Raw genomic sequence first — 141,098 nt, forward strand, 5'->3', positions numbered from 1 at the left:
AAGGCAGAGCTATCAGGTTCAAGAATTATAATAAAACCATGCCCCAGCCCGAAGTGTTCTGTGGCAGAATAATCCAGGGACATCAACGCGCTACCCACGCAGACATGTCCCTCCTCAGCAGCCAGCTGTTTGATGCCAGCGGCAGGGTTGTCCCCAGCCCCACAGGGCACACCAAACCCGTTAGCCCCAGAGTGGCAGCTGAGCCCGTACCCTCCAGACCAGTGTGGATTGCTCCTGAGCTTTAAATGATTTTCCTGAGTGGCCAAACCTGCTCCCCCCCCTTCAGTCTCGGCTCGCAAGCTTGCACACAAGTCTTTTTCCCCCCTCGTCTCAAATCCCTCTTTTAAGTCTGGAAACTTTCGCTGCTCCCTGACATTTATAAAGATGTATTCTGAGCAAATGTTAGGAGATAGCTCCTTTCAACATCAGAAGGCTGGGACTACCCCCCACCACCCACCCCCACGTCAAATGGGAAGATTTCCTCCCATCTTAAACAACAACAAGAAAGGGGGGGGGGGGGGGGGCAAGAAGGGGGAAATAAAAAAATAAAAGCAAAAGTGGCTGCCCTCCCAAAGCTGGCTTTATAGAGATATCTTCCCCTTGTCAATGTCATCTCTCTCCCTCCACTTCTGCCTGTGTCTGTGTGTTTCCTATAGACGGGTTTTGGATAAGGCAGCAGGATTCTCTCCCCGGCTCTGATGAGGGTACCATGTGGAGGAGAGGTCATTAGCCATGCTGCTGTTTGGTCTCCATCTCTCCATACTCCAAAAATATTACAGCTATGTTTTTACACAACTGCACATTCCCAGCACTTTGTTCCCTTCGCTTTTCAGCTGGAAACTTGATTTCTAAAAAAAAAAAACCCGAATTATTATTTCTTTTTTTTTTTTTTTCCTTGCCCCAAGCTTCCAGGAAAATTTTAAAGTAGGGGAAAAAAATAAGTTTAAAAAAAAAAACAAAAAAGAAAAAGAAGCTTAGAGGGCATTTTAAACAAAGCTTCTGCACCTGTGAGCTCGGGGGGGGGGGGGGGGGGGGGAGGGGGGGGGTTAGGGGGAAGGGGGTTTTTGTCCCGGTTTGGAGGTGCTGCACTCGCAGCGAGGAGTGCCTGCTGGTATGCGGGTGTTGCACAAACTCTGCCCGGGCTGTTTCATCTATTCATGACACTCTCTGTCTCCAGCGATACCAAACCAGCGGTGCTGAAAAGTCTGGCGATTTTAAGCTCGATCAAAACCCGCGATTTTCACTAAGGTTGTAGAGGGAGTGAGATGCTTCCCCCTTCTTAATTCCTCTTTACTTTTAGGATGAAGTGGTATAGGAAAGAAATCCCCAAGACAAGAGGAACAGGGGTATCCACAGTGCCATTTAGAGTCGGGGAGGGACGACACCTAATGCTACTTAAAAATAACCCGCCACAACTCCTTGAAAGCGGGGTGCCCTCTGCCTGAGTCTCCTGCACTTTATTTCGCAGCCCAGAGGGGCTCTTCTCTTGGCCTCAGCTTTTTACGACCAGGCGACTGTTGTCTCCCAGGTTTTAAACTGTTCCTCCTCCCTTCTTCCCTCCAGAGCCCGGGGCACTCGGCAGCGCCTGCGGGGCACCCCCCATCCCCGAGGGGCGAACAAAGCTGGGCGGCCAGGCGGGCACTTACCTGAGCTTGCAGGCAGAGTACCAACAAGTGCATTAACCTGGGAGGGGGGGAGAGAGAAAGCAGGAGTGAGGTGTGAACCGGGGGGTCCGCGGGCCCGAGGCGGGAGGGCCGGGGCTGCTGATACTCACACGTAGCTGAAGAGCGAGGAGCAGGGGTCCATCGCGGAGCCGGTGCGAGGCCGGGAGCCCGGGGCCCAGCGGCGGCGGCAGCAGCTCGGGGAAAGAGCCTGGGGGGGCGGCGCGGCGCTGCCTCGGTTCCTCAGCTTCTCTCGACCAGCCGGCACGTCCTCGCCCCGAGGAAAGGAGGGCACAAGAGGCTACAGAGGGGAAAGCGGTTCGTCCACCCGCCCAGCCTCTGGGGCGCACGGCCGGCAGCCCCCAGCCGCGGGGAGCCCCCCGCCCCGTTCCTCGGCCCCGCTGCCGCCCCGGGAGGCGGCCAGGCCGGCCCGCAGCCCCGACGGCGGGGACAGGCGTGGCCGAGGGGCGGCCGCTGCCGCAGAGGGAAGCCCGGCCGGACCGCTGTCCCCGCTCCCGTCCCCAGCCCAGCGGTACCTGCCGAGGCGGGTCAGGTATCACCGAGCCCGGGGACTGACGCTTAAGGACTGGGATCCGCAGGCAGCTGCCGACGGGATGCCCTCCGCACCCCCGTGCCTCAGTTCCCCCATGTGTAAAAGGGGGTTTAAGGGCTGCGAAGAAGGGAGGGGGTGTCGGGACCACACTTCCTCGCTAGGGTCGCCCCTCCGCGGGCGTGGTGTGGATTGGGACCCGGCGGGCAAGCCCTCCCGGGACGTGCCAGACATTAAAGGGATTACCGGGGTGGGATGGAGGGAACCTGAGTTTCGAGAGTGAGCGCGGCTCAGTAAATACCGCAGCCGGGGTGGGGAGCGGGCAGCGGGACACCCCCCACCCTCTCGAGCATCCCTGCCCCTGGAGCTTACCTGGTGGGGCGGTCGGGCGCACTCAGGACCGGCCCTGCGGGGCCATAGGACCGGACGGTGGCGGCGGGACGGGGCTCAGCCCCGCAGCCCGGGCAAGGCCGCCGAGGGCTGCATTGTTCCGTCGAGCCCCGGCACTCCCGGCCCCGCCACCTGTTGCGCACCGGGGCGGGGGCTTGCGGTGGGGCGGCTGCGGCAGGCGGCCCCCGGGGCCGGTACCTGGCCGAGGCCGGCGCCGCCTGCTCGGCGCTGAGTGACAGCTGCTAATTTGCCGGCCGTGCCCCGCTGCCGGTCCCCGCGCTCCCCGCGCCCTCCTTTATCTTATCAGAGCCCATAATTACAATTGCTATTTTGTTTCCTCGAATCAGCAATCAGCGCTATCTGCCGCCGCTGGAGAGGCAGCTCCTGTCAGCCGGCCTCTGAGTGACAGAGCGGCGGGGCTGCACCGCCGCACACGCACACACACACACACACACACACACACACACAGAGCCAGAGCCCTGCACACACACACACACACAGCCTTGCACCCGCACCCAGCTCTGCACACACACAACCCTGCACAAGCACATGCACACCCATGCAGACCCTTGCATGTACTCACTGCTTGCATATGCATACAGCCGTGCCCATGCAGCCCCCTCCTTCCTGCTCCCACCCCTCACACACACAGCCCCCCCTACACACACTCTCTGCACCCCACAGCACAGACACACACACATGCTCCTCTTTGCTCACCCCAGTTCCTGAAGCACAGCCCCCAACTGCCCCCAACCCTGCACACACAGGCACATGCTAGCTGCAGTCACAGGGCATTTCTCCCTCATACACACACATGCTGACATCCAGCTCACACATTTTCCCCCTTGCTCAAGCACCCAGTGAGCCCAAACGTGCATATCCCCCTGCCTCTCCTCACGATGCACTCAGCCTTTTATCCCAAAATGCTGCCTACAGTCAGCTCAGGTGATGGCTCTCCCAGGGCTGCCATGGTATCACCTGGTCCTGCCCAGTATCATCAGTGCCAAAGGGTGCTGAGGCAGACAGGGGAACCTGAGCACTGCTGGCTCAAGGAGACACACAGCTCCTGCATCAGTATTGTCAAGACACAGCACATGGTGAGAAACTGCCTTGTTCTGGACAAAATTTCTTGAAAAACCAGCCCCCTGTGCATTTTCCTTCCCTTTTTCTTGGTGCAGAACACTGGTATAATATTTCTGAAGAGTTTTCCTACATATTGAAAGAAATCTTGGGCCAAGCATGTGTTTAGCTGGAAGGCTTCAGGAGCACCACAGGAACAGGCAGGATGCGTACTGAAGGTGCCCAGCTGAAGCAGGAGTGGGTTACCATGGGCAGTACATGCTTATGCACTCAGCTCATCCACCCAGCTAATGAGCTCAGGAGAGAAACCCTGCACATCGAGCCATGCAAACAGCTGATGTGCCACAGCACAGGTGAGGTGGCTCCTCAAATCCACCTCTTTGGCTTGCCTAAGGAAAATAAGGCAAAGTCAGAGCAGGCAGCACTGGATATTCCCCACACTCTGAATTCAGACAACAATCACTTTTATATACAGATAAAGCTAAAGGGCTTTAGGCACTGCTTCTTTCCTAGATGCTGCTCTCGTTCACCATCAGCCCCCTCTGCTTCACCTACAGCGGGTGCAGAGGTTGGGCCATACATTCCCCTGCACACCCCACACCACATCCCACAGCACCATGTCCGGAATAGCCCAGGCTGCCTCAAACCAGGAGATTTATGATGTCCTGTGCAGGGTCAGAGGCAGCAGCAGGCTGACAGCCCGCGTGCCCCTTGCCCTCAGCAAACAGGCTCAAGTGCCAGCCATGGCTGTAAAACCAAGCCGGTGCGGGATCACCCAGGCGCAGCCACACTCCCATCTGACAGCAAGTGACAGACGATGCTCCTGCCGGCCACCCTCGGGCTCACAGCCAAAGTCCCTACAGCCCCTGTCCTGTGGGCAGGGGAGTGACATGAGTGGGCTGGTGACGGCAGACAAGGACAGCACCACGGCTGCCACGCTTGTGCCACCTCTGCTGCTGCCTTGGCTCTTGGCCACGAGCTGCTCTTTGGAGGGAAGTTGAGTGGCTGTGCAGAGGCATTTGCCTTCTTCCCTTCATGCTTCCTAGCCCACCGTAGGGTGAGCCCTGTCTGCATCCAGAATGACACACACACACACCCCCAACCCCATCCCCCCATTGGCTTTTTAAGTAAAAAAACACCCTTTCCTGAAAGTATTTGTCCTGTTCAAGGCAGCACAAGGGAAATCAGCCTGCCTATCAGCTCCTTCACAGGCCATCTGAGCTAAGCCCCCTGGTCCACAGGGTGGGGGTCCCTTCCATCCCCAGGCACTGAGGTTAAATGGCTTGTCTGGCTCTCCTGTGGAGCAGGGAAACTCCAGACCAGCACTCTCACGACCAGCTGGGCCTCAGGCCAAGCTGCTATGGAGCTGGTGGAAGAAATTCTCTCCTGACAGAAATACCTGAGGACCTGCTGTGTCCCCAGCACTCCAGGCAGCCATCAGCCTGTGATCCCTGGAGTACGCTACCAGCACGGTTCTATCAGGTCCTGTCTCAGTGATCCACTGCTCCATTGTCCTAACGTGCAGAACTGGGACCATGTTTAGGCTGAGCAGGCACAGGAGTATGTTACCCTCAGAGGACAGGGATGCTAAATGCTGCAGATAAAGCGTTGAACACTGGCAATATGAACTGCAGCCCTCTCATAGCTTTTCCCATAAAGCTGAGGGTGCCCAGGCACAGCTGCGGGGCTGCAACATCAAGAAGCAGGAGCTGAGAGAGGAAACAGGACATGGAGATATCTGTCCCAACCTGGCTGGAGTACAGTCTTGCTCCTAGACCTTCCCCATTTCTCCTCCTCCTGTGTATCCCACATAGGCTCCCCTGGCAGCCAGGAACTTTGGAGATAGCTCCTGGAGCAGCCTAGACTGCATTCTAACAGTGGGCAGACCAGGAGAGGATTTGAGGCGATGGAGAGGCAGCAGGTGAGGGACTGTAAAACTCGGTGAGGGGGCTGCCTGTGCTGCTGTACAGCAGAGACTGAAGAGAGTGCAGTGGGTGCTATGGGGGTCTCTCCCTATTCCCTCTGTGACCCTCAGCACTGTATCTCCCTCACCAGGGTCACCTCAGCAACATCCTTACTATCTCCCAGGATGCTCCTTCACACATCTGCAGTACACAGCTCAGATCCCAGCTCTAGCCCCTCGCCTGTTTCTTGTAGCACATTATTCCTGTCTTGCCTGGTCCAGGTCAGAAGTGGTCCACAGACACCCCTCTCCTTTTGCAGGGTGAGGGACAGCAGAGCAAGCCCCTGCTCCTTGCAAGATGTTAAAGCCATCAAGTTGTTGCTGTTATCAGCTCCCCCTGAACATCAGCGTAAAATCTCCCCATGAGTATCATTTATTTCAGAAAGGCAAAGCCAAGAAAAGTGACACCAACCACAGCTTTAGGAGCAACCAGTCCAAACTTGGACAAGTGGAGACAAGGGCTCCTAGCAAACTGGGAGTTCACACCGCAAGAGGAGGCTGGGAGAATTTGGAGTGATGGGTATGTAAAACATCTGCAGGATATTTGGCTTGAATATCTCTTTACCAAGGGAAACTACAAGGCAGAGGTTGCTATCACTTGCAGAGTAGGGCCAACAGGCACAGTTCCCTGCTTCTGCCAGGCCAGGGACATAGGTAGGACCACAGCACTAGTCCCGACTGATAGAGGAGAGCAGCACACTGCAACACCGAACCAGATGGAGGGTGAGGAGACCTTCTCTGCTGGCACAGGGAGCTCCAAGAGTTTGCAGAGCAGTTGCCTTTGAAGGGGAACAGATAGTGTGAGCAGTAGATGGCTGGTGTGTGGCTGAGGGTTAGCCAAAGTCTGGGGCACAGAAAGAGGAGGACACTGGAGCACAGGCAGCACTGCTCTGCACCCAAGCATCTCCTTCCAGCACCGCATGACAGAGAGCCAAAACAAATGACAAACAGGATCCTGTACTTCTCGCACAGCTGTACCTAGAGGATGCTTGGTCACAAACCAGCTTTTGCCACCCCAAAATAAACACTTGGGGCTTTCCCAGCAGAGTAAGAGGGATGCTAGCCTCCTCCATCCTCACCTTTCCAGCCCCAGCACCTCCAGCCCTGCCTGCTGATCCTTCACAAAGGGACCACAGCATTAATGGGGCGTTTCGGAGCCAAGGGCAGCTCCTCTATGGCTGAGCAGCATGGAGCAGCCTGAGGCGATCCCACCACTTGCCATTAACCTGCTCCCCCCTCGAAGGGAAGAAACTTGGCCAAACCCCACCAGGATGTGTTACATGGGAATGACCTTGTCTTCACTACCCACAATACCAAGGTAGCCCTGGGGCAAATGAGGAGTGGGGAAGGAGACACAGCTGCTCACAATTAATTTTCCTCTCTATTCAATTACTAGCAGAAGGGTTGAGATATGTTTCATGGGTGGTGGGAACATCAGGACAGGAGACTACCCCTATATTCTGGTTAGTCCCCTGGAGCTGTGCACAACCCTGCTCAGGACCAACCTGGATGAGGTGGCCCTGTTAGTTCCCTCATTAGCAATCTGCTCTAACAGCTTCATTTTTGGGAACTGGGTTCCTCCCTCTGCCCTCTGAAGACTATTTCGCCATCTCCTGTCCCTCCTGCCCAGAAGCTTTCTAGAAATGTGGGCTTTGCTTCCATCATTTCAGGCTGTACTCCTGGAATACTGCTGTCAATATTGGCTCCATCGTCCTACACTGGCCATGTGCTGACTCCCAGGCAGCAATGCAGAGCAGTCAAAACTGGGCTCTTCTTTCCATCTAGGCTGGGTGATTTGGAGGTGAGCTCACCACCCACATCAGTGTGGCAGGGGTAGTTCTGGGTGGCTCAGCATTTGGCAGCCTTGCTCCTGATCCCCAAGCAGGGCAGGAGTTCATCCAGGGCAGTCCATGGGTGCACAGAGGGATTTTCCGTTGGTGTTAAGCCCACGCCTCACAGCAGCGTTTAACTCTGCCAGCACCAGCACTGCTTTCATCTCTGGCATCGACAGCCACTGCACAAGGAGAGCTCAGATGTGGACCAGGCACACAGCTAACGATCTGTCAGAGCTGAGCAAGGCCAGGAGCCTTGTGGAGGGCACTGAAGAGGAAGTGTACCCCCAGATCACATCCATCTGCAAGGAGGGATGGCTCTGCAGCCACCTAGCTTGGGGAGGGGTCCACAAGGAGTCTGAGAGTTGGGCTCAAGCTAGCAAGTCAGAAACAAAGACCAAAGACCAGTGAGGGCAGTTAATGTGGGAGCAGCTTAGGGAGAAGGTGGCATCCCCAGCCTGGAGTGATTCAAACCCAAGGCTTGGGCATTCCTGAACGAAAAAGCAGCCTGACCAGGAATGGCCATGACACATGTGCATGGGGAAGGGGTGACATGCATGGACATGTGGATGAGTATGTGTGTGATCATGGCATTTAAGCAGCTTTACATTATTCCTGACCCACTGTGCAGAACACACAGCATCTCCTGGACTTGGCTGCCCAACCTCCCCAGCATCATAGCCCCAGCCCAAGCAGCAGTACCCTCCTTGAGGGTCTCTAGCCACACACCATCAGGTAGGGCTGGGAAGCAGGGTGTGTGTGTGTGTGTCAAAGCCAGGCAGGGTGGGATGGGGCTCCACTGGCCACCCAGGAAGATGGGAACTGTCACTCAGTGCTGAGGGCCACTGTCTTTTCTGTGAGATGGGTTCAGAGGCACCTTCAGGGCCATGAGTAGCTGAAAGAGAGATGCAAAAGATTGGCCCTTTGCTGCCCAGCTTCAGCCTGGGCTCCTAGCCAGCCAGACGAGGCAATTTGGCTTTGGTTTGGGTCCTCTTAGGAAGAAGACTGCTGCACCCAGCCCACGGGGGGGTTAAGCCTAAAACCAACAGCAGTGGCCAGCAGGGGCTGTCCGTTGGCTGTAACTCTACCTTCATTTGTTTGCTTACAGCATCCACCCAAAATGCCCGTGTGTGTCTCTGGGCCCCTGTGTCAGTGGCAGCTGAACTGCTGACCCCAGGAGTTTGCAAAACACCAGGGTTATGGCCCCTTTGACATCTCAGCCCAGCAAAGTCACAGCTCATCCCGACTCTGGCCCCGGGGAGCCATCCCCCAGGGCACTCCACACAGCTCTGCAAGAGCTGGGGCACAGGGGGAGGTGGTGGGCCCAGTGACAGTGAACCCCAAAGAAGTGGTAATTTGGGCAATCTCCCCATGGTATCTGATGCTCCCATGGCATCTGATGCTCCCATGGCTTGACCACACCTTGCTGGCCAGCAATCTGGACCTGACCCAAAGCCACCCCTTGGTTTTTATACAAGTCCGGCCCTCCAGCTTCTGTCATCCCTATAGTCCCCACCCTACACTGGCACAGGAACCATATCCCTTTCCAGCTCCCATGTCCAGGGCCATGCCTGGTCTCTGTGCCACCCCAAACAACTCTGTGTTTTGAGAAGGTGGAGAACATGCAGTCACAAGCAAAACCACAGCCAGACCCTGGAGACAGCCTGTAACTGGTTTCTCCCAAACATCAGCTGTGTTAGAGCATGGCCCTGGATCATGGCCATGGCATGCACAAGATGCCCAAGTTTACATTGTGATGCAGTCACCATCTCCAGGATGTGCAAGGATGGGCCAAGCATGCAGGGACCCAGTCTAGGTACAGCTGAATGCATCCAGGGATTCCAGATGGGGTTTGAGACCTTTTCCATGACTCACACTTTCTCATCAGAAGATAAAATCCCACTGCTAGATCATGCTGTCTCCTCCCATTGAGCTGAGCACAGGTCTGTGGCAGGTCGGCCCTGCTAGACCTCCCATAGACATGATCCCTGTCTCCTGCATTCATTTCATCTCCCTTGAGAGACCACTAGGAAAGCAGGGGCTAGAGGCATGGAGGAGGTATGGGGTGTCCCATAGCCCCTACGGAGAGCCATCACCAGCAAGGACACCACAGAGACCAAATCCTGCCCATGCAGCCTGGGGCTCTGCCACCACTAGGGCTGGGAACATGGGATTGCAAGGTTCCTGTGCTCCCTGCAGCAAGGTGCCTCCCTGTGGGGAGGATCCCCCTGGCAGATCCTAAATCACTTTGGGGGCACAACCCAACCGCTCTGCAGCTGCCAGCAGCCTGGGCAGGGGCAAGCAGTGACGGTCCTGCCAGCATCAGACACAGACCAGCCCAGAGCGATTAGATTCACACCTCAAGGGGGTTGTAGGGCAGGACACCTGTGACCTCTGAGTATCTCAGCTGTGGCTGTCGAGTGCAGAGCTGCTAACACTGCCCTGACACGAGGCAGCCTGTGCTGGGGCTGCAGGAGGGAGCAGTGCAAGATGGCTGCGATGGAGCTTTGTCCAGGCTATCTTGCTCTCTACCACAGCCCAACCACATTCACTTAGCACCTGCTCTACATGTTTGTGAGTTTAACCCCAATTCTCAGCATTGTCCCTGCTCCAGCATCACCCTGTGCTCCTCCAGCACCTTCTGCTGTGCTCCCACTGTAGACCATAAAGCCACAGCTGTCACAGCAGTATCCTTATGGAAACAACTCCCCCACGTATTGTGTCCAGCTCTGTGGAGCTGGAGGCACACATCCCTACAGCAAGCAATCACAGAGTGCTTATCAAAGCCTGTGAAAGCCCAGAGAAGGACCTGGCCATAAGCAGCCTCCTGTGTTAGGATGTGCAGCTGAGAACAGCCATGGTAATTCCACCACCAGCACCTGCTGTGGAGCCAAGAGCTGGAAGAGCATCTTCTCTTTCCACAGAGCAGCCAGCAAAAAGGACCAGAGCACAAGCAAGCAGGAGAAGACCCTAGACCAGACCTGAGTTTCAGCTTCAAAAGCAGGCAGGGCTGTTCCCAGGCAGTGCACCAGCAGCATTACCCTTTGCATGGTGTGTTGATAGGATAAGGATAGGATGAGGATAGGAATTACCAGCAGCCTGCCCCTTCCAGACCCTGCTGCTTTCTTTCTTGGTAGCAACATGTCCCCGGCTCAGCTTTGCCAGGACCAACCCTTTGATTTAGGGTGCCAGTGGCTGCTTGAGGAAATAGCAGAGGTACCTGTGCTCACCTGCCTGGCAAGACAGGGGCAACACAGTCAGGTAATGCTGCAGAGAAGGAGGCACTCTTCATGCACTCTTCATGATAGTGGTTCTGGCTGGGGGTGACTGCTGCCTCCTTCTGCCACCGAGATTCCATGTACTCCGTGGCTCTCTGCCCCATCTTGCAGACCCACTGCACCCTGGGATAATGGGGGATGCTACATCTCCAGGAGTGTCCCACTGGTTTATCCCGTAGCCTGGGCAGCCATGCCTCAGAGAAAAACAATGGCACCCCAGTTCAGAGTGGGAAGAAGCAACGGAGAGCTCATGGAGCAGGGGACCAGCCCCACCTACAGCACGATTACTGCTACGCCTCTCAGCTGGCCTGGGGCCGAGTTGTCAGCCATGAAAAGTTAAAAAACAGCAAAAAAAGCCCTAACAACCCTGTTGGGGCAAGACCAGCTGGGGTATCCCAAGGAAAACCACTGCCTGACCATGCTTAGCAGAGCAGCTTGATATGGAGATCTTCTATCCCTGAAAATCCAACCCAAACCTGACCGCTGAAACCAGAGCATCCTCTGGGAGACACTGACCTGGCCCAGCCACCCAGCTGAAGGCAGGTAGCCAAGGCCTAGCACAGCCTGAGTTGTGTAGCCTGAACCCCTCACTGGGTGCAGCAGGCTGACTCAGGAGGGCTGTGGAGATTATGGCAGCGTGGGTGCACGGATAGGGTCCTCCTGCATGGTGACCTCCACCTCGAGCTGTGCTATATCTACATATCTCTGCTGTGTGACTCAGCTAGGTTAAGGGTTCCCCAGTGCTGGAAGAGTGAAGAGGGGTCCATCACTAGCAATGACAGCATGCAGAGGCCTGAAACACATCAGAGAGAAGACATGCTCAGAGCCAAACACCTCCCAGAGCAACCCTAGAACCATTACCTGAGCTGGGGCATTGTTTGACTTCTTGGGTCCTGGCACCTCCGTCCCCTTACATGTATCTCCAGCATGGGGAGCTCACATATGTATATAGACACACAACTTCATTTTCCCCCCTACTCTGTGGGGAACAAGGCAGGCCTCACACCAATTCACTCCCCATACACAGAGACCCTTCTGCCCCCCGCCACACCTGAGCACCCCCAGCCTAGCTGTACCTGAGCTCACCTGCTCTTAGACAGCCCTGTTTGTTTGCCCAAGGTATTTGCAGCCAGGGGCACCTGCTTTGATACCATCAGCTCTGCGAAGGAAGCTGCTCACCTAGCGTGACCCCTGTAATCCCATCCTTCCCCATTAAGCGCTGTGTGAGAGCGCATCCCCCCTCCCAGCCTCCTCTCAGCTCAGCATTTATCTCCCTCTCCCAAAGCTGAGCACATCAAGGCTGTGATTGTGCTGGGAGGGAGGAGAAAATCCCCCCAAATCACTTAGAAAGGAGCCTGTCAGCACCAATGTCCCCCCAACCCCTCCATTGCCCCCTCTGGGACTGGGGTGTTCCCTCTCCTCTGGCAGCACCCTTCAGCAATATAGGGAACCAGGCAGCACTTGTGGCAATACCATAAATCATGCTGGTCCCTCCAGTGGTGTGGGACAAGTTTCATTTCCTCAAGCCTCCTGCCACCAGCACCATGTCCCCTGTGATGCCACCTTTGCCCCGGCTCTATTTTCCCTCGTGCCACAGTCCATTGTCCCAGCTACCTGGATACTCTTAAGAAAACCAACATCTTTGAACTGCCTCTTTCTACCTGTTAAGCAGCCAAATGCTCCTTTTCATCAGCTGGCACTGCCTTTCCCACCCCCTGTGAAGCAGCCATATCACCTAGCCAAGGCTGAGCTGTGCCCATTCCTTGCTCTCAACAGCTCCCTCTGGACTTCCAGCCCACCCTCCCAAGAGCACCTTGTTAAAGATGATCTGCTGACTCTTACCTGCCCTGAGCCAAGCTGCTCCTCTGCAGAGAACAAGAAGGACCAAGGCCTGGCAGATAAATTAGTCCTGACCCCTTACACATGCACACAGACAGTGAGATTTATGAAGTCTTGTGTGTACCAGCCCTGGAAAGGGCTGGGCACCATCCTGGCACCAGCATAGCCACAGCTCCATTCATAGCCTTGAACTGCCCTCCTGCACCACAGCACAGGGCATGGGTGTGCTATGTCCTGCCAGCACCTCTCAAACACATCCAGCCCTCAGGGAGTATGCTCCCACATCGCTTAGCAGGGCAGCTGAATCACCTCACTGCCTGAAAACTTGCCCACAAACACAAGATCTGCTCAGGGATCACTGAATCATAGAATGGTCCAGGCCAGAAGGGACCTCCAAAGGTCATCCAGTCCAACCTCCCCACAGTCAGCAGGGACATCCCCAACCAGACCAGGCTGCCCAGGGCCTCATTGAGCCTCACCTTGAATATCTCCAGGGAAGAAGCCTCAACCACCTTCCTGGGCAACCTGTTCGTGTTCCACCACCCTCATCATGAAGAACTTCTTCCTGATATCCAGTCTAAATCTATCCTTCTCTAATTTGAAGCCATTGCCCCTTGTCCTGTCACCACAGGCCTTTGTAAGCAGTCTCTCTCCATATTTCCTGTAGGACTCCTTCAGGTACTGGAAGGCTGCTGTTAGGTATCTCTGAAGCCTCCTCTTCTCCAGGCTGAACGACCTCAGCCCCCGAGCCTGTCCTTTAGCAGAGATGTTCCAACTCCCTGATCATTTTTGTGGCCCTCCTCTGGACCCTCTCCATCAGGTCCCTGTCCTTCCTATATTGAGGGCTCCAAACCTGCACAGAGTATTCCAGATGAGGTCTCACCATAGCAGAGCAGAGTGGCAGAATCACCTCTCTGGATCTGCTGGCAATACATCTTTTGATGCAGCCCAGGATGCGACTTGGCCTTCTGGGCTGCAAGTATACACTGCCTGCTCATGTCCAGCTTCTCATCCATCAGCACTAGTGGGCATGGGCACAGCCCACTATCCCTGAGGACCCTATTACCCTGGGATGGCAGGAAAAACGATTCTTCCCTCTTCCAACTGACACCCATTCTCCTCATGGGGTCAGACCCAATCATGCTGCTCAGCGCAGAGAAGCCGGAGATGCAGCAGCTCTGGATGCCCTCCACATGCCCGAGGCTGCCCAGCCCTTAAGAGCCTGGCCATGATGAATTGCAAGCTCCCAGCCAGCCTGGCAGGGGCGAGCAGCCGAGCAGAGGGAGAGGCAAGGGGCTGGCAGGCCCCCGGACCTGTGGGGCTGGAGCAGGGCTGAAGCCGCCGTGCTGCCCGGCCGCCACCTAGTGGCACCGGCCCCCGCCGCCTCCCGGGACCGCTTCCTCTCCCGTGCCGGCTCTGCTCTGTCCTCTGGTGCCTCCGAGGCAAGCATAGTCCCACGCCCTTTGATGCAAGTGGCACTGAAGCCTCCCTTCGTGCCGGTTAAAGGCTGCTTGGAGCCAGAAAGAAACGGTGGTGAGGTGGAGACTAGATGCACCGGCCCCCAAAACATCCCCACTCACAAAGGATGGAATCTGAGCTGAGGATCCATCCTGGATGATTTCCTACCAGTCCACACAACTGAGAAACTCATAGTCCCAGGGCACCAAGGGAGGCAACAGAACAGTACATGGTTCTCAGGGACAACAGCCAGTGGCACAAACTAAGAGGGCTGTTACAGGCATTGGCCTGTGGGACTGGGATGCAAGACTTGATGCAGTGAAACAGCCAGAAAAAAAGCATTTAAGGATAGGATCAGGTCCCTGGAGTGAGAAGTGTCACCTGACCAAAGGTTATAAAGGATCAAACCTCTCCGGGTACCAGGGGGGATCACAACTCTGCAGCAAAGATCAGAGCTCAGACCAGCTCCACACCATTGAGGTTTCACCCCTCCACAGGATGTTGCTGGGCTGAGAGCAGGACACAAGCAAGGACCTTGCTGTGACAGTGCCCAGCACCAGAGCCCTGGGGGTGTTGCTAACAGCTGGGTTGCCTTAGGGAGCACATGTGGAGTTGGTTCCCTGCCCCGTACCAGCTGCCTGCACCCCTGCCCCTTCCCTCAGCAGCCTGGATGTAAGTGTTGGGCTGGCTCACAGGACACAAGTGTGCAGAGCCAACAAAGGAGAAAAGGGATTCCCTGTGTCCCTTTGGGGAGCTTTACAGTGTCAACAAGGAAAGAAATGCTGGGGAGTGGACATGGAGGAGCATCTTGCACTGCAGTGTGCATGGGAGGAACCTGCCTGCCACCAGTCACTTCCAGACCTGACATCTGAGAGATCTTTATTCAGAGTGTAAAAACAGATCATTACAAAGCAGATTGACCCAGAACTGTCCCCTAAGTCACAGACAGGTCATTAGCTCCCACCCCACTATAAATGCAGTTGAGGAGACAGCCTGGACTCCAGTTTCAAACCTATAAGTGTATAAAAAACATCAAATTGTGAGTAAAGCAAAGCAAATGCACTAGAATCAAGTGAAATTGCTCATTCCGCTGCTGGCTTTACATCTCTTTTCTGGGGAAGGGGCTAGGAATGGATATTTCAGAGGCAGGGAGCAGGAGTGCACAGAGCAGAGGTCCAGAACAGCAAAAAGGCACAGGAAGAAGATCACATCCTTCATGCCCAACTGCCAGCACAGGGATGGGGAGAGGACATATACCAGCAGCATCCATCCAGTTTTGGGATCAGCCTGCCAGGGCTGTGAGAAAGGAGACATCCCCAGTGCTGGCAGCAGCTCCTGCTCCCCAGAAAGTGACAACAGAAAAAGAAATTAAACAAATAAAACAACAAAATGAAGCAGCAGACTTTGAGGTCCTGGCAAGAGGTGTCCGAGGTAAAAGCTATCCAGGGAGAGAAGTCCCAGTGAGTACCTGAAGGAATAACCAGACTGAGACCAGCAGCCTCCTGCAGCAAGGCAGATTCAACCCAAGCTGGCCACAGCAGCTTTGCAGCCACTCAGACCCTTCTTCCAAAGCTGCCTGACTCCTCACCTTGCCTGGATAAGCTACTGCTTCCTCCTCTACTTCTTGGCTGGCATGATAGGAGCAAGCTCCTGCTCCTCTTCCTCGTCAGACAAGTCATCATCCTCCTCAAAGAAAGTATCTTCCCTGGGCACTGGGACACACAAATAACTCTGTTACTCACCGGCGCATGCCTTTGGCAAATACAACTGGGCCCCAAGACACTTGGAGAGCAGAGCAGCCCAAGGAGCACTGGAGCAGTTGTTAACAGCAGCTTGTGGGCAATAAGCTGTGTCCCAGCTGGAGAGATGTCTCAGAAGGGAATAGTGACAGCTGCCCATGGGAAAAGGAGACAGTGTGAGTCATCCAGGTCCCTTTTCCCATGCAAGGCTTTACAGCAGTGAAGAAATCCCTGCAGAGAGATGACCCCTAGGGAACCAGCACCAAGCACATGCGCTGGGCAGGACTAAATGCATCACCTAGAGGCTACCTGGCTGGCATCCACGCTGAAGGGATTCCCTCCATACCCAGTCCTCCCAAGTCTTTCCCCACACACAAGTCCTTACCAGTTTTGTGCCAGCCAGCAAGGTGTACTGGGCCAGAGCCTGCTGCCAGGCGGAAGGTCACTGGAGGCTGCAGCTTGAAGTTGTCCAGACTCAGCTGCAAAGAGGCAGTGATGGAGAAGAATCAGTTGCAGAGGCAAAACCCAAAACATTCTGCAGTCCTCAGTGTGGCACCTGGTAGTTAAATGTGTCCCTGTGGGGGCACCTACAGACAAGTCAAGGCTAACCAGGGCATTTCCCTGTGAGCTGTAGATCAGCTCATGGCCAGCATCCTAGGAGAAAAGTCCACAAACATCCAAAGATGTCCAGCTCCCCTTAGCCATCCCTATCAGAGAGTCCTCCAGTGTCTTACCAAGGGCTGACACGACAACTTCAGATTGGCCACAGGCACAGCAATCTCCTGGTTCTCATGGTTTCGACCAACGACCTCCACCACATTGCACTCATCCTTGGCACCATCCATGAGGCAGACCTGGGTGGGAGCAGAGACTGTGAACTCCTCCTCTCCCAAGGGACGTAACAGGGACAGCTGGGGCAAGTGAGCCACAGCAATGCTGCCAGCCCAGCTGTCATGCAAGGCATGAAGATGCTGTTTCACAGACCAGGGAGAGGACAAAAGCTCCATGCAGTGATTGCTCTGTTAGTGCCTGTAGAGGAGCTCTATACCTTTCCTAGCTAGGACAGCTGTTCCTGCAACCCCCTCAAGAGATGCCACTTGGGCTGCATTTTTTGCTGATTCATGCTGGCAGGTCTTCTGCTCCCGTGACAGAAAGTGACCCCTCTGGGAGAGCCAGGAAAGAAGCCCTGCATCCACCTAGGCTTGGAGAGCAACAAGCCAGAGACCCAGTTTTTGAGGAGAGAACGTTCTAGTGGGAGGCTCCAGCAATGTCAAATATATGGAAAAAAATACTTTTCTCTCCCAATATCTGGAGCATACCCCTGCTGAGCAGCCTCCTGCTCCCACTGGCTCTGCTCAAGCACATCTGTACAACAGATAAACACAACAGCCCTGTGCCCTGCCCTGAGAACAGCCAGTGCTGAGACCTCAGCCAAGGGAATTCTCTGGTCCAGCCTGGCCACAGAAGGGGAGTGAGGCTGTCAACCACCATGGAAGAGGACAAGCAACTAATTGTCATTTCTCTTACCACAGATAGGGCCAAAATGTGGTCAGAGTCATCTTCCTCTTCCACTTGAAATGTGTAGGATTTGGTGCTGGCAGTCAGCTCACAACCTGGAAAAAGATCAGAAAAGCTGCAGCAGCTATTACACAGCCCCAGGCACCACAGAGAAAGGGCTCCCAGGGTAACCCCTGGCCAGGCACACACATGACATCCCTGAAACACTTCATTTTCTCATACTCAAGGGCAGCCTCAGCCCAGGGCACCTTGAGTGCTCCCAGGCACTGCAGGATTCCCAGGAACTATGTACTAAGGTGGGTCAGCACCTTAGAGGAACAAACCCTTGTCCCTCCCAAACCAGGCTGCCATGGCAAGGCTCATCCACTTCAGAGAGCATAACAGCCAGGGTGAACTGCTGTAAACAACTCAAGAGGGAGCAGGCAATGGCAGCTCTGTTCTTTCCAGTATCAGCAAAACATTTGCTTTGGTAAGAATATGGAGACAAAGACAAAGCGTGTGAAACCTGAGAGACGAAGAGCAATGCAAGTGCAAGATGCTGAGACAGGCTACAGGCAGCTAGAGTCCCTCAAGGCAAGTCTTGAGACAGATTCTATTACATAACTCTCTAAATAACTACAAAAACAAGGGAGATGCAAAGACGTGTCCTCAGGTCTTCAGAACAAGATTCAGCTGACCATAGGGAGGAAGGAAAGGCAGAGGGCTCTGCGTGTGTCTGGCTTTTGCAGCATGAGCCTTCACAAGTGTGAAACAGACAGGAAAACACAGACCCAAGCTCTGCACGCGAGGAATTAGCCGCGGCAAGCACAGCCCAGGGCAGGACTTCTTCCTAGCTATGCTCATGTGTTCAGCTCAGCAGGGCAAGGACCGAAACCCAGGTGCATAAAAGGCCCGAGGGGTGTTGCTCTGCTTCCCTTTTCGGCAGGAGAGTGTCTGAGCAGCGCTGCCCTAGACGCCGGGCTCCAGGAGCAGCCGGGACACGTGTGCCCGGGCCCGGCCAGCTCCAGCACACGTTGGTGAGCACCAGAGCCACGTGTGGCAGGGGTGCGACAGCCCCGGCCAAAATCCCGCCCAGAGAGGCGGGACGCGGCTCTGCCGGGCAGCCGCCACTGGCTGATGCGGGAATGCAGAGGATTAACCGGGGAAGCGGGAGGGGCCGCCGAGCGCCCGAGCTGTGGTTCCTCCTCCCAACCCTCCATTACTGCAGCTCCTCCTGGCCCCATGTACCCATAGAAAGCCCAAGAACCCCCGCGGCTCCCCGTAAGCCGCCCCAGGATCCCCACCACATGTCCTCTCCCCACCCAGGTCCGGCCATACACGTGTCCCATCGCCCCGGTCTCCGCTGCTCGTTTTCATGCCGGCCACACACGTGGCTCCCCGGTGTGTACTCCTCGGGCGCAACTGGTATCTCCAGGGCTCAGGAGTGTCCCCCTGCCTGTCTCTCTTGCCTCTCCTCCCGCCCCTGTCTCAGCTGTCTTTTGCTCACCCCGTGTCCTTATTGCCCCTCCTCGCAATATATTGCCCACCCACGTCTCTTTCCTGCCTCCACGCCGGCTCGGTTACTTCCCAAAGTCTTTCTCCGTTCTACCCCCATCTTTCTCTTGTCTACCATCTCCCTCTTACCCGCTCCCCCGTCTGCCTCCTACCCTTGGTATATTACCATCCCACCTCTCCCAGCAGTGTCCCTCCTGTACCCAGCCTTATTACACCCCCAACCCCTGTCTCACCTCCCCAGCCCATCTATCCCCGCCTCGTGTCTCTGCCTCCCCGCCGCCCGCTCACCGAAGAGGACGCTGCCGGGGCAGCCGGGCCCGTGCGGCTCCATAAGGCGGCAGAGCGCGGCTGGGAACGCGGCGGACGGTGCCGGCCCGGGCTGCGCTGTGCCTCGCTGAGCCGAGCTGTCCCGTCCCGCCCTAGCCCAGCCCGCCTCCGGGCGGGGCGTGACCAAACTGAAGGGTTCCCCAGCACCGTCCGGCGGGGGCGGACCCCGCCGCCTTCAGCTAGCTGCAGCACCAGGAAAGGCTGAAGGCATGAAGAGGGGGATAAGGGAAGGAGAGTAACAGGGATCGAGGTGGGGGAGAGTGGGGGGCACAAGAGGAGGAACCCACTCCTCTTTCCCTTTAAGCATTGGCGATGGACGAGCTGACACGGCGGTACAAGAGCCTGGCAATTTAGAGGCCAAGATCTTGCTTCAAAATCTGCCGCAGGGAGCAGCTGGCGCGACTGGCCTTCCGAAGCAGAAAGGTGAGCAGGCTGGTGCGTGCTGCAGCGGTGGAGGGGAAGCAGCTGAATTAAATCACAGCCAGCTCACGGTGAGACGTTGGCTCTGGCCCCATCGCAGAGACCTCCACCAGACGGCCGTTTGCTCTGCTCCAGCTGGAGTCTATTCAAGAAAAACAGGACTGAAGAGGTTAGAAAAGCCGAACCTGCCCCCCCGAAAAAGGCCAGCGCTGGCTCAGCAGCGGTTACACAAGCGCAGGGGCTGCTCCGCAAGCAGCCATCTGGCTGTACCTACATGACCTCTGCGGAGCGAGGGAGGCAAGGGAGAGCCCGCCCCTGTCAGAGCCCGGCGAAATGCGCTTCACAAACCCGCAGGCGCCCATAGACAGCACATCACGATTTTGTGAAGACAGGCTACGGGGAGCTGGAGTCTCAAGACTTGTCTTGAGACAGATTCACCGTTATAATATAGCGCAGGTTTACCGGGTTAGGAGAAAAGTTTTTAAGAGCCGATTTCCCTGCTTAGCTTGCACATTCCCACCCTCTCCAGGGTACAGACCTTTTGCACCGTGTAACTGCTGGCACTTTTGCAGCAGGTGGATGAACTTTTCTGAGCTGACCTTAGGAAAAAGCTGCTCTTCACACCCCTGACCTTCCCTTTCACCTGGCTGCCACTCTTGCTTCAGCTATCTCAGGTGTTCAGCTTCCCAAGTTATATTTTGTGGATATACAACTGAGGCCAGAGCTTGGAGCTACCATGTTTGCCCCCCTCCAGTTCAAGTCATAGAATTGTTAGGGTTGGAAGGGACCTCAAGGATCATCTAGTTTCAACCCTCCTGCCATGGGCAGGGACCCCTCACACTAGATCAGGTTGCTCAGAACGACATCCAGTCTGACCTCAAAAACCTCCAGGGATGAGGCTTCTACCACCTCCCTGGGCAACCTGTTTCAGTCTCACCACACCCATGGTGAAGAACTTCTTCCTAACATCCAATCTGAATCTACCCATTTTTTGTTTTGCTCCATTCCCCCTAGCCCTATCATTACCTGACACCCTAAAAAGTCCTTCCCCAGCTTTCTTGTAGGCCCCCTTAAGATACTGGAAGGCCACAATAAGGTCTCCTTTGATCCATCTCTTCTCCAGACAGAACAGCCCCAACTCTCTAGTCTGTCCTCACAGGAGAGGTGCTCCAGCCCTCTGATCATCCTCATCACTTCATCTCTTTCCTTGTCTCAGCTGGCAGGCTCTGAAGGATTTCAGCAACATCTGAACCCAGCCGCCAGCAAGATGCTAAAGACTAAAAGAGCAAACGAGGACTGCTGCAACACAGCTCACACCAGCTTTGCCAGACACTGGGGACCACCTGGTGAAAGAGCTGGATTTTTTCCACAGAACAGGAACATTTCAAATGGTGCTGCTCACAGAAGGACCAACAAGAAATGTTGCTGCCACCCACCCCAGCCCCCCAAAAACCAAGCAAGTACTTGGGGAGATTCAGGCTAGATGTGAGGAGGAGGTTCTTCACCATGAGAGTGGTGAAGCCCTGGAATGGGTTGTCCAGGGAGGTGGTCGAGGCCCCGTCCCTGGAGGTGTTTAAGACCAGGCTGGATGAGGCTCTGGCCAGCCTGATCTAGTGTGGGGTGTCCCTGCCCATGGCAGGGGGGTTGGAACTGGATGATCCTTGTGGTCCCTTCCAACCCTGACTGATACTATGATACTTCCAAAGGGTCCCTGACACACCCACCTCTGAAAAGCATCTGCATAAATAGGTGTCAACCACCCCGACCCAGTCACCACCACAACCTGTGGAGTTTCTCTGCCAGCTGATTCCAAGGGCATCCAACACACAGCGCATGATGTAACACATAGTGGTGAGCTGCTTCTGGTTCTGGAAACACACACCCCACACCCCCCAGATGAAATACACATTTCTTCTTTACATTCACTTCTCATTTTTTATTCTATTTCTCGCATGGTCTTCAAATACAGCTTTACAGGTGGTGGTTTTTTTTTCCTTTTCTTTTTTTTTTCTGCTACAGATACTGTTGATCTAAAAACAGATTAATGAAAGTGGCATTCCAACCTTAATGAAAATTCATAACCATGAAAGATATGTCAACAGATCACTTTACAATCCTAGAACGATGGTATCGGCCTGACTTTCCACAGGCTTATACAATTAACTTCTATAATAATAACAAAGTCATAGGAAGAGAAAATGTGGCAACTCCTCAAAGGCCAAGAAATAAGGCCACAAGCATCCTATGCTGTAATGTTATACATCCAGATAAAATAAGTTGACTCTGGTATCCATGAAGAAACAAAACTCTCCCAACCTGATAAACCAAGGTATCAGCTACTCAACGTGCACTCAAAGCTGTATAAAAACTAGTGGCATTCGGCTCTGATTTACATCAAATCCCATAGCACAACCCCGTACCTCTCTAAAAATGAAATGAACCTGTTTCAACTTAAATACTTCACTACCATATTAAAAAAAAAAGTTATTCACATTCTGCAAAGGAAAATAAAAAACACCCAACATCCTGCATGTGACTGCCCCAGATGGCCAAACACAGCACCTCCTTACAGCACAGACATCACCGCGGTCTTAATGCTGTCCATGGGAGGTTGTAAAAAGAACCAAACCTCCTTTGCTCACTGCTGAAAAGAAAAGAAAACAAACCCCTCAGGAAAATCAAAAAGGAAGTAAAAGAGAGCTGATGGCAGAAGGTGAAAAAAGCAAGGTGCTGCAAGGTGTGTACCATTGGCCAATTACACATCTGGGACACTGGGACCTGCGTGAAACATCACTTTCATAAATGATGCAACTACCTCACTAGCAGACCCCACACCACGCTGATGTCATCCCGTAGCCAACCACGTCAATCCTGGGTAAAAACATTAAACTCTTGGAACACTTAAAAGTAGGCAACCATTTAAATAATGTTTAAAAGTGTGCTTCTTGTGGCATTTCTTATAGAAAAGTTATTTGATACAAATGCGTAGGACTTGAAGACCCTGATTTAATCAAACTAGCACGAACAGGCTTTGAAACATGGTGCCTGTTCCAAGGACAAATCCCAGCCGTGGGCCAGCGCTCTCCCTCTTACCATCTTTCATCCATAATTTTGGTAACATTCACGTGGGATTAAGGGGTTTGGCAGCCCATCTTGGGAACTGCTGTTTCAGTCCCAGGAGAACGACGTAACCTCAAGCAGCGACAAAAGCTGTTTGAAGGAAGGATCATTTGGGACACTCTCACCCAAGATGGTCAGTTTCTAGCCCTGGATACGAGGCACAATAAGAAAGGTCAGTGCTGAGGACAGATTCGTTCTCCACTGCGGTTTTAGGTTATTCCAAAGTGCCATCTTGGACCTATACCATTTCACTTTTCAAAAGAAAAGGTTACAAAAACTGGTAAACAAAAAGTTAGTCAGCATACAGCTAAGTTTATATACACTGAAATTTACAGGTTTGTCATTAAGTGACTTCTGCCACAGACCACTGCACATTTGTCCCTAACCACGCACAAAGCTTCAACCAATGGTCATCAGAAGTGACAACGAGTCATTGCTTTATCAACAAGCATAAAGATAGTAAAAAATAGAACTGCAGCTACTTATCTTTAAGTTTGCTGATTGACACAAGCAATCCCTCCCATTTCCGCAACTTCCAGTTGCATATCCTGCTATGACAGAAAAATCCTGCATCTTTACAGACACTTCTGCCAGAGACCACTTTTGTGTTGACACAAGTGCAGAGAAGCATCGTCGACCACAGTGCCGACTGGGAGGGATTCCTCGGAGAAGCTATAGCCCATGCAAGATTCCTTGGCACTTCACACAGGACCAGGAGAGGATAAGGTTTCTCTTTGTTAAAAGTATTTTCAGCAGCATTATCCACTTCCAGCAAAGTAGTCTGAATGTGTGATGGGTGATTTTCGCATAGCCCCTCTTACCAAGCTGGCTTACTGCTGGCTTTGTGTAGCTAGACCATAAGAAGATCCCACCACTACCTCCCCAGCTGTTAAGGGACCACAGTACTGGAACAGTTCACTGTCAAGAACTTCACAGGCTTCTTCCAAGGATAACAACATCCTTTGGAAATCCTTCCATTTTAGCAATTTCAAAACAACCCAGCTTGCTGTAGAATTCCAGGATTCTTTTATCATCTGGTCTCACTTCACAAAAAGCCCCACGGGAGCCTGAAGAAGGAAGAAGACAACAAAACACTGTAGGAGAAGAGTTATTGACTGTAAAAAGCACAAACATCAAGTAGTACTAGATTCCCACCTATTCTAACACTCAAACCCAACTCAATACAGAGCACAGTGTTCAAGAGAGCAGATTTATGGCAGCGTAGCTGACCATCCCCTAAAGGGACTGCAAAACGCAGGTGTCTTGTCAGTCTGAACAAGCCCCCTGCAAACCTTTTATTTCACATGAAAGCATCCCCAAACTCTGATGTTGGCTCAGAAAAGAGCAGTAGAAGACGACACCAAATCATGCAAAGCAACTGTGAACCTCAGGTGTGCAGTGAGGCAGCCAGCCAAATACTTCCCCATACTGAAGGCTTTGGTAATTACCTGCCACCGCACGCTGCTGTATGCAAGGAAGAGCATCATTACCTGCGCCGGCAGGGGAAGCATAAACATTTGTGCGTTGTTCAAGATGTGAAAATATGTGCTCTCACTGCCAAACTGCTCCCTCAGTTCTTCCTGTTTTCTAATTTGCAGGATAATGGCTGAAGTGAAAAGCTGTCTTTTCACCAAAGGCAGCAGCAGAAGGGAGGTGCTTGAAAACTTTTATTTCCCTAGATCCAGAGTGCCAACTACAGCAGCAATCGAGCATCAGGCTGGCGTGCAAACACGATACATGAATACAGCCAGCCCGAGCGGGCTTTGCATCCCTAGAATGAACATGTGATCAGGAAAATTAATCGTGAGTGCAAAAAGCTTACCATTAGCCTTTAGAGAAGAGAGCAGGCAGGCCATCATACTTTTGGCCACACTTGGATCTGTCACTTTTTTGTGGATATCAATCTTTATCAACGATGGGAAGTTGGCAAGGAACGACTCTGGCAGTACTTCCTGCTCTTCGTGGAAGCTTAGCATTATTTTCTGACAAGAACATGAGAAGACCACATTTAATTATTACCCAGTTTTTTGCTTTCATTCATCTTTATTACAGAGGGCTGCTTTGCTTGCAGAGTATACCTCCAAATCAGTGTCCTTTTCAACTACACCTCTGATGGCCACTTTGCTCCTTACCTGCAGAACTGCTCTCTGCACTCTAGATATAAAGGCAGATTACAGAATCTTCTTAGACTGTCAAAGGAGGAATGCAAGACTCCTTGTGTTGATTCTCAGTGACCAACACTTCAAGTGAGAGGAGCCATAAGCCAACCCACAGCCAAGTTTGTGCAGAGATATTCCCTTTCTTTGCATTTCACAGGGGCAGTTTCAGCTGTAAGTGTCCTAACCTTCCACATCTATTCTTTAGCTCACAGCACCTTGGAAATATCTCACATCCGTGCAATTGTCTTTAGTCTACCTGCCTTCAAAAAGGCAAATTCATCTCTATCCTGAAACAAGCCTTGTTGATGATTAAAGGATGCTGTTCAACACTACAGACTATTGCAATTATCCAGGAAGGCCTTTGGGACTGTAGCATCAGACATTAACTTAATGCAACTCACGGGAATGGAACAATCAAGTGAGGTAACACAGAAGCAGAGAAAGCCAAATCTGAAGTATCCTCAAGTTATTCCCCCTGTTGGTTACTGAATTTCAAAACCTTTAGGGAGCATCAGCTGAAGTAAACAAGCCATCTAACTTGGATAACTGAAAGTCACTACCATAACAACCCAAACTAGGTGGTCATCTCACAAGGAACCATAATATAAGCATACCTTTTTGAAGTAAATTTAAATGCAACACTCTCAAATCCAGTCACTGCCATATCCCAAACTCTTCCAGGGAGTTTCTGTTCAAAGTTACTACTTCAAACTTGTTAAGCTACTTCAGGTTCAGAGCCACACCTGCTTCTCTGGCTTTTCTTTACCACAGCTGTACCAGACAGAAGCCACAGAACCACTCAAAGCTAACCATGCTGGCTTCAAGCACCAAGGCAAAGGTGGTATCCACTTCTTCCAACCACAGAAGTGTGATAAGAAGTAAACCAAGTTATCAGGGATTAAGGTACAGGGCAGGGTAAAGAGCAGTTAGAAAGATGCATTCATCTCTTGTGATCAATAATTACTAATCCCAGGAAAAGCAGATAGCAGATAAACGTCCCTGAGAGGAACCTAGACAAAACTGCAAAACAGGCTTACAACAGTTTGATGTAAGTCAGAGGACTGGATTTCTCTTTCATGAAACCAAAGATTGCATTTATCCCACGAGGTGTGGGGCTCAAGATGCATTTAAGTAAACTAAAGAACAAGTGAACTGAACTGTACTAGAAGTCAATCTCAATCAAACTACCTAAAAAGTACAAACTGGAGCTTTTCGAAACAGAGCATTATCAAGAGGTAAGCAGTCTGCAAAAGACAACAAAATGATCCTATTCTGTGAGAAAAGTTCTCCCTACATGATCTTCATTGATGTTCCCCGTTTCCAAGCAACTACTGAATATTCTCTACATTCTTTTTAGTGTCAAAAGGCTAAGTGGATAAAATTGCACAGCATCTATCCCAAGAGCAAGCTACAAATTGCTCTTCTGCACACCCAGGAACGTCCCCCTCAAGCCTGTAGTCTCCAGAAATAGACTTTATCTGAGATCCTGTGTGAACAGCAGAAATCCTGGGGCAATGTACCAAAACCAAATAAAAAGGGTCTTGGGCATCCCAATGGAAATGCTAGCTTAGCAGCATAAAATACTTCCTGCTGTCTCTATGAAGTTTGACTTTAAATGCAGAGAAATCAAGGCTCCCTCTCCTTTACTGTAGCCACCACAGCTGGACCGTGTTTAGTTTCTGGTATACTTATAGTCATCAGCTTTGCTTCAAAGCCTGAATTTACATCTATGGCTGAAAGCACAGCACTGTGCAAATGTAAAAGAATCAAGTCCTGAAATGTACAGAAGGTAGAATTAGCTCCACTAGTGGCGCTACAAGGATTCTTTCTAGTCACACCTATCTATCACAGAACACCAATGTTTGCTACAAGTTTTACTTTTCCTTCTTCCCAAACATACTACACTTTTTCTCCATCAAACATGGCTTCAGTAGAGGCCATTTTCCCAACAGGGTGACAAACAGTTAACTCCATTCTCAGGAAGCTTTGCTTTGCTTTGCTTGTGGGAAGGCCTGTGCTCTCAAACTATCACCTTCTTCAAGACTTTTAAGTCCTAGTCAACTAAAGTAATGGCATACTGCCATGTATGCCATTCTGGCCCTGCCCTCAACAGCTGGTGATTCCCTTAGGAGGCTCACCAGCCCACATCAGCCTTTGTATCCAGACAACTTGTTTGAGAATACTTTCTGGAAAGTATTCTTTCCCTCTCAAGAAGGAAAGCTAAAAGGCCAAGAAGTGGTGTTTCTGGGCCTACCTCTACTACTACAGCTTTGTCCACACCTCCTTCAGCAGCTCTGTGTATTAAGTAAAGTTCCTTCTTAGACAAGACCATGTCAGCTAGGAATTTTTCCTCAAAGGTCAGTTCAGTGACATCATTTTCCTAACTCACTCAAAACCCAATTCTAGATACTGATTTTTAGCACCTGCTGTAATTCTGCACCATTCATAGCTGGCACCCTGCACAAACAGCTCACAGGTTTTAACACCAACATGCTCTTCAATTTGCTTTTGGTACTTTAACTGTTGTGACTACCAGGGGTTTAGCCTTACCTGTGGCATGGGGAACCTAATACCTCATTTTGAAAGACAAGAAAGCAGAAACAATCCTTTACTCTCAAAATGTAATTTTCCCTAGATTGAGGTGGCTTACATCTGCTGCATTAATCTCCTCCTAGTTGTAATACAACATGCAACTGCAATGCACTGCTAGTAAATAATTTCCCTGTCACTTTCTAAGATGTCTGACATCACACTCATCAGAAAACTTCACAAAGGCAGAGAAACTGAATTACATGGAAGCTCGAGATGCAAAAGGAAAACAAAGACCTGCTTTGGAAAGAAAGAGTTGAGTTCTGGTCCCGTGGGTTATACCAACCTCTGCCTCAGACAGCTCCTTGTCACTATTTGGCTTAGTGTATTTTTCTTGCATGAAAGGGATCCAAGACATTTTGCATTTTTTAATGAAAGGAGTCACATCAACTGTTCCCAAAGCATAGCCACATATGCCATCCTCATCTTCTAAGACGAAGCAGTAGTCCAGGCTGAGAGTGAGCAGACCTCCTACTAACCTGCAGAAAGAAGTGTCCACGTTAATTCAAAAGGCCACTTTCAAGAGGTACGCTCTTAAGGTACTCTAGAGGAAACTCTAGGGTGATCCAAAGAAGCAACAGAGTGCTCCAGTCAAAGAATGAGTTCCTACAAAGCATTAACAGACTGACTAGCTGTTAGAACTCAGCTCTGAGCAACACCTTCACCTCAGGACCCCATAATTTAATGCTATATACACTGGTCTTCTGACTTAAAGACATAAACTTCCTTCAGCTTTCACCCTGCCATTACCACCTAGCTCTTCCTTTTTTTGCTTTGGAGTATTTTTTTGATACCGGTTACACATCCTTTCTTAACTACCTTCCTGCCAGTCCTATAGAACTTTGTAAAGAGGCTACAATCTAAAACACTCAGGACATAAAAAAACCCTCTCAAAGCAGCTCATTTTGCAGCTCAGATTTAACGCCTTAAAGAAACAAAACCAAAACAAAACAAGCAAAACCCCAAACTTCACCTCAATTGTCATCACCTGCACCACATTTTTTTAAACATAAGAAATCTGTAACATGGACTTCAGAGAAAAACTAAAAATAAACATCAACTGAGCTGGCTGGGAGATTGAACCTCAAAAACCAAATTCCATTATCTGAAGAACCATCTGAAGGCTGGGGGGCAAAAAAAGCTCAGAGGATAACTCCAGTCTAAGGACACTCTCATGATATACCTTCACAGAATCTGAAATAGGATATAGCTTTTGTAACAGAGGTTCCAGATAAAGATGTTTGGCTTTTTTTTCCATAGCTTACAGCAAGTGACCAGAGCATAAACCAAGACATAACTGTTAATGGTATTGTGAAGAAACCCAAATCCCAATTTCCTGAGGCCCGCAGAGGTTAGATTTTAATACAATTTTCAAATCAAATGCTCTTTGCATTCTTCACACACACACACACACTTTTAAAAGTTCAAATTAAATATAGTGTCGAGACTTTATCCTTCAGAACCACTTCTGTAGGTTGTGCATTTCTAATACATACTTGTCTCCAATTAAATCTGGTAAACTATGGAAGGGTTGATCGGCTCCGTCTGCGTACATTTCTCTGCAGATCTTATATACAGATGCCTAAGGAGAGAGATGATTTCAAGTAGTCAGTCGTGTTCAAAAGCTAACAACACTGTTTTAGAGAGATTTCATTAACAGCTCCACTGTAAAGTAGTACTGAGAAGCATTTAAGTTACACAGAACAAGAGCTCCCTGAGAGGAAGTTGGAGTGAGGTGAGGGTTAGCCTCTTCTGCCTAGGATCAGTTGATAGAAAGAGGGAAAATGGCCTGAAATTGTGCCAGGGGAGGTTTAGGTTGGATATTAGTATCACAGTATCAGTCAGGGTTGGAAGGGACCACAAGGATCATCCAGTTCCAACCCCCCTGCCATGGGCAGGGACACCCCACACTACATCAGGCTGGCCAGAGCCTCATCCAGCCTGGGCTTAAACACGTCCAGGGATAGGGCCTCGACCACCTCCCTGGACAACCCATTCCAGGGCTTCATCACTCTCCTGGTGAAGAACTTCCTCCTCACGTCCAGCCTGAATCTCCCCACCTCCAGCTTCATTCCATTCCCCCTAGTCCTATCACTACCTGAGATCCTGAGAAGTCCCTCCCCAGCCTTCTTGTAGGCCCCCTTCAGATACTGGAAGGCCACAATTAGGTCACGTCAGAGCCTTCTTTTCTCCAGACTGAACAGCCCCAACTCTTTCAGTCTGTCCTCATAGGAGAGGCGCTCCAGCCCTCTGATCATCCTCATGGTCATTCTCTGGACACCTTCCAGCACATCCACATCCCTCTTGTAATAGGGGCTCCAGAACTGGATGCAGTACTCCAGGTGGGGTCTCACCAGAGCTGAGTAGAGGGGGAGAATCACCTCCCTTGACCTGCTGGCCACACTTCTCCTGATGCAGCCCAGGATCTGATTGGCTTTCCAGGCTGCAAGTGCACACTGAGAGCTCACGTTGAGCTTCTTGTCCACCGGCACCCGCAAGTCTCTCTCCTCTGGGCTGCTTTCCAGCCAGTCACTGCCCAGCCTGTATTTGTGCCTGGGATTGCCTCGACCCAGATGCAGGACCCTGCACTTGGTCTTGTTGAACCTCATGAGGTTGGCTTGTGCCAAATTAGGACAATTTCTTCCCTGAAAGAGTAGTCAGACGTGGGAGCAGGCTGCCCACAGAAGTGGTGGAATCACCATCCCTGGAGGTGTTAAGAAATGCACGGACACAGCACTTTGGTACACAGCTTAACAGCCATGGTGATGCTATGTTGATGGTTGGACTCAACGATCTCAATGGTCTTTTCCAACCAAAACAATTCTATGATTCTATTCTATACTCATCTATTCCAAAGAATCTATCTTTCCTTCCCTCCCTGGAAATAACTCTTAATTAAAACAAATTCTTAAAGTTTGGTTTTAAGCTAAATGTTTGGGAAGGAAAGGCTAGAGGTACACCTCCTCCACGTTGTAATAGCACAAGATTTATCCTCAGAGTTAAGATACCAAAGACCTGGGGAAGTTCAACACCCTTGCTAGAAAGTGTCTTTTCAACATCTTCAATCTTTAAGTGCAACAATGTGAAGCCAGACAATGCTGTGAAGCCAAGCACACTCCCACTTCTGAAATAAATGGCCTTTGCTGAATCTCTTGAGTAGAGTTGTAACAGTCAGGCTTTAAATAAGAAGCTTTACACTTTTCAAAGAGACTTTGCAGCATCCCTTCATAAAAGGGAACTCCTCCTCTGAGAAGAGTTCCATTGCCCACAGAGGAACAAGGCTGCATAGGCACAGTCCTGCAGTAAGGTAGGAAAATGCTGCTTTACTGACCACAGGAAGAGCACTGAGCATACCTTGAAACTAGCAGGTAAAGGACACATCCTGTCTGCCTAACTGGCTTCAAAAGCAGGATTCTTTTGAGCTGCTGCAAACTCAGCCTAAATACTCCCATTTCAAAGGAAACATTTAATCTCATTGTAGCTACAAATACAATGTTAATGCTACATTAATCCCTACATTGTTTAAATTGCATCCATACAGATTATTAACTGCTGGTTGATACATTAGTTGTAAGTATTCTTGCTAAGCTAATGGAAAGAAAATTACACTAAGGATCTGTTTGGGGAAAAAAAAAATATCACAATTCTCTCATCAATGAAGATTAAACCAAAATTCCTGGCTTCCAAGTATCAAACATTCTCAAGCAGATTTAACAGCAATCCTTTTAAAACCAGACCAAAAGTTTACAACTGTAATTAAACCAGTGAGAATGTGTGAGGCATCACATTTTACATCTCTATTTTGAGACATGATTTCTACCTTCTCCCATATAGCTCTGCGACTGCCTCAGTGATTACTGAGCAAACAGGTACACACCTCCCCAGGGTTAAGCCATTGCAAGTGTTTCCACTGCAAAAATTCCTCTTCCAGCCCTTCCTCTTCAACCTGCCTTTCAGAAACAGGGAAGGGACTCAAGATTTAAAGAGGTGGTAGCGTGGGAGATGAACAATCAAGACGTGGGTGTGCCTGTACTGCTGCACAGCATGCTGCTGAATCATAGACGAGTCACTTAAGCTCAGCTTTCCTGTGAGACTGCACTTGTGCCTAGTGCAAGACACCGGGACATCCATTTTAGAACAGAATCAAATTAACCAGGTGGAAAAGACCTTTGAGATCATCAAGTCCAACTTATCACCGAACACCATCTAATCAACTAAACCATGGCACCAAGTGCCTCATCCAGTCTCTTCTTAAACACGTCCAGTGATGGTGACTCCACCACCTCCCTGGGCAGCACATTCTGGCCAATCTCTCTTTCTATAAAGAACTTCTTCCTAACATCCATCCTAAACCTCCCCTGGCACAGCCTGAGACTGCGTCGCCTTGTTCTGGTGCTGGTTGCCTGGGAGAAGAGGCCAACCCCTACCTGGCTACAATCTCCCTTCAGGCAGTTGTAGAGAGCAATAAGGTCTCCCCTGAGCTTCCTCTTCTCCAGGCTAAGCAAGCCCAGCTCCCTCAGCCTCTCCTCATAGGGCTTGTGCTCCATACCCCTCACCAGCTTTGTTGCCCTTCTCTGGACACGTTCCAGCAAGTCAACATCTTTCCTAAACTGAAGGGCCCAGAACTGGACACAGTATTCAAGGTATGGCCTAACAAGTGCTGAGTCCAGGGGCAGAATGGCTTTCCTGCTCCTGCTGGCCACACTATTCCTGATGCAGGCCTTTTTTAAGGGATCAAGGAGGTCAGCAGTACCCAGTGTCGCCACAGAAGGACACGAATCACTAACAACAACAGTGACAAGGATCAAAAGCAGTTACCTCATCTTTAGGAAAGTAGGGTCGTATGGTGTACACTTTGGAAGTGGGCGTTAACGGAGGTGGTTGAAAAAAGAGGTCATTTGCCCCATCAATAGGCAGCAAACGCTGTGAAAACAAAATACTTGATATGACTGTACGAACAGCAAAGCCCATCACTCTTGGGTGTGCACTGCAGACTCCCAAATTAACATTTGCTACTTGCAGGCACCCCAGAAGAAGGTGGGGTTGTAATGCTTTACAAATGCAAGGACCTTATTTGAATGGGAAATATCCAATTGGTGTTTTAAAATACGCAATTGAAACGGCACATTAAGAGTCTGTAAATCTTATCTGCTTTAAAATACTTTTTACCAATCATAGCTACACTGCCTCTGTACAAGAACATAGAATGTCAGGAGGAAAGGTTTGGTCTGAAGAGGGTTAACTGGCCAGAGGAGACGCTTTATCCCAAAAGCAATGCGCTGATTCAATTTGCTGCGCGCAGAGCACCTGTGAGGGGGGAAAAAGTGTAGCGCCTGAAAAATCCATGAACAAATCTGAACATGGTGCAAACAGCGATGCTAAGAGGATTTGTAGCCGATTGTGATTTTTTTGCCACCAAGCGCATCACAGCCCTATTGCGAGAGGAATGACAAAAATCATTTGGATTGTGACCTCTTTTGCTCATGGAATTCCCATTGGCAGCCAAGCATGCGCGCACTGTGCAACTGCGGGCGCAGATAAAAATGCTGTGCGACCTGCAAAGAAACGATGTGAAATGTACAACTAAAGCCGCTGCGCTTCGCGGGCGCGTGGGACAGTCAGCATCTCCTTGAGAAATTACTGTAGAAAGGGGAGGAAAATTAAATTTAAAACAAGCTGTAAGGCTAATGGGCTTTGGACCAGAAAGCCTTCGGCAGACCAATCCTTCCAGACCTCTGATGTGCAACAAAAGGTTTCTCATAAAACAAAGAAAATGTCATTCAGTTGTGAAGTCATATTGATACCTGGAACTCTCCTGCTAGACCACCTCTAAAGGCCCAGGGTTCTTGGTCTCCACTTAAGAACTGTGCTGAAGATTGACTACGACACCCTGTTGAGATCAGATCCAAGCGGAGAATGTTACGAGAAGGGGGATTTCCTGGGTGTCTAACATGTCCAAAAAGCTAGCACACACTTGTGGAAAAAGCTCTCTAACTGAGCTAGAATCCAGGGCTTGGGGGGGAGGCTGTAATAATGTATGATTCATAAAGATTTTGTACTTGTGCACTAGTTGCAGTAGTCCAGATTTGTTATTACCTATAACAGACCAATCTAAGAACGAATGAGGTGATTCAGCTAACACCCCTCATTCCAGATCAGCAGGCACAAGAATGGTGCCACGCCTGATAATGTAAAAGCTTCCCAAGCATTCTCTGTGTTACGGGTTTTTTTGGCATTTTTGTGGCAGAAACATCCATTTCATCTCTGAAAGGATGACATCTTGGAAAGTTCTGTGGCTCAATAGCTATTACCATAAATTTTACATCAAACAAATGCCATTATCACAGCCCCGTGAAAAAAAAACGGACCCTTCTGAAGTCACATTTTAGTAATGATTGTTTCTAATCTTGTCAGAAAACTAGGACTGGCAACTTCTGCAAACAGTCTGGAATGGTTCAGGGGGCCACGACAGTTTGTAAGGAACAGTATTCCTGCAAGAGGCCACACAGATTTACATGATCCAGGCCACACTTTCACAATGCTGCTAGCACATTAACAAGCCAGTAGTGCTGCCTGGAGTTAACTTGCAGTTTAACTAGTACACCCTGCTTTGCTTTTCAGCATCTTGATTATTTTTTTTCCCCCTTCTCAAGTGTATCAGGTGCACCAGGGTCTCTGCTGATCAACCAGCCACAGCAGACCAATCAAAGCACTCAGCTTTAGGAAAGAAACTTCCATGAGCTGTTTGATTTTTAATGCTGTTCTGCAAGCAAGGCACTGTGGCCTTCACCAACTAACACAAATGACAGCTCTGGAGAAATAACCAACCCAACCAACAATGAAAACAAAGAATACAGTATCTGGAGTGGAGATTTCTATCACCTGCCCAGTTTTCTGACAAGATGAGCAGCGCAAATATTCTTTTCCTTTTGTGGACAGCAATCTACCTCCTGTTCAAGTAACAGTCTCAGATCAGTACAGATAATTATGTTGTGCTAGTCAGAGAGTCCCAAAGTGTGCCAAGTTTGACATGGATGAGAGTTTAGGAATATATGTTAAATAAAAACTTCCCAAAGAATGGTAAGTTTTGGAAACAATCCAAGCACTGGAATTTGAATTTGGTCTACTCCCACATTTCAGAATTCTTACATTAAATTGTATTCCTCACAAGGAGATTCAGTCAGTAACTTGGAAGACAGTATCTGTCTGTCCTTTGAGACTACAACTTAACTAGCACTTCCAATTATTACAGTAAAGAGCTGTGTGAATGAAGAGCTGTATAAATGAAAAACAGAGTTAATGCCTTAGTCGCTGCGCAAATGTGACTTCAGTTCATGCCTTTTGCACACCTACTCTATCTGAGCTGCCTCACAGACAAAACCTTTCCATTTAAATTAATTAATGACGACGCGCTGTGAACATCTGGCGCTGTCCATCCAATAGCAGTAGAAACTTGTGCTGAAGATTCTCCCATCTGTACACAATGGGGAAGAAGACAATAGAAGTCATTAGTAATCCATAGTACTGTACAGCCACACTACTTTAAGGGACTGAATGCTAGCTGGACTTGGGAGGAGAGGCAAAGAAAGTGAACATTCAGTGGACCATTGAGCACACCGTTGTGGAAAATGTTTTGTTTGGATTTGCAATGTACTCAGCTTTACACAATGAGGTATTTTATGGCAGACCTTTGCTTACTGTGTATTTACACTAGAGACAAAGTGCAGGCTGAAGACAAAAGCATCCCCTCTCACAGAAGCACTGTTAGCAAAAGAATAATATCAAACTGTATGTCAAAAATTCTTATTTTTTTTCAACTAACACCAGTATGAGTACTGGAGTAGAACAGTGACAAAGTTAACAGAATATTCACAAAGTTGGCTTCTAATGTGAACTATTCCAAATATTTGATGCATTTAAAGACTTGAACCCAACTTTACAGGGACACTGAAAACTCAAGACACCTCCAGTTGAATTCAGTGGGTAGTCTGAGAATTCTGAAATGCTGTCTTAAGTTGGGTCCTCAATGTTTAGGGATTACAAGAATCACTGTTCTCTTTATAGAGTTCTGGCCTGAAGTTTTAAACAAATGAAGTTAGCAAAAAGAGCATTCTTTCTAGCTAAAGGTCAACATACAGCAAGAACAGTAAAGCTGTGGGAGTTGTGTTACACTGGCCTTAAAACCACACAAACTAAGGCATTTAAATTGCACTATACAGAGATTTCCTCTAAGGCTAGCTTTCTTCTCTGTACTTTGCAGAAGGCAGTCTTAAAAAGCTCTTCTTTATCAACTGCACATATAGGGCCAACGTATTTAATAAGCACAAAACACAGGAAGCTGCTGAACATGGATTGACTTGATGGCTTAACAGGTCTTTTCTGTCTCTGCTTAAACCTGCCAGTGTTTATTAACAGTATCATTTAAAGATAATCCAAACACTAGGACTTGACTGAGGCTGTGTAATGGTTCACCACTGTGAGACTTGTGACAGCTACAAAAAGTGTGATGTGAGACCACCAGCTTTGCTGCCTGCTGTGTACGCCAAGCAGGACCACAGCATAATCCTTACAGTTGGATTGAAACCTGAAAGTGAAATAAGGTCACTTGAATTGCCCAGGCCATGCTGGTGCTATCTGCCAACTTAGGATCCCCCCAGAGTCTTTCAGGAAATAAAAAAAATCCCCAAACCAAACCAACACCCAAACCAAAATAGCCACAATTAAGAACAAATCAAAACAAACCAACCAAAACAAACAAACAAACCAACCCAAACAAAAAAAATCCCCAAAACTGTTTCAAGATCAATTTAAGTCTCATACTGTATCTGTCTAGAGAGCTCTACAATTTTCACCCATGACCAAAATTAGATCAATAAATAATGATTTAAAAAAATAAATTTAAAAATCAGCAATTTGGAAAGGGCTCAGAGGAAATTTTGCACCAGAATAGCCTTATGCTAAAGCTCGCATGCGCAGAGGGCTGGGAGGATCAGCTTCCTCTTGGCCAGGCCCATTGAAAGGTCGCTTCTGCAATTGTTCTATTGAAGACAGCAATGTTACCAGGACAGAGCAAGCAGCAGAGAGCTGATGTGGTCACATTTCGTAGCGTCATTTCCAATCGTACACCAGGGTATGTGAGGAGTTACGTGGCATAGTCCAGTGTGCATTCAGTCAAGAGTAAGTTAAAATCAACACTTACGTGTCAGATGAGATTCAAGTTTCATTAGCCCAAGAAGAAAATCAAGGTCTCCAACCTTAAGCATCCAGTAGACTTCACTTACAATACCAAAGCAAATTCACAGCAAGCACTGCTTCAAGTAGCAAGACAGGAAAACCTTTAAAACAGGGTCAAACCAGACCCCAAGTCCAAGAAAACACATTTGCCTAATACTTTGCTTTCCCCGTGGGCTAATTAAAAACAAACCAAAATGCACTATCTGGGGTTATAATGGCTCCCAATGCACCTACCTAACCACTGCACAAAAGATTTCACCATTGACATAATACTCTTGATATCCCAGACGTAGGAGTACATGTCATACAGGATTGTCCTGTTGGCACAGTTGGAGAGGCGAGTGAACATCCCCATCACCAAGCTGCACATCTCTTCAAACTTGGCTGCCCGGTTACGCCATTCTTCTATCTACGGATGGAGGCAAAAGATCCACAGAATCAAACATGGCCTTCTAGGCAGGGGAGGTATTCTAAATATGGAGGGAGACTATGTAGGTCATCATTTTACCAACATGAACCATACCACGTGTGACTCAGATATTCTCTAACAGCTTTTAGAAGTGAGGCCAGCACAGGGAATCAGTGGTCAGATGCAGACATCAGACTGCCTTCACAGCTAAATGGCACTACAGGGCTTAAACCAGCAGATTCCACTGAAGGAATGAAAATTACTGTGACCTTTCAGGCAGTAGGAAGTAGAATACTAGTCTCTGTTACAGACAAAAGGTAATATTGCTCAGGACATTGATTTATAAGGAGAGAAACAAGATTCACACTCACTTTTTCAGCATCCTTTCCTTTGCAATTAACACTGACAACACTGCTATTTGCTCTGAGCCACTGGAATTCTCTCAGCATCTGTGCACCTTTGGGCCCATGTTCATAGGGAAGATAAAACAAGTCAGCAAGAAGCTGTAAGTCCTCTAAAGTCACTGGTTCTACCGTGTAGAGAGGCTTTTCATTTGGCCCAGGCACAAACTGTTCTTTGTTAATTTGCTCATCAGTCTGCATAGGGGCAATGTCACTACCAGAGTCTTCCTGCATGGACATCTCTGGTGACTTTGATTCAGCTATGCTCTCCTTATCAGTATCCATTGGCTTTAACTCCTCCGCCATCTTGGCTTCAGCAATATCTGTCAGTATCTGATTAGCATTCTTGTCTGCGTCATCTTGTTTCTCCACCACCATGTCCATTGGCTCCTCATCAGGTTGTTTCTTCTCCTCCTCCTTCACCAAGGTTGGCGACTCGCTGCTCAGCGCTGCCCCCTGACTCATGATGGGCTCCTGGTAAACTGTAGTAACCACAGTTGCTGCATTTAAAGAGGAAGGTGCCACCAGAGGCCCAACATCCCCTACAGTAGTTTTAGCACCACTGTGGGCCACTTGCCTACCTGAGAATAAGAAGAAACAAGTTTAGACTTTTCAGTATCTGCCAAGTAACATTCAAATCAGTAACTTGTGCAAACCATGGATTATTCTGTTGCCATGGCATCAGATCAGCCTCCTTTTGAGATAAACAGGTTTTACCTCAGATCTCAAGCTCCCATTGCTACAAGAAAGGTGTACAATGCTGGAAGGAACCCAGATGGTTTCTGGAGGCAAACCCAGAAAAATAAAGCCATTTTCCAACAGCTGGAAGAACATGTACTCTTCTTGGTCAGTACTAAGGTTTTCAAAACCAGACTAATCTTCCTATTCTCTCAGGTCCCACAAAAGTCTAGTAACAACTGGGACTAGCAAGGTTCAGACTCTTTCCTGTCTTTTATCATGAGAGCCAAAGGATCATATGTCAAGGTCGCTTCTGATTAGCTGAGGCACTACTGGCACGCTGCAGAACGTCACACATCCGTATTTCTTTATTAAGGTTTCCTCAATTAATAAAGCAGAGAACACTTCCAACTGACAAGTATACAAGCTGTCAAGATCTGAAAAGTTTTCATTTAAATGCCAAATACTGAATATGCATCCCCATATCAACCCCAGAACAATAGACTCACTGCTGTATTGCTGAGGTACTCCAAATTCTTGCAACCATTCCGTTAAGGCCAACTTCAGGGCCATTTGTGGGCTGTAGAGAACATCAGTTTCAATATCTTCATCACTGCCCTCATTTTCCAGTTTAATCTGGATAGAAACCGTGCTGTCTTCAGTATCAGCTGAAGAGACAAGGGGTTTTTTAAAGAGTTATCATGCAAGTTTCAGTTAAAACTTATTAAAAAAAAGGTCATGTTAGACAAGGCATTCGAGAACTAAGACCCATTCTTCAAAAGGGCAAGGCAGGACATCCTAACCATACAGAATGGAAAACTATGTTCACCCATGTAAATGCAGAAACAGTTTGCAGAAACTAGACATTGTGTCACTGTATGGTTCTGGGTGGCACCCACAGCAACGAGGATAGAATTCAAGCAGAGTATAGGGAGAGCCCAGATAGAGAGACTCTGCCTGAGAGACCAAGCCCATGAGACTAAAGACTCCCCCAAGCAACTCATATTTTTAACTCTGCTCTTAGTGTGGCTGCATGGGACTGGTTAATGATGTGGCTGCATGGGATTAGTTAAACTTTTCTTCTTACCAACGAGTGACACTTATTAAGGTAGCACAGCTGACTCCTAGCTCATCTATTAGAGTTACTTGTTAAGCTACCGCAGGTGGTTCCTATCTCATCGCGCCTCACAGCTTCTCATCCTCAATCATTCAGTCCAGGGGACACAATCCCCCACAACACTGTGCCCAAAGTTTCTCTTTTTCCAATGAAATCAAATCCATGGACACCTGTCAAATTTGGCCATTAAAAATGCTTGATGAGAGTGCTTTTTATACAACCACAGATACCTCTCAAGACCAAGAAATTCTCTCACAGCATGTGTTACAAGTACTTCCCAGGAAGTCAATTAAACAATCCAGATGTTGATTATCTTTCAGATAACTGCCACTTATTTATCTAGTGTGAGGTGTCCCTGCCCATGGCAGGGGAATTAGAACTAGATGGTTCTTGAGGACCCTTCCAACCCTAACAATTCTATGATTCTATGACACAGAAAATGCTAGGTGCTCTTAAAAGAAAGTGTTGGTGAGAAAAGGCTAGAATCATAAAAAATGATCAATATGACCTAAAGTGGTTGAGTGTAGATCCAGCCAACAGTTATGCATACTTACTCATCACCACATCTTTTCTCACTCCATTCATGTTAGACTTGTACCAGGTTGCAAGCGTGTGAATAGCAACATAATTGGCTTCAAATTCACAGTTTGGATTGGTCAGAACTCCCTTTAGCCGGGGGATGAGTTCTGTTGACCGACCTTTGTAAGGCCCAAGAAAAAGCCTCTTCTGATCATAATCATTAGCATGAATGTTATCCCAGATAACTGGGGCTCTCCTGATGATCTTAGAAACTTCTTCAATGGACTCTACTGGTATGTCTTTGGATACAACTTTCGGACCTAAGAGGGAAAACAGGATAATCAGAGGGTTTTGCATATGCTTGGAGAGTCAACCCTCAAGTAGCTGGACAGTTTATTTTACTAAATGCTTATGAGAAGTAATTTTTAACACCAACAGTGACCAAAAACCAAACCAGACAAGACAAACCAACCAACAAAACAAAACCTCCCAGCAAACAAAAATAAAACAAAAAGAACAAAGCTAGGCACAAACTCAACCTCCCCCACCCCCAAAAGAAGCAAAATCCCAAACCAAACAATTTTTACCTGTCCATAACACTTCTATGCCAGGCAGCAGCTTTTCTCCTACAGTCCGTAAATACGGTGACTGGGCTACATTTGGGTAACAGAAGGTTCCACAGTATTCTGCACAGGAAAAAGAACATCACTGTCAGCAGAAGCATGCACACCTGTGACAACATACCCAACTGTTCCACAAACACATTGAGAGAACATAACCATTTGAAAAGAGAAACATCTATTAAATTATCCAAGAAAGGCCCCAAAGTTTAAAGTACAAACAAAAAGGACATAGTGAATGATACTTAGCATAAGGATCAGAAAGGAAAGGGAGAGAATTTACTTTAAATTGCTCAATTGTCAAAATTAGGAAAAAAAATGAAGTCCATAAAGAGGAGGGCAGGTTAGAGCAGACAATAACCAAAAGAACTCAAAACTGTAAAACTGACTATGAAATGCAAATGTCTAAAAATAGTAACACCAGAACATATCTCTAAAGTTACTGAAAGTTTGCAAAAGAATCAAACTGTTACAGAGTAAAGGGGTAAACAAATGTTAACATTACCATCCACACCCTTGAACATCAAGAATGTCTCTCCCTTACAATACCCTTACTGGTATTAGAGGAAATTTGCAATTAAAAAAACCAACCCAAAACCAAAGAAAAAGCATTGATTACACCCCAAGTGCAAGTCATCTTACTCCTTAATAAAGCAAGCAACTCTGTGCCTAGTGAAAGTGGGTCATCTTACTAAAAACAGGTGCCAATGACCAGAGTGAGCACAGAATGAGCTGTACCTCTGTTACTGCTATGAAATAACAGCTAGATCAAGAAACCAAAATATTTTTGTACCAGTCAGTCAGAAATCTTCCTTTAACCTAACCTGAGTTCAAACTTCTTGAACCTTTCTGTCAAGCTGCCTCGTTTGGCATTAAGCCCTTCAGAGATATGCAGATTTGGCAAAAGCTCTGCATATACTTGAATTACTTGAATCTCTCTTTATAAGACAATTACTTCAAACAACCCCAAAATACTCCTTAAAGCAGTGATTAAATAGTAAACAGGTTTACAACCAGTAAAACAACAGTCCCTCTCCTTTGAGACTGAGCTAAATGATTCATGTTTTACCTGTAGGACAGAAAAGGAACGTGTCTGGTTCTCCCAGATACTGGTAAATTTCATTTGTGATTGAGACTTGAGCGTGAGCAAAGGAACTGAAAACTTCCTTGTCTGCTGCACACATGTTGTGATCAATATCATCAAACAGCAGTGCAAAAGATCTGCAGCCAAACTGGGAAACCTAATACAAGAGACAAAAGGTTTAATTTTTATTTCTATTTCTTTTTAACAATTGAAGTACATAGTTTTTAAAAGGCACAGCTATAGAAATAAGGGGGAGAAGGTAGAGAAAACAAGACAGAGTTTGGTATCTATCCACAATTAATGCCTATCTCCAACCCACTGCTCTGCTGCTCTCAAAGATTAGACCTTGAAAGACCTGCAATCTGTTACAGTTTCAACAATCCAAAGCTGATCCTACTGGACAGACAGCTGGAAATAAGCTAACTCTGTAACAGCTTTTGGACAGTGAAAGGGTCAATTGGGTGAACTAAGAAGGTGCGCATGTCAGGTTTGCTTCCAAAGGCATTTACTGGTGATAAGAGATCCTGTTTTAGACATGCACCTTGGCTTCAAGGCCCTAAAATACCTAGAAGACAAGCATTCAAGAACAGCCTTCAGAATCCAATACAAGATGGAACTCTTTTTTAAAATCTAGAAGGTCACTGGCCACATTGATGACACAACCTGAACACATCTACTGCAATTGTTTAGAGATGTCCAGAAGGGCACTAGTGCTGAAAACACTGATGGAGCTAGTGGAAAGCTGCAAGAGTGAGCAGGGCACTGAAGTTTTCAAATCAAGTAGCACTGCAGCTGTGGTGAGTTTAGCCGGGAGAAGAGGAGGCTCAGGGGTGACCTCATTGCCCTCTACAACTACCTGAAGGGTGGTTGTAGCCGGTAAGGGGTTGGTCTCTTCTCCCAGGCAACCAGCACCAGAACAAGAGGACACAGTCTCAAGCTGCGCCAGGGGAGGTTTAGACTCGAGGTGAGGAGAAAGTTCTTCACCGAGTGAGTCGTTTGTCATTGGAATGTGCTGCCCAGGGAGATGGTTGAGTTGCTGTCCCAGGAGGCGTTCAAGAGGGGATTGGATGTGGCACTTGGTGCCATGGTCTAGTCATGAGGTCTGTGTTGATAGGTTGGACTCGATGATCCTCGAGGTCTCTTCCAACCTTAACTATACTGTGATACTGTGTCATGCTTACCTGGTCCAGTTTGCGTTTCAACGTGGATACCTCTTTAGGATTGGAGAAAGTGATGTCAAGTCCAGGAGAGATTGCATAGATGAATTCTATTTCATGTTCTCGTGCAGCTGATATTAGAGTCATTAGTTGCTCTGGAAATGAAATTCAAATATTTCAGAAGAACTCAACCATTTAAAATAACTAAATCTCAGACTTGGCTGCATGTAAATTACAAAATGCAGATGCCTCTGCCACTATAAACACAGTAAGATGATTTGCTGGAATTTCTTGAAACTAACACAGCAAAGAGCACCAAATTACTCAGAAGAGCAGTCAGAAATTGTTATCAAAAGGAGTATATCACAGCTGTCCCTGTATTGTTATTTTCCATGTCAAAATGTTTTAACAATTTAAAACATTTTCTTCATCTCAACGTTGTGAGACAAATGTGGATGGTGCTTTTGCAGTATGCACACCAACAGTTGCAGGACTGTTACTCACTTTTTCCACTTCTATGAGACATACTAGTAGACAATTCAACGTAGTAATATGCTGCATGACACTGATTCAAATACTATTCACGTGACTGAAGCTCAAGGCATGTGAACACCAGCTTTTTCCAACATCATTGTGCAGAAGTACTTGCTTTAAGAAATAAACATCAGATTTACTCTTCCATATAATGAATAAAATAAATTATTTTTTAGAATAGTTAACAATCTTTGCTCTTATTAGCAATTATCTTGCAGTACTCCTTAGACTGCAGTTCTGCAGTGATTCAAACTGGCCTCCAGAAAGGATTATTTCATTTCAAAAGAATGTCATCTTTCTCCTCACCCAAGGAAAACTATAGTCAAATTACAGAAAACTACAGGGCTATGAGGATGATCAGAGGGCTGCAGCACCTCTCCTGTGAGGACAGACTAAAAGAGTTGGGGCTGTTCAGTCTGGAGAAAAGAAGTCTCTGAGGTGACCTTATTGTGGCCTTCCAGTATCTGAAGGTGGTCTACAAGAAGGCTGGGGAGGGACTTCTCAGGATATCAGGTAGTGATAGGACTAGGGGGAATGGAATGAAGCTGGAGGTGGGGAGATTCAAGCTGGACGTGAGGAAGAAGTTCTTCACCATGAGAGTGGAAACCCTGGAATGGGTTGTCCAGGGAGGTGGTCGAGGCCACATTCCTGGAGGTGTTTAAGACCAGGCTGGATGAGGCTCTGGCCAGCCTGATCTAGTGTGAGGTGTCCCTGCCCATGGCAGGGGGGGTTGGAACTAGACGATCCTTGTGGTCTCTTCCAACCCTGACTGATTCTGTGATAGTCCCCACAGCCTAAGAAAACACTGTAGATGCCAGAGGTAGATAAAAAGTCTTACACCATCTTAAAACAGGTCTTTTATGACATGACTAAATAGTTGGAAGATGCTTTTCTGATTGGTACTCTCTTTCCTGAGACAATCAATTACATAAAACGACATGCCCAGATGTTGAAGAGACAGAGGAAAAGTTCTGAGCAACCTTTTCCTATGCACTTTTAGATCCAGAAAGGTCTAAGCCTAAGGGTATGTCCATCTGGGACACCACGGGAAAAAGTCTATCTTGTAAGCCTTAAAAGCAGTTTTAGAAATCATCTGTGGAGGTGCAGTTTAAAGTAGTAAATCCATGCTTGTATTAAAGCTCCACTAAATACAGCTGCAGGGTATTAAGAACAGACCTCCACTCACCTCTGGAAATGGCTACAGTGATTAAACACACACAAGCATATGTAGCAATGACCAATTCATTCAAGGGTCTATTTATAGAAAACACAGAGGAGAAAGAGAGGCAATTACCCGCTTCCTCCACAGAGTACATTTCTCGCCAGAACATCCTGTGCTTGTAGTCATCCTTTGGAGCATACAGGTATGTATTTAGTCCCCACTTCTGAAGTCTGTAATGATACAGAAAAAAAAGATTCCATTAGGAGAATAGTCTGCAAATTCAGGAATTTTATGTTTGACTTGATCTAATTCCAATTTGTTTCACTTGATCTCATTTTTACTGTTTTTTTCCTTCATTAAAGGATGTGGTTTGCTATTAAGTCACACTGAGTGTACGCACAATTGATATCAGACAAATTCAGCTTAGGTAAAATAGAGAAGTAAACACGAGCCCCTGAGTACAGTGATATTGGGCAAAAAGCTCCTCTGGTTAGAACAATAATTCTTATCAGGCTTAAGTGGAAGATTATTATTATACTGTGATGGAAGGTGCTGCAGTAAGAGGAAGCATGACTTGCCTTCTAAAAAGTTCTTTCCTCTGCTCCATAACCCAAGGTCTTCCATAAAATCCTACAGGAAATAAGATCAAGATTATCCAGTTAGATGTTAAGATTCTGTCTGCTCCACAAAATATTATATTACAACCTACCACTTTCCTCCTCTTCTGTAACATTCATCAAAAAGCTTCCCAAAGCAGGAAAAAAATATAAATCTCTAGTTAGACAGCATTAGAAAAGTGTAATAACCTAAACGATCTAAATTTAAAATGCAATTATAACTTCTCTTTGCTTATGATCTTGTAATTTTGGCCACAGAAGCAATTAATTTTCTAGAATCCAAACTGCCTTCCTGAGCATATGCCCTTGACAAGTCAAGTCAGCATTATCACAGTAAACTGAACAGTCATAGCCTAATTAAACTATCACTACAGACACCTTCAAAGTAGATTCGATTTTAATATGAACACTGAAGACACTTGAAAATAGTTACCAGCTCTGAAATGCTTAACCAGTGGTATAGATGTGAACAGTAAACACAGATTATATATATACACACACTGAGGTAGGTGAAGTGCAATTAAAAAAACCTGCACCAATGCATCAACAAAATGCTCAGGATTTCATTCCTTTTATTCAACTTAATAGGCTCCTTGTCAAAAATCAACTTGCAAGTTGGTATCTTACTTTACAATTCCCACATATTTGCAAGCTAAGACTATGTCTTTCAATAATCATATAAAAGCATCTACACAAGTGATTCTAAAACAGTGTATATTCAAATTCATGAAACACCATGGAAATTGTAACTGCTGCTGGCTTTAAATCTAATCCTTCCTTTCCAGAAGCACAGGACTTTAAAAAGCACTCTCAATGCACTCTTAGTCAAGCAAATTCACTTAGACCTATGTGCAAACAGTTCAACCACAAGTGGGCACTTCAAAACAAAGCTTCATTTGGCAGTCCCTGCAAAGACTAGCGACTAAAATAACACTGAAATTTAATAAGCTCTTATTTTCAAACAGCACAGCCACTGAGTGGTGAATGATGCTTCTAATACACACAGCTCACAAGTCCCCCCCGGAACACCAGTTCCAAGGATAGACAATACCTTCATTTCCAAAGCTGTTCACCATTGTGCATCTGCAAATATTCTGGAGATCAAAACTCACCCTCCTGCAACCTTCTAAAAATCAAAACCCGATGCAACTGAAGCATCAACCATTTTCTGTATACTAACAAGCATTTTAGTTATCTGTTAAGTGAACAATGCTCTTTTAGGAAGCTTAAAGGAGGATCAAGCTTTAAAAAAATCAGTCTCTCAAAAAGTGATCTTAGCCTGACACCACAAAGTGGCAAAGCTGAGTAATTGCTACTCTTCACAAATGGCAAAAGCAACAAACTGAGGATAGTTAAATAGAGAAACAAATAAAAGCAGTTGGCAAGGCATGGAAGTCTCCAACTTTATTTCACCCAGAACAAATGCCTCACTTTCACTAGTTTCTTAATTCTGACTAAAGCTGCCCCGAGGAAGCTCAACGACCTACAAAAGCAATTAAAGACTACGATGTGTAATGCAAACACCCATGTCTCATCTTGCAGAACACTTCTGCTTTACCTGCACTACTGTTTCAAACCTCCTAGCCTAAAGCAGAGCAGGGGCCTGCTATAAAAAGCCCAAACATGAAAATCAGATAACAAAGACTAATTAAAGAAGACTGAAGAGAACATGCTAATCTGAAGTGATACTTTTCCATCTGTCAGCAAGTTTCTTAGACTGCTACTGTCACCAGCTGATGACAGTTCTTGGATCTCTATGTTCAATCAAAAAATCAACCCTTTTCTGTATTATTTTGTTAAGACTGTGTGTCAGGTTAGTACAAAGCCAACATGCAAATATATCACCCCATGCTTTCCATCAAGATATTCTGGAGGCAGGGCACCAAAGCTTTGCATTTAGTTCTCTTAGATACTAATCCCTAAACCAGTGAATTTGATATGTCATAAGCTCTTCACATTCTTAGCAGGCACCCGCAGGATTTTGCCAATTCCCTTTTTTTTTTCCCCCCATCTCATTGCTTTAATCTCACCATACCTCTTAGGCTGTGTTAAACAGTGCCCTATGTTTAAGTACAATTCTGAAGTTAATCTCTGTTTTTCTCCTACCCCTGTAATTCTCTTGAGTCACTAAAGAGACCCCATACTTTTTACCTTATTAACCACAACAGAGGTTTTCATGGGTTTGTTTTGCTGGGTATTTTTTTGTTTTGGTTGGTTTGGCTTTTTGTTGTTGTTGTTTGGCTGTTTTTAAACCCCCCCATATTACATTTTGCCTGTAGACACATTAATGGACTAGTACCTCCCAACTGCTTCACTGGGCAGAGGCCATTTTCTTGCTTTGTTTTATGCACAGTACAGTCAAGAACACCTGCACCAAAATATATGCAGAGATCAACAATGTAACTAAGATGGCAAAAAAAACTGATTACAGTATATGCAGTGGTTCTGATCAACCCAGAAGAACAGGTGATCCATGAGCAATGTGAACTGGCAGAAATACAGGAAAACATGCTGACACAATCCGTGTTTCTATTCACTGTTACCTGTCTGTAAAACCTTTAATTTAGCACTTACCTTTATAGAATTAAGTCTATGAATAACATCTCTCCATATTGACCATATTTAAGCACTGTAAGTGCTCTAAAGGCATTAAGCAGGCCTAGTGTACTAGTGACGTTTGCAGGAGTCAGTCTTTTCTTTCTAAGACATAAACAAGAGGCATTCTGCCTGTTTCACTCTCCATACCATCTATTAATCATTTTTGTCCTTCCTCTTCAGATTCTCTATAGGTACATAAATAGCAGCAGTACACAAGAATTTAGAACAATTCCAAATCAACTATTACATTGAGAAGAAAGTATCTTTCTTGATGGCTTTCATGCATCCACCCTAAGTAGTCTGTCAAAAATGCATATAAATTCTGTAGTTAGTGAGAAATGCAAAAATATTAACTTTATTTTGCACCTTCTGGAACAATTTAAACATTCCAATGTTGCAACTATGCCATAAAAATCAGAAGAGAACTCTTCTACAACATGACGATGATGCTAAGAGAGAATTCTTTGGAGAACAGGGAAATTTCTATGGAATCACCTACTCCTCACCCAAGAAACCGAATCTGAGCCTCTGGCGTGCATCAAGAGCACACAGAGCTGGGATAATGGCACAGTAGCTCTTCTCTCTCCTACCTCCTCCTTTAGAAGCGCAGCAGCATGCCAGTCACAGCACGCCTCAGCCTCCATTAGGAATCATCGGCCCGCTGGGGGTGCCAGGCCTGCCGTCACCCCGGCGAACAGCTGCCATCAAAGGGCATTAGCGAACAGCTTCCAGCACAAGTCCCCAGGGCAGCAGCCCCGCCCGGGAGCAGCGGCTCCTCCCCGCTCTCTCTAGCGGAATGAGCCCCAGCCAAGCATCGCGCACCGCCCTGCTGGCAGAGCGGTCTCCGCTGGGATTCGCAGCGGCTCCGGGCAGGAGACGGGGAGAAGCAGCGCCAAGCAAGACCAGTCTCGCCACTGCTCTCCCGCGCTTACAGACCCCCTTGAATATCTCCAGCTCCATCCTCCCCCATGCCCCGTCTCCTAGGGATATCAGACGCCCTTTCCAATAGCTCTTACCTTCTACGACGCCGCAGAGGAAGCGGCGGGAGCCAAGCGCGGTCTCCGTCTCGGTGTCGGTTTCCTCGCCTCCCGGGATAGGCCCCGCAGCGGCGCCCGGTGGCTCTAAGGGAGCACCGGGCACTCCGGCCGGGTTGGGGCTGCCTTGGGGCTCCTCCAGCGCCGCCTGCCCCTCCTTCTGCACCATCCTGCCACCGGCCGCCAGGACCCCCGCTCGCTGGGCCGGGCTGAGCCGAGCCAACCTGATTCTTTCCGTTCCCCTCTCCACAAACCCTTTGTCTCCGCCGCTCCGGGCCGCCGCTGCTTCCTGTTTACGGGGCCCTGCGCCTGCGCGGGGAACCGGCCCCAACCGGTCCGCACCGCTCTGCCCGCAGCCGCCCCGGTTCGGAAGCACGCAGAGCAGCCGCAGTGGAGAAAGAGGGGGCAGGGAAAGCTTCTACCTCGGCGAAGGGAACGACGCGGACCTCCGCGTCCTTAAGGATCCCTCCGCGCCGCGCTGTCGGGACCGCGCCGCTCGAGCGGGAACAAGAGACTGAGGAGAGGGAGTTACCTCAGGGAGCAGGCGGGCAGGAAGACGCCTGCGCGGCACGCGAAGGGCACGTACTGCGCCTGCCCAGGGGGCAGGCGGGGGGAGGGGCGAGGCCGCGGCTGCGCAGGGCGCCTGCGCGGACACAAGAGTGGGTGCCCACCACGCATGCGCTAGGGGCCCCGGGGACGGGGGCAGGCGGCAGCAGGGCACCGCGCAGGTGCGGAGTGTGGGAGCGCGCACGCGCCTTGCGCTTTGTGTAGGGAAGCGGCGCTGCGGGGGGTGGATGGGTGGGACAGCAAGTGTTTACCTCGGCTCTGCGCACGCGTCAGAGCGGACAGCGCGCAGCGCTTGCGCAGCGTCGAGGCGGCACCGGGGCGCCCGGGGGCTGCAGCGAGCTGTGACCTACTTCTGGCGGCGCCTGCCCGGAAGCTAAGTAGGGACTGCTGGGGCTGTGACAGGGGTGGGAGACTGATCCGCTAAGTCCCTGCTGCAGGGTGGGATGCAAAGGGAAAAGCCTCAATAGCTGCGCCCTCCTTCCTAGCACAGCCCGGCTGGTGGCACACTTGTAGGTGTTTCTGTGCCGGGAATGGGCTGTGAGGGTTCTGAAGGATGGCCCTCGAAGCTGAACCAGAGAAGAAGAGCCTGAGGTCAGACCCTTCTCTCCAAAGAGAAGCTCCAGCCACATGACAGTGTGTGGAGCTAGGAACAACAGGAGCCCAGAACACAAGTTGGAGACCACAGATCTGAGAAGACCTTCCATGTGAGGCTATATGCAGTTGGGTGAGGTAGTCGTTTCAGCCCACGTAGCGTTGGGGAAGCTGTGGCAGGTACCAGCCCGTGAGAAACCAGTGAGCAAAAAGCTGCTTGAAAGCCTAGTTTGTGAAGCATGACTGGAGAAAGCCTGCAGGCATCGTGTCATGGCAGTCACATTTCAGCCCAATCTGACTGAGCTGAATGAATGCTGATTAAAAACGTCCTTTGCAGATTCAGACACTGTTCAGCCCTACCCAGCTCCAGGCTTATTTCCATTACAATGTTTTGCCATGAGTAGAAACCCTACATGGCTGCATTTCTGCATCCATCTATACCCATTTGCCAGAAGCTGCAACAAGGACCCTGGCCAAGGAGCATCTCTTATTACCACCACATCCAGTCTTGTTGCAGTTTGAGCTGGGTGCCCCCCTGCAATGTTTACTTCCTGTGTCCAGAAGTCCAGCCCAGCGGGGTGGACACAGGAAATTATGTAGTATTTCCTACCACAATCCTTTGCACCACTATAAGATCCAGTGCAGAGTCTAGCACGCCCTCTTCTCTTTTCCTCCTCCTCCGTCAGCCGGTAACTGGGGGAGATGTCTCCTGGCTTTGGGCCTGGCTAGGCCCAAGGCCATGGGGAAATGGGCAGTCTCAGATCTGGCCAGCTGAGACTAGCCTAGCAGTGGGAGGGGGAAGAAGGAGCCCTGGGGGTCTTGGGTGTACCCTCAGGTGGGGATGGGATCTCTCTGGGTCTGTTTTGGGATCTTTCTTTGTCGCTGCGCTTTTGGTTCTCTGTAAATGTCCACTGATTTCTATTTAAACTTTCCATCACTTTTGCAATCCGTTTGTCTGAGTGTTTATTGTTGCCAGGGGTGGGGAGGGGGCTGCTGCAACCCAGCACATTCTTGGTAGCAGAGGATGGTTCCAGTGGGCAGGGGGTCTGCTCCCAACCCCTTTACAAGTCTAAAGCTTTCAAAGAGCAAGAATAGCAATTGTACTGCCACCTTAAGTAATAGCTAGCTAAACTGTATTCATGGGTAACTTTGCAGAAGCATTAGAGAGGAGAAATGCACAGAATTTGGGTGGAAAATACACAGTACTCATACTGCTGTATGCAGAGCTGGGCAGTTGGCTGCTAGGTCACAAAGAACCCTACAGTCTGCATCACCCTTGCAGCTTTGATCATGCCAAACTAATCCTGGCCTAACAGTTGGCCTACCATTGGGATCTCATCCTTTCACAAGATGTTTGTGTTTCCAGGCAGTACTCAGGATGCTGCAGTGAATCCCTGCCTCAGGCTGTATCAGGTGCCTCACCCTCAGCTGTTTTCCTACACAACTCCTGTTCCTTTTTTTCCTCTGAAAGAAGGGGAAAAGATGGCTTACAGCACAAGGTTCCCTTTTCCCAAATACCCATTAGCTATAACCTTACTTTTCAGCATAGGCCAGACAACATTGCTGTTACCCACCCTCAAATGCCACCTCTTAACTAAAGACCCCTGGTCCTAAGTCCTGACTTACAGAGCAACTTCTCATAACAATCTGACGACACACCAGGAGGGACTGTTTCAGTTCCCCCTGCCCTCAGCCCCTTCCCTTCAGGCCTGCCCAAGGACAGAGCTAAACAGATTATTTTTTTGTTGAATCGGTGTGAAAAGGCTAAAAGAGCATTTGAAGGCTTGGTGAACCCCACAGCACCCTTCTTCTTGTTGTTGCACTGGTCTCTTCTATTCACTCTGGGAAAAAGGACCTAAGGGACCCTATTGGTGGCTCACAGCATCCCTATGCCACAAGAGGACACATCAAGCTCACAGATGGCATCTCCCTGAACAGCCACCAGCTAAGCAAAGCCCACAGGGGATAGGGTATACTGGGAAGGCTGGGTTGAGAGGGCTTGGGCCCATTCATACTGCCACACCTGGGCAATTGCCAACAGGTCAGAAAGGTCCCTGGGGGGCTGGAGGCTGTGGAAAAATCAGCCTCACAGCTTTCCCAGTCCCACTATGGTAATTCCTGCTATAGCCAGAGCCCATCTTTTTAAGATGCTTGGGTCTCCAGGCAGCTGTTCAGATTGAGCTTTCAGTTCCTGGACCACAGTTTGCATCATGCTGGAGAGTGTCACATTCCCACATCAGGGCAATTATCCTGTTCTGCTGGTTTCATGCTTACCTACATATTTTTCCACCTTTATTTTACTTCAAAATGTTTTCCCCCAATTCTCAAGGCTGCACCTTTCCAAGAGCTAGCAGTTGGCTATCACTTCACATCCCTAAGCAAAATCCCTTTCCAGCCCATACCTACCTCTTCAAGTTGTTACCTGACCCTCTTCCTGTTAGCTCAGCCTTACATGGCACATCCTAACAAGGGCCACCTGCTCCCAAGCTCAGCATCTCACCACAAGCAGAAAACACACTTGACAACCTCATTCCTGAGACCTGACACACCTGGTGTTAGCCTAAAGCCTACAGCTTCTCAACAGGGTAAAGACCACATTTAGGGGGCCATTAGTGGCCTCGCCAGGCTGTTCAGCACCCTGGCCAGACCAGCACACACCCTGTCCCCCACACAGCTTTCCAGAGAGTCCTGCAGCTGCAGCACTCCCAAGAGGCTGACAACCTTATAGTTTCATAGTTTCATTCAGGGTTGGAAGGGACCACAAGGATCATCCAGTTCCAACCCCCCTGCCATGGGCAGGGACACCCCACACTAGATCAGGCTGGCCAGAGCCTCATCCAGCCTGCTCTTAAACACCCCCAGGGACGGGGCCTCGACCACCTCCCTGGACAACACATTCCAGGGTTTCACCACTCTCATGGTGAAGAACCTCTTCCTCACATCCAGCCTGAATCTCCCCACCTCCAGCTTCATTCCATTAACCTTCTGCAGAGACCTTCAGTCCCTCTTTCCCCTTCCCACTTCAACCCCTCGAGACTACGGAGAGATGCAAAGACTTAACGGCGGTGTGCATAGCGACTGTGGTTAGAGTTTATTGGTTTTTTTGGTTTATTTGTTTTTAACCCATAATACTGTTATAATACAAAATATACAGACTGGAGATGCCAAGCGGGTCGTGGGTTGCCATGCCCTGGGGTGGGAGTGGGAGAGGGTCACGCCATGCGACCTGCAGTGCGAGGGAGGAGGCGGCATCTGCTCCGCGTGGCAGGGGACAGTGGGTACCCCAGAAAACCTGGGAAGAGGGAGGATATGGAGAAGGAGACAGGAGGGGTAAGGATTAGGATACCTGCCCTCCCACCCTTAGGAGACTGCAGGTGGGAGCTCAGCCCCATGGCAAACCCAGGAACAGGACTGTGAGATGAACAATGTGTTGAATGAACCTAAAAAACACATCATGTCTGCAAGGGCTTGGCCAGGGACAGTTCTGCTGGAGAACAGCCTTGTAGCTTTGGCTCAGAGCCCAGGGGGGCCATTCTAACAGCTCCCACACCAGGGACTCAGCCTGGGTCTAGGGCCCAGACCAGCATGGGTACTAGTCTTCCTCACACCTTCCCCATCGACCCCAGACATTGCAGCCCAGCCTGGTCCAAATTGCCCTTGGCTACTAAGGATGTGGAGGCTGGAGCAGCAGAGCCGGAGTCTGCTGGGACTGGGTATGTGCCCAGTACCTGTGGGATTGCACAGAGGGGCCTCTGGCACTGGCATGGGGTCATTAGCCCATGAGCATCAGTGTCCCAGCTACAACTCAGAGGGGTATGCAGACAGGACAGGCCTGCCTGCAACACCCAGCTCAGAGGATCTGGTGGTGACAAAGACATGGGGAGCCCCATTGCTGGGGTCCCAAGTTGGGTCTCACATGACATGCCAGGAGAAGGGGCTGCGCCTACCCCACCCCAAGGTGACCCTCCAGCCCATCAGCAGCACAGCAATGACTCCTGGCCAGCCCCAGCCCCAACTTTCTCTCTGAGGAGCTGCCAGTGCAGCCATATGCCAGCACAGGACTATGCCTGTGGGGATGCCCCTCTGCCCCACTGCTCATTCCCCACCTTCCCTAGATGGGGTGAGGCATGGGAGCAGGGGACAGTTAGCAGGAAACAGTGCTGGGAGTTTGGCTGTAAGGCCCAAGGGCAGAGCTCAGCACATTTCCCTCCTTCATATGTCCCCATACCCTGGCTGCCATGTCTTCAGGGAGGAGTGGGAGCCTCATTGGAGCCTCAGAATGGGTTCCCGAGGTCCCTTGTATGCTGGTAACCCGAACTCAAGAGACAAGGGCTGAAGCTGCAGCGCTTCCAGCCCTGCATCATCTATCCTTGGAGACCAGTACCACAAGAAGGCACCTCATGGTCCCTTTAGTCTCCCTTCTCCCCATGTCAGGATGAGCTTCCTAGGTCTGACTGGGCACCCCCGGGTCAGGAACTGCTCCCTACAGCTCATGCAGTGATGAACTCCAAGTGCCCATGCAGCTGTCTTCTCCAGGCAAGGCCCCTCTGCCCACCTACCAAGCCCAGGGGCTGAGCAAGGAGGGTAGCCAGTGGATCATAGCTGACATGCTAGACACTCCTGGCAGCAGGGCATGGCCAGGGCAGGGGAGGAAGCCGAGGCACTGGTGCCCATTGCAAGACTCTATTGGTTTCTAGATAGCATCGCTGGAGGGTTTGGGCTGGAGCTGGTGCTAGGGACACCTGGGACTGAGGAGGGGGAGCCGTGGCTGCACGGGGTGCTGTGCACGGGGGAAGCCTCTAGCACAGCCCAAGGCTGTGGCTTCCCTGCTGGGAGTGGGTGCAGGGAGGGTCCATCCAGGCCAAATTCTTGCCCCACACCAGCCGTGCCCACGCTCTGACGTCCGGGAACACCTGCTTGGGATCCCCCAAGGAAAATGGAGCCAGCTCAGGTGGAATGGAAGATCTCATCCCTGACTGTGTCTCTGGGAAGGGAGGCCCCTTTCCTACAGTGGTGTCTACAGCCAGCAGAGAGGAGGCTCAAAGGAAGAGTCAAGAGAGAAGCAGGTTCTGGTCCCAGTGGCAGGAGAGCTCGGCTGGAGGCAGGACCGCGAGCTAAATCACATTGTCAAAGAGCTGCATGGACCGCATGATGTTCTCATCCTGTGGAGAGAAGGTGGTAAGCGAGTGGGCTGGGCATGGAATAGCAGCCTGAGCAGCTCCATCAAAACCTGGCTTTGCCCTCATGGCAGTTCTGACCCAGCAAAAGCCCAGCCTTTCTCCTAGTTGCCCTGTGCTGACACCCTGGTTGCCAGGAGAGCAATGGGAGGGGTAGAGTCCCTGGGGGACAGGGAGGTGGCCTAGCCTCAGAGCAGAACTGCTGGTGGCTTTACCTTCTGGCAGGACTCCAGGAACTCCTCAATTGTCACCACACCGTCCTTATTGCGGTCCATTTTCTGCAGGGAAGCACAGCATGAGGAGGAGGGCAGGGACAGCCACAGGGAGAGATCAGGACTCACTGCCTGGGGACCACAGGAGCTGGCCACAGTGCACTCCAGCCACAGCCACCCCCAAGCACCCAGCAGCACCAGGATGGCCTTTTTCTCCCCCTGGCTTCAGCACAGCCCTGCTTCATCCTCATTGTGGAGGGTTTTCTCTTGTACTGTGCCAGATTTTAGACACTCACTGGCTCTGTGCTGGACCTCTGCTTCCCCAGGACATGTTCAGCTCACCTGGAAGAAGTTCTCCACGTGCTCCCGGGGTGCTTCCTCCCGCATGGCCGGATAGGTGTATTTTCCCATCATATCATAGATGGACTTCATGATGTCTAGCATTTCCTGGATGGAAGTGGAGCAGGGTTGCAGGGTCAGCATGGGGCTCTGCCTCCACCTGGTCCTCAACCCACACCTTTTTCATGATGCTCCTAACGGATCTGTGTGATACTCAGGTATGCTCCTGCCAGCTCCTTGCACAGTGCTGGGCCACAAGTGTGCCTGCATGTGTGATGAAGCCCTACAGCAGCACACCCCTTATCTACCTTTCACCTCAAAGACACACCAATGCCAGTGGACCATGAAGGGCCTGTTTGCAAAGCTGGGCTTAGTAAACAATGACCTCCTTAGCCCTCCTCCAGAGTTCAGCCAAAGCCCCTGAGTTCTGCCCTTATCCTTGCTGAATGCACACCTGCAGTAGCCCCAGGGAGCAGTTTGGACCTCCCCATCCCACCTCTTTGGTGATGCAGCCATCTTTGTTCAGGTCGTAGAGGTTGAAGGCCCAGTTCAAGCGATCATCAATGGTGCCACGCAGGATGATGGATAGCCCAGACACAAAGTCCTGCAAGGGTGAAATAAGGCAGGCAGATGGAAGTTATGGGCACAAACTGATTGCTTGTCTTCAAATATGTCCTGCACTAGTCCTTTAGGTGACAACACCCAAGAAGACGATGTGCATCAGGACCTGGGGCTCGGCCAAAGCAAGTCTCAGCCATGGCTGTGCCTGTCAGTCTGGGTAGCTACAAGATACTAGCCATAAAATATAGAAAGCCATATTTTTGTTGCTTTTCACAGGTTTTCCACTGCCTTTGGGACTTCAATAAATTCCACCAGCCCCTGGAAAGATCATCACCCATTTGCAACAGCAGCACTGCTCAGCCCAGCCCACGAGTACCTGAGGGGTCACACCCTGTCAGCCACAGCTCACCTCGAAGCTGACGGAGCCATCGTGGTCGGTGTCAAAGGCATTGAAGAGGAAGGTGGCATATGTGCTGGAGTCTGGGGGAAAGTGAACAGTGTGAGGGGGTGCTGTGTGACCCCCTGGCCCACAGAGGCACCCACACAGGGCATGGGGAAGGATACTCACCTCCCTGCGGGAAGAACTGTGAATAGATCTGCTTGAAGTTTTCTTCATTGACAATGCCGCTCGGGCACTCCTGCCAGGGCAAGCCATGGTGTCAGCTCCACATTGCAAAGAGGGACTAAGTATACCCCTAAATCTCCCCTACCTCACCCTCCAGCCCTGTGCTGCCTGGTAGGGTGGCTAGTAAAGCTTCTTGGAGCATCTCCCTGATTTTGTGGGCTGCACCCCTCACTGGAAGGGCTCTGCATCCCAGGCACCCACAGAGGGGGCTCTCTTCACTCAAGGGATGGAACACATGATCAGGCCTCCCCACTGAACTCCCTGGAGGTGGGATCAGGCCATAGCTTGATATAAACTTCAGCCTTAGGGTCCTGAAAACCTTTGCAAACCCTGGGCACCACCAGGTGCAAAGCACCCACTGAGGTGCACATGGCAGCAGAATGGGAGCTAACAAAGCTGGTCAAGGGGTACTCACATTCTTGAAGCCTCGGTACAGGACCTGTAGCTCTTTGCGAGTGAACTTGGTTTGTTCCTGGAGCTGCTCCAGCCCCTCAGGGCGGTGGCAGACGGTGGAGAGCTCAAACTCATCCTCAACGCTGTCTGCAAGGAATCCAGGGGAAGAGAGGGGCAGCTGAGGCCAGCACTGTCTTGCCATGCCCTGCCCTGCCAGGGGGCAGGAGAGGCACCTTGTGCAGCACACCTGCCTAGGGCAACACATCTTTGGGTTGCCCTGTTCAGTTGGAGCTGGGTCTTTGCCCCTTATGTGCCCTAGGGACAGAGCAGCAGCTAACACTGGGCAGCAGCCCCCCGGCCTCTAGTACAACCCGGGCTGTGCAGAAAGGGGATGTGAAACCCTCCCAGTGCTGAGATCCTGCTCCTCACCTCCCCTTCTCCCACCAGCACAGGCACCTGCCCCATGGAGCTGAGACACTGGATGTCCTACAGGTCTGTGCTTCATTGGTGCTCACATCCATCAGAAGAGCTGCTCCTCAGAACCCCCAGTCCCATTGAGACCCTATCCTGCCTACTGTGCCCCTCCTTTAGTGATGGCGTCTCACCATCATCTGGCAAGATGCATGAGCCCTGCCCACAGCAGCCAACATTACTACATCCCACTGCAGCCCCACAGCAGGTACCTCCCCTCCATGAGGAAGATCATCCCCTGCCCTCCATACTCACCTCTTCTCTCAGGGGTGATCAGCTTGCACTGCAGGGCAGGGTGAGACCCCGGCTAGGGGATGGGATTCACCAAGGGGCCAATCACACCCGGTGCAGGGCAGGTGGGGGGCTCTGGGCTCACTCCCTGCTCAGCCCCCTCTGCCCCCTCCCATCATGTCTCCATCTCCAAACAAACACTGAACTTTGAGAAAGAAACCCCCAGCCCTTAAACCAGCACCAGGAGGGTCCTGCTGCCCTGACCCAGCTCCAAAGTGGGTCTTCCTGCTGTGCATCCTGCAGGAGCCGCTCCAGGCGGCTGGAGAGGGGCAAAACCAACCCGGAAGCAGGCGAGTACAGAAGTGAGTGCAGAGCCCCTTGGATCAGACCCCTCTGAAGGGGTAGGACTGATCCTGACAGCCCCAAACCCAGGGCAGGCATCCCCTTCCCACAGGCAGGGTCAGGGAGGGGGTCAGGCAGCAGCACCGCCGGGGACACACACACACAAAGGCAAGAAGAAGCACTTGCTTTCGCTGAGCGAGGGGATGGATTTGGGCCGACAGCAGGGCAGCAGTTTGAGGAATCGCTGCTTCAGCGCTTTTTTAGTTTGGCCTGGTGGGTTGCCTGGAAGAAAGAAGGAGTCACCAAGCTGAAGAAGAGTTAACAGAGCAGCGGCCCCTGGACCCGGCGGGCAGGAGAGTTGGGCACCCGGCACGGGGAGAGCAGGGGCAGAGGCAGCACATGCAGCATGAGGCCAAAGGAGCAGGAAGGCGAAGCCCAGCCCAGGCTCTACTCAGCGTTTTGGCTTCATCCCAGGACAAACCCGGCACTGGAGTTTCTCTCCTTGCAAAGGATGGGGGTGGCAAAGGGGAAAACCCTGCTGAGCTACCCACACCCAGAGCCTCTGCACCCCCCATTAGAGCATTCCAGGTGCGGTGGAGACACCTAGCAGCCCAGAGACTCAGGCTGGGTACTGTCCTTTAGCCTGGAGGTTAAATACCTGCTCCCTGGGGACACTCCCTTCCAGGCTGTGCAAGAAGGCAGGAGCAAGGTGGAGCCCCACAAACAGCCTGCAGCTGAGCCGAGGTGTTGCACCTTCCCCAGAGCTTGGGGCCGGGTTTGATCCTGCTGGTACCTGATGGCTGACGGCAAAGCATGCGCAGAACCCAGCCATGCAGCCCAGACTGCAGCATGCATCCCTGCCCCAGCACGGCACTGGGATCCGAGCCCGGGGACCTGCTTTGAGACAGCCAGAAGGGGAAGAGGGCTCAGGGTTTTGTCTCAGCCAGGCTATGGAGCAGGGTGAGGGGCCACATCCATCTGGCCTACAGCCATTGCTTTCAAGTGGCCCTGCATTAACAGCAGGTCCTCTCAGGGCAGAGACCCCGCTGCCACCCTCTCTTCTCCCATCCAGAGCACAGTTGCTTTGCTTAGCCCCATCTCTCCCAGCTGGTGCTGCCCCAGGGCTGCAGACCCGCTCCCTCCCTTCCCGCAGAGCCTCAAGCCAGCAAACTCAGCATAGGACTGACACTGCAGGCAGGGAGGGGAGGAAGAGGAGAGGATGAAGGCTGTGCTGGGCCTCCCAAAGGGAGGCAGACTGAAGCAAGAGGCACCAATGAGGAGAAAGGTGCAAAGTCCCTTTGGGGCTCCTCTGACACCACGTTTGCTCCAAAGCACCCTGGACGTCTGCAAGCAGCAGTTCATGATACCTGTGAGTCCCAAGCCCTGGTTTGGGGGTTGTTTCTCTAGTGGGCTTCTTGGGGCAGAGCCCCAGGTATTGGGGAAATGGTGCAGCAGGTACCCAGCTCCAGGATAGGGACATGTTAGGCAGGTCTGCCCCATGTGGTCACAGGCAGGACCTGGAACCCTTTGAGTTCAGACCAAGGCAGCAGGGTAGAGGCAATGGAGAACAGCTCCAGAAGGTCATTGTCCCAGCAGGACATCACACAAAGCTGCTGAGAGGACAAACCTGTACCCAGGGAAGTGGCAACCACAGCAGGGTGCCAGTGACAGGAAAACACACAGGGATGCACGAATGCACACCTTGGCATTTGCCATGGGGTAACAGGAGCAAGAGTGAGAGCCAGGATCTTGGCACTGGCAGCACTGGTCCCAGATGTGCAGGCAGGTGAGGAAAGAGGACTTTTTCTTCCTAGAACTGGGTATCAGTCGTGCATAAAACATGATTTTGTCCCAGCTACATTTCCAGGGCTTTAATTTGCAGCGGGAAAGGGAAATTGCACCTTTCAGCCTGCAAGGATGCTCTTTGGCCAGGTCCCTCTGTCAGAGCTGAGCTGTGGGAACAGACCTGGGAGGCAGAAGGAGCCCCTTCAGCCAGGGGGAAGGGACAGGGCAGGCAGAACATCACCCAACACCAGGGTGAGGGACCAGGGGAGGGAGCATGGCAGGAAGGAAACCACACAGAGAGAGATGCAACAGAGAGTAAACTGGTTGGACTCACAGGGGCAGCAGGTATAGGCACGTGCAGTAGGTCAGGTCAGGTGCAAGTTACACTTTAGTTTGTTATAAAGAAGGAAAAAGAAAAAGGAAAAAAAAAGAACATGGGTGTTTTCTTAAGGAGGAAACTGAAGAGGGCCCAATTCCAGGGGCCCCAGAGCAGGGGAGGGAGGACATTCAGCACATGCAGCTCAACAATAGGAGAGGAGTGTCCAGGGCTGGGGTTTTGCTGTCCTGGCTTTGGTGCGCCCAAGGGCTCTTCTGGGAAGGATGCACCATCCCTATTCTCTCCCCAGCATCTAAACTGTGAGTAAGTCTGGGGACTCCTTGGGCTCCCCCTTGCTAGGGAACAGCTCAATGCAAAGATGGGGAGTGGAGCCTGGCCACATGCTGCCCTGATGGGCAGATGAGACATCTGTAGCACCGAGCCCTGTCCCTGCCAGCCACAGCTCCTTTTCCAGATGTGTCGTTCTGCCCCCCATCCCTTTGCAAAGGGCCATCAAGTGGCTGGCACAAAACAAGCCCACAGAAAGAGCTGGCAGGGTTTTATCTGCAGGAGGTCTGCTGGGTTAAGTGGCTTGTCACTTCCCATGCATCACTCTACAGCCCAGCAACTTTGAAACAGACACACACACCAACTGAGCCTTCATCCTTGGGCAGCACCAAAAGAGGAAAGGATTTCCATCCCCAGTGCCACAGGCTGTTGAAGTGAACCCTGGAGGTTGCTGGACAGTGGCTCTGGGTCCCCGAGTCCAGCAGTGACCATCACCAGGATGGTTGTGGATCATTTTGTAGTGAGCTGCCAGCAGCTGTTAGGTCCTTGGGGGCTAGACAGTTGCACAGTGTCCTTGGGGGCTGCACAGTCCTGGGCTGACACTCCCCTTCCCAGGGATAATCCATGCCTAGAGAAAGCAGGAGCTGGTGTCAGCCCAGTGCATAATGATGTCCCTGCTCTTGCCACAGAGCCACAGCTACCAGCACCCTCCCACTGACAGCTGGCTGGGGAGACCCCTCCACACCACTTTTCTGCTAGAAAAGACCCTACAACAGCAAACCAGAAGGCTGTGCCAAAACTCCTCCCTCACTCTCAGTAACCCATCAATGCAGGCATCATTGTGATGGGTGGAAGATGTGCACCCCCCAGCAGCAGAAGACCCACACACATTCCCAGATCAGCACCTGGCTGCAAGACTGGGGCAGCCATGTGCATAGTCCTGCTGCAGAACACAGGCACAGAGGCACATCCTGCCCTGTCCCCATTACCACATCTGTGGCAGAGACATCTCTGGCAGCAGGGCCTGGTGCATCCAAGGTAGCAGAGGAGCTACACAAAAAATGTCCCAGCCAAGCAGCAGCTACTCTTGGCTGTTCACAATGTGTTTGATGAGAGCTGGTGCTCTGCTTACTCATGATTCAAATGTCATCCACACCCTTCCCAGTGAGGCACAGGTACAAAGCCTGGGCATGCCCCAGCCACAGCCCAGCCAGACTCCAGGCAGCACAGGGAAATCCTTCATCACAAGCAGGCTGCAAGCACCTCTTCTTCCCTCCATCTGCTCAGCCACTAATTGCTCCTTTGATCACTTCTATCCACACATCCTCCCATCGCAGTTTACATTCCAAGACCTGTCTAAGAGAATGCAAGAGGGCAGAATGTAAGAGGGCAGCATGGGGGGTTGGCCAGCGAGGGTGGGGCTCCTGGCAGCCCACCCAAAGCCCTGGACTTGTGGGCAGCAGGGCAGAGACCCCAGCCCAGCAGCAGGGGTTATTAAAAAGTCTCTTAGAACCAGTTTTCTATGCATCACTCACCTAAAAGCTGCTTCTGATCTGGCCACCCGCTGCTCCAGCATCACAGCAAGCCCCAGGGCAGGCACCCATGGAGAGTGAGACATTTTCCTGTGTCCCAGGCAAGGGATGCAGTAGCCAAGTACAGATGGTGCATGGGACCTCCTGCTGCCTGCGCTCTGGAGTCTACAACCCCACTGAGCCCTGCCTGGGGCAGCTCTATTCCCATCAATGCCTAGTCCTGGGGTCTAATCCTGCCCCTTGCAAGGTAGAGGTGAAGAAGACCCCGCTGAACACTCACAGCACCTTGCAGCCTTACACAACCCTGTGCTGGAAAGTCCCAGGCCAGCTCCAAGCCAGACTTTCCCTTTGGATTCCGAGGACACTGCCAGCAGAGCAGAGCTGTAGTGAAGGACTGACCCAACAGACTCCTTGGCTCCTTAGTTTTACAACCTCTCCTCCAGCCTGTGACTTTCTCACCTCCCCACAGCTAAGTGACCTTCCTGCCCCTCTGTCCACTGGCTCACAGCAAATCTCTGGGGCAGGATGCATCAGAGTGGGGTCCCTGTTCCGTGTCCAGACAAGTCTCCTTGCTCCCCTCTGCAGGCACATCCACAACAGAAAGAGTGAGCCAGGCCAGGGGGAATTGGAAGGGAAGCAACATGAAAAGTGATTAACATGAGGCCGGAGGGAGATTCAACAAGCTAATTAGATCTGGCTGGGCTGAGCAGGACATGACACCACACAGTGGCAGTCAGCAGGGCATGAGCCCATGGGCACTGCAGTCCTTGGGGAGCTTTTTGCTGGGAAAGCTGCCCTGCCCTGGCTCCATCTGTGGGGGTCACAGCCAAGGGGACCCAGGGCCAAGTGCCCTTCTCCCCCAGCATCTCCAGGCAGGGTAAGACAATGTATCCCATCCTATGTTCATGGTGATGACCAGGGCTGATGTTCCTGCATGTGGAGAATGTGAGAGGTGTTCCACAAAGGGGAGCATATGGTCCTCAGGAGACCACCTTCTCCAAGACCCCAGCGCTGGCCGGATGCAGCCCAACCACAGCATGCCTCAGAGTGTAAAGCTATGCTGGGATACAAACCTGGAGCCTGGCCATGGCAGCTACACAACTCTGCTCCTTCCCTTGCTGCTCTTCTAAGCCCTCACCATGAGCAAGCAGCTCTCCCAATTTCAGCCACCAAATCCTGCTCAGCCCTACTGCCAACAAAAACCTGCCAGTGCTTGGGAAAGGGAAGGCAAGGGTTAAACCCACTGTGCATGGGGAAATCCCTGGTGCAGACCAGGGATCCCCCAACTTTAACCTGGAGCATCCACACCTGTCCCAAGCTGGATTTCAGTGCTCTGAGATCTACCCCACCTGTAGCCAGCTAGCCTTGACCTCTCAGGTCTGTCAAGCCTACCAGGCTGGATGGTGTCCTGAACTCAGGGATCCCTGGCACCTCACCCCAAAGGGCTGATCCCTCCCAGACAAGACACCACACTTCTGCAAATGGGTTCCTGAAAAGCAGGAGGGAAACAGGGCTTGGCACAGGGCTTTGCTTTCACCAGCACCGTGGGGATGCTCATTTTCTCCCCTTTTTGGAGGGACTACCATGAGCCAGACACTAGGAGGTGGACACGCTACTTCCTGCCACCACGCACTACTGCCTGGCATCCTTTGGGGTGCCAGTAGCACCCAGGCAGGCTGCTGCTTCCTCTGATTTCTCCACAGGCTCTGCATGGGTTTGGCACCCTCCCCAGCCTCACTGCTCCCTCAATTCTAGGGCAACAGCACAGCTCCCCGCCGTGCAAGGCAGAGAGAAGCATATGCTTCCCAAGATACCCCAGATTCCTCCTGTCCCACGCACAGCTCCTGCAGTGGCCGAGGCAGGGACAGCCCTGCCAGCCGCGGGCAGGCAATCAGTTATCCTGCCGACAGCAAGCTGCAGCTTCATCTAATATTCATCTAGGGCCGGGCTGCGCCGGCGGCTCTCCCGCCTTTGACCTCCCGCCCTCCCCTCTTCCCAGCCGGGACCGATTGCTCCGCGCTGAATTATTGATGCTGCGCTTCAGGAGCCAAAATCGATAGCGCTGCCTACCCCCTCCCAAGCGCTTGGCCAAAACGGGCTCTTGGCAGGGGGCTGGGAGCCCCACCCGGCCAGCGCAGCAGTGCTCGGGCTGCTCTGCTGGGAGATGTTCGGGTTGGGGACAGGCAGAGTGGCAGAGGGCAGCAGTGGGGTGACACAGCTCGTCAGTGATTAACCAGCTACTAAACAACGCCAGCTCCAGCATCGATCGCCCCTGGAGCACAGTGCACCCACAGGAGATGCTCTGCTGCTGCCAGACAGTGGCTTGTGCCATGCCACCAAGGCTGCAGCAGGCTCCAAGGGGAAGACAGTGCCAAGTAAACAGGGTGAGGGGGTACAGATTACTAGCACTCCTGTTCAAGCCCTTGCTCAGAGGGAGGTCAGCTCCAAACAGAGGATGGGTTGCTCGGGGCCTCACACATCTGAACCTGGCAACTCAACAAGCCTGGAGTTCCCCCACATCATCCTCTTCCCCTTTGCAATCACCCCAGGGACAGACAGGGTCTTGCTGCAAGATTCTCCCACTGAACTGTTCCCCAGAGCTGAGGCATCTTTCTGCCCTCCTCTGGAGATGCTTCAGCCCATCACTGTGGTGACATGACACCAGCACAACCCATCCCTTGAAGACCACCAGCACAGCCTAGGCACAGACAGGGACTGGCATGGAGAGGACAAGGAAAACATGGTGAGACAGCTGGGGCAGGGGAAAGCATGGCAGGCAGTATCAGTGGCTTCAGAGTGAGTGGAGGAGCCCACATCCATTAGCAGACCTGAGCTATTAGTGTACAGTTTCAGACTCTGGTCCCTGGGCTGTCACTGTCAGCCCAGGCATGGCTGGTAAACAATCTACAGAGGGGACTCAGCATTTCCAACTCCCAGGCACTGCCCAAGACCTTTCTCAGAGAGCAAAATCTCCTACCTGCTGCCTCTTGAGTCAAGACAGGGGTGACCAATGCAACAGCATCTCACTTCCATCCCAATGTGCCACTCACCCACAGAACTCCCCACATGGTGCCTAGGACTCAGCTCAACCTCAGCAAGTTTCTCCCCACTTCCTTCCCCTCCAGGCACCTTTTGTTGATGGGAGCAATTGCTGCCAATCTGGCTCACTTGGATCCCACTCCCACCACCACAGGTGGGGCAAATCTCCAGCCAGGCCAGAAGGACCCACAGCTCCTCAAAACCGGGATGTGGGTGCAGAAGGACAGGGCAGGCTGTGTCTCCCCATGCTACATGGTAACACCGTGTCAAGAGAGGACTGTCAGCAAAGCTTGTCCTTCACAGGACACAGGTATGCCACTGTCCATCCCAGTCCTTTCTGGAGGGATGTTGGCTGTTATGGACATGCCTAGACACAGATATCCTGTTTGCAAGCTCCTGCCCTGGCCCAGGCCAGGGAAAAGACACTTTCAAGTGAACAAGGAGTGTGCCCCATGGGGTGGAGTGAGCAGGGCTCAGGCAAGAAGCAGTCACGCAGGTCAGGGGGTGGCCCCTGCCTCATTCTGTGCCTCCCAGCAGAGCTGCTGCCAGGGCCAGGGGTTCTCTGTCTCATTCCTTTCCACTGCAGTTGGAAGCCAGTGTGCTGCAGAACAGCTGCAATCAATGTCACCAGCTTTGGTCCAAAGCTTTGAGCAGCTGCATGGGGAAGTAAAAGCATAGGGAAAGGAGAAAAGCAGGGCCTGAGGGTGGCACTTGCCAAATCTCCAACAGCACTGGGGAGGTAGGATCCAACCTGGGCATAGTCAGCCTGTTGCCCTCCCCAGGGCTCACAGGCAGGACACATGGAAGTTAACTCAGCACCTGCCTCAGTTTCCCTCCTGTCACAATCCACCTAGGAGCACTGCTACTGAGTACAGGACAAAGCAAGAGGTTAAGCAGCAATGAAGACTTTTCTATCCTGCAAGCAGGTTCACAGGCCCAGAGGGAGAGAGCCCCACATCTGCCTGCTTCCTCCCCACCACCCCCAGGCATGGCCAACCCTCAGGTCCAGCCCAGGGGTGCTGCTCAGGAGTGCCCTAGCATTATGCATGGACAAGAGCTGATGTTTACCACCACACCCAGCCTGTGCAAGAGCCAGCACTGCAGAACCAAAGCAGAGCATCCCAGGGCACCAGTGGAGCAGACAAGCTGCCTCTTGTCATCTCAGTCCATGCATGCCTCAACGCCTGGGGTCAGGCAGGATGCAGCTGAACATCTGCCAGCACAGGCAGGGGCTTGGCCTTTCACACGACCATCACCCTCGAGAGTTCAGGGAGCACCCAAGCAAGTGCTACTGACTCCCCTCCCAGCACTCATAGAATCCTCTGAGTGGATTTGGGCTCCACCAAACGTGCCACACTCAGACCACTTAGCACTTTGCACAGCCCTGACAGTTAGCACCCCCTGTGTCCCTCCAACAGTTAGCACCCCCTGTGGCCCCCAACCCTGCCCAAGTGCTACTTTGGGGAGAGCCAGGAGCAGGAAGTACAGCAGGGACTGCTGCCCAGGCCTGGCTGCTCTGCAGCATCGTGCTGAGTCTGACACCTCATATTTGGGGGTGAGGTGACCACAGACCCTGGGGACACCTCGTGCCCGTGGAGGTGCTGAAAAACACCCTAGTGCCCACTGGCACGCTCATACACAGTCCCAGCCCACAGCACCCCAGCACGCATCGAAGTGCAGCACCGTGCAGCAGATATCCTGCCAGCCCTGTCCCTTCTCCACATCCTCAGTCCCTGGACCTCGCACAGAGCAGACAGGACACTCCACTCCTTGCACCAGAAAACCCCTGCTCATCCTTAACAGCAGCAAACGGACACTGTGGCCGGGACTCTCCTGTGGACACAGACACATCCTCAGGGGCAGCTCCAGGCACCCACCGCTCGCCGCCCACATGCCCGGGGAAGCCAGCACCGCCCACACCCGTTACCTTCCAAGGACACAGGCTCGAAGAGACCAAATTGCTCCAGCACCTTGACGAAGAGGACCAAGACCACCAGCACTGCGATCATCTCAAGGCCTTCAAGGTTCATGGTGGGGGCGTCTCATGTTCCCTCACTCCCCTGCCCCCTCCCCACCACAGTCCTGGAGGCCCTTCAGCCGAGGGCTGCGGCTGCCAGACCATGCATCTCCAGGGACCCTGGCTTCTGTTCCCAGGAGAGCAGGGACCAGCTGCCACCCCTCTGCTCAGGGGAACCAGTCATCAGCTGTGGGCGAGCAAGGGGTCAGTGTGGGGCTGTGGCCAATGGCTCGCGGCGCCACATCCGAGAGCCCAGGCGGAGTAAGAGTGGAGAGAGGCCAAGTGGAGGGAGGCGTGGGGGGTGGCGGGTATGGGGGGGCCAGGGGGGAAGGAGGCATGCCCTCCCATTCCAATGACACCACCTCCATCGATTTGCTTAATGCAGTTGCTAAGGAAACAGGCCACAGATATTAAAAGGCACTCTGTTCCCGGGGGGGGAGGGGGGGGGACATGGGGAGGGACAGGACGCTGGGCACTGGCTAAACATCCAGGGTAGGGATGACTCAGACTTGTCCTCTGTGTCTCACATGAGTTTCTTCCACATGGGGATCACCATGGTTGAGCACCCAAACTCCTCACAACCCTCTCCTGAGGAGGGTCTAGGTCAAGAAGAGCAAGGGTCAAGGTCACCATCCACCTACTGGGATGGGTCTGGTCATCTTGCTGGGAGAGCCAAGGGGACAGGGAGCAGGGCTAGGGGAACAGGCCACTCAAGGTGCCTAAGAAACTGACAGACCACCATGCAGAACAGCAAGAGGCTGGAGAGGAGGGGATGCAGGGGATGGGGATCCAGCAGGACTGAGGGACCCAGGCAAGGTCACACCACAGCTGGAGGCAGAGGGTGAATCCAGGCACCCACGTGCCTGGCGCACACATCCAGCACAGCCCCCGGGCTGTATTTAGCTCCTGTGCTGGCTCCTGCCGCTTCTTCTTTCCTTTTTTTTTTTACCACATCCAGCCCTTGCCTGGCTGCTCGATCACAGGCCACAGGGATCACCAGGGAGCCAGGTGCCTGCTGGCCCCTGCCCCATTACCAGTGCTCACAACCCCTTGGAGTTCACATCTTCCCCTGGGGATGCTGCAGGCACTGCCTACCCTGGATGGATGAGTCCCACGTGAAGCAAGACCAGTCCCAGCTCCAGCACCAATGTGACAAGCAGGAAGCAGGACTGCCCCATGACACTGCTGCTCCACACCCTGCCTTGCTGCCCCCAGGAGCAAGGACTGCTACCCCAGGTATAGGTAGGGTGGCCATGCCCAGGCTATAGGGCAGACCCCTTGTCCAGCTCTATGGTCCCTCTGCACCCACAGAGGGCTCCACAGACAGGACCAGGGCAGAGAGCCCCCTTTCCTTCCTGTTGTCTTTATGCTGGTGAGTAAAATATGTCAACAGGGGAAGAAATGTCATCTTGGGACACCCACCAGATGGCAGAGGTGCTGGCTGATGATGGCAAGAGCTCTCAGAAGGGATACCCCACACCAACCCCTCCCAGAACCTGAAGCATTTGACACCGGGCAAGGATGGAGAGGACTGGTGGCTCAGTCCCAGGCCAAGGCACGGCTGAGCTACATAGCAGCTCCATGCTACCAGGCTACCATCTCCTGGCTGCCTGAGATGTGCTCCCAGGACTCTGACATGAGCAGAAGATGCTAGTGATGCATCAGAGGCAACTTGGTGAGAGAGATGAAAGTCTTCCCTGGGGAAACATGCCTCAGACTGGAACTTTTCAGACCTGACAGTTCCTTTTCTTGGAAAGAGGTGAGTTTCCAGACACTGAGCCTGGATTTCACCCAGCTGGCTTTGCCCCCACTCTGAGCCAGTCCCTTTGGGGCAGTGCAGGCCTGTTGCCACTCTCAGAGGAAATCTCTCACTGATGCCAACTGCACTTTTAAAGCCATTAATCTTTTTGAGCCTTGGTTGAAACCCATTCTCTCACTGAGCCTACAGCTGCTCCCAAGGCTGATGCCTGCCCTGCACTCCACGGGCATATTTATGTGACCTGACTTTGACCCAAAACAGCAGCAGAGGACCCCTTGCAGCTTAAGCCAGGGCCTGTCCCACGACAAAGGGTTTGGGAAAGCTCCTCTGCTACAGGAACCTGCTCGGCTCACACAAGCAGACCATCATCACCCCCTTGTCTCAGCCAGCATCATGTGATGCTGGGGCTGAAGAGCACCATGGCAGGGCAGACACTGAGCAACAACTTTCCTGCCTGCCCTCACACCCATCCTGTCCCATCCCAGCTGGCCTCCCTGGCAGAACAATAATAAATCACCCACTGGCCAGCATGTCAGGATTGCTCATTTCCATGATGAGGCTGTCAATAAAAGCCCTTTGTTGTTTGCTACCAGCATGACACAAGATCCCACCAGGCATCTGTGCTGGTCTCACATCCCAGCACCACATGCTGTACCAGAGCCCAGCTCCCAGCACCCCCAAGCTCATCAAGAGTTGCTCACCCGGATCACATCCCCTGCTACCAAAGGCAGCTCCAGACAGGCTGGGGGATGTTTTAGGGCACCACTCCCCTCAGCTCACCCAGGTCCCCAGGAGTGCTCCTCCATCTGGAGCTGCCTCAGGGATGGAAGAGAGACATGGGAACACATGTGAGACTTCACCTGTAGAGCCAGACCCACAGCTGCTTGTGAGGGATGCTTGAAGGGCCACCAAAAGTATATATACCACACCAGAAGTGAGACAGGGCTTTGTCCTTGACCCTGTCAAGGTCCATTGCTCCCAGGGGTGGCTTCTTGCCCCTGCAGCTGCCCATGGCCATGCCATGGGAAAATCCATGAAACTGAACTGTGCAGGAAGAGGTCACATGGATTGGATGGATGGATGGACGGATAAACAAACACATACTCCAGGCATAAAAGGTCCTGCATGTCCCCAGATACATAGTGCTGGTGCCAACCCTCCTGCCCTGCTTCCTGTCTTAGGGATTTCATGCTGCAAAGCCCCCTGCATGTGCACCCCACTGCACCAGACCTTGGAGAGACCCTTCAATGAAGAAACCAGGACCTCTGCCACATCACAGAGCTCCCCAGCACACCAGCTGATGAGCAAAGATGTAGGTCATGCCTAAAGGGACCAAGAGCCCCAAAACGCAGGTTGAAGCCCCAGTGTCAGCACCAGGCACCCCCACAGAGTGGGAGGCACCAGGGAGCCCATCTGCATCTCCATCCCACAGTGAGGGGCAGCGGTACCAAGACACCAGCAGCACAGTGGAGCTGGATGACCCCAGAGCAGCCCTGTGCCACTCCTGTGACTGCCACTGGCAGCTCTCACACAGAGTGGAGCAAGACCAAGACTAGGAGGAACAAATAAAGTGACTGAGGAGGAGACCAAGGTGTCTTAGAGAGGAGGCTCCCCAACCCCCTTTCCCACACCAAGCACCCAGCTTGCCTTGCTGACTGGTTTGTGGAAGAGACAGAACGAGCAGTGTCACCCTATCCCCCCGTGTCCCCATCCCCATACCTTCAATGCCACTGATGATTTTGAAGCAGCGAGTAGTGAACCAATAGGAGATCAGGAGGAGGATGGCAATCAGGGAGGCATAGAGCAGGCTGTCGTTGTGTAGGGTTGTCCTCTCCATGGCTCCATCCCCTGTGCTTGCTCAGGTCCCCTGCCCAGCCCCACACGCTATCTGGTGCAGCCCTGTCCCAGCAGTGCTCCACTGGCCACCCTGGGCACAGAGGCGGGGGGCTGCACAGGCAGGCAGGCAGGTAATTGGGAGCGTTGTGTGAGAGCCAGGCTCCCAAACCAATTACCTTAATTGTGCTCAGGCAGCACATGGCAAACAGTTAAAAATAACCCTCCTGGCCCGGGGGGAGAGTGGCACCATCAGCCAGAAGAAGGAAGTAGGGGGCAGAGAACAGACAGGGCTTGCTACACATGTGGCTGTATCTCTGTGCAGTGGGGCTAGCAAGGCATCACCATGGCCCAACAGCTCCTCTGAGTTCACTGATGGACCCTCAGGTCTCAGCCCCTCACTGCCGCCTTGCAGGTGGAGCTGGGAATCCTGGAAGCAGGGCTCTCCAGGGAATGATGCTGCAGACTGTGAACACCAGGATCTCTGCTGAGATGCCTGTGCTCGTCCTTGCTCCAGACACTGGGCCTTGAAGGAAGGTGTCTCTGTAGCCTTACCAGCCCAGAGAGCTGGGGCTGGCAGAGAGGTGCTGGCACCTCGTCCCCTGCACCCCAGCACAGCGCTTCCCTGGGATCAGCATCCGCTCTTCTCAGCCTGGTCAGAGCTCGTCAGTCTGGTTCCTGCTCTGCGATGCTGGGTGCGCTTGGGCAGTGCCACTGCGGGTTTGGGCATGCTCACTGACACCCCCCAAACCCCACAGCACTAGCTGCACCCTTGTCTGAGACACCTCCAGTCCCCAGGCCATACTCAGCCCCCTTGGCCACCCCACGGGACACATGACTGAGGAAGATGCTGGACCCAGGTCTTGGCTCTACCACATCTTTGCATGCAAGATGTCCCATCCCAGCAGCTCCAGCCAGGGGACAGGGCCACCCATACGTAGGTTGAGGGGCAAAGCATCATCCCAGCTGTGCCCTGTTCAGAGCACAGAACTCAGGCATCTGTGTCCACCTTCCCTGCCCTTCCCTATCCCCCAAGCCCAGCCACTCTGAGGGTCCACAGGGGACACAGGACAAGGTGGCAAAGTGGCCCAAAGATGCACCCATACCTCAGTACTGGGGAGGGGGACAGGCCCTGTAACACTGCCCTAGGCACAGCTGTGCCAGGATGGCCAGCCCAGGCTGGCACCGAGACCATGCCCCCTGTCCCACTTTGGGCTGTGACAATAACAGCCACGGAGCATTCCCCACCCAGCCGTCCCTGCCCTGGCTCCCTGGCACTGCCAGCAGTGCAGCCCTGGCACCCAGCTAAAATTAACCACCCGGCCAGCCACCCGCTGTCTATAAATAGAAGTGCCAAGGAGCAGGGGTTCTGGCCTGGAAAGCAGTTCTGTGTACACAGCACACCACAGGCACACACGGGGCACCACCCACAGCTGTCGGGTAGCTGGTGGCTGGTCCCTGTCCCTATCCTCCCAGCACCTGGGCACAAGAGAGTGTCCCCAGATGTGGGATGGGAGCAGATGGGGAGGGAGCAGGATAATCAGCACAGGACCCCTCTCTCTCTTCTCTCTGGGAGATGACCACACACCTTAACCATGTCCAGGCTCTCCCACCCCTGTGGCTACCCTTAGGGTGCTCCTAGCCTGGTGCTGCAGGGTGTTAAGGCACTACTACCCCAAAATGTGCCATGGGACCAGCTCAGCCACAGGAGTGGTGATGGTACCTAGGCAGAGCTGGGGATCAGCTGTCCAGGTGCCTTGGGCACTGGTGACCTGCTGGGGCAGAGCAGGGGGAGCAGCCTGATTGATAGGAGCCTCCCTTTTTTTTTGGTTCTTGGGGGCCATCATCCATTAGGGAGAGTTAAATTTAGGTTACAGCTGATCCCTTATTACCTCGCTGCTAATCAGAGCATGAGCAGATTATTAATAAGCACATTAAAATATTGGCGAAATGCTATTTTGGGGAGGTGAAGTCACAGTTTTAATCTGGTTAATTGATTGAGTCATTTCTCTTTCCCCCCATTGGCAACTCGTCCTTGGCTGGCTCTGCAGGGCACCCAGCTGGGAGGGTGCCCCACCCCAGGGCCTGCCTGGCCACCACCCAATAACCTGTGTGGTGAGATCTGCAGGACCTTCTTCACCTATGCTGGGAAGGCAGAGCAGCCAGCTCTCTCCTGGAAGGGCCCAATGGGCTAATGGTAGCTAGAGGGGAGGGATAGCATCTTGGTGACCCAAGTGCACATGGACTGGAGCAGTGGCTGGAGAGGAGGGGATGCTGAAGAGGAGAGAAGGCTGCTCAAGCCCCACATCCTACTCCCAACCCCAGGCTACAAGCCTTCAGAGGCACAGAGCTGCCCAGCTATGGGCTTCACCCCGCTTCAGCTTGTTCCAGAGGTGGGAGGACACTGAGAAGAGGGTGAGAAGTGATAGCCAGTGTCCCACTTCCAGCCATGCCCCCTGCACCCATCCCAGCTCCTTGCATAGCTGGCAGGGTTGCAGAGACAGCATGAGGCTGAGCCCTTGGGGCTGTCCAGCACCGCACATGGCCAGCCCAGAGACCCAGTCCTGAGGGACATGTGCTACAGACCCAGCCTGTAGTGCCCAGCGACAAACCCAGGACACAGGGACAAGGACCTGTAGGACATCCTTGCAGACGGTAGGCATGGGGCTTTCTGAGGTCCCCTTCCTGCACCACTCTGTCACCTGCAGTTCTGCCCCTCACACCCAGAGCCAGCCTGAGCTGACTCATCCTCTGCCCTCTCCACTTCAGGCTAGTTGGCTGGTGCCCAATGGAGCCAACTAGCAGGGATGGATCTGGTGCTGCCTGTGGTACACCCAGCCTCCAGAGCCTGCCAAGCTGCTCAGTACAGCCCATGCTTACCCTGCCACCCCTTCCCCTACTGCCATGTTGTGGGCTGGCAAGGAGTCCTGAAGGGGCTATGAGGTTGCAAAGTGATGGGAAGCGCCACCCGAGGCCATCAAAGGGCTTGGGTCCCTGCGGGCGGGGAGATGGTACAGAAGCTGGGCACAGTTCACAGCATGGATACCACTCCCAAGTCCCAGCCCCAGGGCTGCAACAAGAGCATTCCCAGGGCACCCTCACCTGCAAAGGCTGGGGAAACCCAGGGGCTCCCCAAGACAAGGCGGGAACAGAGCCTGGGAGGGGTTTTCCAGGTAGGCTGGGTCCTGGCAAAGGCAGTGCAGATGCTAGCCCTGCTCCAAGGCATGACGCTGCCACATTGGCCCAACAAGGCCTTCTCTGTGCTCCCAGCATGGCATGTCCCTGCCCAGCATCACTGTGGTCCAGATGGTCAGCCCCAGGGATTCCTGGTGGGACCAGAACATGGGGAGGGCAACCTGTCATAGGCACAGGGGTGAGGGCAGGAGCTGGGCATGCAAGGTCCCAACACAGACAGACACCTGATGACCTCCCAGAGACATGTCCATTGGTGGCTCTGGGCTCACACCTAGGAGAAAGGGTCCTGTCCAGCTGGCTGGGCTGTGCAAGGACTGGCAGGGAGGCATGGGTCCTGCAACAGCTATGACAGAAAACAGAGAGCAAAGAGCATGCAGCTCTGTCCCCAGGACCAGATAGCATCCCAGGACAGGAGCATGAGAGGTTGCAGACACCAGGCTATGTCCCTACTCCAGTCGGTGGGCACACTCAGGGGTTCTCTGGGCTGGCTGGCTGGAGGGCACAGCCCCAGACTTGGAGGAAACAGATGTTTGGTGTGGCACAGAAGGATCAGACCAGCTGAGATTCATTTGCACAGCAGCTTTTTCACACTCCACTCTGCATCAGCCCCCACCCCCCAGATAAAACATTCCCATCACTCCACATCTACAAGGGACCTTCAGGGTCCCTCGTTGCCTCCCATGAGCATCTTCAGCTTTGTCCTACATGGAGTCTAGTGCAACCGCTCCACCTGGGCTTGAATTGCTCAGCACCTAAACAGCATGTACACCCCCACCCCCCTCCCAAAAACAACCCCACAGAGCCCACCAGAGACCTCTTCCCGCACAACAGAGCCCCTGTGCCACCCAGGACAGCACCTACCTTGGGAGAGGGTCCCGGTGACAAACTGGTAGAAGAAGCGAATCACCCGGCCCAGCTGCCTCTTGCAGCGCTGCTGGCAGTGGCTCATGGCTCCAGCTCACAGCGCTGAGGAGGGACCCGGCCGCACCCCTCCCAGCTGGCAGACGGACCCCCGGCTCCTCCGAACGGCAGGGATGCCCGCGGGAGGGCAGAGCCTTCCTTGCCCGGGGCAAGCCCGCAGGCATCGGCAGCAGGTCCAGCCCGGTGGAGAGGGCACCGGCAGCGCCTGGCAGCGCGGCAGCCGCCAGGCCCCGCTCCCAGGCGGCCGGCAGCCGGCTGGGAAGTTTTATGCTGGGATGCTCCTGGGATGCTGGCTGCGATTCATAGGGGCTGGGGTAGGGCAGCGGCAATGCCCCTTCCCCGGCTCACAAAAGCTGACCCCCAGGTGGGAGAGGGAGTTGCGTCCCCGAGCGAGCCCTCCCCGTGCCGTGCCAGCCCGCCGGTCCCCTCCGCGCAGCAAAGTTGCCGAGGGGGGTGGGGAGTAGCGGCCAGGGGATGAGCAGGGCTGGGGAGCCCAGTGGGATCAGGCAGCTCTCTGGGAGAGGTGGATGAAAGCCTCCCTGGCTGCAGAGCCCTGGGGTGCCCCTGGCTCCTGGTCCACCTCTTGCCACCAGCTCGACCCGGCACTTCACGCCCTGGCTGGCCGGGAACCAGAGGCAGGTTGGTATGGCAACCCGCAAACTCCACAGGTCCCGCTGACCAATGAGGTACTGCTGCATCCCAGGGCCGCCTCTCTTCAAGAAATGCTCCTTCCGGAAGGGAGCCGGCACCGAGAGCATTCTGCATCCTTGGACATCAGCCCTCCACTTCCCACCGTTAAGTGCTGTGAGCATCCTGCATCCCCAGGCATCAGTGATCTGCTCCGGCCAGACAGTACTTCCAGTGTCCTGCATCCCTGGGCAGCAACTATCTGGTGCTGCAAGTGTCCTGCATCCTCGAGCATCAGCCCTCCAGCACTGTGAGAGTCCTGCAGCCACAGACACTGGCTTCCGCTGGCTCCACACAGGGGAGGAGACGAGAATTGACACAAGGATGGGAGGAAGAGAGTCAAACTCCCAGACCGCCCAGGCTGAGAGCTGCTTGCTCTAAAACTCAGCCTGGCAGTGAGTTGCTAGCTTGCACAGTGTGTCAAAGCCAGAAGAGAGTCTGGCATGTGGCAGCAGTGGGATTTCCCTGCTCCCAGAGCCAGCACAAGATGCTCTGTGCAGACTGGCAACCACATCTCTTCCTGAAGTCATATTTTCCCAACTGCAGTCCCCTCTCCACATTGCATCCACACCCTGCACCAGCAGGATCTCAGCTCTGCATCCATCGAGGCTCTATTATCTCAGAAGCTTCATCTCTTATTAATGGGGAAGGAAGTGAACAAAAAGGCACCTGATGGAAATTACAGCTTTTGCTGCCTCGGGGGTGGGAAAGCAAGCACAGACATGATCCAGCCAGGATCAGACTGCCCAGTCCCTGCCATTGCCTTAACAAGGAGCCTCAAGGCAAGGAAAAGGTTCACCCAGGAGCTGGTATGAGGTAACCTCACCCTCTCCTTCCCAAAAGAACCGTCCCATCCAAACCAAATTCTCCCTGTTTGTTATGCCAGCTATGCCTCTGCAAGGGGGTGGCAGCTCCCCAGCAGCCCCCCACACACACACACATTGCAACAGATAGTGCCCTGGGACAGGGAACAGGCATCAGGGGATGCTGCACTTGTCACTGTAGGGCTGAGCTAGGTTTGGGGAGACCCTACAGCAAGGCACAACACATGGCACAGCAGGGGCTTGCAACCCTACAACAGTACATCCAAAAAGCCCTGGGACAGGGAAGGGCTGCAAGGATGTGGATCCTTCCCAAGCCAGCAGAGGCAAAGCAGGCAAACAGAGACACAGATGTAGGGACAGTCAGTGAATCTAACACCCTAACTGAACCTACCTTCTGTGGACCACCTTTCCCCAGGCAAAAGCTCAGAAATTTGGGGTGCAAGTGGTGCCCAGTCCCCTCCTGCCACATCCCAGGGGCAGGTCAGGGGTTTCCCAGGGGCAGGTCAGGGGTTTAGGACCCTTTTCCTAAACTACAGTATCCAGGAGCTCCATTCCCAGATCAAACCCGCAACACAAATATGCCAGCACAGTTTCTTGTGACCATCATCTGTGTGATACAAGGCCAAATCCTGCAAATGCAGAGCTCATCTCGGCTCCACAGCCTCACTGAAGGGACTAGCCAGCACAACACATCCTAAACCAGGCACCGCACCCCAAAAGCCCGAGGGATATAGGAGAGGTGGCAGAACAGCCACAGGAGGGTGCCAGAGCCTACAGGACACGTCAGCAAACACAATCTGCAGATCCATTCCAAATCCACCATCCAGCATCCTGGGAGCCAGATCCCACATGGCCAAGAAAGTTGCTGCATCCCAAGCAGCTGGCAGACACAAGCAGAGTCCTGTGCAGCCAGGTCATGATTGCTGTGTAGGACAGGAATGTTCACACATCTCCCCATCAGACCACCTACAGATCACCCTACTACAGCCTGCAGGGACATTGTGGGAGAGAAGCGTCCAGTGCCTATGTCATCCACCCCATGTACCAGGCTTGGTTGCCAACCAACATCTCCTGTGCTACTACCAGTCTAGAACTGGAGAGTGATCTCTAAAGGAGCCCCACCCCTCTGGGCAGGCTCTTGGCTCTTCAGAGAGACCCTTGTGCACAGAAGCTTGTGGGGACCACATGGGACAAGTCCACACTGTCCTCTGCCCCTGCACTCAGCAACCCACAGCAGTACTTTGCCCCAGCAGCACACTGCATGAAGATGTGCACTAGCTGGCTCCCTGTCCCACGGCTCCCTCTGAGCGCACACTCCCTGGGCTGCCATCAGGGACTGCACATCTTGTCCCTGCAGCAGGGCAGAAAAACCTTTCAGGTCACTGACTCACCTCCTGGCAGGACAAACAGAAATTCAGCAGAAATCAAAAGCAGGCCACAAAGCAGAGCTGTTGAGCCCACATTTACACAACTTTTCCTGCTGAAGAGCTTACACCGGGGTCACAGCCAACTCAGGTACCACTGCAGGGTATACCCTGCCATCCTGTGCTTCTCCCATGAAGCAGACAGTGAGCCCCCAGCCCCAGGGGAACTCCAGTCTGCAGAGTGCCTCACAGGTCCAAGCACTGCATCTCCCAAAGGGCTATTTTTAGCCAGCCTGTGTCCACAGAGCATCTGTTAGGCTCTTAAAGAAGACATGCTGGAACCACAGCAATGGGAAGGGAGAAGACAACAATTTCAGGGTCTATATCCAGCTCTGTCCCCCCACATTCTCTGGCAAGAGGAGCAGCTACCCTACACTTCACAGTGCCTAGACTGCACCGGGGACTGGCCTAGCTCCCTACTGTAGGGCATGAATGGCAAGTTGAGGGAGGCTGGAGAGTACCATTGTTCCCCACTTCCCTGACCCCAGTCCCGACTGCCTGCCTGCAGACTGTGCTGGGACAGCCTCCAGCTTAGATGAACAGGAGTCCCGCAATGTCTCTGAGGTGTCACAGCCCAGGTGGTGCTGCAAGTCTGACCCACAGCCTGTGCATGCCATGGGCTGCCTGACCCAAGGTCCGACCCACAACCCATGTGTACCGCGGGCCAACCCACGGTTCACGCGTGTCACAGGCTGGCTGAGCCACGGGCAGCCCGTGCCTGCCCAGGTGCCGTTGCCGTTGCCTGACGCTAAGAGGAGCCCCGGTACAGCAGAGCAGCAACGGCAGTGCCACGGCGGGGTGAGCCGGGGACATGGTTCATTCAGACGGCTGTGGCGGCCGATGGCACACGGGGGACAGGAGGGGACACGTGAGGTTGTGTCAGAGGGCGCAGGCAAACGCGGCCACCTGAGGAATGCCCTGAACGCGTGGGCAAGGGCACATAGGAACCGTGAAAGCCATCTCTACAAGGACATGTGGCAACCGTGCCCTGCTGGCTGTCCCTTGCAGGCTGAAGGGACAGCTACAGCACCACCAGGGAGGGGGACACGACACAGCTGTCCACACCAGAGCCACTGCTTCCTTCCCTGGCCAGGTCCTCTCCTCCTGAGGTGCCTTCTTGGCAGACACATCCTTCCTAAGCCACCAACATCTGGGCTTGTACCTGCCGTGGGAGCAGCAGGGAGCAGGGGAATTCACGCTGATTCCTGGCCATGAAATATTCATTAGCACAGGCAAAGAAAGAAATAAAAAAATAAAAGACAAGCAGAAGGGAGGGGAGCAGACACGGTGCTTGCAGGCAGCTCAGCATGGCACAAACATGTCCACAGCACGGCTGGATCAAGGTCTTCAGGACTGACACTTGCCTGTGGGTCCCCTGGTGCCTGTGCAAAGCCCATCCCACTGTCATGAACACTAGAACACCTCCAGAAAATTCAAGGTGGGAAGGATGCAAAGAACCCAGGCTCGAGCCACCACTGAGGTCCACAGGGACTGGACAGACACTCAGTCACCTTTTGGCGGGGCGGGGGTAGGGAGGGTGGAGGCTACACACATCCCAGGAATGCCAGACCCGCAGCTGCCTGGGAGGAATGAGGCAGCAGCTGCCTGGAGGAAGGGCTCAGCAAGACTCAGGCCAGAGCTAGGGAAGGCTGAAGGATGAGCAGGGGGACATCCCAGCAGCAGGGACTGCAGTAGCCATGAGCTACTGGTCCCAGAAACATGATGTCAGGGAGGGGGTGGTTTCGTGGGACCCAAACACAGCTGCCATACACAGTGGAAGGCTTAACGCAGCCAGCCCTGTGTGTGCGTCCCACTGCTCCTCCTGTCTTCTCCCAGCCTTGGAGACCTGCAGCCTCTGGGACTCAGGGAATGCTGAAACGTGATGCCAGAGAAAATAAATAAGGCAGCTAATGAGGTGATTTGCATAGCTATTAGCAGGCAAGATTTGCAGCGGCTCTGACATGGGATGTGCTGTCACAGCAAAGCACAGCCTGGGGGGGCTCCGATAGTGCTTCCAGAGGGAAGCATACAGAACAACCTTGCTGCAAGGGGTCACCACAGGCACTCAGTAGCCCACTGTGCTAGGGAGGCAAGGGGGACAGAAGGAAGGCTCAGAACAGGGCAGATGGCCTGAGAGGAGCAGTGTCTTCAGGCCCAGTGTCTTCAGCAGGGCTTTCAGCCCTGCGCTCTGGGGCTTGGCCCTGCAACGTACAGAGCATGGGGCAGCACAGGGCTCCTACCTTGCTGAGGCACAGACTGCATCCAGAAAGGGCACGCCGGCAAAGGCCAAGAGAGAACTGCCACAGCCCAGGCAGCCTCGTGGGGCAACCCCACTGTGGCACAGCCAGCAGGGCTCCATTCACCTCCCCATCCAAAGCTAGATATTGCTCCCAGCATCCCTTGCCTCATCTTGTGAATCTGACCCAAAACACACCCCAGGACAAGCATAAATGCTTTCCTACTTCACCTTGTCTGCCAGCAAATCCAGGTTACTCTGACTTGCAGCAGAATGTGACATTTTGGCAGGTAGGGCTGTGCATTAATCCCAATGGCAGCACCATCTCTGCATCGTGGCTGCTCTCATCCTTAGATGCTCAGTTTAGGGATACAGAATACAGAATTAACCAGGTTGGAAAAGATCTTCGAGATCATCAAGTCCAACCCATCACCCAACACCATCTAATCAACTAAACCATGGTACCAAGCGCCTCATCCAGGCTTTTTAAACACCTCCAGTGATGGTGACTCCACCACCTCCCTGGGCAGCACATTCCAATGGCCAATCACTCTTTCTGGGAAGAACTTCTTCCTAACACCCAGCCTAAACCTCCCCTGGTGCAGCTTGAGACTGTGTCCTCTTGCTCTGCCACAGATTGCCTGGGAGAAGAGAAGTGGATCACCGTGCCACACCAGGCAAGAGGGCACTGACCATCCCGGTACCCCAGGGCAGCAGGGGAAACATATTTGTTGCCTGTGGTGATGCTCCCAGATTCCCAACCTGCTCTGCTGGGATAAATGCTCTGTGAATTGGCCATGTGATGGAGAGGGGCAGCACGCAGGGCCACCCTCCCACGGGCTGCCAGGGCACATCTGGCTTTGATCACGAACCTGCAACGACAGCTCAGCTTGTTCTCAGCCAATGGATCTTGTTAAAAAATGCATGTGGCATGATCCATCTGCTCAGAAAGGTGCTGCCAGGGAAGGAGCCTGGCCCAGTGCTGTGCACAGGTCCTGCAGCACTGACCTGCCAGCAGATGGCAAGCAGCAGGTGAGCAGGCAGCAGCCTGGTTCTGATGGCACCAGGCTGGGGCCTGGGACATGCCCCAGACAGCAGACTGAGCCTAGCTGTGGGCTCCAAAACACCCCTGCAGTGCAGGGAAAGGATTGGGTCATGCCCACCATCTGAGGGTATAGACAAGCAGAAAGACCCAGCAGATGGGTGGTCAGATGGATGGACAGACAGTCACAAGCTCCACCCACAACTTGGGTGACAGGTAACGACTGGGGTTAGAGTCCCCCAGCGGATACTCTAGTGCATCCATCACCCCCCCGCCGCGCGGTTCCCAGCACTCCAGGTTACCCTGAGGCACTAACTCCTCTCAAGCTATATTTTTTAATTCAGTTCTGCTAAATATTTCAGGGATTTACACAGAAAAGCTCTCTGTGCTCGGCAGCACGTCAGCCCCACTGGCATCATGCAGGCAGTTACAGACACCTCGCCGGCCAGGGCATGAATAATTCATCATCCCCACACACAGGTATGGAGAAGGGGATGAGGTAGGGGGGACAGGCTCCATCACCCTCCACCTAGGCTCCTGGGGTGCATCCTGAGATGGTCCATGGCTCTGCAAAGTACATCTGCAAGGGTACATTTGCAGGGAAACCAAGATACAGGGAAGGGAAATGAGCAAGGAGCTGTGCCCAGCCTTGGTTATTAGGACTGACACATCAAGTCGGCAGCAGTAAACAAAGACACTACAGTCTGCCTGGAGCATCCAGGGCCACTTCTGAGCTTGTTGGGTCTACAAAGCACAGTAGCACTGAGAACACCCAAGATATACTGGGCAGTGGTGCAGCATGGCCCCAGGACTTCCAAAGAGCACAGACTTTGCAAGTGGGAACATCACTCATGCTGGGGCACAACACAGCCACAGCATCTCCTGATCCTGAACTGACAAGTTTTTGCCCTTCAGATGCTCACTTTGGTTCATGCCACCCCACAGGAATCAGCAGGGGTTTCCATCCCCAGCACATCACCTGGCATCCCCAGTCCTGTCCCTGCTCCCACTCCAAGCCTCACCTGGGTCTCCTGAAATGCAAGACTGGGGGAAAATCTCAGCCTGGCCACAAGCGATGCCAGCCCCCCGCTGCGACATCTGCTCCAGAGGAGGGCACGGCCCTCAGCAACCCTCCAGCCTTGCCATGCTCACCACCTTACCCCAAGCCACAGAGATGGTGACAAATTAATGAGCCCCATGCAATCCCGCACAGGTTGGTCTCTGATAAACGGAGGATGGCACCAGGCTAATTTCCTTGCAATCAGCGCTCGCCGACAGCTCCATCTCGGCACAGTGACAGGAGGAAGCATGGTGGGGGTGGGCTGAGATGTGACTGCAACGTGTGCAGGCCGCATGGGGCTGCCTGTGGGCCAGGCAGCAGGCACCCGCTGTCACCAAGCCAGATGCTGCCAGGCTGAGTGGCAAGAGCTATTAGCACCAGGGCTTATCCAAGGGCTCTGGCACACACCGGCCACACAGCTGGGAGGGGAAGATAAGGTTCCCAGGGGATCCCAGGGAAGGGAAACTTACTTCAAACGCCAGGAATCTCCCCAAAAAATGGACTTGGCTTGATGGCACTGAAAGTGTTTGCTACTATTAATAACTCTGGCACTGCAACTAGGCACCTGCTCCCCACCCCTGGCTTGGGCCCCTTTCCCTGCAGCAGCAAGGCAGGGAGGAAGAGCAAAGCAGCATTATATGTGAGGCTGAGGCTCTGACCCATGACTCTTCACTTGTTCCCATGCCAATAGCCCCTGGCACCGGCCTGAAACCTCAGGGTGTGTGGCAACCTGGGGATTCACACATACAGTCAGTTCTGCCCCCCAACAGCCCACCTGTACTTTTCTCCCCACGGCTGGGGCTGATGTAGCCCTAAGCCAGCACTAACTCTCTCCCCACCTGTATGCCAAGTGAAAGCTCAGCCCTCAGGCCCCCTGCTCCCTACCCCACAGGGCAGCAGGGCCGCCCACCCAGTCTCTCTAGGGCACCTGCTCAGCCCACTGCCAGCCCAAAGGGGGCCCCTGAGTCTGCCTTTTTAAACTGACATTTTGGGGACAGGAAAGCTATTTTCGGTTGTTTCAGAGGCAGCATTTCCACCACGGTTTGTCTGCCTGTGCTGGAGGGAGGGATGCTCTCCCTGGGGGTGCCGTGGCAGGCAGCTTTGTGTTGAGATGTGGTGCTCAGCACTAGCTCTGCACTGCTGGGTCAGCCTCACCCTCTTCACCGCCTACTCATTTCCTGGAACCAATGGGCCTAGGAGCAGGTGGGGAAAGGCAACACTAGGCTCCATTCTGGGCACAAGGGTTAGGAGCTCTGCACCAGGCAGAGGGGCTGGCTGGAAGCACAGAGCAGAGCCTGGGGACCATGCTCCCCATCAACAGGTTTTTTTCCACACACCTTGGTGAGACACCTCTGAAAAGAAGCACACAGTGCTGAGCAGCCCTCCCTCCCCTGGAGCCCCCAAGCACCCTCGGTAGGCATAAACGTGTCCAACAACTACTCAAGGGAAGAGTCCAGCCTCCCAGTGCAAGACCTGCTGAGAGGCTCAGAAATAAATATGTTAATAATCAAATACCCATCCTGCGCCTGAGCTCACGAGAGGACTTTCAAGTCTAATTAGCAGCAGATTTGTACCACGGATGCCTGGGCTCGAGGGACAATCCACCGTAGTTCCCACGAAGAGGAGAGGCTCTGCTATAATTAGCCAGCAGCATCCCATCTGCGAGGATTACCTCTAAATCCCTCCCGTGCTCTAGGCTGGGGGACAAGCGGGACCCAGGTAAGCTGAGATGAGAGATACCCCCAGGCTTTGATCCTGCAAAGGAATCTGGAGCTGCAAATCCAGGGCAGGGAGGAGTGCAGGCATTGAGGGCAGGCAGCACACCTGGAGGAGAGGCACCCTGAGCCTGCAGCTTGCCCTATGCTCCCCTTTCTGCGTGTAACTCATACAAGAGCAGCGAGCTCCTCTCCCCACAGCACCTTGCCACAAAGCCTCAGAGTGCCCCCAAAACCACTCCATCCCCAGGCCAATCACTTCCAAGCCAGGCCTCTGAAAATGGAGGACATTTTACAGTCTACTTCGGCCACACAGCATTGTATACCTCACTGTCAATGCAAAGAGCATCCCTCACCCTTCAGGAGACCGGCACCAAGCACAGCTTGCAATGGCCAGCAGTGGATGCTGGGTGCCCAGGGACACAGCACTGCGAGGGAGGGGATCACATCTGCAAAGGGATGGAGTTTCTTGCCACAGGCAAACACAAACCTGGGGGCTTGGCAACAGTTTGGGAATGTTTGTCAATCCCCGCCCGGGCTGGGCTGCCCTGCCGCAGCTTGGTGCAGCACTTTGTCTCGGGTTGATAGAAATCCCAGCAGGTCAGAACTTTCCCCAGTCCATCACAGCAGCACAGGCAGTGACCTGAGGAGCGCTCCCACTGCCCCTGCCTGCATGTTTTTAAACGGGGCCACATCCTGCTCCAGAGGATGCCATAACAGACACCGTTCCCAGTGCTACCACATCTTGCAGGGTGGCTGAGATGAGAGAAAGGGGCATTCAGGGGAGCAAGATATGGGGGCAGCACCTGAAGGTACAAGACTGCCACTGTTCAAACTGAGACCAGCCTCCTGGGGAATGCACAAAGGTGGAAACACAGCAGAGAGATGAGGGAAGAGATGGAGAGAGAGCAGAAGGGGCCATGCCTGCACTGAGGGACAGCCGAGGATGCAATGGTGAGCAGGAGCCCCAGGTCCAGGCCCATGGTGGGAGCAGCTGGCAGACACTGAGTCGGAGCTTGCTAACTGAGCAGCAGCTGCCAGGGACACTCATTTGCACCAGCTAATTGTGGGCAGAGGTGGCTGGCCTGGCAGTGGGCAACTTGCCCATAAGCTCCTACCAGCCTGGCTGACAGGCACAGCTCTGAGATGAGGGGAGAACAAGACAGGGCAACAGCGTTTGCGTCCAGGACACCTCCTCAGGGCTGGCATGGAAATATCTGTGCCAGAGATGCTGTGCTCATCAGCAACAAAATCAGCACTCATCCCTTCAGGGCCACACAGGTACCCCACATTCAACCATGCTGCCTCAGCCAAGGCACAGACCTCCTCATACAGCTCCTCTGCCAGCCTCCCCAGCACCACCAGGGTGTTTGTGCCAGCAAACAAGGGGTTACCAGCCCCTTGCTTCCCCAAGTTATTTAATTAAGCAGTGATAAAAGGCAAGACACATTATCCAGAGAGTGACGGCGCGTTGTAATTACAACAGGGCAGGCTGAGAAAACAAATAGCACCAAGGGAGGCGTGGGCATCGTGGGCCTGGGGACTCCTCAGGGATGTGGCCCAGGGCAGAGGCAGGACTCTTGTGTCTGTGGGCAGCAGAGTGGGGAATGGGCCCATTGCCTTGATGGATGTGGTCTGAGAACCTGCCCCTCTAGCTCACCCTGTGCTGGAGTGGCCCTGATCCTGGCCCCTTCCCTGGGGTGCGGGGTCTGGACCTGCCCCAGGGAGCAGCATGTTTTCAGGGAGTCGCTTTGAAATATTGAACAGCATCTCCTTCTCCTCCATGCTGCTCCAGGGCAGTTCTTTGAAACCAAGGGGACTTGCTGCCCATTTGAGGCAAAGAGACAAAGTGCCCACTGGGATGTGGCACCTCAGAAGGGCTCTGCCTCCCCACACACACAGCTGGTCACAGTGCTCATCTTCCAGATTTCTCCAGGCTTGGGTTTGAAAGTTCTGCCCCATTTCCTACACACAGCAAAGAGCAGAGGTGGGACATGGGGCATGGCCACACTATAAGCAAGAAGCCCACAGTGCTCTCCTCACACAGCCACCAGCGTCACCCCCATGTCCCCTTTCAGGGATTGGTGGGAGTCATTTGGTATCACCACAGTCACAGCTGGAACACATCAGGACTGCTTGGTCCCATTGTGTGCTCTCAGGTCAGATACCGCTATCCCCTGCACAGCCCCCAGCCACATCCCTTTCCTTCACTAAATCCTCCTCCTCTCAGCCCAATCCTCTTAGGCTTCCCCTCTCCCATTGCAGCATCTTTAAATTAATGCCTGACCAAGCATGGGATAGAAGAAAATGAAGCCTGGGCAGCAGGGCAGCCTCCACAATGCCTTGTAACATTTAGAGCATTCTTCCCTGCTCTTCCCCAACTTGTCATGATGGGGAGAGACTGGATCTGCCACAACCACAGTGAAGATTACTCAAGCAAGGGCTCCCAGCACCCACAGACTGAGCTGGTGATGGGTAAGGACAGTGAGTCCTCCCTCCAGCCAGTCCCTCACTTGGGAGGTTATGAGGTTCCCTGGAGGGAGTCCCAGCCATGCGTGGGTTATGCACCCTGTGCACAGTTTGCTCTTGCCAGCAGCAACACTTGCCTCGGACCTCACTGTCAACAGCTCCAGAGCTCCCTTATCACTCTGAGGCACCTCAGGGTCCTCAGCTCTGAAGACAGAAGTTGTGAGGGATTTGGCTGCTAGTGGGAAGTGCTTGAGGACTTCAGAGGAGCTGGAGCAGCATGTGGCAGGTGCAAGGCAGGGACATAGCAGGAATCACAGGCCCACAGGATGTTAGGGGTTGGAAGAAACCTCTGAAGATCATTGAGTCCAAGCCCCCTGCTAGAGCAGGACCATAGAATCTAGGACAGGTCACATAGGAACACATCCAGATAGGGCTGGAAAGTCTCCAGAGAAGGAGACTCCAAAACCTCTCTGGACAGCCTCTTCCAGTGCTCTGTGACCCTCACAGTGAAGAAGTTCCTCCTCATGTTGAGGTGGAACCTCCTGTGCTGCAGTTTACCCCTGGTCCTATCATAGGGTGCAACAGAGAAGAGCCTGTGCCCTCCCCCTTGACACTGGTCCCTCAGATATTTATAAGCATTTATTAAATCCCCTCTCAGTCTCCTCTTCTCCAGACTAAAAAGCCCCAGGGCTCTCAGCATCTCCTCACAGTGCAGTGCTCCAGTCCCTTCATCATGCTGGTAGCCCTCCATTGGACTCTCTCAAGCAGATCCCTGTCCCTCTTGAACTGGGGAGACCAAAACTGGATGCAATATTCCAGGTGAGGTCTCACTAGGGCCGAGTAGAGAGGGAGGAGAACCTCCCTTGATCTGCTGGACACAGTCCTCCTAAGGCATCCCAGATCCCATTGGCCCTCTCGGCCACAAGGGCGCACGGATGCAGGGTGCCACAACACACACCCGGATCAGTGCAGGGAACGCTTCTCGACCATGTCACCATGGAGCAATTAGGACAAGAGCCTTCCAGAGGAGCTGTGCAAGGGTGAGCAGACACGAAGGCTGTGCCAAACAGGTCCATCCCACCCAGCCGAGGTCCAGGCAGCACTGCATGGGTTTTGGGAAGATGCCTCAGGGAGCCAACACCATCGCAGCCTGTGGTCCAAAGGGACCACAACCTCAGCAAGCCTGGGGAGGCTCCCAGCCAGCAATCTCATCAAGCTGCCCTCTCCCTGGACAGCAGGGGCCAGGGCCGGGGGGAGCCAGGGCCAGGCACCACCCGCCAGAGCAGGGCTCCTGCTGATCCTGCATTACACAACAAATTGTGCACCGTATTAATGACTTTGCGGCAAAGGGGGAGCGAGATGAATGATCCCCGGTGCCGGCAGCGCCTCACTGTGCACCGCACAGGCCTCGGCAGCCGCCGGGAAAGGGAGACCGGCGCGGGGCAGGGCGCAGGGCACGGGGCAGGGCACGGGGCAGGGCGCAGGGCACGGGGCAGGGCACGGGGCAGGGCACAGGGCACGAGGCAGGGCGCAGGGCACGAGGCAGGGCGCAGGACAGGGCGCAGGGCAGGGCGCAGGGCACGGGGCAGCGCGCAGGGCACGGGGCAGCGCTTGGGACTGGAAGATGTGACTCCTGGAAGAAGAGCCAGGGGGAACGAAAGAGGCACTTAAGGGCAGAGCCCACCACTCAGCAGAGAGCTGAGATGTCCCCAAGGGATGCTGGGATCAGCTGTAAGTGCAGCATGTTACAGCATGGCTCACTGCGCTGCCCAAGCCCTGCATCCATTTGCCAACCTGTGCCGTGACCACAAAACCTGGCACCACAAGCCATCCCTTCCTACTCCAGGGTCAGACAGGGCTGCTGAGATCCCATGCAGCTGCAGCCAGAGCTGGGAGTGCTGTGCCCTACCACTAGACCACCTCAACTCTGGCATGCCTCTAGGAGTACAGCGTGGTGGGCAGCTGCCTGCCACAGCTGTTGAGGCAGGAGTTGGGGGCAAAGGGGAGCTGCAGCACAGAGCCCAGTGTCTGACTCTCTCCTTTCTCTCTCACCACTGGGAGGCTTTGCTAAATCACATCATTAAAAATTCATCCATACTTCCTCCCAGAGTAAATCAAAAGCCATCAAGGGCCAGCCAGCCTAGCCAACCACCTCCTGGGGACACCAGAGACAAGAAGAGACACACTGGGGACTTCAACAATCCACTGCCAAGTAGCCCCAGGGGGACCCTTGCAGTGAGAGAGGGACAGGTGGATTATTGCCTCTAAAGCCATTCAGGGTAAGCAATGCAATTTTTAAAAATTCAGTCTAGGAAGAAGTGATTAACCAAAGGGGCCAGGAGCAGCAGCTCGCCTGTCTGATCTCATTAGTGAGCAGCCTGGCTCTCATTTCACCCTGCCGTGGCTGGCTGGGCCACAGTAACTGGGTAAGAGCAGCTGGATGGCTCTTCCTTGGGTCCTGCTGGGTCTAGGGGTGACCCACGGGTGTGTGAGCTTGCCAGTGCCTCCCCACATCACATGGGGCTGCACCTTCTCCAGCCAGACCAAGGGAAGTAAATTCTCCTTACTGTAACTCTGCTCCTGGCCAGACTATCACCAATGCTCCATCCCTAAAAAGCACTTTTTTGGTATCCAAATGCATGGGTTTGGTCATGGGAAAAAGGCAGGTGAGGGAGCTGGTACATCCCAGCCATGCTGCTGAGGCCAGTGCCTGGAGCCAGGAGCTGGGTGTGTGTCTCTCTCTCTCAGCATCTTACCAAGAAACTTTCCTTTGCTTCAGGCTGTCAAGCTCCTTCCCAGTAGGAGCTTCTCTACCACAGGAGGTAGTTCATGTGGCCAGTGGGACAGCTCAGGAGAGGCTGCTCAGTCCATCTCTCTGCCTCTGCTTGGCAGAGGTGGGACAGTGGATTCATGCCACCAGCCCACCTGCAGAGTTAGTAATTTCATCATTCTCTACGACCTCCTCCTGAGAAAGGAATCACAGGTCAAGCCACCCATCCCTGCTGCCAGCCTGGCATGGGCCCTCAGGGCCCTGAGCATCCCTGCTGCCCCTGGGTACCACCACTGCAGCACATTCTCATTGGACCTCTCCGTTGGTCAGCTGACCCCACACCACTCCTTACCCCACACCACTCCTTACCCCACACCACTCCTTACCCCACACCACTCCTTCTCACCCAGCACAAAGCTACCAGCTGGTCCCAGGTACAGCCTGGGGCTCTCTAAGCAAAGCACAGTCCAGGCTCATCTGTGTGCAGGGTGCCTTCACCTGGCACAGGGCACAGCCCTCAAAACACTCACTGTGAAAGGAGCTGATGCAGGAATCAGGCACTGCAGCAGCTGTGCTCAGCACTGGGACACCTGCTTGTGTGTTCCCCAGTCCTCGACATCTCCAGGTGACTCATGTCAGCTGGTGGGATGAGCAGAGGCAGCATGGGTAGCACATCGACCCTCTTGCTGCAACCCAGAGACCCCAGCAGTGATGCTAACACCATCCAGGGCGGGTGCTGGCCACCTGAACAGGATCCCAGACCCAACAGATTCAACAGCAGAGTGGCTCCTGCCAAAATGGGTCTGGAGTCACCTAGAGCCAGAGCTGCTGAGCCCCAGTGGCTGTGGTCAGGCATAGGCAGGGGGGCACCATGTCACAAGAGCATGGGCACTCTCACACTCCTGCCCACAGGTGTCCATAGGTCGCTTGCCCTGTCTGAGCCAGAGAAGAAACTTTCAGTAAGACCCAAGTCCATAGGCAGTGAAGGTGACAGCGGCCCACAGCCTGCATCCCAGTCAGCTCGCGTTGAAGGCAGCAGCCGTCCTGCCCCCAGCTCCTCCCCTGCAGGGCTCCGTTTCCAAACACGCTAATTACTCACACCGCTCCCCGGGCGGCTGCACCACCCCTTTGCATTTGAAGCAGAAGACAAATTTGCTTAAAAGCCAGAAGGAGCCGGAGCCACCACAGCGTGGCGATGGGAGAACCCCGACAAAGCCTCCCAGCCAGCACAGCCCTGCTGCCACATCCCCTTCGCAAAGCTGCTTGTAGGGTATTGCCGAGAGCAGGGCCACTCCATCCTCTGTATCCTGTCCCATGCACTGTCCTATTGCTCGCCCTCATAGCATGGCACCCACTCAGCCCTGGCTGCCAGGAAAGCACTCTGGCATGGTTGAACAGGACTCCCACACCCACCCCCAGCCCTTGCCACATGGAAAAGGGCTCCTCTCTCCCTTTGTTCCCAGTGAAGCCGCTTGCACCAGGCCCAGCAGTTCACTTGTTTGGCAATAATCACCCCCAGGGCTCTGCAACCACGTAGCAGAGGGTTTTGATCCCCCCACCCCAAGCAAGAGTCCCTCACCGTGGTGTAGGATAGGCAGCCTGCCCAGCTCGCCCTCCCAGCTCACCCCCCCAGCTCACCCCCCCAGCAGGGCATGGCAGGGAGATTCATTTCACTAGAGGCTCATTCATCTGCAGCACGATTAAAGCACAGGGCTGGGATCCATCCCGGCGGCAGGAGAGTGATTTGCTAGCAGATGGATTTATCATCTCCCAAGCACAGCAATTTGGCTTAAACAAAACCAAACTACTTCTCCTAATGAAAACACCACTAATGAGCAGAGCCAGGGAGGAAGTCAGGGGAAAGCTCCACTAATGGGATCTCTCTTGTCCTTTGGGGCTGGTGTGACTTTCTGATGGCCCAGCTACAAGAAAAGGGCAGGAGGCTCAGCTCCAGATATGATGCGTGGACCTGTGTGGCCCAGGGGGAACCAGAGCCTGCTCCAACGAGCTCTGCTTACCCTTCCAAACCTCCTCCTGTCCCAGCTCCAAAAGCTCTGGGGGCAACTGGTCCCAGCACAGCACACATCAAGAAAGCAACACCATCAAGTCTGGGCATCTTCTCTAGATGCCACACAGCCAGCCACGGGGGAAAACTGCTCTCTGCTCCCACCCAGACAGCAAAAGAGCAAACTCCTCCCTGCTGGTCCATGGCTGTGGAGCCACACGCCTTGGCCCAAGTTGCAACAGCTACAAATTATGCACTGGCATCTGCAGAAGTGAGCTGTTTAACTGTCCAACCAAACCCACAAACTTCCTATCAATTAATCCTGTGCCACCAATTCCCCATGGGCTCCAACCTGTCTCTGCCTGTGGAGATGCAGCAGCAGCTGCCAAAACCTCAGCACCCGCCTCTCCATCTGCAAAACCCAACCTGCCTGCGGGCAGTGGAACCCAGCAGCGTTGCCCACAGGTTCCTCACCCCGTGTGTGGCTCTGCCCTGGCACGGGCTCAGAGCAGCATCCCCCCTGACAGGGACCCCCAGGATCGCAGCCTCCAGTCAGGAGGGGCCAAAACACCTTGTGAGTGGGGATTCAACAGCATCAAAGGGCTGCAGATAAGCCAGGACAGCATAGAGTGAAGAGGCAGAGGGCATACAAATGCCAGAGAGAGGGAGAGAGCAGACAGACAAGGCAGAGTCAGGCAGAGCTCCCATCACCTCAGGAAGGTGCAGCATCCATCCAGGGCAGAGCACTTTGGCACAGAGAGGACCCCACGGGATTCCCCCACTCCAGTGCATAAGTGAGAGATCATTCCCCACTGTACCCCCACCGTGATTATGGGCCCTTCTGAGGAGGTTGGGTGCCTGGCTCAAAGGTCAGCCCAGCTTCCAGCCCAGCCTCACCTCCAGGCAGTGGGAGCAGAAGCGGCAAGGGGAGGGGGGGTCATGTGGGGCAGCAGCAGCAGTGCAGAGAAGTCAGGTTAGTAGGGGAGCAAGGGGATGGGCAGCATGTTCAGTTCCCAAGGGTCAGACCACCCCACAGGAAGGACATTGCTGTGTTTGTCACCCCCACCCCTCCTGGAGGCTGTCTCTAGGATGAGGGGATCAAGATGCAGGCAGCCAGCCCTGCCAGACTGCCCTGCATGGGCAGGGCAAAGTGAGGTGGTCACGCACCCTGTGCTGCTTGAGGAAGCAACTGGGCAAGAGAAGGAGATTTGTTCTGGACACGGGCAAGGTACTGCCATGGTCTCAGGCACACTCCCCATCCCAGTCCCCCTCCCTAGGATCCACCCAAGCAGGCAGCCACAGGCATAGCATACAACCTGCCACTCACACTTGCAGCCTGGCTGGCCCCTGCCTGCCTCCTGCCTTGGCTCCCACCCCATCAGCTCCATCACTCCATCCTCCAGCTGCAGATCCCAGCTCTTCCTCCTACACACACACACACAGTTATTTGGGACAGGCTAGTGCTGACACCCCCTCCACGCTCTGGGAAATTAATTATTCTGCTTGCAGGTGGAAGTCCTATGCTACAGCAAGCTCATGGAGCTTTTCCTCCTGCCTGCCTGATCACAGGCTGTGAGCAGGCACGATGGAGCCGTCGGGATTGCCAGCAGCAGAACAAGCCCCTGGCACAGCCTAGATCTGCCCATCAGCCCGTACCTGCCTGCAGCAGGTGCTTCACTGGGGCACGGCTCTTCAGCTTTACCCCATGGCAGGGACCAAAGCTTAGCTCCTGCTGTCCCCCTGCCAACTCCACTGACCCATCATCCCCTCAGCATGCTTACAAGTGACAGCTTGGCCCCATGTCTCCTTTCTTACTGCTACCAGAAGAGATGCCTCTGGAGCACCCTCTCTCCAAGTAGGGAGGAGAGATCCATCAGATGCTGTGCTGCCACTACACTGGTACCTACGGCTTTCATCTCACTGGGTGGGCTGCTCCAGGTGCGAAGAGATAGGGACTGCCCATCCATCAGCCATGCCTTGGGAGGCAGGAGGATCCCAAAGCTCTGCAGATGGTCTCTACAGCAATTGCTCACCCACTGTGAATGGTGCATCTGCCTCTGGGGTGGAGCAAAGCAGTTGCTGGAGACCCCACAACACAACAATGGGAGGAAGAAAGCAGGGGTGAAAAAGCAGGAGTGAAAAGTGAACCTCCTAACCTCTTTTGGGAGATCAAAAGTCCTGGGTGTGAATCCCTCATCCTTCCAAAACACAGCTAGGATATTTGACCCACCCCAAGCAGCTCGGATGCTGACCCTGTGCTGGTGCATGCCAATCTGCTCCCAGGACACAGCACAACCAGGACAGGCTTGTCCTGCAGGGTGAGATGGGGCACCAAGTACCTGCTCCCGCTCCCCAACTGGGGCAGGAGCAGCTCCACTGCCCACACATCCCTGTGAAGCAGTGGGCAGGACAGAAAGACACTTTTGCCCCCCCTCCCCCTCACCTCTCGTGCTGCTGGGATTTGGGGCTGGGACTTAGTACCTGAGCTCCTCAGGGCAAAGCGGCACCAGGCTCCCGTTTCTACCGCACGGAGGGACATGTCCAGAGCAGTCCTGAGACACTGGCTCCGGGCTCTGCTTGCACACTAATCACTTATGTCATTAGAGGGCTGGAGGAATAATGTAATTTATGGATGGCTTTTATTTCTCGCTAGCGTCATCTAAATACCTCAGAAATGGACTGGCTTAATTTCCTACTGGCACAACCTAAACATTTCTCTCCCTGACACCAGGCAGGTCCAGCCCCAGGCTCAGCAGACTGATGCCATGGCATCAGGGCCAAGCATGGGCAGAGTCCATCTCGGTGGCCACAGCACCACCAGCCTGCATTCCCCTGGCACGCAGAGCCAGCGCCTGCTGCTCACATGCAGGCAGCTTTCATTCACCCGGGTGCTCTCCCCTCTCACACACACATCCACGTGCTGCATGGCAGCTCTGGCCAGGGATCAGCACGGTGGGCAGTGCTGAGGATGCCACAGGGAAGGGGGGCTCTCACTGCACCTCCATTTTCAGCAGCTTCTGAAATTTACAAATCCAGGCGCTACTGGGGAAGGTGTGAGGGGTTTCTACCCTGTGTGTGGCTAGGGATCCTGCTTCCCTTAGCCCCTCTCCCGTTTTTGGACAAGAGTACTGCTAACTCTTCTCTTCTGGGCATGCTTAGATGGGGGTCTCATCACCCCCACTTCTGGTTTTGAGGAGTGATGTGGAGGCAGCAGGACTAGCTGCTGTCCCCCTGCACACCAGCAGTCACCGGAACTGCTGTGGGGCAGTTGCATCGCCTGACCTCAGTTAATGTGTCTTGCATGGCAGATGTTTCCCAGACCCTGATGCACCCTGACGGATGGAGGTCCCCATGGAAACACCCCAAACTGCCCGTGATCATCCCCAAGCAGGGCTGAGCTACCAAACACCTGGTGCCAGCAAGGACCCTCCCATCTTGAGGGAGAAATTAAGCCCATGCTGGCACTGCCAGCTACACTCTGGGGCTTTGATACAGCCCCATGGGGATCCTGGCGCCTCCACACATCCCTGAGGAACTGGGAGAGCCTAAGCCAGGTTAGCAGGCAGAAGCTTCAGCTATTAAAGCCTCCTCAGAGCTAGGGCTGCATCCCCTCTCTTCTGCCTGCCCCACTTCCACACTTTTTTTTTCTGTGAGAAAAACAACTTTGCCCCCACAGGGAGGGACAGCTTCAGGGTGCTCAGCCAGCACTGGGGAAAATGGTGCTGCCCAGAGCAGCTCCCTCCCCGGCCACTGGTGTTAGCACTAGCTCTGCCCTGGCAGGTCAGCGACCTGACAGCAATGGCAAATGAGTGACCTGCTCTCCCAAGGTCCCTGTCCCCCACAGTGGGAAATGGGGGAGGTATTTCCAGCCTTATTCCCCATGGCTTCCAGACAGCCTCATCCCCGCAGGCAGTGACTGGCACAGCAGCACGGCTCCCCTCTGCCCAGGTTCCTGCTTTATGCCTGACTCAGAGGTAAGCCCCGGCATAAAAGGTCTCAGCCTTGGAGAGACTGGAATTTGTTTTTACCCTGGGTTTGATTTAAACCCATATGGGCATTTTAAAGTTACCGGAGAAACCAAAAGTTGTGTGTGGGTTCCAAGTTCCTACACAGCTCAAAAATATCTTCCCTGCGGCACGTTTGGACAGGCAGCAAGCAGCGTTTCCCATATGTGGCACTGCTCTGGGAAGTGGAGAAGGGGTCCTGCCCTGCTGCCACCACCTCTTCCAAACTCCAGAGCAAAGCCTGAAATCCACTCATAACTGTGGCAAGGAAAAGCATCACCAGGACTCATGGGAGCTGCCTGCACACACGCCCCCAGTGCCTGCAGCATTGAGGGTACCCAAGCCCACCAGCTACGGACAGGCTCAGCTCTGCCATGAGTTCTGGGAGGCTGACGAGAACTGCTGCTCCATTTCACAGCTGCTCCAACAGAAACCCTGAGAGAGGACAAGATTGGGCCTGATCCATGGAGAGCACATGGGGAGGAAGGGGTGTCACCAGCTCCAGCCCAGCTGCTTCCCTACTGGACAGTGGGGGGTGAAGTGCTATGGGTGGACAAACGTGTTTGGATGTGGGATGCCAGGCAATTCCCTGCTGGGGCAAAGGGTGGAGGAGCATGCAAAAGGGTCACAGCTGGGTCGTATTTGGCCTGCCTGTCCTACAGCCATCCCATCCTGCAGGCAGAACATCTATGGACATGCTCCAGGGGACACTGGGTGGTGGGTGCAGAGGACAGGAGGCTCTGTGGCACTGTTGGGGTTTGCTGAGCAGGGTCAGCCTCTCCATTCCCGGGGGAACCTGCTGCTGGGGTGCTGCCGTAATAACCCAAGGTGCAGCAGGGAGTTCCAAGGCATGGCAGAGAGAGCCCAGCGCCAGACCTTGGTGTCCCGAGGAGCTTGGGAACAGTGGTGAGGGAGGGTGAACCTGAGGGCGGCCAAAAGCAATTCAAGCATCCCACTGCCCGGCGGGGGTCTTTCCCGTGCAAACTGGCCTCGCCGCAACCTCCGCCCGGCTGGGACCCACCCTCATCCCTCCCCTCACCCACCCCGGGACTGTCCCCTGCACCAGCGCCGGGGTTGTGCACCCCCCTCCCCAGGCAAAGCGTGCGGCGAAGCGGGGCGGGCAGGGGGCCGGGGCTCAGCCGGGTCTGGAAGCGGGCAGGAGCCGAGGTGCCCGGTGCCGGGTTCGGGGTTCCTGGGGCTGCCCCCGCGCCGTGGTCCCGAGCGGCTGCTGCACCTTCCCCGGCGGGCGGCACTCACCCGTCAGCTGGTCGTAGGAGCCGTCCAGGTCGCGGGAGTCGGACAGGCTCTCCTTCCTGCCCTTGTTCCGCATCTTCCCGCCCCGCCGAGCGGCGGGGGGAACCGCGACGGGGCGCACGGGCTCCGCCGCCGGGCAGGGGGAGCCCGCGCCCGCCGCCTGCCCCCGCCCCGCCGCCCGCCGCACTCACCGCGGCAGCAGGAAGGGGCTGGCGGTGCCGGGGAGCTGGGCTCGGTACGGCAGGCAAAACCGCGCAGCCGCCCCGTTCCCCGCCGCCGGGGCTGGGCACGGCCGCCCCCTCTCTTCCGTCCTTCCCCGCCTCCTCCCGGGAGCCGCCGGCCCGGCCCCGCCGCCCTGGGGAAACTGAGGCACGGCCCGGGGAAGCGGGAGAGGCTCCGGGGAGGAGGGAGGGGCTCCGGGGAAGAGGCAGGGAGGATGTTGCTCCGGGCTGCACCGAGGTGGGGTCTCCGGCGGTTTGGGTGAGCCCCGGGGATCAGGAACCGGACTGGGAAATGGATGGAAAAGCAAAGCGCGCGGGGCAGTGCAGGCAGTGCACCCCAATGAGCGACGGTCCCCCAAGCCCAGCGTGTTGGTGCCCACCCCAGGCTGTGCCTTGGGATCACCAGGAGCTATAGAGGAAGAGGGAGCCCATCCCTGCCCAGTCCAGAGGGCTGCTGCGTCCCTCCCTGGGGGGATTCCAGAGCCATAGGGTGTGTACAGCTCCGGCCCGGCCGCTTTAGGCAAGTACAGGGGTATGTCCCTTCTGCTGTCCCCTACCCCAGGCAGGAGTTTCTCATGCAAAATCAGCGCCTTTGGCAGGGTTCTTCCTACATCTCCTGTAGCCCCAAGGGAAGGGGTGAAGCAGCAGCACGGTCGAGGGGGCCTTGCAGAGGCACAGTGCTGCCAAGAGAGGAGCTCACAGCCCCACCGGTACATCTGGCACTGGAGGTCCCATTGGTGCCCCCCAGTTATTTGCTGCCATCTGTGCATGATGCCATCCCGAGGGATGTGTAGTGTGTTGTAGAGTCCTTGACACAGGCAACGCCAGAGGCTTTTGTCACGCTGCTGTCTGTGTGATGCCTGTTTGCACCGTGCCAGGGGACCTGGGCACATCTTGGGTGCTGCTCAGAACCCATCATTTCCCTGCTCTCCTCTCTTCATGCTCTGATCTATGCAGATGGACAGAGGAGAATCAGGAGCTGGAGGGGGGGAGACAGAGCACCCTGTCCAAGTCCCTTCTGCCCACGGGAGCCGCAGGGCAGAGAGGGACTCCAGAGCACGAGGAGGGAGGGCCGCGCTCACGTGGCCGCGTGTTGTCAGCGTGCTTTGGTGTCAAGCCATGAAAGAAGCCGCCTTAGCGAGGCAGCGATGCTTAGCAACTGCTTGGATCTAAAAATAAGAGCCATTTAGCGAGGAAAACGCAGCAGAGAAATGCTCAGAGAACTAAACACATTCCCTTGGCCCTCCCTGTGGCCTGGCCGATGCTGCAGAGCCCACAGATGTAGCCCGGCTGGAGAGAAACCCAGGACAGTCTTGGCAGTGGATGCCCCTTCTGCTTAGCCAAAGCTCAGCCAGCCTAGAGACACCCTGTGCTGCTGGGCTTGTCCATCCTGATGCTCCTTATCCTCCTTCCTCTGTCGTCTCTGTGGCATCCTTGACTGCATCTTCTTGCCAGCCCCTGGAGTCCAGCAGTGTCCCAACAAGGCAGCCTCAGTAGGGAGGGCTGTGTGAGCTCAACCCAGCCTCACCCATCCCATTCTCTAGCATCCTGTGGGTCCATTCCACTGTGGATGTGGCAGACCTAGCAGAGCTGCACAAGGGAAGTTTTCACCTTCTGCCATCCCTGGTCCACTGGGAGGCAAACACAGCTATTTTTATCCCAGCTAAGTGCTCCTGTTTCTGCAGGCGAGTGAGAGATGCTTTGCCAGGCTGGGGAGAGGAGGAAAGTTGGACAGGTTGGTGGGTACTACAAGGTAGGATGGGGCAGCTCCAGGGCCAGGCTGACACAGCAGATCCACCCCACAGTGTAGAAAACAGGGGAAACAGCTCACTTTGCTGTCCAGTCACCGCTCCTTTCCTTACAGACACAAGGGCTGGACAGCCTGCCAGGATTCGCAGCCTTTGAGCCTTTCTCAGCCTGGGAAAAGTGCACCGGCCTCACTTCAATGTTCCTGTGGGCACTTCACACTGTGGGTCTGCAGGACACCAGGGTGGGAGCAGCTCATGCTGCCTGCTGCTGCCTTTCAGCTGCAGGAATGAGACCAGACACAGGCAGGGGCCCTGCTGCAGGTCCCTGGGGTGCAGAGCCGGCTTGGCAAACGCATCTGGTTGGGGCCGGGCACAGTGGCACACGATCCTTTGCGGCACGTCTCACCAGGACGTGCGGCAGCTGCAGAGAGGCTGGGCCAGGTGAAGGAAAATCACTTCAGCAGCAGCCAAGGCTTTAATCAACACCCTCATGACTTGCATAACCCCACTGCTGCTGCCCGTTTCCACCACGGAAGCAATCAGCAGGTTCAGGGCAGTGAGGAGACGTCTGCAAGTAGGGCTGGGGGTCTGTGCTGCTGCAGAGGATGCCAAGTTAGCTGTTTTCAAAGGATGGGAAGGAGTTACCAGGAGTAACAGGGAGTGAGGACCATGACCCAGATGGCCATGAAGTGGCACAGACTCCACTGCAAATGGGGCACAGCTCAACATAAAGGCCAGCCCTCTATGCCCAGTGAAGTGTGGAGGATGGGCAGGCAGCTGGATCCAGCCATCTGGGGTGGGCAGCGGTCCTGTGGAAGCACCTGAGTCCCTGAGCTCATCTCCGTGAGAGCAGCAGAGATCCATGGGGAAAACACAACCACATAAACCAGCCCCAGGGCTTGGCACAGCCATCAGCAGTGTGGAACAAAGGTGGTCAAGCAAAAGACACAAGCAGAGAGGTGACCTGGGGGCACAAGAGGTGCTGCAGCCTGAGGTGCACCATTGTCTGTGTGTCTCTGAGTCAAGGTGTCCCCGGGACCACCCATACCCCCCTGCTGCGATAGAAATCACCTGTTTCCATCAGCCCAGGCACAAGTGGCCTCTCTGTCACCTCGTCAGCAGCAGCAGCACTTTGATAAAAGCCAACTGGACAGGATTATCGTTGCTCCCCAGAGAGGGGAGCTCCAGCTGGGAATGGCTCTGAGCCAGGGCTGGAAGCTGTGTGGGACCATGCTGCCCAGGGGTGGTTTTTGTCCCCAGGTCAGCATGCAGCCAGCACAGCCTTGTCAGCAGTAGCTGGGGAAGGGCCATGTTTGGGGATTCTCCAGTACTGTCCAGAGCACTGGATACCGGACCCTGCTGCAGGCAAGAGCTGTGCCAGGCTGAAACCAGCCTCATCCAGACTGAAGCTGGACCAACCTGAGACCACCCACAACCATGCCTGCTCCTCTCTACAGGACATCCACCCTGCAAAATGGGGCCAATTCTTTTGGCTCATCTATGCCTCCAACTCCCCAGTGGGACCCCTCCAGCTCTGGGGATATACACGTGTCCCCACAGAACCCTGCTGAAAACCCCAGGCTCTACGCCAAGCTCAGGATGATCTTGACCTATTCCCATACACAGAAGCACGGAGACCTTGAGAAGGAGACAGGAGTCTTAGGGTCCACATCCCCCCAGGCTGGGGTAGAGGGGTTTGAGGGGCTTCCCCCAGGCCCCTGCAAACAGCCTGCTGTGGCTGTTAACAGGGGGACAGGGACCAGGAAAGACACAATTTAACACTTCATTAGGTACCAGAAGGCATCGATCTGCCCTACCACCCTGCATGCTGTCTAATTGCATATCTCCATTCTTATTAATTCTATCAGAAAAGCAGAGAGCAGGGCTCGGGAGCCTGAGCCTGTCATCAGGAAATTTCAAACAGAGATGCTCTAAATCATGGTGTTTTATCCACTCTTAACAGTATTTTAAAGCCATGGTCATCAATAGAATGTGCTCTCAGCAGATGCCATTAATCTTATTTTGGCTGCGGTTGCCTGGTGCCCCTGGGATCAGATTTACACTCACGAGGGACAGCTCTGCTGCCCTGGCAGAGAGGGGTCCTGGGAAGCTTCTGGCTGGCACATGGGAAGCAGCATCCAGGGGCTGGTTCCAGGAGCAGAGGGCAGAAATGGGAGCTCCTTAAGACAGCTGCACCCCTTGCAAAAATGCCAGCAAACAGCAGCCTTAGACAGAGATGAACAGCTTGGCACTGGGGGCTATTCCCCTCCCAGGGCCCCTGCAGACCCCAGCCAGAGGAGGGACATACTCATGGCCCTGCAAGCAGCAGGTGGGGGCCTCCAGGCAGGACAAAAGGCCTCAGGAATAAACCACAGCATTTACTCCATCCACCTAAGTAATAGATCAGGATGGCACAAGACCTAGATGAGCCCCTTGGTCTCTGCAGGCCTGGGGTCCTGAGGACTATGGGAGTGGCCACAGCAGACCAGCAGGTCTAGGGGAGGCAATGCCGCAGCAGGACATGACTCAGGACACAGAGGGGAGGACTGCTCCCATCTCTGCAAAGTCACCCTGCAGAGACCCAAGCGTAGGTGGCACCCATTGTCAGATTCAGCTCTGGGGGAGAGTTTCGCTGTAAATCTTGTAAAGCTAGAGGAGGAACAGATGCCTGCAAGCTGCTGGGCAAGCCTTGCAAGCAAGAATGTTGCAGGGGAAAGGGAACCTCTTTTATCAAATGCAAACCAGCTGGTGGGAGAAATCTGGGTGTGCAGGAGGGAGAAAGGACTTTACATCACACTTTGCATCCTTGAAAGGCAGCCATCCGCCTCTGCCCGGTCATCTGCCTCTGCCCACGCTTCCGGCAAGGAGGGAACTCCCTGGCACAGCCCCGCTGCTGGGCAGGCTGCAGGGGACTCTGTGCCCACCCTGAACATTTCTCTGCCACTTCTGCACACCAGATACAAACCCTGGGTGAAGCACTTGTTTTAGAGAGTGCAGACTGGACTGGAGCACTTCCAGACTCAGGAGGCACCTCAAGTCTCCTAAGTGTTATAGAGCATCTTCTAATTGTTTGTGTGCTGAGTGCCTGTGGGCACAGCTTTTATTTAAAGAGGAAGCAGATGCTGTTTCCAACCTTCACTTACACCATGCTGGATGTCACACCAGGGGCCCTTTCAGCAGCTCAGGTCTGCTATGAAAACAGGTGTGCATCTCTGTCATGGGTGAGCCTATGCTGCGGCCACTTGTCCTCTTGCTTTGCCAGGGCAGGGCCCTATGCCCAAGATCACTTCCATTGGAGGGGGTGTCCATGCTGTGATTGCTCTCTGTACCCATTTCGTCCCATCCTGCTGGCAATGGCCCCTACAGAGGGGGTGAAAGCAGGGTGTGGGGACTGGGGTGACACAGACCAGTGCTGCTGGGACATCACTTGTCATAGGTTAATTGAGCAACTGGCTTGGAGCTGCTGAGCAGGGCAGAGCCATAGATCGTTAGACCATCCTCACCCCTGCATGCTACTGGCAGGGTCCTGGCTGAACCCTGGAGCAGGGGAGTTCCAGCTAATTAGTCATTAATTGCTTCAGAAAGGAAACCAGCAAAACCCAAATTGTGCATGCCTGTAGCAGAGTGACCTGTGGCCCCCGGGACCTGGCCAGGCTACATGTCACAGAATGTTTGAGGGTTAATCTATCAAAGCAGAGCTAGAGAACCAGCCCGGTGGGGTTCCATCTCCCTGCAGCCTCCCCAGCCCGTCCGTGCGCCCATGGCACTCAGAGGAGCTCCCAGCCCCTGGCGGCAGCCTGGCAAGGCTCTGAGCTGTGCTGCAGGAGCGGCAAGCCCGGCTCATTTAATCTATTCGATTGGATTCAATTTCCAGCCACATGATTCAATTAGCCCTGGAGGGACAGCACGGCAAAGCAGAGGCTGTGGAGCACAGCCCAGCCGCCAAGCTGAGAAAGGGGACTCTGCGTTTGTCCTGTCCCTCCGGGGTGTGCTGCAGGGCAGCCCCATCCTGCACCCCTGACCATCATGGCTCATGGCTCACTGCCAAGAGTGAGCTAGAGATACTTCTAAACTACAGCAGGAGTGAGGCAAGCATCCAGCAATACTCTAAGGGTGCTGCCTGTCCCATTGATTCGGGGTCACCCCTAGGCTGGTTAGTGTCCCCTTGAGCTCACCCACACCATGCTGCAGTGGGGAGGGCTCAGACCAGCACAAAGGACTCTCAGCAGCCCCAGGGGACACCAGGTCCCACAGGCCTTGCAGAAGTCCTTCTTCAGCCTCCTGGCCCAGACTTTCATTCATCATTTACTGTTCTGCCTGCCTTCCCACTGAAAGCATCAGCAAAAGCATTGTAAGTCTGCACTAGGGGAAAAGCCCAACTTATCCTGGTGCCTTTGGATGTCTGCAGCTCCCAAAGCTGGGCTTTAACCTTTTCCTTTCAGGTTACTGCAATGGCTCATCTGCTGAAAACATCCAAACCATCACCTCTGAGGACAAAGCTTCCATGCAGTACAACCCTGCTCAACCCAGCAAGTACCAAACAAGAAAATAGAGCCCATAAAACAGGAGATGAGAATAAATCTCCACAAAGCATCAGTGCTGACACCAAGATGGAGAGCTGCCTTCCAGTGCCAAGAGCCAGCTGTAAATCTTACAGCAGCCTGCTGGCCATGCACCAGCCCAAACACACACACCAGCAGTCATGATTTGGCAGGGGTGATGGTCTCTCCCTCTGCCCATCCTGCACTGGGTGGGGAGCAGAGACATCAGCTCCACCCCAAGAGGGAATCCTGGGCAGGCAGATGTAACATACTGGGGCTGACTCCCTGTGCATGTGCTGTCTAGGAGACTGCTCTTCCCAGGACAGCAAGCTTCTCCTCCTAGTACTCACCAGGCACCAGAGCAGGGGAATCACAGAACGTTAGGGACTGGAAGGGACCTCAAAAGATCATCCAGTCCAGCCCCTCTGCCAGAGCAGGATCACCTAGACCAGATCACACAGGAACACATCCAGGGGGTCTTGAATATCTCCAGAGAGGGAAACTCCACAGCCCCCCTGGGCAGCCTGCTCCTGTGTCCTGTCACAGTGAAAAAAAAATTCCTCCTGTTTCCATGGAACTTCCTATGCCTCAGCTTCCCCCCATTGCCCCTTGTCCTCTCATTGGGCATCACCTAGCAGAGCTTGGCTCCATCCTCTTGGCACTCACCCTTTACATACTTACAAACATTAATGAGGTCACCTCTCAGTCTCCTCCTCTCTAAGCTGAAGAGCCCCAGCTCCCTCAGTCTCTCCTCATAAGGAAGATGTTCCACTCCCTTAATCATTTTGTGGCTCTGTGCTGGACTCTTTCAAGCAGTTCCCTGTCCCTGTCAAACTGAGGGGCCCAGAGCAGGCAATTCTTCAGGCAGGGAGAAGAAAGTGACACCAAGACATGCATACATGAGGCTCAATCCTATAGATACAGCCCCCACACCACATGGATAGGATCTCAGCAGCTAACAGCTATGACAAGGAAGAGGATGAAGAAACCTGAAAACCAAACAGAGCAGGTGGGCAAAGATGCACACTGCTCTCTGGATGATACACATGAAACTCAGGGGTCTGGTGTTACCTACTCCTGGCACCTCCAAAGAGCAGCCAAACCATCACAGGCAGCTGGCTCTTCCCACCGGCCTCCAACTGGTACCCTGTGCCCAAGCTGCGGTGCCTCCCCTGACAACTTGCAACCTGTCAGGGAAGACTCAGCTCCTCAGGAGCTGCCTCTGGCTTGAGTCTGCATGAAAAATGGGGCCTGCAGGAGCTGGGGAAGAAGAGATGATACCAAAAAATCACAGTGGCATTTACAAATCAATTTTTAATAACTCACTCCAAAGTTTAGCTCCAACTCAATTTTTCTCCTCCAGAACTTGGTCGTTATTTTGTAAAATATTTGTCTCACTGCAGCAGCTGCCTAATTTAAAGACAGCAATCTGATTTCTCCACACATTCCCTAAGCATCAAGACCAGGTTTTCCAATAATAGACTGAGTTATGAATTAGATATAAAATACACTCAGCAGCTCAGATCAGATATGGGAAAGTTTGGGGCCATCAGCCACGTCCTGAGGCTGAATCTTGGAGTTAAAGGACTTTTTTGCTCAGCTCAAGCTGGCCTCAAAACACAAGTAGCAGTAGTAGGGTGTCTACCAAAATGGTCAAATCTGCAGCAGAATGTGTGAGCAGGAGTTTGCTGGCACCACAGCAGCAGAGGAGAGCACCATACCGTGCACAGGCAGATGTCTGCATCCCTCACTCAGGCTCCCTGCCTTGCTCTTATTTTCCTTACTGGCAGTGCCAGAGCGCATGTAGGAAGCAGAGGGCTGCTGACTACTGGCTGGTACCTGCAGCCTGGACCAAGGAGGAGGCATCAAAGAGCAGTACCACAACCTCCTCTGCACAGGCAGGAAGAGATCGAGGGCAAGCTACAGCGCTGCTGCAGCCAGCATGCCACCAAATGGAGACAAGGCCACCCCCATAGCAACCCCACTCTCCTCTCTGTTAAGGACAAACACTGCACAGCAGCCAAGGCAGGGCTCTGCTCTTTATTGAGCTCTAGGTTTGTATGTACATCCATTTACAGTGCTTGGTTCAGCAACAGTGTGACAGCAGGACGTGTGTCACAGTTCTCCTCAGCTCAGTCGTGCATGAGGGGCTGAGCTGAGGAGCAGCTCCCAGTCGCAGCCCGGGCTTCTCAGTTCATCCCAGCAAGGGAGTGCCATGGGACAGCAGGGCCCTCCACAGGTGAGCCCAGAGGGAAGAGCTGCAAATCCCAGACTCAGCCCCTACTCTTTTGTGTATCTGCCTAGTCTCAGCCCAAGCAGGATCAGAGAAAAGGAGACATGTGGACAGCTGGGTGACTTGATGTTCCAACAGCAGCAGTGATGCTGGGGTTGCAGCTCAAGGAAGCAACTTGAGCCCCCTTTAGAAGAAACTCCTTCCCCTCAGAGGAGAGGCTGTCCAGCAAGGGCTCCTCACGCACACGGACAACATTGTGATACATTTCTACTTATTCTTCACCAGAGAAGCTGCCTCCTTCTACATGCCCTGGCCTGTTCTCAAGCAGAATGGTTCTATGGAGCCTGCTTGCTCTCCCACGCACTGTCCCTCTGACATGTACACATTTCTACACATTTGCACAGCAGAAAGCAAATAAGAGCCTGGCTTAGCTGATAAAAGCCAGACAATTCCATGCTGAAGCAAAGTATCCTCTGTTGGGAGAAGCCAGTGCTCCTAAGGAAAATGTATGGTCTTCATCAGGTGCTGTGCCCAGAGGGTGGCCAAGGGCACAGCTTTCAGTTCCCTGTGCTCATAGCAGGTAAGGATGAATCATTAACACAATTATCACATTAGCATGAATAAGCCTTGTCTAAAAATGGTAGTAAATGAGCAGGACACTCACATCACTCACAGTACTCTAACCTAGGGGGTAAGAGCAGAACTAGGCACTTTTTTTTCCCCCAAAAAAACCTGTTTTCTACAGGAAAAAAAAAAAAAAGGAAGAAGAAAAAAGTGGATCTGGGATGTAAATAACTTCTCTGCTTCAGTCCACCAAGTCAGGCCAGATGTTAGCATCACTGCTGGGAGCTGAAAATGCACGAAGAGGGAATGGGTCTTTATGCAGCATGTTCCTGAGTCGGCAGCCTGACACAGCACCTCTGACCTGGGCACCTCTGAAACACTGTTCCTGGAACAGAAAGGTCTCCTTGTGCCCCAGAACATCCCCCTGGAGCTCCTCCTTAGGAAGCTGTGATGGGTTGAAATCAACCCCCAACTAATTTGAGAGAATTACCCCACAGAAGCTCTCAGTAGGCTACAGCGCTGCAAGTCGCTTGGTGAAAAGGGAAGAGCAAGTGAGAAAGTGAAGTGAACTATTTCTCCATCTGTGTTTTAATTGTGTGCTACACACAAAGGGACTTCTTACTTCAGGAAGGTCACCAGGCACTTGCAAACAGGTGCAAGGCAGATGATCCTGTGAGGAAGAGGAGGATTGTCACAATGCAGTCTCTGGTGGGCAATACGGGGAGTGGTGGGTAGGGACTCAGCTTGTCATTTGTCCCATGAAAAAGGAGCATCTAAAAACGTCCCTCAACCTTGGAAATAGCAGAGATGAGCTGGGCTACCAGAAGTGACAGGGACCCCAAGCAGAGTTTGTCTTCAGTTCCAAGTGCTCTGTTTGATGCCCCATAGTTTTGTATAGTGGCTCAGACAGAACCCTGTAAGCGAAGGGCCTTGGTGACACAATTTCTTCTTCTCCAGTAATCCGAGGCCGCGGTTCCAGTGACACCTTCTGACAGGAGAAGCCAGCAGTGAGCAGGGCATGCTCCTTGGGGAAAGGTTTTATACCCCAAAGCCATTCCTGCATTGGCAGGAGGGCAGGCTGATCCAGGCTGACAGAAAAGAACAGCCCTCCCCCGGGATCACAGCTTCCCCCACAGAGCAGATGTGAGATCTCAGTGCAGAACTGTCTCACACAGCTGGACCAGTTTTATTGTTTTGGCTGTGAGCTTTTCCCAGCTCTGCTGCAAAGGTTTCCAGTGCATCTTCTCTGGGGCTGTGGAGGGAATCTCCCACTGCTACGTCACAGGAACGGCTGCCAACCCCCATGACACCTTACAAAACAGCTTCCTCCTCAATGTGCCAATCATCCCTGCTCAAACACATGCCTGGCGGATCAAACACACAACAGCAAGGCTCTCCCCTGCAAGAAACACAGTCCCTCCTGCAGGGGAAGGCTGCAGCTCTATGGTGTCCCTGCCCAGGCAGACCCTGTCTCTGCTCAGCCCTGCGCAGAGGCTGTGGCCCAGCTTCAAGAGATGGTAGAGAACTCCTTCAGCAGCAGCTCCTGGCTCAGTGTGTTGAAAGCAAGGTTCTTTCTCACGTTGATGCTGATGGACCGCACCTGGCAGAGGCAAAACAAGACATTTTAGCCAAGTGACCCTTCCTGGCTCCCTGTAAGCATGTCAGCTTTGATGCAGCTGACCTCCAAGTTCAGCAGGAAACCCTCTGGCATGCTGCTATGGCCCCAGAGAACTCACTGCTGCCAGCTCTCACTGAGACTCCAGCTTAGCAAGGAATACCTGAGGATTCTCTGGCTCCTGGAACAGCAGGAATTGCCTGCAGTGACATCCCAGCAAGGAGAGTCACAGAATCACAGAATGTATCGTGTTGAAAGGGACCTTTAAAGGTCATCTTGTCCACCCCGCTGCAGCAAGCAGGAACATCTTCAACTAGATCAGGTTGCTCAGGGCCCCATGAATTTTGACCCCAAGTGTCTCCAGGGATAAGGCCTTAACTGTCTCTCTGGGCAACCTGTTCCAGTATTTCATTGTAAAGAACCTCCACCTTATGTCCAACCCAAATCTACCCTGAACCAATTTCAAACCATTGCCCTCATCCCATTGCTACAAGCCCTTCTAAACAGTCAGTTCCAAATGAAAGAGGGATGGGAGAGGATGCTCTGTGTGGATGCATGAACTATGATATGTTTCCTGTTCTGGGGCAAAGTGATCAGAGAAGTGAGTGCTTCCAGGCTGCAAGCTGGAAGAGCGCTTTCTACCAGTTCCCATTGGAACACCATCCAGCATTCTCTTGGATGAATGCAGTGCCACAGCCTCTGCCCTGCTCCAGAACCTGCAGAGCCAATGACAGGGAGTCAAGGAAAGGACAGGAGCCATGCTGCTGAGTTGTGAACACAAATTATCACCCAAGCTGGCAGAAAAACATGGGTTCACAGCCAGCTGTTTGCACTCTGTGCCAAGTGCCTTACACTTGAAGCTGGCTCACTAGAAGAACAGACACCTTTATTCCTCGACAGTTCCTGGACTTCTGGTCACTTGCAGAGTCTGTGAGGAGGAGCTGGGCAATCCTGGTGCACAGCAGCTTCCCTCCCCCCTGCATGCCTGCAGACTGGTTGGCCAAGCAGAGAGGCCTCAGACTGGGCTCAGTCTCAGCTGCACTCAGCAACCAAAAAACAAAGTCAAACATGATCTGTTGTCAGTGACTGTGCAGCAGTGAGAGCAAGCAAAACTGACACAAGCTCATGCAAACCACGGGATTACAGTTCCCAGAGACTCGGAGCCTGTGATAATAAGGTTGCTGCTGACCTGGTTAGTGTTCTGTACTTTTTTAAAAGCACTTGGGTGGGGGGCAGGAAATTATATAGAAGCAAAATAAGGAATCCAACACTGGGGGCTGGAAGAGAAAGTTCATACTGCTGAGAGTTTCACTCACTGCCCTGGTGAGAAATAAAAGCAAGGCAGAAAGCTCCCAGAAATCCAAAATGTGTGAGAGTGGGAAGCAAATCAAAACATGGAAGGTTAATAGGGAAAGCTGTGCAATAAAGCCCAGTGACCCCCCACTGGGGCTGAAATAGTTTGGGATCATGTCTTGTAAGACAACCACAGGTTATAGCCTGTGTTAAACACCACTGCAAGTGGTGTCCGGAACACTGGTTTGCATTGGGCTGTCTCCCTGCCAGGAGACAGGAGCCCCACTGACAGGATTTGGTCTCAATCATGCTAAGTGCTCCTCAGCTCAGTGATCCAGTTAGTTCTGACAAGAGGAGAACCACATGGCTAAACAGATGAGGAGATGCCTCTGCCCTGGAGAATGGGACTGCCTGCAGAAAAGGGGCAGAAGCTACGTGCTGTGTAAGCCACCATCCTGACCCTTACTAGAAGCATTTCTATGGGTGCCAGCAACAGAAAGTACGAGCAGAAATGAGCTCCTGGTCTCAGCAGCTGCTGCGAGGGGCCAGGCACCAGCAGTAGGAGATGCCCAATACACCAAGCTCTCCAAGAAGGATGTGGTAGCAGCCTCTACAAGAGGGAAAGGGAGACTCTCAGAAAGGGAGACTGGAGTGGCATTTGATGAGGACACTGATCTTAGCAGAAATTGCACCTATGGGGTAGAGCACAAGAAATTAAGCCTGTTCAGTTTGCAAGGAGAGAGTTTAGCAGGAATAGTGCAAACACTCTCCAATATGTAAAATGAGGTCAGAAAGAGAACAGTGAGTAATATTTCTCTGGCTCCCCAGGGATGGGGCAAGAAATACTTTGCTTAATCTAAGACAAAGAAGATTTGCACTGGGAAAAAAAGGCAATACTTTTACCCATATGGGTTATGAAGCAGCAGAGCAGATCACCTGGGGCCAGTGTGGAGCTGTTTTCACCTAAGGACAGCATTAGGTTTAAAGAGGAGCTTAGACACAAACTTTGGTCAAGAGCAGTCTAGATGGACTTTGCTTTAACTCAAGTTGGGGAGAGGAGTGAGTGTGGTAATAACACACAAGATGATTCCTACACTTCACAAACCTGTGGTGGTTTTAGGCTATGCCTTTAAAATTTAGTTACAGATTTTGAGCAGAAAAGTAGAAAAATGTAAATAAATCACTATTGGGTGTAAAAAAAGAAAACAAAAGATTATCTTAGACAAATTCATTGAATAAATATCTAGAATAAGATGGGATGTACCTGAACAATTTTTTCTTCTTTCCTGATCTCTGCTGTTTGGCTTTGCTTGGGAGAGATTAACTTGCTTGTTGGAATGGAATGGAATGGAATGGAATGGAATGGAATGGAATGGAATGGAATGGAATGGAATGGAATGGAATGGAATGGAATGGAATGGAATGGAATGGACCAGATCAGACCAGACCAGATTGGAAAAGACTTTTGAGATCATCAAGTCCAACCTATCATCCAACACCATCTAATCAACTAAACCATGGCACCAAGCACCCCATCCAGTCTCTTCCTAAGCACCCCCAATGATGGTGACTCCACCACCTCCCTGGGCAGCCCATTCCAATAGCCAATCACTCTTTCTATGAAGAACTTCTTCCTAACATCCAGCCTTAACCTCCCCTGGTGCAGCTTGAGACTGTGTCCTCTTGTTCTGGTGCTGGTTGCCTGGGAGAAGAGACCAGCCTCTGCCTGTCTACAACCTCCCTTCAGGTAGCTGTAGAGAGCAATAAGGTCTCCCCTGAGCCTCCTCTTCTCCAGGCTAAGCAACCCCAGCTCCCTCAGCCTCTCCTCATAGGGCTTGTGCTCCAAACCCCTCCCCAGCTTTGTTGCCCTTCTCTGGGCAAGGTCCAGTGAGTCAACATCTTTCCTAAACTGAGGGGCCCAGAACTGGACACAGCACTCGAAGTGTGGCATAACCAGTGCTTAGTTCAGGGGCAGAATGACCTCCCTGCTCTTGCTGGCCACACTGTTCCTGATACAGGCCAGGATGCCATTGGCCTTTGTTGGCTGGCCTTGGCTGAAATTGTTAAGTCTAACCCACTGCTTTCTCTCTGGCTCTCTCTCTCGTGGGACAGGGGAAGGCTGGGGGACAACAGTGGAAGGGTTTCCCTGGTCTCTGACCAGGGAGCTTTTTGTGTTGTTTGCTAATTGCAAATATCTGTATAATATTGTAAATACTGTGTATTTTGTACATATTCATTGCATTCCATTGTAGAGTGTAGCTCTTGCTTGTAAATACAGCTTCATTTGCTTCTAACTGAGTTAGTCTGGCAAAGTTAACACTGGGGGAAAACTTCAGCCCACCACAAAACCTCTGCCCAGCATTTCTTCTGCTGTGAGAAAGCAGGCAGCTCTGAGCCAACCAGTTTAAAAGGTAAGAACAGTTCAAATCAGAGTTAAATCAAATTATCCCCAGCACCAGGGCTCAGCACATGGGAGTCAGAGCTCATCTCCCTTTTCTGGGTTGGAAAGCTAGACACAGACTCAGGGAAGCGTCAGCCTGTAACAAGGATAACTTTGGAAGCTTCCTGCAATCTGTCTGAGCTGCTCCATCCACAAGGCTACACCCCAGGACTCCTCCTAGCTTGTGGTGCAGCAGGCAGCCCAAAAATGGCTGCTAGCCTGGAAGCTACCAGAACTCTGCAGAGTTACTCATACAAGGGACCAGAACCAGCCTCAGGAAGTGAGCTGAGAGCTGTAACATTCATTGGTTAAGCAGGTATAAAGCAAAGCAAGCATCCTCCCTTGCTTCTGTATGGAGCACATTAGGGCCAGAGATGCTTTTAAAATTGTTTCCTCCTTCTCAGCAGATTGGATCCCACTTAACCTACAGACTCTGAAGAAATGGGAAATGCATGAAATGCTGACATCACCTGGAGAACAATAAGCAAATGAAAGAGTGGATGGCATTCAGCACGTGAGGAAAACATTCAGTTCTAAGTTTTATGTCATTATAGCCAGCCATGTGCAACACCATACAGACACTCCTACTTTGCAGCAAGCCCCATCAATTAAACCTGTTTCCAATCAAGAAGCAGCTCTTCAGAAATCTGTACAATGGGAGGAAGGTTTACACTGACTACTACATCTAATTAGAAGTCAAATTAGTGTAATTTCCCCTGCAGAAATCAATCCCTCATCAGCCTATTTTGAGACTCTGCTGAAAGCTATTCAACTACAAAGACGGTGAATGCTTGGAAAGATGCTGAGTCTCTGTTCACACATTCCTCCAACTGCAATGAAAGGGTCCAAAAGCTCACATCCAACCACTCATTCTATCAAAGCAGCAGAGATCCCAAATGACATCCCTAAGAGTTCAAAGGAAAAGAAATAAAAAGTGGCAAAAAACTTCCTAACTTCCTTCCTTTAGCCCCTCAAAGGCAGCACAACAGGCCAGAAAACCCAGCTGATAACACACTGCACATCACCTTCTACCACAATGTGGCTGCAGAGTGGCAGGCCTTTGAAAGCTTCTTTGAAAGGGGACTGGGAGAAGAAAGACAATTTTTCTTTGGGATTAACAAGAAAGAGTAGCACTGAGGCAAAGGCAGAGAAGTGAAGCAGTGCATTAGCAAAGCACGTCAAAGGAGTGAGAACAAGATTTCTAAGCATAAAGGAGCCAAGAGAATGGCTCAGGGAAGTTCCTGCTCACCCACTTAATGGGAGCACAGAGAGATGAAAAGGCAGCTGAGAAAGAAAATGGCTCCTGCATGTCATTCCCCACCAAGAAAGATTTGCTTTAATGCAATCCCACAGATAGAGGTAAGAAAAACCAGCAGAATCTGGAAATAATTGTTTGTAAACAGATGCTGTCCAAGGAGGCCTGATGGGACCAGCATGAGTTTGGAAACCTGTAGCTCACCATCAGCCCCTGCTCCTTTGGCAGAGCCCATGAAGAGAACTGCAGCAACTTCACTCTGCTGCCTCCATGAAATCCTGCAAACCTCAGCAGTTAAACACAACCCAGTGGGGAGGGGGATACTACCCAACATCAGAACAGGAACAGAGGCCAGAATGAAGCCTCACAAAAAGGAAACCAAGTCAGGAGAGGATATGGGGAAGACAGGGCAGAGTAAGGGCTTTTGGAACAATTAATGAAGCCATCAGTTTCTGTGCACCTAGGGGGAAAAAAACACGTGTGGAGGATGGGAATCCAGCTGGGTTTGCTGAAGACAAATCATGACATATCAGGTTGACTTCCTGCTGTGTTGAGGGAATGGCTTAATGGAAAGCAGGGGATTTTCTGTAGCTGTGAGTAAAGAACATTTAATAGGGTCCCAATTCTCAGGGCATCTAGAGAAATGTGGATTACACAGATTCACAACTGGGTCAAATCAGCACATTTAGACAGTAATTATTCAGGCTTTCATATGCTTTTGAGAAGAGGGACCCAGGGGTACATGGACAGGCAGTCTTCAGGAGGGAGTTGAGGAAGGACTGGTTATGCTAAACAGATAATGATGCAAAATTGGGATTTCATAACTACTACTACTACTAATAATAATAATAATAAATCAGGCTACAAATTATTTGAGCTGAAGTCTTTTGTAGCTGTGATGATCTCAGGACTGAGAATGTCATTTTAATCAATTGGCATGATCAGCCTGAGTTTCTGCCAGGCCAAGTGGAAAGTGGGGCATGCAGGAAGCTGAGCAGTTATGTGGCCAAGAGGCTGGGGAAGGAGATGCTGGCTGAGGCAGGCAGGAGCCCTTGGGACAGAACAGATGAAAACAGAAATATGAGTGTGACTTATTTTCAGGGCACAGCAAAAGGAGAAGCCTGTGTCACAGGAAGGCTATGGGCAGATTTCTTCACATGCATTCCAGATACGGTATCAAACAGCAGGGCAGAGGGGCAAAAATGGGCAAAAAAAGAACACAGAAAAATTGCATGAAAGTGATTGCAAGCGGCTTTGCTTGTGTGCTACTCAACAGCAGGGACAGAATGACCAAAAACTCCCATTAAAAAGTATTCTACAGAAGAAAGCAAATCCATTCATGTGTGCCTGCTCTGGAGCAGAGTAGACAGAGGGAGGCATAACATTCCCAAACTCGTGCAGGCTCGTGACGGAGTGGGCAGGCACCAATTACTCATCAATCAGCAAGGACAGAGCTGGGAGAGAGAATCAGCTCTCAAACTGGTGGAGGAAGCTGCCAGAGGCAGAGATCTCTCCTTTTGCTGTAATGATTCAAAAGTGAAGAAAGCCAGGCTCCTCTCAGATACCAGCAACTACAAGAACATTCCTTCCTTGGTGATGTGGACGTCAGGCAAGAAAATGTTCCCCTGGGACTCCCTGGAGCAGGGTGAGCAAGCTGGTTTGCTGAAGAACATAAATACCAACCCAAGTTATTTGGACTCACTTTTGTCTTTGCTATATTGTTTTTGTGAGTCTTCTCCTCTGACAGAAGAAGACATTTCAGGAGAATGCTTTTGCTTTCTTTGCTTGGGAACCCTATTTTGTGAATGAGGGAGGAAAGCAATGAGCAGGCACAGATCCCAGCAGCGCCACATGTTCTGCTCAGTCCCATACTTGGTGGTCCCCTTAACAGCAGCAAAAAGGCTAAGTCCCTCTGTGTGCTAAACACAGAGCGGCAGCATCAGGCAAATTAGCCACCACAAAGCACAGTGGATCTCCATGGCAGAAGAGACAGAGATGGACTGTTCAGCTGCTGGTCTGAGCAGTCTAGTGGTTCCTCTACCCAGCCATGTATTTCTGGGCAGGGAGCTCCAGAGGACTTTCAGATCTGCTGAGACATGCGGCATCTGTTCAGATCCTATTCCTGCCTCGTCTTCGGAGGCAGCCCAGTGGAGTAGCACAGCTGCTCTGCTATACCCCCAAGTGCACTGCCCAGGCTGTAAGCACAGGCTCTAGTAAAGGGTGGTTGATCCTGCAGAACCAAGGCAGCTTACCAGCTCTTTGAAGAAGGCAGCCTCTTTATGCTGTTCTGAGTAGCGCTCGTACTGGTCCAGCCCGTCCTGCAGCTTCAAGGTCAGCGTGTCATAGTTGGACCGCACCACTTCCAGAACCTGCCACAGACAGCCAAATACAGCACAGGAGTCAGCATCCACATGGCTCAGCAGGGAGGAGCAAGCTTGACGTAGACCACAGCTCTGGCACTTCGTTTTGCAACGTTCATGGCTTTAGCAGCCGACATTTGGCTCATGGCTAATAACACAGAGGTGGCCTCTGAAGTCTCCTAATGCCAGTGAGGAACAGGATTCAAATCTGCAGGATTTCTCTATTCATAAGAGCAGTGATGAGCCAATATCTATGACTGGAGAGTAAATCTTACGAAGAGCAACTGAAGGAGCTCAGACTGTTTAGTTTGGAAAAGAGGAGGCTGAGGGGAGACCTCATTGCTCTTTACAACTACGTGAAAGGACATTGTAGAGAGGCTGGTGCTGGTCTCTTCTCACAGGTGATTAGTGATAGAACAAGAGGGAATGGCCTCAAGCTATGACTGGGTAGGTTTAGACTGAACATTAGGAAAATTTTTTTCACAGCAAGAGTGGTCAGGCATTGGAATGTGCTGCCCAGGGAGGTGGCTGAGTCACCAACCCTGAATGTGTTTAAGGGTTGTTAGGATGTGGTGCTTGAGGATATGGTTTTGGGGGTGAACTTTGCAGAGTAGGGTTATTGGTTGGACTTGGTGATCCTGAGGGTCTTTTCCAACCTGAATATTTCTGTGAGTCTGTGATAGCAGCAGGATCTCATTAAATTAAGCAGCTAACTGCCATGTGTACACCCACATGTAACACAGCAGGCACTATGTAAACACAGGTTAGTCTGACTCCATGGCCTTTCCAATGCTAGTTCTGCCAGCAGACCTACCTCCTGGCTATCTAAACACCATTCACAACCTGCTAAACCACCACCTTCTACAGCTGCTCAGCTCAGCTTCCATACAGAGCACTGCACTTCTCTCCTGACAGGAGCAAGCTTCTAACACGCACTAGGAGAAGACCAACTCTGGTACAGACTCTGGTTTGGGAAACAGATGGAGACAAATCCAGGTCTTTCTGATCAGGAGGTATTGTATTACCTGCCTTCACTGCAACCAAAGCACTCCAGCTTGCATTACTGCCTTGTCCTGGCTCCCAGCACTGGGCTATACTTGTAAATTCTTAGTTACACATCTCTGTTCTATGGAACTATTAATTTGCCTAGCTAGGGAACACCAAGGACTCCCACAATGCTTTTTAGCTTCAAACATTGCATGGACATAGACAGTCCTCAAAGCATTTGTGAGACGGTAAGCAATGATAATCTTCCTACCAGGAACTATATAGCTCAGTGCTCCTGGGCAAAACATATGCTGGAAACAGTTCTCTTAAACACATGAACTTCATTCTTAGGTAGATACTATTTAATGTGATTGGTACATAGAATATCAACATCTAAAGATTGCATTATATGAACCTCTGATCATGAAAGATCCTAGCCAAGGGGACTACATTCTGTAAGGTGCAAAGGAAAAGGGCTCTGGCCCAGGGCATCACAGCTCAGAAAGACCCTGTGAAAAGTACTGCAGAGGATTTAAGATAGCAGTGACCAGAACAATAAGGAACCCTTCTACTTCTCCTCTTGTCCTCCCAACAACACAAACACTACCCTTGATTATCCTTTGAGGGAGCTGGCAGCTCCTTCATGTACAGGACTGAATGAAGTCCTTACATCCTTTAAAGAAACCTACACTTGCTTAGAGTTCCTACAAAACCTTGTTTCTCCCAAACTTTACATTTGGCAGTGGTGCACAGAGACACTCAAAAAAAGCCCCACTGAGAAGCAGGTTAAGACCTGAGGTGACAGAAGCCACAGGGCATCATCCAAATGAGGACTGAGTGTAAAAATAGGTCCCAAAGTAGTTCCCAAGTGAGATGGTTACACAGCAGAGTCTCCTGGCAGCTCAGCTGTCCTCCAGCACTGCAGAGGCAAGCCAGGGGTAGGAATCAGTATTCTGCAACATCATTTAAGAACAGCCTGTCAGTGTCCTGCTGTTGCACGAGAACGCAGCCTCCTCTCCGCACTCATTTGCTAATGCTGTTTGTCAGCTTCACCGGCAGAGAAGAAGACCCCCCTGCAATGACAGCCATTGCCAAACTCAGCCTGGCCTTGTTCCTGTTTGCAGGAGCTGCAAGAAGTATCACAGAGCCAAGAGCAATGATAAAAGAAAGCCTCCTGGCCACAGAAATTATTTACTCTAGGCTGCAACTATCCCCTAGGGATGGGGAGTAGTATAATGCACCTTCTGAGCAATAAAGAATCTATCAGCTTGTACAAATCACAGATCTTCCTGTCAGTCTGAGGAAGCCAAGTTGACCAAAATGAGTAAGCTGCAGGGGAGAAATGTTTTTTGAAAGGTGAGGAGTAGAGCAGGCTTCTCCAGCAGTAACTCAGAGTGGGGGCATTTTACCCAGGGCTACCCTACTCCCCCAGAAGCCTCCCTTGGGCTCCTCTTCACTCCCCTGTGCCTTCATACACACAGCCATGCACAGTGTTACACGGGTGTCCCCAGACAATGGATGTACATGCTTGCCCATGACAAATGAGGATTCCTCCTTGCTAGCTATGAGTAGACAGCTCTTCGAATACCCAACAGAAGCATCCTCAAAACATGGTAGGAGTAGTAAACTCCAAGGGCAGCAGTGAGCTCTGTAATCAGTACCCTTTAAATCAGCCCTCCCATGCCACCTTTGAAAGGCAGCTAAGAACTCAGTTTGATACTCTAGGAGAAGAACAGATAATGAACAAGCCCCAAAGTCTCTGCTGTGTAACCCACTGCTTAATGGAATCTCTGCACTGAACTTGAGATGAGCTTATCCCTTTAGCTACACATTTTCATTGGCTCCCACTCCTTAGATCCTTTAATTATGAAACAGAACTTAAAAAGAAAGGGTAAGTTTAAAATAAACAGCTTCTCCTCACTGTCTGATAATTTCCCTTTCTTGCTGCTGCTGAGAGGAAAAATGCTACGTGGGATCTGAGATAAACCCACTCACAGATCATTTCACTTCATACCTCACAATGGAGAGAAACTGTTACTGAGATTAGGACCTGCAATCCTTGAGATGACTTCATCTGCTCTTTAAGATGTAGCTGCTAGACAGAGAAGAGGTTAAAGAGCAGCAGAAGGTATTAAGAACACTGCACATGAAAGTTTGAAATGCACAGATGACAAAATCCTGCATCCTCTGTGTAACAGAAGATTATGTGTTAATCACAGAACGTTAAGGGCTGGAAGGGACCAAGCCCAACCCCCTGCCAGAGCAGGATCACCGAGAGTAGGTCACACAGGAACATGTCCAGGTGGGTTTTGAATGTCTCCAGAGAAGGATGTGTTAGCATCCTGTGTCCTTCTTCCACACTGCTTGGCCTTTTGTCCAGGAAAACTACTGCAGGAAGAACACCCTTCTGAGTTAAACACATGAGGCCTTTATCTGCACCCTTCTGTCAGAGGGATTTAATTTTGAGATTAAAGCATTTCTCCTTCAAGGACTTGTCCAGCCTGGTCTTCCTGGAAGTGTCTATGGCAGACTAGAACACATCGATTCCAAGATGGTGAGGTATGAATAACTTCAAGGAAGAGAGTTTTAGCTGAACTTTTCCACACCGTTTTTAAATAGGTCTTTCAGTTTTTAAAACCTCCCAAGCACCTGGAAGAACACCACTTCCAGTGCCAGGCACAGTGGGCTACAGCTGATTTCCAAAGAGCTTGATGTGACACTTCTCAGAGGGCAAGGACAATCATGCAGGGCAAACTGGTTTTTAAAAAAACACTTTTCCTGGAGCTTTACAGTGGGGGAAAAAAAGTCAAGTGAAGAGCAGTCACAACCTAAATCTTTCTCCTTTTTGTTTTTTTGGTAGGTTACCTTAGGGGGATCAGAGTCTTAAAAAAAGCAGCATGACAGAAGGGAGCAACTTGGACATGGTCAATACAAGAAAAGTGAAGTCTGCTGAATTCCTTTCCTGCAGTTACCTGTAACAGCCCTTGAGTGAATTTGCTCATTCACTCTGCTGCAACAAACCAGAAGTCAGTGGAGCTCCATCACTGTAATTTAAAGATAATTTGCTATCCAATTAACCCCCTGCCCCACCATTCTCTCACTGACTGCTTTGCAAAAGTTCCAGAGAAGCGTTAGCAATGCAGGTCCCTTAGTATGTGTTCCCAGACTGACGCTTCAGGAGCTGCTCTGAATAGCAAGTGCTTTCTGTGGCACTCAGGCTTCAGCTTCCTCCTGTAGCCACAACTGCCTCTGCCCCATAATTCTCCTTCCCCAATAACACCCACAACCTACAAGCAGAGGTAATGGCATCCTGGCCAGTATCAGGAATAGCATGGCCAGCAGGAGCAGGGAAGTCATTCTGCCCCTGGACTCAGCACTGGTTAGGCCACACTTCGAGTACTGTGACCAGTTCTGGGTCCCTCAGTCTAAGAAGGACATTGAGACACTTGAACGTGTCCAGCGAAGGGCAACAAAGCTGGGGAGAGGCCTCGAGGACAAGACCTGTGAGGAGAGGCTGAGGGAGCTGGGGTTGTTTAGCCTGGAGAAGAGGAGGCTCAAGGGAGACCTTATTGCTGTCTACAACTACCTGAAGGGAGGTTGTAGAGAGGCGGGGGTTGGTCTCTCCTCCCAGGCAACCAGCACCAGAACAAGAGGACACAGTCTCAAGCTGCACCGGGGAGGTTTAGGCTGGATGTTAGGAAGAAGTTCTTCACAGAGAGTGTGATTGCCCATTGGAATGGGCAATCTTTCATCACCTGCAACTGCAGTTTCAGCCTTATTAGAACATAAAATTAGAGAGTGGCACCGATTTACACCACCCAGAAAAGGACCTGTTACTAGGTAGGTTCTGAGAAACATGCATGGGTGATGATCAAGAAAGAAAGGAAAAGCAGAAGCAAGAAGCAAGGTCTCTAAGCTGTTTTGTTGGGTTTTTTTAATCAGCACAGGAAAGGACAGGAACACAATCAGTCAGCACCACCTGGACCTTGCTAAAGCATCTCCATGCCCATGAGACAATCATTACCTACCAGGACACAGAAGCAGTTGGAAAAGAATTGACTGAATGTTCTCACATCAATCAAAAGGCCAACCCCCCCCAACTCTAACAACCCCCAGGTTAAAATGCATTTAATTCCCACACCAACTCTATGTCACTCACAAGGGTATGGTGGGAGAAAGCTCTCCAGATGAGGCCTTGCAAGCCCCCCCCACAGGGCTGAAAAGCTAGGCACCTCTGTCCCAGCTGTCCCATGCTGTAGCAGCCAGTCTATGGCGTATGTAATGACAACCCATGGCCACTGCTACTGCACAGACCCAGCATAAGGGCGAAGGGCAGATGAAGACAGACAAATAGGCCTTTTGTCCTCTTTATGAAGGATGCAGAGTGCCTGGCACTGACTGTGTACTGAGGAAATTACAGCAACTACACCCCTGAAACCTCAGCAAAGCCCAAGATACCAGGAGCAAACCCAGCAGTCTGTCCCTTCAGCTCAAAGGGGAGCTGAGGCTGCAGGAAGGGACATCAGGGTTTCCCTTTTCTAACAGAAACCTGATGTGCATTTAACATTGGAGTCTTCAAACTGGCTTGTTTGCTCCAGGTTTAGTTCAAATCTTCCCCTTATTCTCCCTCACTAATCTCTAAAAGCAACTGATACAGTCCCTGAGTGTTTCTCCTGGTGAATTCAACTGAATAGCAACATTGCTCATTGTAATGAAAAGGCTGCTGCCACCTGGACTATGAAAGGACTATTGCCTCTCCACAATAAAGTGCCAAATAACTGACCCACATTTTACAATGGTATCTTCTAATTAATATGGAAAATGTTTTGGGTTCTGTTGTCTGGATTTTTTCCCCTCAAATGGCATCACGCTTTTTATAGAGCAACTTCAAGTTGCTGATGCAGGCTGGAATCTCTGCTGGAATTAATCACCAGAAGCGCCACAGACAAAGCACATAACTAAATAATTACAAGTTAAATAAAAGAACCCCCACACACAGCTGCCACATTTCCCAACAAACTCTGCCCAGATCCCCTCTGCACTCATCTCCTTCTCCTCCTCTGCAGGCTGCAGGAGCCGAGTCCAAAGGAAGGATCCACTAGACTGCCAGTGCTACACACACGTGCTGGAAGCCATTCATGCTGGCTTCAAGAAAAGCACCCACCCTAGGACAAGAGCTTTTGCCTGACCCAACACACCTTTGCAGCTAGCCTGGAGCTGATGCTTCAGCATCATCCCTCATCTTCAAAATTATGAAGTCATGACTATTAACTCCATGTTCATGAATGCTAAGAGGAAGAGGAAGATGATGTTGCTATGACAATCTAATAACTCAGACTCCAAAGACATGCTGTGCATACAGTACCCTTCTATGGATCCAGAGGATGCAGAGTGAGTCTGGTGTACAAGGTGGGAAAGACAATAATTTGGGCTTGAAACTCACATGTAATCATGCTACATATGTGCAAGATATGCAGCACTTTGTCATTCCTGCTCCAGTGTCCCTGATCTCCTGCATCAAGCAGCTGCTGTTTGTACTACGTGCAAGTGAAGGACCTATGGCCCTCTCCTGCTGTGGGCTGAGAGCATAAGGCTGCTCAGACTAAGTCTGTAAGACAGCCCCCACCAACTCACACAACTGTCACTCTCAGAATAGGATGCAGCACCACGTAGGGACACATTTTTCCAACAGTAAAAAGCTGTTACCCCAAAAGATTAAGTGACAATAACCAAGGGCCAATTTCTCCTCTGAAGTATGAAAACAGAACTGCAGTGATGCAGATGCATCAGCAATGCTGGACAGTAAGACCCAAGCAATCTGTTCAAATCACAGGGGGAAGACATGCCTGCAGAGGTGAGCGCAGCTGCCTATGAGTCCCAGTATGGCACAGGGCCACAAATACATGCTCCAGTTCCTGACTGTGGAGAAACAAAAGCTGAGGGGAGTCATAAGTGCCTCTTGCTCAGTATCTGGAGCTGGATAGATGGAGAAAGCTGAGCAGCATGCTGCAAAGATGAGTGAGCCCAGAAGTGAAGGTGCCTCACCCTGCTTCCCACTGCTAAGGTGGGTGCAGGGACCCCTTGCACACAGCTCCCACCAGGTTACTCAGACACTTGGGCTTTGCCTATTATCTTCCTTTGTTCAGCTCACTGAGTATTAGCCAGGATACACTGTGTCTAGGAGCCCAGAAGCAAACACCCTTTGCCCATCAGTTAGCCTTTTTTGTCCCTGACAGTCACTTCTGGCAGTCCTCTGTGTTCACTGCACAACTCTGCATACAACCAAACACGAGGGAAAACTAACTCTCCACATCCCAGATCCTTCCTAAGGGCTGCTTTTATACACTTGCAGTGGAAGGTTATTGAAATCCAGGCCTTGCCACTTCTCTACACCAGGTAAAAGGTTTTGTTCATACATAAAATATGATGATGATTATTATTATTATACTTAGCAACATCACAGAGGGATGTTTCACACCACCTTCTCCTAACAGCACAGAGTCATTCTGTTGGGCTCAGATGATATACAGTAGCTCACAGAGATCTGTGATTTTTAAAGGAAAAAGCCTACAAAGTTGACAGTTTCCATCCATGGAGTAGGAGGGTTTAGTTACAGTCTTTCTCCTGTGCCCACAGGTGCCTCTTTTAAAGAGAAGTAATTTAGAAGCTCACTTGGAGGATGACTGTTGTTGTCTGAACTCTGCTGGCAGATATGGTGCCCTGTTTTGGGATGAGATTTATCCGTTCCAGATATGTTTTAAACCCACAATCCATTAGAAGCCCTAGAGTATTCACCTCTCTCTAACAGTGGGAAAAGACTCACTGATGCAAGTGCTTTGGAAATCACACAGCTTTCAGAAACACCCTGAAGTCCAAACTGTTACCAACTCCATCCAAAAGCAGCTGTAAATGCTCCATGTGATGCCCATTCCAAGCTCACGGGGGACAAGCCTTCACAAGAGTCAACACATAATTTATGAAGCTGAAAGGCTGCAAAGAATGACAAAGACAAATAACAAGAAACAACCAGCTACGCACATAGAATAGCATAGCATAGCATGGCATAGCAAAGCACAGCATAGCATAGCATAGACCAGGTTGGCAAAGACCTTTGAGATCATCAAGTCCAACCTATCACCCAACACCATCTAATCAACTAAACCATGTCACCAAGCTCCCCATCCAGTCTCTTCCTAAACACTTCCAGTGATGGTGACTCCACTACCTCCCTGGGCATCACATTCCAATGGGCAATCACTCTTTCTGTGAAGAACTCCTTCCTAACATCCAGCCTTAACCTCCCCTGGTGCAGCTTGAGACTGTGTCCTCTTGTTCTGGTGCTGGTTGCCTGGGAGAAGAGACCAACCCCCACCTGGCTACAACCTCCCTTCAGGTAGTTGTAGAGAGCAATAAGGTCTCCCCTGAGCCTCCTCTTCTCCAGGCTAAACAATCCCAGTTCCCTCAGCCTCTCCTCATAGGGCTTGTGCTCCAGACCCCTCCCCAGCTTTGTTGCCCTTCTCTGGACTCGTTCCAGCAAGTCAACACCTTTCCTAAACTGAAGGGCCCAGAACTGGACACAGTACTCGAGGTGTGGCCTAAGCAGTGCTGAGTCCAGGGGCAGAATGACTTCCCTGCATAGATTCTAGGGGACTTCATTTTTAAGATGTATCAACAAACAGAAGGCACCTGTGTGGTGGATAACCCTTGACAGCCTTGTGTAGCCACCACTAGGGCTAGAGAGGCCTGTGCTACATGCACAACACCATCTGAGCTCCAGGAGTCAGATAGTTAAAAGCCTGCTTACCTCACCAGAAAGATCATGCCATGAGTACTTCTATTTCAGAATAATTTCAGTAAGTCTTGTCTACACAAAGCTTATGCCACGAGTTCTACCTCAGAGCAACTTCAAGAAGTCATGTCTACACATATGACAGCTCTCATACGTGTTAAATGCACTTTGCTCAACTCATTTGGGTTTGCAGCACAAGAACAAAAATGCACTTAGCTCACACTGCTTTGTCTCCAGACCAACCTGCTTTGCTAAGCTTCACAGGATCACAGGATGTTAGGGTTTGGAAGGGACCTCCGAAGATGACATCAAGTCCAAGCTCCCTGCCAGAGCAGGACCATAGAATCCAGCACAGGTCACACAGGAACACATCCAGATGGGTCTTGAAAGTCTCCAGAGAAGGAGACTCTACAAGCTCTCTGGGCAGCCTGTGCTCTGTGATCCTCACAGTGAAGAGTTCACAGTATCACAGTATAACTAAGGTTGGAAAGGACCTTGAGGATCATTGAGTCCAACCTATCAACACAGACCCCATGACTAGACCATGGCACCAAGTGCCATGTCCAATCTCCTCTTGAACGCCTCCAGGCACGGTGACTCCACCACCTCCCTGGGCAGCACATTCCAATGGTGAATGACTCACTCGGTGAAGAACTTTCTCCCCACCTCGAGTCTAAACCTCCCCCTGGCACACGTTGGGGGGAACCTCCTGTGTTGTAGTTTATATCCATTACCCTTGACCCTATCACAGCCAGCCCTCAGATATTTATAAAGATTTCTTAAATCCCCTCTCAGTCTTCTTCAGACTAAAAAGCCCTAAGGCTCTCAGTCTCTCCTCACAGAGGATGTGCTGGAGTCCCTTCATCATGCTGGTAGCCCTCCGTTGGACTCTCTCAAGCACATCCCTGTCCCTCTTGAGCTGGGGAGACCGAAACTGGACTATCCAAAGATAGTCAGTGAATTTATACTGATCTGCATATCCCACCTGCCTCAAAGAACCTGGCAGGCACTGTGGGGTCTTGTGTGCTCTTCCCCAGGCTGCAGGGACAGGATCTGAAGACAAATTACAGGAGGCAATTCTGTGTTACTCAAGGGAAGAAAATCAGTTCAGAGAGTGTCTGCCAAGGGAATGAGCATCTATGTACCGCACAATGCTGGCGCTTCCAAAGCCCAGGCAGGGAAAGGAATTCAAAGATCCTGAAACAAATTATCTTTAAAATTAGGAATTAATGAAATCTGCCAGAGCAGATTTTTAGATTTACATAGGGAAGTCTCTCAGAAACTGAATGAGGCCCACTAAGCTTGCCCACCGTTAGAAACGTTGTGAGGAGAGCCCGCAGCATATGGAAGGGCAGGAGCATCAAACCATGAGACAGATAGATTTGCTATTTTGGAGTTACAGCCCATTTTGGAGCTGTGAACTCTTATCTCCAGCTGGTGTCATTTATGAAAACATTTCTCACTGCTAGGTATGTGAAAGCACTTGCAACTCTGCCAAGGCTCGAAATGCACCGCAGACAGCCATGGACTGGACCGTTAATTTTTTTATTTCCCCGTGGTGCTTACAATTAACTTAAGTGCTCAAATGTGATGGGCTGCTCCAGGAGAGGCTCTTTATCTACCAGCTGCATTCTAGCACAGCAGTGAATCATCTGCTGTCACCAAAGCATAAGACAGGGGGACAGGAACCTCCTTATGCTCACTGAGCATAGCCCACATAGATGAATGTTGTGATTTGAGTACAGCCTTCTTTATTTGTCCAGAGAAGGGCAACAAAGTTGGTGAGGGGCTTGGAACACAAGCCCTATGAGGAGAGTCTGAGGGAGCTGGGGTTGCTTAGCCTGGAGAAGAGGAGATTCAGGGGTGACCTTATTGCTCTCTACAACTACCTTAAGGGAGGTTGTAGACAGGCAGAGGTTGGTCTCTTCTCCCAGGCAACCAGCACCAGAACAAGAGGACACAGTCTCAAGCTGCACCAGGGGAGGTTTAGGCTTGAGGTTAGGAGGAAGTTTTACACAGAGAGAGTGATTGCCCATTGGAATGGGCTGCCCAAGGAGGTGGTGGAGTCACCATCACTAGAAGTGTTCAGGAGGACACTTGATAGGGTGCTTGGTTGCATGGTTTAGTTGATTAGGTGGTGTTGGATGATAGGTTGGACGCGATGATCTTGAAGGTCTCTTCCAACCTGGTCTGGTCTGGTCTGGTCTGGTCTATTCTATTCTATTCTATTCTAGTCTAGTCTAGTCTAGTCTAGTCTAGTCTATTCTATTCTATTCTATTCTATTCTATTCTATTCTATTCACAGAAGACCTTGTCCCCCTGAACACAGAGATGTAAATAAAACAAAAATCACCAGCAGTTCTCCAGCACCAGTTCACTGACTAATGTAAGACCAGCAACTTTGGTACCCAAAAGAAGATAAAAGAGTCTAAGTTGTGAGCTGCTGCTCCAGCTGAACTGAAAAGCTAGAACACACAAAGCTGCTGTAAAAATCAAAGCAAGCTACAAGACCTAAAAAATAGTAGTTGAACATTTTAAGGTCTGAAAAAAACCTTTTTAGGGCCAGTGGCCAGAAAGAATCCTGGCAAACGTTGAAACCCAAATACACAATTTTCAGTTCAGATTGCCTCAACAAAGCTACAACAGGATCCCTAAAATACACATGGGGAAATTAATTCCCAGTAAACAAATTCTAATTTGCCCAGAGGACAGTTGGCTCAGAAATAAGGCTGTCTAGAGAACATATAAGACAGGCTATGCAACAAAAAATCTTCCTGTTCAGTCAAACCCCAACAGAAGCAAGCAGACTTCCCAGTTCAAAGAAACCAAAACCTAATCATGTTCAAGTGAAAAATCAATGGGGACTCTCATTCTCCTTATGGTCTAACCAAGTATCTGCAGTCACAGGGAGTTTCTAGAACTATGTCACCTGGTCAGGTTCACAGCAATCAGTGGAGGAGAGCTTGTGCTCCTCACACAGCCATCATGGACTTCTGCATGATATAATGGTTAGAATAGCATAGCATAGCATAGCATAGCATAGACCAGACCAGACCAGACCAGGTTGGAAGAGACCTTCAAGATCATCACGTCCAACCCATCATCCAACACCATCTAATCAACTAAACCAAGCACCCTATCAAGTCTCCTCCTAAACACCTCCAGTGATGGTGACTCCGCTACCTCCCCAGGCAGCCCATTCCAATGGGCAATCACTCTCTCGGTGTAGAATTTCTTCCTAACACCTAGTCTGAATCTCCCCTGGCACTGCTTGGGACTGTGTCCTCTTGTTTTGGTGCTGGTTGCCTGGGAGAAGAGACCAACCCCCACCTGGCTACAACCTCAGTTACAGACTAATTTAAGGGAGAAAAAGTCAAAACTCACCAGAGCTCTGACTTGAGGATCAAGTCAAATGAAGAGAGGACACAGACACTCCAAAAAGCTTTGGAGCTCATCAGGCATTTGTTTGTTTGGGGTTTTTCCCCTCCTTTTTCCTTCACAGCAGCTAGCAAACAAACAGCCTCTATGAATTGTACTATTGCAGCCCTGGGTGTGACACATGCTGAGAAAATGTAGATGCTAATCTATTTTATTATTATTTAAAAAAAATATTCAGAAATCTTGTTGAACTTGGTTTGCACAACATGAATAAATTTAACTAAAGGAAACAGCAAAACTAAATGACGATAGACTAAAAAAAACGTGGCCACAAACAAAGTGGATGCTGTTATGTTTAAAGTAAGTGAAAACAACATAGGATATTCCAAAGAAAGACCCAGGTGGAACTGGGGCAGGAAGGTAGGCCTTTGGAAAGGCAAAGCTTACAAAGATCAGCTCCATAGCTCCTGCTTACATTTAAGCAACTGAACAGTGACAACAGAAGGCCATCTATTAATGGCTATTGGCTAATAATGGAAGCTATAAAAGGCTTCATAATTCAGTGGCTTAAGGAGGTGCAAGGAAGCCAAGAAAAAGGAAATCCAGAGCTCACTTGCCTAACTGATCACATGTGGAAAACACACTGAAGTCCATTCTAAGATGGGGAAAACAAAAGCTTTTGAACATAAGCAAGAAGTCTGAATAGCCAAGGAATCAGATAAACAAATCTGAGCACAAGCCCTATGGGGAGAGGCTGAGGGAGCTGGGATTGTTTAGCCTGGAGAAGAGGAGGCTCAGGGGAGACCTTATTGATATCTACAATGACCTGAAGGAGGATTGTAGCCAGGAGGGAGTTGGCCTCTTCTCCCAAGCAACCAGCACCAGAACAAGAGGACACAGTCTCAAGCTGCACCAGGGGAGGTTTAGGCTCAAGGTGAGGAGAAAGTTCTTCACCGAGCGAGTCATTCGTCATTGGAATGTGCTGCCCAGGGAGGTGGTGGAGTCACCGTCCCTGGAGGGGTTCAAGAGGGGATTGGATGTGGCACTTGGTGCCACGGTCTAGTCATGGGGTCTGTGGTGACAGGTTCGACTTGATGATCTTTGAGGTCTCTTCCAACCTTGGTGATACTGTGAAATCACTGTTTGATTATCTGAACTATTTTGCAGTTCCACAGTTGTTCTGAAGTAAGGACACTGGAATCAATACATAAGATTTCATACATGGGCTGTCACAGACTTAGATGGTGACAACACAACACTCCTGATTTATTTTTGCACTCTTTAATAATTTTTAATTTGTTATTTGCCTTCCTGACCGCTGTTGAGCCTTGAGCCAACATTTCCAGGCTTATCACAGTGACTCCAAGAGTCCTTTCCTGCATGGCACTATCTAGGAGACTCTCCTACAGCTTAGTGACTCTAAGGGACTCATAAATTCGATCTGCAAAAATGCTTTCTGAAGATGCAGCCCAAAGTAAATAAAAGATCTGTAGCCAACTGGTTAGCTACAAATAGCTCTAGCTGCAAACAGCTAGAAAAGCTGTAGTAGCAGTATGCTAAGATAGCCAGCTAATAAGGAAAGGTGGGCAGTGCTTGGAAGTTTGTGTGACTCAACCCACATAAAAGTTGTAGTTACTAAGGCTTTTGCATATCTGGAGTTGAAACAGACAGCTATAAGCTGCTGGATGATCCTTAAAAACAGAAAATCCTGTAGTGAAAAGGGAACTTCTGTTGCAACATGTCTGCTCTAAGTTCCAAAAGTGACCAAAATCAATCTAAGTGCAGGTCACAAATGGCAATACAAAGTCAGGAGTTCCTTCTTCAAAGGCACTTACTGCAGAAACAAGACATTTGAATGTGCAACTCAGAAGTCTCTTCGTTCTGGGCACAAGAACTGAGGGTGCTGATGAGCAGGCACAGTGCTACCTCAGCAGTAATTGAGAAGGTGTGAAGGAAGAGATGATTGCCCCTCAGATACTGAGAATGCACCTGTGCAAGTCAAGTCCATAAGAACTGTGACAGTGATGAAATTCTTACCAAGACAATGGGATCAAATCCGTCCCAATTAAGTGGCTCCTCACAAACCCCAACCATACTGCACAGCTGGAGGAGAGGGAAAACACAAAGTCTGTGATGACAGCAGAAATACAAACCCCAAATAATTTCTTGTTAACATTTTAACTTGTTAAATTATTCCCTTTTGTGCTCTTGGAATGTGTCATTCTTTTTAAACTCCATCTGGGCAATGACCAGAGCTGAAACAGAATGAGACCAGTTATGGCTGGAAGCATTCATGGACAGCACAGAAAATGCCTTTTTCCTTTAAAAACAGAGCTACTTAAAGCTGACTGCTAAGTTAATTCAAAAGGAATATTTAAATGGTTATTGGGTCAGCTGGGAAAACAGAGGCTACTATCCAAGATAATCATTACCAAGGGCTGATGAGATGCTAAACATGGTGAGCTGAGACACTTTTTGAAGACTAGAGAAGTACAGGACAGCTGGCCAACAGACAGTCAGCAAGGCAAATCTGAGAGGGAGCAGAGACTTGGGCATGGACCACACACAGAAAACAGGTCAGAGGTTTCTGAGAAATCAAATGGTCTGCCGCTTATTCCTGCCCTTCTCAGGAAAAGGAGACTGTGTACATTCTCTGCAATAAACACAGAGGCACCAAAAGTTGCTGACAGAGTTATTCCACCATATTTTCCAGTCATTTATCCAAGATAATAGCCACGTTTCTGAAGAAGGATTCCTGCCACAGTTAAGTGGCATCTTGCAATCCAAAGGTATTTGGAGGACGAAAAGGGCTCATGTGCCTGGGAACTCAGTGTTAATTCCTGCAACATCTGTTCTGCCTATATCCTTATGGCATCAGACCTACCACCTCTTCAGCACCAGCTTTCTCACAGTTCACACAGGATCACATAGAATCACAGAATCAAATAGGTCGGAAAATACCTCAGAGATCATCAAGTCCAATCTACTACCTACTACCTATCACCTCCTGACAACTAAACCATGGTTTCAAGTGCCACATTGTGCTGGGTTACACTCATCCTGGGGGGCAGGGTTGCGAGTGCCCTGCTTTCCCCAGGGGACAAAGAAACCTGGATCCAGGTGGACATGGTTTCTCCCTCCTGGGCAGAGGGGTCCCCTGGTTCTAAGTTGGTCTGTTCTGCTCCCCCTTCCTGTCCAGCAAGACTATAAAGGGAAGAGCATGGCAGCCATCTTTTTCTTTGGTCCTGCCTCACCAGTTTGAAAGGACCCACAGCTGCTGCCAGCCTCCTGGTTATGCCACACGGCTGCACCTGGTCTCCTTGCTGCATCCACTCTTCTCTAGAGGACTGAAATCTACATACACTGAGGGAGATACAAGGCCATCCAAATGTGGTTTTGTATATTTTCCTATTCATCCTTATTACTTACCCTTGTAAATCCTCCCTGTTATTGATATATATATATATATATATATAGTTAAAAAATTTACTTCTCCTACTTCCACATCAACTCCAGATTTGGTAGATTTACCTCCAGTCTCTTCAGGGGTGGGGGGAGGATTTCTCAGTTTTCTTGCTACCATCTGAGCACTTAAACTCCAGTTAAGTCTCAAACCACCACACACATCCAATCCTTTTTTGAATACCTCCAGGGACGGTGAGTCCACCGCCTCCCTGGGAACAACACTCCCAGCAGCATCCCCAAAACACTACAGGAGACAACTCTCTTCAGAATCTACGGCTGAGAAGAGACTGAAAAGAAGCACCTTACTTCTATGAGAGTGACTTACCTCCACAGAGGTGCAGATCCAGGAATGGCAGGAAGAACATGACACAAAGTGGAGGCCAGATAAAATTATTGTCTTGGCTCTATGCCTGCCATTGACATTTAAGGAAAGGTGACTTGTGCTGGCACTAGACCCACTCTCTCCAAAGGATGAGAAGAACAAAGCTTATGCTTCTTTTCCAAAGCACCTTTAGCTACTGAATCCTCAAACTGAGCTCATCAGTAGGCAGAACAGCAAGCTGGAGAACTGCTTGTCCACAATGCCTGCCCTCTGAATCAAAAACAGGTACCCTTTGCTGTCACAGCTCTGAACTGAACCTGCTGGCTACAGAGGTGGGATGTATTTGTACATACAGCACAACTGAAGACTTAGGGAAAGATGAGGCCATCCTCTTGGGGAGGAGTTGATCATCAAGGCTGCCACTTCTCTAAAGTTCTCTTTTGCCATATTCCCAGATAAGTACCTGCAGGACCTGTAATGGAAATATCATCTCCACAGTAATTTCTGCAGTGCTTGAAGGACACCATTGTTCTACAGCCTAAAAATCCCTGTGTGAGGATTTAGTGCTCCCAAGTGCCTCCTGGACATCAAACGTTTTCAAAGCTATTAGCTCTGATGGGTTTTTGAATAAGGCTCAAGGAAGCCTCTCACTCAGTATTTCTCCTAAGAAAAAGGTAACTCTGACCTGGTAGAATAAAAATTACTGAGAAGGAAGAAGAAAGCCCACACAGCCCACATTCTCTGCAAGCAAGGAAATGAGATTTGATTTACTCTGTAATTCTGAGGTGTGTTCAATTTCAGCTTGAACTTCTACTGATAAATTCAGCTTGGCTGAGCAACATCCCCAGCAAAGCCTGTCCAAAGCAATATGAGGTGATCTACACAATGACCTTTGAAGCTGAAGGTTTAAAGCCTTGGTGAGGGGTGGGAAGAGTTTTAGCATATTTTTGCATGCACAATATATAAACCCATGTCTTCCAATATGATAGAGGAAGACAATATGAAAAAGCAATTAGATCCAGTGCATACACAGCTCCTTATTGCAGCCAATTAATCAGTATATTTATTTAGTTCACTGGTTAAATTTCCTCTTACTATGCAGCAGAGAACAACTCTGGGTCTATGTTTTCCGTGATTCAGAGGGATTTGACGACAAGCAGAAGTCACTCTCTTAAAGGACTTAGGGGCTTCAGCTCAGGGATTAATAACCCAGCTTCTTTTTCTCTGGATTTTAAACCCTCTAATTTGTACTGCATCAGCTGGAAGTTTTATTTGCACAACTAATTTTGTTTTAATGGGAATCTTAAACTCTGCTGTTCCCAAAATGCTGCCGCATTGCCCTCTTGATATAATTCTTACATCTGAATTTTTGGCTATATTTAAAGAGGATTACATGCTTGCAGAGCAAAGTTCTTAAGAAGCTGCACCTTATACTAATATATACAACTTCAACTTCTACTTGATTTTTCCTAACTAACCAGGCATAGCAGTTGAGCAGTTCCCTCAGGCATTCAACACCACTTAAAGGCAGCTTGGGTGGAAGCTTTGTACCAGGTCTCTGCATCTCCAACTCAGCCCTACAATTCATAGAAGCTCTACAAAAATCTGGAGTTTGCATGCATTTGACCACATAGAAACATATTTTTAAGGTGGAATAAACCACAGGGGTTCCTTCTCGCCTTTGGGTAACAGAATAATTTGGTACCGCAGTAACCCTGCTGAGAAAACAAGTGACAGACGTTGAAGAGGGCCACAGGTCTTTGTTACTATGCATAGACTCTGATCTCACAGTTCTGAGAATCATTTACAAAGGGAATTTTTCAGTGAAGTGGTGCTATAATTTTACCCCAATGTTTCTACTACCTTGGGGGCCCAAGAATGAGTCTGCAGGAAGAAAAATTCAGATACTTTGAAGTGTCTGGGTTTTTGTTGTCGATCTCCAGTAGCCTGAACTGGCCTGACTCAGGAAAGACTAAATTCCTCCCATATGCTTTTTTAGGGACTGACTTGTGACTGTGACTAGAGCTTTTGTTTGGTGCACTTTTATAAATGGCAGTAAGTACAGCTATTCACTTGGTTTACTGCTTCTAGACAACAACTGCCAGCTACAATCAACTTGGAGAGAACAAGAGGGCAGGGCAGGCCAGCTGCAGCCACAGGATGCATCATAGCACCAAGCAATAGCTGTGCATTAGGAAAGCTACTGTGATTCTTCCTTCTCATCTCCTTAAAACATGTCAAGGGCACTAATTAACAGGGCATCCAAGGCACCCAAAGGCTACTAAGAAAGATGTCCCTAGTGCCCTGTTAAGGTCCAATCCCAAGATGACTACTGAAGCTTTAGGAGCCTGCTGAACTCTCCCAGTCATGAGCCTTCAAAACTGCCTGATACTCAGAAAGAATTAAAAGATCACAAGAGCTGCAGAACTGAGAAAAGCAGAAAGGAAATAAAGTGACCTACTTTATATTCGGCTATCACATGTTGAAAGAGACAGGATCATAAAATGCCAGTAGAGACACATGTAAAAGAATCCTCTCAAGTGTGTGTGCTGTCAGCAGCCCCCCATGGAAGAAACAATGGCAGGGAAAAACTCAAGTCAAATACTGTGGGAGAAAAACAATTCAATACCCATAGAGAAGGGAACATAGAGAGTAAGAGAAGCCTGTGATCTGAAATGCTGCTTGCTATTACCCTCGCAGGCATGCAAGCATTAAAACCTCTGCCAGGGAGGGGCATCTAGCATCAGAATGATCTGATTGCCTTTTCCAAGAGCAAGTGACAGAGAAGAGCTGTGATCTTAAAAATTTGGTAGATCTTTCTGCAGCATCTGCTCTTGGGTTAGTAACAAGAGGCAGGGCAGAAGAATCCACAGCAACCTGCAAGCACCTGGGTTTGACTGCGTAAGATTACTGGAGATATGGTTCACACTCCAGAGTCTGGATTCATCTTTCAAATCACATTTATTGGATGTTTTAAAGTAAGGCTTTTGTGAGAGTATAGTCAAAAGTTGATTTCCCCCCCCTTCTTTTGTAAAGGGGAATGCTATCAAAATGGAATTCTCCTACTCCCCAGATCTGACTTGTGATTTTTTTTTTGCATCATTCTTCTGCCTTTTTAAAACAAGGATCAGGATCAAACCAACTGGCTATTTTTCTACAAGCATCTTTACAGTATCACAGTATAACTAAGGTTGGAAGAGACCTCAAAGATCATCGAGTCCAACCTGTCACCACAGACCTCATGACTAGATCATGGCACCAAGGGCCACATCCAATCCCCTCTTGAACACCTATCTTAACCTGACCTGTTCCAAACCTGTCACAGAAAAAGCTCTCCCTGACATATGTAAGCTGAGGTCACAGGGAGTTATGGTCTCATGTACATAAACCATGGCAGCTTCAAGCCATGTCACTCAACAGAACAGTTACTTGTGTGTTTTAACTGTACTTCACTCAAATGAAGGTTCCCTGGGTGAGGATGAAGGACCAGGCTATGCCTCAAGCTAATAATGTAGCTGGCAAGACCGTAAGTTTCTGATATGACTTAACAACTGATTTTGTGATGAGCAACAGGGGACAGCAGTGGTCAGCAACCAACTTCATTACGCCACAATGTTTAGTAGAACATTAACTGCCCAGCCCTAGCATCACTGAGTCCTAGCTCTGGAACATCAGCTTAGTAGATCATGACAGATGCGCTTTAGGACTCAAGCAGTCCTGCAATATTATCCCTCCGGGCACTGCTGAGGGTGGAAAGCTCAGCAAGAACTGGATGATGTGGGAAACTGTCATCAGCTGAAGAAATTAACTTTGGATCATGTTAATATTCTCCCCTGCAAAAAGTGTGTCATGCTCAGGTATCTGAGAAGAAGGCTAAGATAAGGCATTACAGTAGCTTTTTTTTTTAACCATTTTTCTGAGAAGGGGAGGTTAGCCCAGCAACAGACTTAAGTTTCCTTTCTATGCCTACCAAGCGACTTGTAGGTGGTACTGTAATTAAATTGGTCCATCACTTAAAATAGAAAAGCACATCTTTATAGCTGAGGTGAGAACTAAGAGTCTATAGTGAGAGGCTTCCATCAAGTCGCTGGTTTTCAGGAGCATTAACAACAGGGTAGAAACTTCCCAGTAACAGCAGCTTGGATGCTGTCAGTCAGGCAGCCTAAGCTCCAGCATGACAACCTTGGCTCCCTCACAAATGCACATTTCTGTTTCCATCAGCTGGAAGATTGTTCCTGCCCTACTGTTTCAAGACATTCAACAAAAAGAGTACTTTCTTACAAACAAATTGCAGCCTTAAAGTGCCTACACTGTAGCTCACAGCTACCCTTTCTAAGAAATGAAGGGGACAAAGAAACCCTGCAGATACCATCACGTGCAACCCCATCCAGATCTGTACTCTGTGCTACATAAACTCGCAGAATCACAGGACATTGGAAGTTGGAAGGGACCTCAAGAGATCAGAGTCCAAGCTCCCTGCCAAAGCAGGATCATCTAGGGTAGTCCACACAGGAATGCATCCAGGCAGGTTTTGAATGTGTCCAGAGAAGGAGACTCCACAACCTCTCTGGGCAGCCTGTTCGAGTGCTCTGTCACTCTCAACATAAAGAAGTTTCTCCTCATGTTGAAGTGAAACCTTCTATGTTCAATTTTATATCTGTTGTTCCTTGTCTTATTACTGCACACCCCCAGAAAGAGCTTGGCCCCCTCCACTTCACACCCATCCCTCAGATATTTGTACACATCGATCAGATCCCCTTTCTCAGTCTTCTCTTCTCAAGATTAAACAACCACAGGTCTCTCAGTCTCTCTTCATAGGGGAGACGCTCAAGTCCCTTGTGTCATCCTCATGTGTCTCCATTGGATTCTCTCCAGGAGGTCTCTGTCTCTCTTGAACTGGGGAGCCCAAAATTTGACACAGAATTCCAGGTGTGGTGTCACTAGGGCAGAGTAGAGGGGGAGAAGAACCTGATAACCCTTATGGTGACAGTCACAGCAAATATTTCATGGAAGCTGGACAGGTGCCAGACTCCAGCAAACTACCAGTATGACACAGCTGAGCAAAGGCTATAGTATCTTGGCTTGAGGAGAGGCAGAAGAGGACTGAAGATGGGAGACTCCGTCATCTCTTCACTCTTCCTTTTAAACATTCCGAAGGAAAACCACTGGCGGTGTAGACTCAGGGCAAGCTCTATGTGACCTCCACATTCACATATGGATTGATTTGATTAGGGGTTTGGAACATTAATTTTCACAGAACTTAGAAGGCTGCAAAGAACAATTCAATGCCTAAGTGCAAAGCCTGGTGTCTTACTTGCAGGAAGGGCAATGGTTTGATTCACAGATGTTGCCAAAGAAATACACCCCGAGGGGAGCTGACAGCGGTGCCCAGAGAAACAAATTCTCACAGCATCAGCATGGTACTAATATTTCCAGCTTTCTACTGTGTTAATAATCATCATCATCATAATAAGCCACATACTCATGGGGCTCCAAAGCAGCTCAGTTTGGCCTGCAAAAGACAATACAAAGCTTCCCAAAGCCAAGGCACCCCAAGAACAGTTAGCTGGCTGTGTCATGGCAGTTTCCTGACACTGAATCTCATTGCCAAAGAGATGCAGTGTCCTTCTCTGCCATCACATTTCACTGCAAGCAGCTGTCACTGTCTCAGTGATTCAATTGGTCCATTAGTGGAATAGGAGCTTGCTCATTCCACTGCAAATGGAAGAAGCACTCACAAGAACTCCTTCTCTTCTATGGCTTCTACACAAGACCCCAACCCAGTATCTTCTGAGAAGTCAGGAAGTCCAAGAGTAGGATTTCAGAGTTCTGTGTGGTTTTATAGCCAACTCAAAAAACAAATGCAGTGTGATGAAGAAAACACATTTGAGAAACCAAGATGGGGTTTTGTGTGCAACCAAACCAACCTTAAGCATGGTATTTCATTAGTAAGCTTCTGAACATAGTAAGACTAAGTGGTAAACTTCCCAACTAGGAGGCTAAGGCTGCTGGAAACAACATTAATGTCTGCAAGGAACTACCCTGATCTCTGAACATTAAGGATATATCCACAGATTCTCCAAACCCAGAGGTCACCCTGACTAACTCCATGGAAGAGAAAAGCTTCTTAATTTAAACTAACAGTGAATGCAACTGTGACACTAGTTAACATTGATGTAAGTGATGGTTGCTGGGTCACAACAGCTTATTTCAGACATCCTCAGTATTTTCAGACAAATTGCCCAGGGCAATTCATCAGTTTCTTATCTGGGAGGCAGGACACAGGCTTTCCCTGCTAGCAACTCTTGCTGTGAAGCAGTTATTGACAGAGAACATAAATTCATGTTTTGGAAACAGTGAAACTCCTACCAACAGGTGCTCAGGTGAAAGCAAATACAGGGCTATGAATTAAAATCCTTCCACAGGCCTATGCTCATGCCAGCTATGAGGCAGATGCTGAAATAGCATGTGCTGCTAGCAATACTTAGCTCCCCAGGAGTTTATTTGTGCCTTAACTGCACCATGGGGGAATCCAAGTGTCCTCTGACTAAAGCAGTGGAATTGATTTATAGCCCCTGGTATTTGGCTGATGCAGAACCACCTTCCCCAGTTCTCTCCCTCTGGTCATCCATCCCTCCTGCTTGCTGTCTTCAAGTAATACATCTTTGCTCCCTGAGCAATCCCACTGCCTGCCCCAGACCTCCCATGAAGATAGGAGGAGTGATACACATCAAAGATGCCACCTTTTCCTCTATTAAAAGGTTTGCCTTTGAGCTCCCTACTGCAGACAAGAAAAGGGAACTACTTGTTTTAACATCCAAATGCCAAGTGTTAGAGAGCCAAAACCCCAAATCTTCCAGCTGAGTGGAGCTCTGTTCAGGTGCAGCTCCATTTGGCTCAACAGCATTCACTCTCTTGCTCTGGGAAGCAGAGAGACTACAAAGCTCAATTTGATTCCTACTTTGAAATCAGAGCAATGACCCAATTTATCACTTTTGGGAAACAGCTGCAGCTCTAGCTAGAGGATCCAGATGAGAGGCAGAAAAATATCATCTGTTACAGTATGGTACTACCAGAGAGAAGGAAGAGTAACAGTCTCTGAAGGCAGCAGTTTTAGCCTATAGAAGGCCCAGAATGAACATGGCTGGCAGTCACTGAAAACCCTGTTCCCTTTTGTGAGAGAATTTGACTCCAGGACGGGCTGCTCTCAGTCACGCTGCTGTCTGTAACTGGCACAGCAGGCTACAGCCTGTCTGCTTCTAGGACTGTAAAGCAGAGAGATGACTGAGTGTGTCGGAGCTTAGGGTGGAGCTGCGGACGAAAGCAGCAAAGTACAGTGCTAGAAATCCAGCTTTAGAGAGGGCACTGAAAGAAGTTTGCACAGTGTCTGTATGCATTATGCACCTGGCAACAGCCAGTGCCTATTGTTCCTGTTTCACAAGGGATTAGAAAACCTTCTCAATCTGGGGCGCCACAACATGCAAATTGAATGGTGGCTCGGCAGCAGCCAGCGGCTGACAGCTCCTCCTCCCAGCGCAGATCTGCGGAGTTGTCATTTAATTGTTACCAACGCAGACTGTTTTGATCCCTCTGCTGCGACGCTCTGCGGAGCTCTCCCTGCCCTGTACAGGCACACTCGGTGGTGATGGCAACCCCTAACATCACCTTCTGCTTCCCCAGCAGATCACACGGCGCTTCAAACCTTGCCTGGCTCCCCCGGGGCTCCACACCAGCTGCCCTCTCCTTTGGCAGGACACAGGGCCCAAAATTTGCTCAAGCCAGCACAGTAAAAGCTGGAAAGGAGTTCAGATCCCAGTCTGCAGACTCTTCCTGTAGCAACCTTCAGCCCCTTTTTCCAAGCTCAGTTAAGCACCACATATAAAACATATCTACCAGAAATCTGAGAAGCCTATTGTGAAACGCCAAGGGTGCAGGACAAGCACGAGATGAACACCAGCCTGTCGCCACAGCATGGGCTGGGAGCTTATTACAAAGTTAAATCTGTGGCTCCTGCTCAGCATGCTCCCAGTTGTGACTCAGGCTGGGCTCATAATTCACATCCCCAAGTCTTGCCTCTGTAGCCCCAGCACAGAAGCTTTATCTAGCTCCAGGAGACTTTACCCTGTTTGCAACCCACAGCACGTAGCAGCTCCAGAAGGCAGCTCTTCCAAAACACAGCCCAAACATTCAGTGGTCACCTGCACTACAGCAGTTCTGAGGCCCTTATCAGTCCTGGTGGCAGTAGTGACAGCCTGGGAATGATATGAGAACAGCCCTGAGAACTGAAGGCAAGACTTGCTTTGAAGTTTTATGGGTTTACTTTGCTACCAGTTTGTACTTTGAGGCAATCCCTAACCTGCCAAAGAGGACAGCTCACAGAAGCGGTATGAAGCATGACATGCTTTAGTGCACACTGTGGAAAGACTCTGCTTTGGGCACAGACAAGGTGATCCATGGTCATGCTCCTGTCTCAGAGAGGCACAGAGCAGCTACTGTTACCAGTAGAAATGGGCAAAATGCTGGGGCACCTCTGTGTTGAGCCTGAAAGAAGGGAATTGAAGGGTTTCTCCCAGAATCTCAGAATCAGCCAGGTTGGAAGAGACCTCCAAGATCATCAAGTCCAACCAATCACCCAACCATAACTAATAAACTAAACCATGGCACTAAATGCCTCACCCAGGCTTTTCTTAAAGACTGGATGTGTCCAGAACTGAATCAGGAATAGGATGATAATCTCACCAGCAGCAGGTGTTGTTAAAAAACAATGCCCTTCTTTTGTCCCTCTAATGGGCCTGCCACACTTTGTCCCCCCTCCCCGTCCTCCAGTGACGCACAGTGTATTGTACTCTGCATGTTAATAAAAGGCACTACACAGCACAAAGTCACAGCTCCAAAACTCATCTCCAGCTTCAAGTCTCCTTGCAGCAAAGCTGATCAGTCCTTGAAACCTCTTCAGAACCATTGAGTCTGGCACACTGCATAAAGCAGTCTAAGCCATTAGTGAATTGCAGGGATGTTTCTCTTGTAAACCAAACCAAACCGAACCAGAACCCCACACTAAAAAACCTGAAAGATACCTAAATCAGAGAGTCCCTCCATAAGCTGGCGAGCCAGCAATTTGCCAGCTCCAGAAGAATTTTTACACAGACCTTTTAAACCTGGGATTCCAATTTCTCTGGGTATAGCTCAGCTTTCCATTTAAACAATAAAATCTGTTTCAAGCCGCTAATCATGAGTAGGTGTCAGTAATGAGACCATGAAACCCAACATCCCTGCAAACCCATCATTTGCAAAGATGTGATGACTTTAAATTAGGGCTTTGCCTTGCTGACCTCTTAACTGCAGTTTCCTATTCCTACTACTGTGTGCAACACAGCATTAGCAAGCTTGATACTTTCTAGCCCAAAGCTTGCTGCATTTCAGAAGTGAAGCAGCATTATGTCAAAACCATTTTGAAGTGTGTCTGGAGTCCTCATAACATGTTATATTAATGTAAGAGATTAGGGGGATTTATTGCAGCAGTACCTGGTGCTGATGGTACTTGGTATTTCAAAAATACTAAACACACCCATGCTGACAGGCTTTTAATTCTTAACACCACTGCCAGCAGTACTGAAAAACAGCAAAGCTGTTTTGCTGCTAGTTACAGAAACCAGAACAAGCTGAATAAACCTAGAATAGAATAGAAGAATAGAAAGAATAGAATAGAACAGAACAGAACAGAACAGAACAGAACAGAATAGAATAGAATAGAATAGAATAGAATAGAATAGAATAGAATAGAATAGAATAGAATAGAATAGAATAGAATAGAATAACCCAGGTTGGAAGAGACCTTCAAGATCATCGTGTCCAACCTATCATCCAACACCACCTAATCAACTAAACCATGCAACCAAGCACCCTGTCAAGTCTCATCCTGAACACCTCCAATGATGGTGACTCCACCACCTCCCCTGGCAGCACATTTGAATGGGCAATCACTCCAGCTCAGACAGGGCTTGTAAACCCATCTGCACCCTTTTGTGACCTTCTGTGCCACTCACTGGTGGAGCCTCTCAGACCTGTCCTGAAACACAGCCTCAGGTCGTGCCAGGGGAGGTTTAGATAGGATATTAGGAAAATTTTCATGATTAAAGAGTGGTCAGGCACTAGAACAGGCTGCCCTGAGAGGTGGAGTCACCAACCCTGGAGGTGTTCAAAAAAAGTATAGACATGAACACTTTTGGACATGGTTTGATGGCCATGGTGGTGTTAGATCAACATTTGGGCTTGATGGTCTTAAAGATCTTTTCTGACTGCAACAATCCTACGATTCTATCAAGCCCCACAAGGCAACAGCAGGCCAAGTGGATCGGGGTGGTCAGGGAGGAACAGCCGGCATTTGAGGTGTGACCTCAAGGAAAGGGAAATGGCTCTGTAAGATTGCCTGGCCATATCTGACTGCAGCTGCCTTAATTATAAAGCTATTACAATGTGGAACAACCCAAGCATTACACTCATTTATCACAATTTCAAGAGTGATACAGTTGTCTTGGTTTTCCATCTGCATCTGATCTGGCTCCCAGCACATTTCATCTGTAGTTACCAGACTAATATACACAGGGCAGGTGTTCACAACA

At 51.2% G+C, this 141,098-nt stretch overlaps 5 protein-coding genes across 15 annotated transcripts in view; all 5 read right to left on the reverse strand.

Moving 5' to 3' along the window:
- FGF8 (fibroblast growth factor 8) overlaps positions 1-3,220 on the reverse strand; it is an 11,291-nt gene extending 8,071 nt beyond the window's left edge. For 2 of the 3 annotated variants that reach the window (XM_068139504.1, XM_068139502.1), the window contains exons 1-2: positions 1,775-3,220; positions 1,647-1,683 (exon numbers count right to left, since the gene is read on the reverse strand). In XM_068139504.1, the coding sequence (XP_067995605.1) occupies positions 1,647-1,683; positions 1,775-1,806 (69 nt within the window). In that variant the 5' untranslated portion in view covers positions 1,807-3,220. The remainder of the gene's footprint in view (positions 1-1,646; positions 1,684-1,774) is intronic. The other variant, XM_068139503.1, reaches the window with a different exon arrangement.
- Positions 3,221-14,913: 11,693 nt separating this feature from the next.
- NPM3 (nucleophosmin/nucleoplasmin 3) lies at positions 14,914-19,209 on the reverse strand. Of its 3 annotated transcripts, none has more exons than XM_068139233.1 (6): positions 19,091-19,209; positions 17,318-17,403; positions 16,525-16,644; positions 16,176-16,269; positions 15,640-15,763; positions 14,914-15,063 (listed from the first exon to the last, which is right to left on the reverse strand). In XM_068139233.1, the coding sequence occupies exons 1-5, from the start codon at positions 19,131-19,133 to the stop codon at positions 15,669-15,671; spliced, it is 438 nt and encodes a 145-aa protein (XP_067995334.1). In that variant the 5' UTR covers positions 19,134-19,209; the 3' UTR covers positions 14,914-15,063; positions 15,640-15,668. The 3 variants fall into 3 exon arrangements, with proteins under 3 accessions (XP_067995334.1, XP_067995332.1, XP_067995333.1); XM_068139231.1 differs by having other exon boundaries at positions 14,914-15,519; positions 19,091-19,208; XM_068139232.1 differs by having other exon boundaries at positions 14,914-15,763.
- A 2,024-nt stretch (positions 19,210-21,233) lies between these two features.
- On the reverse strand, positions 21,234-49,117 carry OGA (O-GlcNAcase). Its single transcript, XM_068139505.1, has 16 exons — positions 48,564-49,117; positions 44,911-44,962; positions 44,465-44,562; positions 42,661-42,791; positions 41,465-41,636; positions 40,363-40,461; positions 39,811-40,095; positions 38,649-38,807; positions 37,432-38,042; positions 36,886-37,060; positions 33,222-33,307; positions 32,236-32,340; positions 28,914-28,999; positions 27,704-27,896; positions 24,492-24,651; positions 21,234-23,736 (listed from the first exon to the last, which is right to left on the reverse strand). The coding sequence occupies exons 1-16, from the start codon at positions 48,748-48,750 to the stop codon at positions 23,600-23,602; spliced, it is 2,736 nt and encodes a 911-aa protein (XP_067995606.1). The 5' UTR covers positions 48,751-49,117; the 3' UTR covers positions 21,234-23,599.
- A 3,690-nt stretch (positions 49,118-52,807) lies between these two features.
- Positions 52,808-96,557, reverse strand: KCNIP2 (potassium voltage-gated channel interacting protein 2). 3 transcript variants are annotated; one of them, XM_068139506.1, is made up of 9 exons: positions 96,269-96,557; positions 58,277-58,372; positions 57,069-57,193; positions 56,597-56,666; positions 56,438-56,508; positions 55,964-56,071; positions 55,471-55,575; positions 55,132-55,194; positions 52,808-54,901 (listed from the first exon to the last, which is right to left on the reverse strand). In XM_068139506.1, exons 1-9 carry the CDS (start codon positions 96,339-96,341, stop codon positions 54,854-54,856), a joined length of 759 nt encoding a protein of 252 aa, XP_067995607.1. In that variant the 5' UTR covers positions 96,342-96,557; the 3' UTR covers positions 52,808-54,853. The 3 variants fall into 3 exon arrangements, with proteins under 3 accessions (XP_067995607.1, XP_067995609.1, XP_067995608.1); XM_068139508.1 differs by lacking the exon at positions 58,277-58,372 and having other exon boundaries at positions 96,269-96,555; XM_068139507.1 differs by lacking the exons at positions 58,277-58,372; positions 96,269-96,557 and adding an exon at positions 66,978-67,361.
- Positions 96,558-104,795: 8,238 nt separating this feature from the next.
- ARMH3 (armadillo like helical domain containing 3) overlaps positions 104,796-141,098 on the reverse strand; it is a 151,679-nt gene continuing 115,376 nt past the window's right edge. For all 5 annotated transcript variants that reach the window (XM_068139512.1, XM_068139515.1, XM_068139514.1 and 2 more), the window contains 2 exons: positions 114,428-114,544; positions 104,796-107,172 (listed from right to left, as the gene is read on the reverse strand). In XM_068139512.1, coding sequence (XP_067995613.1) covers positions 107,080-107,172; positions 114,428-114,544 — 210 coding nt within the window. In that variant the 3' untranslated portion in view covers positions 104,796-107,079. The remainder of the gene's footprint in view (positions 107,173-114,427; positions 114,545-141,098) is intronic.

The sequence above is a fragment of the Melanerpes formicivorus genome, unplaced genomic scaffold, assembly GCF_026170545.1.
Source record: "Melanerpes formicivorus ecotype bairdi unplaced genomic scaffold, bMelFor1.0.p_v2 SCAF_6, whole genome shotgun sequence".
NCBI lineage: Eukaryota > Metazoa > Chordata > Aves > Piciformes > Picidae > Melanerpes > Melanerpes formicivorus.

Coding starts and splice junctions, on each gene's coding strand:
- NPM3 (XM_068139233.1), bottom strand. CDS start 19,133: ATGGAGCCGCACGGGCCCGGCTGCCCCGGCAGCGTCCTCTTCG. Junction 17,404..19,090: donor CCCCGGCAGCGTCCTCTTCG/GTGAGCGGGCGG, acceptor ATCTTTTTCCAG/GTTGTGAGCTGACTGCCAGC. Junction 16,645..17,317: donor ACATTTTGGCCCTATCTGTG/GTAAGAGAAATG, acceptor GCTCCCACCCAG/GTCTGCCTCATGGATGGTGC.
- OGA (XM_068139505.1), bottom strand. CDS start 48,750: ATGGTGCAGAAGGAGGGGCAGGCGGCGCTGGAGGAGCCCCAAGGCAGC. Junction 42,792..44,464: donor GTACTCTGTGGAGGAAGCGG/GTAATTGCCTCT, acceptor TTTCATTTCCAG/AGCAACTAATGACTCTAATA. Junction 24,652..27,703: donor AGGAGCTGTCTGAGGCAGAG/GTTGGTATAACC, acceptor TGTTCTTGTCAG/AAAATAATGCTAAGCTTCCA.
- KCNIP2 (XM_068139506.1), bottom strand. CDS start 96,341: ATGCGGAACAAGGGCAGGAAGGAGAGCCTGTCCGACTCCCGCGACCTG. Junction 57,194..58,276: donor CATCCCCTCGCTCAGCGAAA/GCAAGTGCTTCT, acceptor GATTCCTTGCAG/ACAGCGTTGAGGATGAGTTT. Junction 55,576..55,963: donor ATGGCTGCATCACCAAAGAG/GTGGGATGGGGA, acceptor ACTTCCATCCAG/GAAATGCTAGACATCATGAA.